Below are 141,528 nucleotides of genomic sequence, written 5' to 3'. Positions count from 1 at the left end.
TATTTTCCTGATACTTTTTTGAAAATTTCGAATTTTTCAATTTCAGAGAATACCTCCTCGATTTTCATGTTCCCCTGATACTTTTTTGAAAATTTCGAATTTTTCAATTTCAGTGAATACCTCCTCGATTTTGATGCTCCCCTGATACTTTTCTGAAAAAATTCTTATCCTCTCGTTGAGACTAAGTACTGCATCAAGAGGAAAAGCTACTTTTAACAGAGAAGATTTATACAACAGAAGAAGTACTCCGCCGTTACATAAAAAAAATCCCGATTATCCTGATAAATAATTCAATTTCCCGGGGAACGGAAAAAGTCTCCTACCAGGAAGAGATTTCAGTGTTTAGTAGCAACCTGGAAATAAATTGTACTAATTCAAGATATTCTAAAATATATTTCCAAATAATCTGACTAAACTTAAAGCTTTCGCCCTTTTTATCAATCTTCCACGGAATAACATATTGCTCCCCGATTCTGAAACTCTTGTGTAACTTTACATCAATTTTTCCCTTGAATCGTGAGTATTTGTTTTTTTTGTAAATCATGTTAATGCTGTTTTTTCAAAGTATATTTTTCTCTGAGATTTACTTTTACGCTCATGGTCAGATGAAGAGCAGAAAGAGGGGTAGGCAGACATGACAGTAGTATACGTGAGGAACATAATAGAGCAGTGAAAATGAGATGAATTGAATGAGACCGACGAAGAGAAACGACAATGGACAGAATGTTGATTATGGGTTTGAGCGTGTCACTTGTCCATATTTCGTTGAAAATATTCACTCTCAAATGTGCATTATCTTCAATTATGAATACTAATGCGGGGGAGGGCTTTTAGCAGCGACAAGCCACGAAAGCTCTGCAATATCGTTCGGTTGTTCTCGATCTTTCCATGTGTGGGCGCCCAGCTAAAGTGCGTTATGAAATATAACACTGAGCTGACTCTCATCGGATTTGATAATGTATGAACCCGTAATAAATATAATTAATGTCTTTTAAATTGACCCCGCGGTTGTCCGCGCTCATATCCGCTAATTGCCCTTTTTTCCGTAACGCAACTAGATGATTACTTAAATGAAATTACACGATTCAGATATCGTGATGATTCTGAAATTTTTAAGCATGAGATTTTTTTATATATAGTGAGTGACAATATTTAAAAGAATGGATTATTGATAAAAAAATGTTTAAAACATAATGGAATTGTGGAATATGGAAAAATGTGAACTGATCAATATACGTTTGAACGGGTGACCGAAATAACCTAATGTCCGATATTACGTCGATTTATTGAATATTGGGTAAACAGTGCGGGTAAATTTAAACAGACATATCTGTATATTATAGGCATTGTTGGAGAACATTCAATAATGTGACCGTTCGTATGGAACAATGATCCCTCGAGCGCTAACCACCTGTCCTTTTACCTTTCGCATATCAACGGCTTTGTACCAATCCCAGACTCCACCACCCACGAACTAATATTACTACCTGACAATGTTAGTATTGATGGACGGTGGGTGTACATTATTCTGTATTAAACTGCTTCAGGTGAGCGCATGTAATATTGCAATTTGAGTGGAGATTAATTAGAATGTAATTGGGAGTTAGATTATGCGAGGAAATGTAAACTTCGACGTCAACAGACAATTTGACATATGACCAAATTCCATGAGTGCATTGCGTTAATCCTTGTTTATTTATCATCATTCCTTGAAAAAATAAATAGTCAATAAAAATATTAAATAATTATATCAGGTTGCCAGAAAATTTTAATCATTGGAATTCCATTCTCCAATTATTAAAACCGATTAATATAGAATTAGTCTCATTAATGACGGAAAGGTGAATAATTCCTTTAAAAAGTGGTTTAATGTTTATATGGAATATTATTTATATTATTAATTTTCTATTCTATTTTTTAGGAATTTTTAAGTGTAAATTCTTTGGCGAATTATTGATGGAATTTATGAAAAAAAAGGGCCGTGGGATAATGCAATTTTAATTAACGTGGAATGAGATGTAAGATTTTTCCAGGCAATATGATTTTTTTTTTGATGGGCTTGATTCAAAGCTTATTGGATTTCGAATGCTATTTCTAGAGCTTTGGGATGAATGGAAGCGCTCGGTTATTATTTAGCCTCGGGGTGCCATTAATAATCCTGTTGTTCCGAAACGTTCGAAATATTTGTAAATTTAAACTACTTAACTGGGAAATCATATACTAACGGTAAAATAAGTCATGCTTTGATCACTAATGCGTCTGAATTGTTCGGTGTTCAATTTCCTTGGATGACGAAAATTATTTTTCAAAAATATCCGTGAAACTGTTGATTTTATTGTAATTTTTGGATATTCATCGAGGAGAATTCCAATAGATAGGTTAATTATTAATGGATTACCTTTTAACTGCATGTAAATTTGCAATGTGAGTTGATGAATAGTCACAATTTGATGCGGCAATAATTTGCAACTGTATTACAGCCTCAGTACTCTATGATAATCAGGAGAAATGACTGAAATTCTGTCAATACGTTTACACTCGAATTTCGGGATAATTTTCATCAGTTTAATTATCAATTCTCTAGTTTCCTCATTCGTAATATGGATCATCCCGTATTTTGTCTCCTGAAAAACAGTGAAAGCCCTCATGTACCAATTTATATATTTTTTCTCTCACATCGCAGGTGACAGGTGAAATTTCTTGATCAGTCACTCGAATAAAAGAATGCAGAACTCAGACACATGAATGATGAAAGAAAAATAAAAAAAAAGTCCGCGGCTAAAATGCGTAGACTGCTTGTATACGTTGAAAATCTATATATACTTTTTGTGCCATGCAAACATTGAATGAAAAATATTATTCTAGTGAGAAATAAAATCACCGGAAAACTGAGCTAAGGTTAATGAATACCAATTGCCTGGAGTTTTATCCTGGAAAATCAAACAGAATCCATAATGAAAGTGTTTGTTATTTAATTCCCTTTTGTTGAGGATTGAAAAGCTTTTATTTTCTATTTACATCCTTCTGCTCATTTTCTATCCAAAGGGGACCAAGTCTCTCGCTCATCCCATTGCAATTGAAATTAGCGAGTACACTTGCATTTGAATAGGTTAATAACGAAAATTCGAGGCAATTGCAATTTCGAGTTTCTCTTGAGTCCATGTATTTATACCGTCGGTCCTCGGTGAAACTACCGTCTCCATAAATATCATATGTACTCTTTGATGGACGAATGAACTCATGTATCTGACCTAGTTTTCCAACGTGTTCTCGGTTCGAGGATAATGTGCACATGGTCTACTGCACTATTAAGAAGTGATTACCGTGAATTTTCAATGTTGCGGTTTATATCAGAGAGAATTGATACATCAGGTTATCGCGGCAATCGTATTTTTATATGTGGAAATAGTAACGCGAATATTCGCTGGAAAAACTACTGCTTGTATATATCTTAAAAGTGCCAGGAAATAAATCACGCCAATTTGTTCATAAATCCCCACAAATTTTAACTGAAATATATTAGAATTTAAAGAATTTATTAGAATTAGAATTCTAATTTTTTCAAATAATGCAGATATTCAGAGAAAAATCATTTAATTTTTGTAAAGATCACCTCAGTCTGTAAATAAAATTGCAACTGAAAAAAGGAAGCTAAAAAATGAATTGAACAGTGAGGACCAGTGCAGTTAATTATCTGCCATTTTTTTTTCAGGATAATCACAACAAAATTCGGGGTAATCAGGAATTGATTGATAGATTTTCCTTTTTTAATGCGTGTTGTAAGAGGTTGATATGACAATTGAATTTTTCCCTGAGATTATATATTTTTTTTAATGAAAATCGATTGTTCGTAGAAATTTTATGTTAAATTGCCAACAGTATAGTAAAATGCTAAAAATTCAGGGATTGTATTCCAGTGAATTTCGTTATTTTATGCCGACACACAAGTGAACAATTGCCCCACCTCTCCGTTCATATTCAAATGAAAGCTCATCCCCCACGGCTTCTAGAAAAAAACGTTTAATTCACCCCGGGAGTTGCCGTATAAAGTACAGTGCGACGGAAACGCAAAATGCGCGTTGTTCTAGTGAATAATTCGCTCTGGAATTGTTCGGAAGATTATTAAATGTTTAGTATCCCTCGGTGTACAAACAAGTGAAATTTTTCGGGGGAATCATCCGTAATTTCGTGGAGCTACAGTGAAAGGAGAATTAATACGAGTCGAATCGAAGTACTTCAAGTTCAGGAATTCTGCTAATTTCAGGGGACTATTTCTCAACGATGTATCGATGGTCATGTTGTTAACTACTATCATGTAGTCAACTGGAAACAGTCCAATTGGTTATCCAGGTATGCATATTGAGAGTATATTGGACAAGTTGGAAATCAGTCCCTCGAATAATTCCATCTATCTCTCATCATTCTCATTCCAAATTACTCCAGTGTTCATTCCAATTATTATTTTTTCAAAATACAAAACATTTATCGTTTTTCGAGAAAAACTATGTAAATTTTCAGTAATAATAAATATGAGAGAAATTGGCATTTTTAAAAATTACTTACCCCGTTTTTCTAGTGCCGATCATTATATTTTTCCCAAAAAATTTCGTTGGGTGTACGTTTTGTCACTTTCTGCTTCATCCAACTGATTGGTTGGTAAATATTAATTCCGAATACTTGAAGCTGCTCTGGGTAAATCATTAATGGTGATTTATCGAGTTAACTGTATTTGAGCGGATGATGGAGAACTCTCTGCTCAAGTTATACCCAAGTTCAGTGATAAAGTCTGTGGTTAGAAGGAACGGAGTTACCGACGGTTTTCAGTTTCCGATAATTACAATAATTACGATTCTCTTGACGGTTGATAATTGATTTGGTAGCAATGAACTTGACTACTGCTCGCGGACACTTGAATGGGTACAAAAGTCGATTGAACGACAGACTTCATTCACTTCCACGATCTCAAGGACTTTCTCTACATCCTGTATTCATATAGACCTATCTTTATTTTTATTTATTCAAAGACCCATGGGACTTGAAAGTCTCGTCCTCCGACTTTCTCCATTTCGTTTGCAACTTTTTTTTTGCACCAAAAATAATAAAATTTTCCTTTATGATTTATAGTATGGATTTTCAGTCAAGGCTTCTCAAATTCTTGACCTGCGACTTGATATCATATCATCCAACGAATTATTCGTTATACAAGGTTGTGGAGTGTTATCTACTGATATGGCTTATATGGCAGTAAAATGGCTGAATTAATATCTTAATTGGAAATTCCCTAGAAAAGTGAGAAAAACACGAAGAGCCTTCGAGGAAAATTCCATATCGAATCGACGATAGATGACTAGCACTCTCACTAATTAACCTTTCTATAACCGCAAGAGAAATTGATTCGCAGTCTCTCTTTATGGACTCATCGACCCGGGGGTGTAATTCGACCCCTCTTTACCCCATTTACCCCAACCATCTGAGAGACCACTCAATACCTCACGAACTTACTATTCCTATTTTTCCTAGGAACCGAATTCCTCTCGATCTTCTAGATCACTGAGAGCTTTTCAATTTGCAGGCGTAAACTACTACAAAAAAAATTTCCAAAAAAAATAAAATTTCCAGAGATCTCTCTCAAAAATCAATTTCAATGTTGAAAGCCCGAGTGGAGATTACTCAATTTTGATTTTATCGAATTCATCAGCAGTAAAAGCCTAAGTAATCCAATAAAAAAAAATGTAGGAAATCTTATAATTTAATTTCAACCCGCCATAAAATGCTATCTCTACTCTGAAAAAATAAAATGACTTTATCAAAGTAAATTTCGTGAAGACTATTATTTCGTGTCTCCCCATCCTGAAAATCAATTTCAATGTTGAAAGCTCGAGTGAACTTTAATTTACCAGTACCATAAATAAACCAAGATGACATCGTCATCGATAGAGGTTGTTGACGCTGGATGAGCACGAAAGGAAGAATAAACTGGTGGCGAGGATAACAGCAACTCTATTGAATGTATCTAGTTTCAAACAAGTGAGAGGAGTTAACGAACAAACGGATAAATTGATCGTCAATGCCATGTCAGACCGGTAGACAACTAAAATAGAGGAGTGGTGGGTCGATGTGTGAACATGGAGTGAAAGAGGTGGAGTTACTAGGGCTCGGGGGAAAATTTTCCCAAAGAGAAATTAGAATGACAGAGAGAGAATAGAAGTTTCCCATTGCCATATGGTTTTTTTTTTGCTCAATGCACTCGCGTTGACTGATCATGTTGAATCTAGGGCATGGGAGAGAAAAAAAAAAGGGGAAGTGGAGATTATTCAGAGGGAATTGATCGGGGTGGGCTGTCGAGTTTATGGATCTTGAAGAGTTATCTTTTGGAGTTGGCCACTCTGTTGGCGTTACATCGTTAGACCCAGAGCTGCGGCTGTGCCATGTGTATCGGGGTCAAGGAATAGCACGGGGGTAGATTGTGCAGGCTTCGTTGCCAGGAGGGTGGGGACAAATAGGGGTGGCTGCAGCTTTTCTCCACCGCCCTCTAGGCTCTGGCAATTCTGTGCCACGAGCTACAGGCCACACTCCTCTCATTACTCCAGTTTTTTTTTTTCTTTTACTACCATTTCTACGCTTTTTCTTCATTTCTTCTTTTACTTTAGTCGTCGAATTCGAGGTAATAGGGAGTTCTTTGAACTGGAAAATTGGGGAGATTTCATCAGGGTGACTTTGGGGTGGTCAATTTTACAGGTTGCGCGGAATCGGTGGGGAGAACTCTGGAAGGAATTTTTTTTTTAATCCACCTTCCGGTTTAGTGATTTGAGTGTTTTGATTTCGTTTTGTACGGATTTTGGGAGGTCCTCAAGGACTTGGAAAAAAGGATAAATGGGACTGCCTTTTCTTGCGAGAAAAATGTGTGGGATTTTTTGAGGTATTAATCAAGAAATCGCGCATCAGTAAACTCGACGATTTCTGCTACCGAGGGGTAAAGTCAATAAAAATTGTGGAGGGAGAATGAAATCAGATTTACCCGGAAAAAAATATGATTTCACGCTTGCTTGGAAGAAATTCCAGATGACTAATGTAAATTTCATAGTCATAATTTCATTTTAATTTATATTACGCATTTTGCAAATGCAAATTTTGCAAAAAAATTGTTTTAAAAATTATCATATCGATTCTCAGTGAATTAAGACATTAGGTAAAATAGTGAAAAATTTTGAATACATTTTATCTCAATTATTTCAGGGAGCCATAAAAAAGTGTAAGTTGATAAATAAAAAAAAAATATAAATATGAGTAAATACTTTTCTCTGGAATTTGCCAGTCGAGATGTAAGGACATTTCCTTCGCGGCTTTCCCGTTGAGGAGGTAAATTTTCGATAATGCATGTATTCGTTTAATTCTCGGGGAAAAGTATGTAGGCCCTGTCAGCGCCACAGAGGATACACCCTATTTGTCCAGTGGTGTACCTCAAAACTCGTTAGACGGACGTACACATGACCTCGACCCACTTCCATAACCCATCCGGCGTTGTATAGACGGAACAACAACTTTGTATGGATGGTACGGAATTTTGACGGTATGATTAATATTTTCCACCGCCAAATTCGTTCCGGATGTGACTGGAATCCCAATACTTGATGGAGTACCATCACGCATTTATCATCGTTTAAATTTTCGAGGGCACTATGAAAATTTCCTGGTTGAATGTCCGAACAATAGGTGTTAAGTGGGAAAATCTATCTAAAATCTCCATCGCCCTGTTAACAAACAATTATATTAACAATTCATCCATAACAATAAATTGAATAAATATAAATTCAAAAAATGTTAACATGTCCAATAAATATGACCGATAAATTTAGACGGTTGTCTGTTCGAGAGTGAGGGAGATAAATTCGATAAAGGTGTGGAAAAATCATCTCAGAAATGATGAACAGTGTGACAGCTTTGGCGGAACATTCGCTGAATTTTTTTATGGATCTGACTATACAGGAATTGTCTGGATTGTCACGTACAAGTGAGGAGGTGGTTTAAGGCCACGTGAAATCAAAGACCTTTAGCTACCTATACCCCCTAGTCCATCCAGTAGCAAACGGCAATGGACTCTGACTCATTTACGTGTTCGTCGACCCGTCGCAGACGCATTCGTCGCAGACTGAAGAAAAAACCTGAGGAAAAAGTTGGAAGAGGGTTTTCCTAATCGGCAAAAAAAGTCACCCGTCACTGACACACCTCTGGCTAGATCTCTCATCACCACTCTAAATTGAGGGGTTCAAAGTTCGAGTGTAAATTCCTTTATCTCGCGGTTTCTCCTCATTTACAAAATATGAGTGGCACGTATAAAGAAAAAATCAAAATCAAATCCCTCAATAATTGTTTATTCTCAGAAAATGTCTCTTAATTCTAGAAATTCTTTATACTTCTCCCTCTTGATTATCCCGATTACGTCGAAATCATTACTGAATCCATTATTTTTTACAAAACTTCCTGTAAAAAATGTTATCATTTTTTTTCTCCCAAAAACAGATTCAGTACGAGAATCCTAAAAATCAGTTGTCAATGAGTTGTGGGACAAAAAAATAAACCGTTCAATATTTTCTTTTACTTTATCACAGCTTTCAATGAATTTATTATGAAGAAAAGGCAGATCAATTGCTCTTACCTCGACAATAAATAGAATAGATTGATATTTTTCATTCTTAAGGTACAGTTCCAGTGTAATGTACCCTGAACTCAGTTTTCATTATTGGATTTTATCTGGGATATAAAGGCTTCGTCAATTCTACGTCGACGGCGTGTCTGTTTTCATCTAAAGAGGGTGGCAACGTGAAAGCAAATTCTGCAAGAATAAGAAAACTCGATTTTATTGAAAAAAGGGCATTAGCGGACGAGTGATGATTAAATAAATACTGCGGTTTATCTGGTATAAAGTGGAAGTGTTGGGCGTTTTATTCATCTTTGCGGATGTGGAAAATAATCTCGAGAGAATAATCCCGGGATTTCAGTAAACTAAAAACAATTCATAATCACTAATTAATCTTAATAACGATTCTTAACGAGCATCATCCGTTAAATCGGGATTAACACTTCATAAACTTCAGGCATAATTAATTTCTGGTACACATTTCAGAATTTTCAATCATCTCAAGTGAAATTTCGTTGAATGACACTTAACGCACCGAAAAATAGAGAATTAAAGGCATGAAAATTAATTAGCAAAATGATGAACGAAATGCCTGGGTAATTGAAGTCCCCCATATTTTCCAATTACGAAGTTGATCTTCAGGGACGGTAGAAAGAGCAGAATACACGCCTTTGAAATGTCGGGTATGAAAAATAAATAAATAAAAATTGGACGCGAATTGTTTTCTCTGAGTTATTGTTTCCAAACGGCTAGACAGCCTCGGTAAATTTGCTGGGGAGTTCTGGGAGACTCTCGTTCGCGACTAGTGTTGAATTCTGTGTTATAAATATTATTTCCAAGGGTAAATGTCTGAAATATCTCACTGAGGCGAGAGATCCAGATGAATGTTAATATAATGATGGGAGGGAAGTTGTGATAGGTGCGATGGATGAGATATGGCATAACGTGTGACGAGACATTGGCCCGATGCAGGCCCGTCGGCTTGACCTTAACCACGGCATTCAGTTATAAATAAAGATGCCACCACAGCAGCTAATCAGCATCATTTTACACGTGTTGGAACAGTCCGAGTTTATTTCAGATGATGGATATTACGGGGTAATCCTCGGTGAACTGCTCTTTCTGCACTGAGATAATGCATTATGATCACGTATTGCACCTGAAATTGCATTCACCACCAGAATTTTGGATTATACCACTGTATTGCCAATTTTCTTTACTCCAGGGGTGAAGCTGTGGACCATGAGAATTCCAAATTCACATTTGAATTTTATTTTCCATTTATTGTGTGTAATTCTCTATTTTATTTTCATTTCTCTCGAAATTCCACAGTCGACATCCAAAGTATTTGTATTTTTGTAATTTTGTAATAAATTATCTCTGTGAGTTATTTCATTGAAACAAATGCTGTGAGTTTCAATAATTCTCGGGAGCTCTATTTCATCCACCCTTGGAATTAATGTGGAGGTAATAAATTCACACAGCACATTTTCCATATTTTAGAGTGAAAAGTTTATTGTAATTAATGTTCTGTGTTCCACTCCGATAGTTTTCAGTCATCATTTATTTTGTTTTGATCAGTAGAAGATGAGTAGTGAATTGTTCTGGTGATTTTACTATTTCCCAGAAGAGAAAATATCTCCACGAATAATTCCCGGGGAATTTAAAAATCGCGAAACGGGAAATTCTGATTTTCTCATGTCGTCTATTCCATTAATTCTTGAATTTAATGTAGAGTCATATTTTATCTACTAAAATTTATACCGCATGATGTTCTATATTCCAACCGGAAAATCTTGAAAATCAACTTGAAAATTATTTATTTCAATCCGACTAGAATAAAATCAAGACTGAATGATTCTCCGTAATTTAATAATTCTTTACACAATAAAACAATAATAACAACAATACTCTATTATTTTATTTTATTCACGACAGGGATTTAAAAATTATTTTATATGTTATCTACAAACACTTATTACACCTAATTGATGTTCTCTTTGACTTCCAGAGGCTTCAAAGCCGACTTCATTATTTATTCTAGTCCTACCTCCGAAAAAGGTAAAAAAAACTCCCAACTTCGCCCCCCTGTCATAATTTCCCAGGTACCAGAACATTTTCATAAATAATTCAATTTAAAAGAGTCCCTGAAAATCCGTGAGTTTCGTGAACCGGTAATATTTCTCGAGCTACAGATGTTCATTTTCTTTGCTCTCGAAATGAATTTGTAAAACTAGCCAGGAGAAGTGCTCGTTGTATTCTATCTATATTTTATCTACCAACTTGCTGGTTCTAATTAATAGGGAATGAACAACCAAAAGACTTCAAAGCCAGCCTGACCATTATTCATTCCTCTGTGGTACTAGAAAAATCAGAACCGAATAATTCTCCACCATTTTATAACTTCCCTCTATAAACAATAAAATTTAAAAAAAAATCGTCGTTCTACAAACGAGTTCAAATTTCCCACTGCCACTTTATTCATCTCAATTTTCCAAGCGAATGCAGTTGGGTAGCAACGATTGAATGGATTTGACGGGGGACAATCGAAGCGTTATCGAAACTCCAAAGGGTATCCTCTCATTCCTCTCGTTCCTCCCACCCACGACGATTCCATTGATGAAATTCCGGTTGATGTGTGCAGACGAGTGCCATCTACTGCTGGTCATGTCCTGGAACCATGTGGCGAAAGGGTGTCTATTAACGATATTACTCGGCTTTAGATCCGATGCCAATCAGAATATCCTGGACAGTAACGCAGGCCGAGGAGTTACTCATCGGCTAAATCACTGTGTCACTCTGAATTAAAATCACCCGAAATTAATCTTGAAACCAGGGGAAGCCCCCCGCAATCAGTGGTCCCGAAGTCATGGAATTTCAATGACTTCAAGTGACTTCCTATAAAATCACTCGCAATCATTTTCATCCTTCATCGCCTCTCATTCCTTGACTGGAATTGATTCTGATAATCGGAATAAAAAATTTAAAATCAATTGCAATCTTTTTAAATCATTTAAAACCATTTGAAATCACTGAAATCAGAAATCATTTTGTCATGATATTATAGTTGTTGACATTTTTTTGCAATTCAATTTTATTATTATAAAATATAATATTTGATCTAGAGCTATATTTAAATCCCTTCCCCAAAATTACGATAATACCGAATATTGGCGATCTGAAATTAGCGCTTAAAATTAGATGTGTGATATCAATATGGATAATTTGCACGATCATGTCATTATCACTACCTCCATATCCGTTATCATATATGTAACATCTGCAATATCTTGACATCTCTGGCTTCTGGCGAATTCGCCCTCTGTCGTGATTTCACGACATCGTCGCATGCCTCGTTTCATCTCTTCGTTAAATCCCTTAATGAGAAATTTCCTCTTTTTTTAGCGCTACGCTTTTTTCCAGTTTATTCCCTCGGCGGCTCATACACCTTCTCGTATCATATTTTACAGAAAAATAAAACGATGAATTCACGATAGTTTGTGTTAGGAGAATTTCACGGGAATTGTTTTGTCATTTGGTAAAATAACCCAGGGCTCATGAGGAAGATTACATCAGGGATTTCCTTACGAGGCAGCGAGAGAAACTATTCTGTTATGAACATTATTTTTAATTTTGTTATTGAAAAATCAAATTGATTTTCCCTTAATAATATTTTACAAATGGAGTCAGAACCAGGTGACGATCCAGAATAATAAATATTCAATAATTCCATTAATTCCTTCTCCTAAAAAACTCGCCATTAACATGAAACGGATAATGATCAGTGCAGATGATCCAACGACATCTCCCACATTATCATTTTTTAAAGCAATATGATGATTTCCATCAGAACATAATTGAAATCGTAAGTACGGTATTAAATAATCGGTCAATAAATAAACTATCAAGTAAGATTCTCCAAAAATAAAAAAAGCGTAAATAATATTTCTTAAAATTACCAATAATAATGATCATCATCGAATGGACATAAAATTCTAATTGGCGGTACTCCAAAGATATTTTTCCTCTTAAATCTATCAAAATTGTGAAAAAAAATTTTCTCCCGAAAGCAATCAATTTGATATTCAATCTCATAATAATTGAATTATTTTCAATAATGGGCGCTTATCATTTTAGATAAGCCGTTCTTTCTAAAAAAAAATATACATTTTTTTTTTCAATTTTTCGGATAATTTTGTGCAGCATCCACGAGCTGGACCGCAACCATGACGGTGATTTCCGCAGGCCGAGGCCGAGTATCAAGAGACACGTGAGATATCCACTCGTCTCGAGTTTCCTCAACTACAGTCCAATAGTGATCAGTGGCTACTTCCTATTGTCCATCCCTTCCACTCGAGCCGTCGTTGTACATTAGTCAAACAGGCACGGAAACCACTGGCGATCGATGTTCCGTTGTATACGCGTATTAATTATGCCAACGAGTACTAGAGGACCGTCTAGTGTCCAACGGAGGTCGCACCTACAAGAAATTTCTCCCTCATCACCCCTTTTCCTCCCCCTCTAACCCTCTCCATCACAATTTTAATACCAAACTCCCCCGACAACCCCTGAAAACCCTTTTCGACTCTCGAGAAATTTTTCCAGGACATCATTCAATTTTTATTTAACAATATAATTGTATTTTTATTTAACAATATTAAACAGGAATTGCCTTATTCCCTCTCGCACGAGCTGTGGATTTTTAAATATTTTTTTTTAACACGCAGAATTTTTCTCACGTCTGCTTTTCACTAGTTATTTCTGGTCCTCCCTGGATTTATGGAGACATCTGCGGAAATAGATTGAAATGTTTTTCGTCATTGTGGACGCCGATTTGTTGAATCCGGGAATTTTAGGGCTTGCCGGAAGTTGAGATTATTTTAATGGGAGTTTTATCCTTTGGCTGTTATAATAATATCTTTTCAGTTAGGGGTGTTCGATTGATCGAGTTTTGTGGGCTCACGTTTTTTACTGGTTGATATTTGGGTCACGGTGGGTGCAGGGGGAGGAATCGACTCGGTTGGCGGTCGATTGAGGTGCGCATTTCATTATCGCAGGATGGGCTGTGGTGTCTGATCACGTACCGACCGCAGCTACTTGCTAGTGAAAAATTCCTTCAAAAAAATTCACGTCAATCAGATCGAGCAGAAAATATACATAAATTCAGTAAATATCGACTTCATTCAAGTTTAATTTATTTATATTCTTAATAAAAAAGTTTATTAAATAAATCTTCTTTTCATTTAATTAACATTGGCTCAAGTCTAACAAATTAAAAATACTCGCAAAAAATCGTTGTCTCGCATCAGGAAAATTTTTTACTTAAAAAAAATACCCTTTTTCTTTGAACTAAAATAATTATTAAATGTTAATAATTGACAAATTATTCGGATTTTCTACGAAATTAAAATGAGACATTTCTTTATTTTGGAATCAATAAATTGTTTATTTGGAATCACTAGATTATTTCTTGAATTTGATAAAATTTTTTACTGAAATTGAAGAATGATTCATGTGATAAATATTTGTTCAGTTAATAAATGAATTCTTTTTCTTGAAATGAGTAAATAGCTTCGTTGATTCATTAAATGACAATTTTTAAAATAACTAACAATTTTTGGAAAATATTTCCGGCAGTTGTTATCGATGATCGGACGTTTGGTCAGACATTTTATCCAGTAGATGAGCTCAACTGCCGGTACGTCAGGTTTAATTTACAATTAACAATTAGCTAAAAGGTGAGTAACAAGTCCTTGCATTTAATACGTTTTTTATTAATTATTATCCATATTATTAATATGTTTCTGTATTTCATATCCGTAATTACAGGGGAATTACACTGTTCTTTGTGGGTAATGGTACCAGATTTTTCATCGCAGTGTGCCATTTTTTTTTTTCTCTTATAATTAATGCTTAACTTTTTAGCGTCGTGGGAGTTTAATTTGCTCGCTCGGTAAATTCCATATTGATTTACCGAGGCATTTAGTCATTAAATTTTCTCTCGTATTTCATTTGTTGAGTAGAGTACAGTTTTTCGAGTTCGGTATCGCTTTATTTGTTTATCTTGAATCTTGATTTATCTCCCATTTCGATTGCCTCCAATGGCGATTATCGTAATCGCCCTTCATTAATACGATTAATCTCCGTCATTAGATATTGCCGCCGTGGCTTGATCAATTTACATTAAAAAAAGGCAATTCGCAGGCAGGCAATTTTTGTTAAATTCACTATATTCTCCACTTTGTTTTCACTTTGAAATCGAGAATTGTTTTACATTGAGTTGATATCGATAGGTAGTGCACTTGCCGCCAGAGGATACAATCGACTACTACTTTGGCTTTAAATTCAATATTTTTTTTACAGCGATCGAACAAATTTCAACGTTAATTACTTTTTCATGTCACACCCGAGTTGTTTGCAAAAATAATTTCTACATTCAGGTATTCGCTTTGTTTGTTATTCATTTCAAAAGAAAGGGGCAATATCATGCCGAATAATCGTTGTTAACAGAGGAAACGAGAGTAAAAATTTAAAGATTTATAGAACGAAGAGGAAATATTTTTGCTTTTTGAATTCTCTCACTTTTTCGTAGACACAACGAATTGTTGTACAAGCATTCAAGTTTGGCGATTTGTCAGGCGTTTGTAGACATGAGTGCACAATACCTGTGTTTATTTTGGCTTATTTATACAGTACTTAGGCCCTAGAGTGTGCGATATTCCCTCACTTCGTGGCTCATTGTTTTACAGTTGTTCTTGGCAAGTTCGATGGAGACGAGGGGGAATAGTACAGTTCATCGCCATTTCAATTCACAGCTGGTTTAATTAATTTCTTCATCCTCACTTTTAGAGGTTTCACCTGCAAATTCTATTGAGGTACATCCTCCAAGTCAAAGACAATAATCTAACGCTAGGGAAAGAGTGGATAAAGACATTACATTTTTTTGTATTTTTTTTTTTTCGTGTTTCCACAGAAATTCACAACGATTAATGAACGACGATTCGCGAGCTTTGTGTTATTCATTCGAATTGAATTTTTCCCCTGTTTTTATTTTTACTTTGTTTTTGTTATGGTTAGGGAAAGAGGTGATGGAAATTTGACGGACAGAGAGAAAAATTGACTGGAGTTTTCGGGATACTGTGGTAGTGGAGGTGCATTCATTAGTATGGATTTACTTGTTTAACCTTTCGCTTAGTTAATGTTTATTAATGATTACAAAGCTCATCGAACCATTTGCCGAGTATCTACGAGAACTAGGTTTCGCTACGATAGACGGTGCTTTTAAGATTCGGAACGAGCATTACGAATAGGCGATTAACGTTTAACTATTTTTTTCTTCTCCTCACATGTCTTAAAGCCTCTCCCATCTTACTTAATTCCACGGTGTTGAGATGAAAGTAGAGAAGAACAAAGAAATATAATTTTTAAGGATTTTATGGAAGCAACCGCGTACGAGCAATGAACTTCATCCAATCGTACGCCCCTGCACTCCTGTTCCCCCTTATTTTTTTTGTCCATTTTTTTTTTCACCCTTTCATATAAAAAATTGTACGAACGCAGGTGTCGATTGTGAAAAATAGCAATAAAAAATATCTCAATTGGAAGCACTATCTACACTTGCATATGTTATCTAACGAAAGACTCGAGGCGTTCGCTCGTACGCAGAATTCACTTCCACAATTTGATAACTGATTGTTCTATAATTTATCAATTCACTATGAGTAATAATGAATTTGACCTCTTCACGTCACGTGAATAACCAAATATGTTGAGTTTCTTATTTTAAACACTATAAAACATTCTCTGATAACAATGCAACATTAATCGGTACCACTATGACACACTGGCGATTTTTATTCATATTTATGTACAAAACAGGTGTTCGACCGAAATAAATCAGTGAATTGGCCACTTGTTATTGCTGGGGTGTGATTATTTTTGAAAATTTTCTTTATTTTCTCATCGATTTTTTGACTCCTGTTGACGTGGCATCGTCAAATGAACATATGCAGTTGTAACGATTTCTCTATAGTAGCTTACAAGTTTTTTTTTTATATTCTTCATTATCAATAGCCAGAGATTGACATTGCAATCATTCGTTGGAGCAGGCATTTTTTAATGGCGGTTTATTCTCGCACATATCATTCTCACTTTTTGAATTTTATGATTTTTATAACGCGTCTATGGAATTATCGTACATTTATATTTCTTTGGGGAATTGCTCTACACAAATCCACAGTTTCCTCCACTTATCACACATATACAAATATACTATGACAATGCACATCATCCGCACATTCAAACGCACTTTTAAACTCCTTTGTTACACGTTCATTGTTTTATTACTTTTAAGTTAAATTTTTATATAATTTCTGTTTGTTATTCAAATGTTTTATTCATTATACTCTCTCTCTCACTACCTCGTATGAAAAATTACATGGTAACAGTATTCATCTTTTTATTTAATTATCGTTTATCTCTCTCGTCTCAGTGCCATTCATTTTTTTTTAAAACCTTACTGATATTAATTTATTTATGTCATAGGTCACGTTAAAATTTTTACGTAAAAATACAAAAGTGATTATCCGTAATTGCTCGTTCTTTTTTTCTTCTCCATTTATTTAATAATTTAATATTTATCTTTAATTATTCATCATTTTGTCTCATAAAATTGTTTCGAATCTTTAATAATTAATAGAATTGTACGAACATGTATTATACAATAAGTGTGCTTGATCCTGTTGCACGTGCCATTAATTCGTGGATTTATAACAACGCTCAACGATCGTTCGTTATAATTATTGGGATGACGTACTCAATGGATTGTCTGTTGTTGATATGAAAATTTTAATGACAATGAATTCGTGATTTCCGGGTTAATTCATAGGCTGAGAGAGAAATAATGGTGTATTTTTTCAATTTGAACTTTTTCCCTGTATTGTATCGTTGACATTTTGGTATTTTTATCTGCTATCTTCATCTTCTTTTGAATTACTCACAACAGAAAATATATGGAAATGTATATTACGAGGTATGAATAAAAATGCCAGCGAAAAATGTTCTCTTGTGCTGTGAGTGTCCCTCCAAAAAGTACGTCATCCATTCAGTGTTGCAATAAAAAATAAAGAGTAGCGCAAAATATACATTATTTTTGCCATTTTTTTTTTTAAATTTTGGCGTGTCGTACAGGAAAGTAGAATAAAACTTCTCTTTTATTATACAATAAAGTTATTCTTTTTTCTCTTCATTTTGTAATCAATACAGTAAAATTTGTTGGATAAAATTTGTGTAAACTTGGAATAAAAATGATAAAGAGTGTACAGACACCTGGTGTATGCAGGGAGGATCGATAGGCGCCTTCCCCACCGGAACTTCGCAACAGTGAAGTTTAATTTCCCGTTTCAGACGTATACATTCTCACGTTAATGATATTTCTTTTTTTTTCAATAAGCTTTCTATCTTTTACTGAGAGACGAGATGAACGATTTAACACAGAGCCAAACACCCATGACGCTCAGTCTCTCCTCTCCACACAACCCGGTGATTTAATTTTTTTTTTTTATCTATGTGACGTTTGGAGTCTCCGCTTTCCAATAATTCCACTGTTGGCAGACTCTGGATAGCCCCCTGACCAACACTTGGAATTAAACCTCCGGTTCGCTAAGTTGACCCTCGCCTTAGCTAGCCAAGCGGGATGAGCTCACGGGGAGTTCGCTTAATGTTGGGATGGGAACAGGTATTCCAGGGGAAGGCACTTAACACCGATAATATGTAAAAGTAGTCTATTGATAATGTTAAATAAGGTGAATACACTTTATCACACCGCGGGTTCAGCGTAACGCGGTTGTTTGGAGTGCGCGTGTGGGTTGGACCAAATGTCCATCACCATCAACGTTAATGTTACTTTATTCAGGACCAACCACCCGGGTCTGGCTCTGATCTTGATCTGATCTTGATCTGATCTTCTGCCCCAATGTGCTTAGCTAAGCATTCTCACGGGTTTATCCACCAAAACTCTTCTGACAGGACCAATGATACCGTCCCAACACCTTCAAACGGTTGATCAACGAAACCGGACTCGAGACATTACACTGACATCACCGTGAGACTGCTTAGCTAAGTTTTCCACGATGGAATAGATCGTCAACCGGATCCATGCCATCGTTGCGCTTTCAGAAACCCAAAGAGCAAAAATAAACGACGTGAGACAGACTCCTCACGTCACATCTATTATCGTTAGTTAATTTTAACTTTAACATTAGTTATTTTCATTATCATCGTATTTTTTTTTATCATTTTTAAATTCATCGTGTTATTGTATTAAATTTTATCTGGACAATTGGCTTTGCCCGTCACTTATCCTTTTTTATATATAATCTCATTTAGGGGTCTCAAGGGTGGATGAGAGCGAATTTTACGGGCGTAATTTCCTGCTAATGTCAAATAATTTAATCATGAAAACTTGCCACTTTTATGACTAATAAACTCGCGGAAAATTATCGTGAAAACTTGGGGTATTTACATTTGAAAATTTTTTTATCTCATCTGTCAGTTATCCCAGGTAACCGACACCTGCTGGTGAATTGTTTTACTTTAATAGCCGCAGGTAATTTATCGTACATAGGAAAATTAAATCCATCGCCAGAAAAATAAATTGAAAAATCTCACGGGGGTAAATTCTTTAGAAAATTCAAGTTAGTTTTCTGATGATTCGATTAAACATCTCCGCGGTAACATTGAAATTTTCTGGATAAATATCTTCTCCGATGGTAGTCGAAAGTTGAAAAATTCGTTTGTTATCCCTTTCAAAAAATAAATCAACCCTGAACTTTTGCTAGGAATTCTGAGGAATAAAGCAATACCGTAGGGATGAAAATTTCTCACCGATTTTCCAATTATTAACGTTTACATTTCACATTAATTTGACAATAATTGAAATATAAATTGGCCTTCGGGTAGTTGATTCTCCTCAATCGATTATAAATTTTGAAAAATCGTTTGAATGCTTACGTTAATGTTGCGCCCCTTTGACACTAATATCGATTTTGCCACAGGTCAGCCCTATCATCATCGACCCAGTGAGAGGGAAGAATAAATTCCCCCCCAAAAAAAAACCCAAGAAAATAAAGAAAGGACCCGAATCCTTTCACTTCGTCACACTCTGGTCCACGTTATTTGTTTTCCCTCGTTCCTTTCATTCCCTCGTTTGCATGCAGACTCCCCCTGACGGCCATTCTATTTATCGCTCTCATCCAACCCTCGGACATTTTTTTCTTTATTTTTTTTTATCCCTTTCACCCCTCACTCTCTCCTCCCCATACGCACCCACCCCATGAACAAACATTCTCCGATGCACACAAGAGACGACACCAGTGTCTCAACTCTTCTTTTTTTTTTATTATTTTTCGTTCTACACCGTCGACGTTTTTCCTCCTCTTTCACTCGCCCACGTGATACAACAGGAGATTCAATCGATAAACATTCACGGCATACCACAGGAATTTAAACAATATAAAATAAATTACACGATATTTGCAACTACATTTTGAGCATACCCCGCGGCTTTTTAGTTTTATCAAATGACACGTTGGAAAATTTATAATTGAAGCTGTCAATTTCAGGTTGCTGTCGAGTGCTTGTCAGTAAATTCCACCAGCTGTCAATTTTTTCTTCGATTTATATTCAATCCATTAATCCATCCTGATAGATAAAAAGGTAATGATCAGATGGGACCACTAAGACTCCAAGAAAAATATTTCAATTTGATTTGAAATAAAGACTTTAATATTGTGTCGTTCAAAAACAAATTTTCCAACGTGTTTTTCTTTTTAAACTTTATCCTACGGCTCTTAAATTACGTTTATAGTAGCCTTATCGCTTTAACCTATCGGGAACAGGATATTCCATCCCAGTCCTCTAAATATTCATTCCCCTCTGTTAGAGTGTCGCGCTTTTTATTTGGCAAACACACTCTTCTCCAGTTCCCGGGTTTTCGCGTTACTCATAGCGCGTTGTTTATTTTATTTTACATTTTATTCTACTTGGGCTTTTGCATTTAATGAATTTCATTTGGATAGGTAAATTTGCGCGTTCTCGTTGGTCTTTGCGAGTATATAACTTGTGACACTATCTTTGATCTCAGCTTTTTTTTTTTCAATTTGACTAATTAATTTTGACCAAATTATCCGCTTGACCTTCAATCCGATAATTCATCTGACGAGTTACCTCATCCCCTCATTAATTTAAATGTCGATTAATTAACTAGCAGTTCATAATTTTTCGATCAACGAATTTCATGAATCTCTAAACTCGCATTATTTTTCTAAAATGGTGCAGATTCCAGTAATCAATCAATTATATTTTCAGGGTCCCTGGACATAACTGATGAACTCGGACCGCTTCTTTATTACTCCGAATACTCAATAACTTCACCTAATCACTAACTCAATATCATTTTTTCCTATTATTATAACGATGTATAATATATCAATTGTTTACTTGTTGCATTTTCCATAAATTCCATTAATTTTATGCGACGCGAATATTAGGAAGTAGAGATTAAGATTTTAAGGTGGACATACAAACGCGTTGCCCGAATAATCCTAAATCAATTCCATTGTGTTGCTTCCAATATTCCATACGTGCCTGAACGTTCGATTTCCCATGTCCTCACCATCTTCCTAAATTAATTCAATCATCGGTTCACAGAGGAAAAGACGTTTTCATTTTCAGAAATAAATTCTAGCAATTAAGAATTTTTGTCCCTGAAATTACCTAGTCTTTTACCAATTAATAAAAATCAGAACGAAAAAATCTGCATTTCAAAAAAAGACTAAATTATAATTATAATTGTTCCATTAATTCATCATTCCATTAATTAACACAAACAATTGGTTTTAAGAAACAATTGCTCTTAAATGCTCAAAATTCTTTTATCACTTCTCGAGTGTTCTCCCGATTTTCCAAAATTTTCTCATTTTGTCCGATTTTAAATTCAAAAAAAAAATCCCTAGATCCCTCCAAGTACAAGTCCCCGAGGATTTAATTTTTTTTCACACTACTTCAGCAGTTAATGCATCAAACTCTATAAACTCTCGTTTTCCCACCGTGCGAATAAAAAAAAATGGCGAATCAAGGAGCGGCAATACTTTGAAAGACTTTTCAAACTCACTAACGACCCACCACATATCATCTGCGAGAACATTTCGTCCATTCTCTCAGATTCGCGCATTCGCTCTTTGGGAGGCCGCAAGGGCTCAATATTTCTGGCTTCTTATTCCCCGTGGCCCATTCATTTATCATCGTTTGCCTCGTCGACTTGAGAGACACCACTGAGCCCTTTCAGGTTTTCTTCATCATCCCTAAATATCACACCCGTTAAGCTCCATCACTCGCGCTCAATCCTTTCATTTCCACTTTTCATATCCTGCCATCTATGTTCCGAGGTAAACCGCCCCAACTCACTTCTCTCTCATCTTAATTAACAGCAATTAAACCCCAAATTATCATCTCTCTCCTCCGGACATTCTTAATCTCAAAAAAAAAAAAAAAATACAGAAGTCAATTTCCCGAAAGACTAATTTATAATTTAATATAACTAAGAGAAAGTAATCATTATTTTTTTCTAATCCTGAATGATTGTGTGGGAATTTAGGAAAGCAGTAGTTGATAAAAAATAAGTTGATGTTGTCTTGAATAATTTTTTTTTGACAAATTAAAGGCGACAATTTGCCCCCCCCCCATTATCACCATGTGGTATTGATATTTTCAGGGGAGAAATGAAACTAACTGTACGATTGAGGGGACATTACAGCACTTGCATTCGCATATTCGCATCACGAACGGTATCGAAGCCTTGGGTAATGGGGTGATTCGAAACGCCCCACGATTAATTCTCCGATAACGAGAGAACCGTTCGACCGACTCGGAAGTTCCACGAAGAATTCCAAATGACCTCGTTGATTATAACTCCCTTCATACTCTTCGCCGTGATCATAGTGGGATGAATGCCGGCAAAAGTGGAAAGAGAAAAGAGGTGAAATTCGATAGATGTTACCACAGGGTGTATTGGTAAGGAGGTGGGGGGCACTGAGCGCTGTAATTGCGAGGCTTCGAATAATTCCAGGATAACGAGAAACCGTTGAAATTCTGAAAGACTTGGGGACGTTTTTTCTTTCACTTCCTCGAGAAATTGGGGTTTTATTTTCAAACGAATCGAGTATCTCAGTAATTAAAATAATTAGAAAAACCATTTGTGGTGGAGCGGCGGAGAATAATTGCCATTGACGAACACTTGCGGTGAACAATTCGGGGAAATCAAGGGTCATTCACGGTTTTGTTGATTTCTACGTTCTACAGATTACGGTTATTAAACTCTCCAATTAAAAATGACGGCGCTAAAAATGTCTGACTTACGTCGATTTTTCTACTTGATTCCAAATCAAATTCGACTTGAATCACGTTGGATTTTTGGATTGACTCGTTTTCATTGGATGGATTGATTCATCATCGTGTGGAGAAATCAAATAATTTCCCATAATCTGATATTCTACAATAAATCCGCCACAATATTCCGAATCGTTATCCACAATTTCAGAAATTTCAATGCTTAATGGATTTTTAGTGACTATAATTATTGCTATCGGAGTGATATGAAAATTGGGAGTCCATTTGTTAGTGAAAATAAGCGGTGATCTTACGAAATTGCAATTGCAAAAGCAATTCATAGCACTCGATTTTAATGAACACCAAAACTCTCATTATTCTAGCGCAATTCAGCTCCACAGAAGATTCAAAAAGCTTGATTTTCATAGCAATCAGATTCTTTTAATTTAAGACACACTGAGATCAGAGTGATCACCAGGATAGAAGAGATAGAAAAATAAAATGACCGTGGGTATAAAAAAATGAAGCCCGATGGCCCAGGAAAAGTTTCCAATGCACTTGGACAAAGTTGACTCTTGAGTTCTCAATGCCTCGGAGGGAGTCTCTCACTATTTCCCGGAGACCCGGGGAATTTCCCCGAGGGCTCGTTTTCGTCCATTTCCCTTTTTTTTTTCTTTCATTCCCCCGACTTCTCGCACTTTTTCCCCCCATAATTGTTATTTCATTTTCACTCTACTTTGAGCTAAATAAATTCTATCTCGTTACGAAAATAATTGCTCCGAACATTTTCTGGGATAATAACTTGGAATAACTCAGGAATAAATAGATGGAACGCGATTATTTTTTGATTGAATATGTAACGAGTGTTATGAGTCATTTAATTCAATGGATTAATTGAATTCACACACAATGAATTATCCGTCATCCAATTAAGGTAAATAGTTATGGTGGATGGTAGTGTTTGACACTACTGGTGATGCACTAATGGTAATGTGGAATATAATGAGGTGTTCGATTCGTGGTTGGAAAACGAGAGCTCGTTTCTCCACTTCTCACCCTTCACACGATCCATATGCCATTGACACACGCATATATCCGCGAGGACAGCATCACGAGAAACATTCCATAATTAACATCACTCACAGATATCACTGGAATAAAACAGAAAAAAAAAATTGTTTGATATCAGAAGAAAAATCGGTATAATTAATTTAATAAAAAAAAAAAAAAATTAAAACTATTCCACCGATTCGATCTATAGCGCAACCTCTTTTTCCCTGTGAACATTGACGATTTCGCGGCTCTCGTGTACTTAACTAATCAGTATCCTCCGTTTAACGGATGTATCAACTGTGTACAATATTTATATGTATATTCAATTATTCAATACCTATATTAATTGATTTATTTATCGGAACACTTCGTCATCATTGAGGTTTATTTCATTTAAAAGTGTCTATTATTTCTTGAACGGTATTTATATCTATAGTTTTTAATTACAACCGGTAATGGGATACCGGTTAATCGACTTACGGTGGATTCTCATTGGCATTGAAAGAGAATGGGGGGTACAGCCCCACGAGAATCCGGCATCTAGGTAATATTTATTATGTCAGCTTCAAGCCCAGCGCGTGATTAGAGGGGTTGATAGGAGACAGCGGACAGCAGGTTGATATTCTCGACACATTCTCAAACGACGCTCGATGATTTATTCATTTCCCGGTGGTTTACGTGCAACACCATGGCTTTTCAATGGCATCTCATAATTTAACATTTAAATAACAATTCGAATTGCGCATCTCTATCATAGGACAGAAAAAAAAAATCCCCCTCTTGCTTCGCACACGTGACAAAAAAATTTAACGACACATTGATCAATTTATTATAATTTCACTTGAGTATTTTATCATGTATTTTAATCGATCGATTATTTCCCGAAGTATGTCGCTGCTGTTCAACATTAAAATGTAACGAGTCAATCAGTGCGGGATTAATTAATCGCACGGTTATCAATACTTGCGTGTGTGGTCTTCGTTTATCGGTGTTATTGCAGGAGGACAAGGGACGAAGAGGAGACAACTTTATGCCCCCTCGAGCTATGAATTATGGAGGTCCAAATGCCATCGGTCCTTTCTCGGAGAATTTATAAGCCCCGGATGGTGCTCGATCCAATGACGTCTCTGTATAGATCATAATGATTTTTTTCTTTCCGCTTCGTCGATTTTTTTTCTCAGAGGTCAATAATTCAGGGAGGGAATTGGAGATTTCATAAAAATTCCTGATTCGGGACTATCGGCCAGTTTTTCTCTGTCATTACCAAAAGTTTCTAGAGTGACGTGTCCTCGAGTAATTTAACTGTTACCCAATATACTCGGGTTTCAATTGATTACTTCTTCGGAGCTGTTGCTCATTCGTTTTATCAGGCGAGACGGTGAACTCGAGTCCTCGATCACAGCCGCTAAATGAAATTGTCGGTTTGACCGGGAAGAATTGAATTTTGGACAGGAGAGAATGAACTTATCAGTTCTAGACGTCCACGAAGCTTTGAAAACAATGAGCCTAAATAATTGTATTGTCAATCCTCGGCATGATACCTCGAAAAAAAATAAATAAACTACAAAGTGGTACGCCTATTTACCTTCAGCCATCGCCAGAAAATGTAATTAACTTGTCTGTAGTCATTCTCTCGCTGTACCAAGTCCAACGATGTGTCCGCTATTGTATTGCTCGTGTCTTCCAAATTGATAGTTCAAACGTAACGTTGAAATTGTTTAAAAAATCTCAAAGCTACAGTCACCGACTAGAAATAAAAGAGTGTGGTATTCGGGTTTTTGTCACGTGCAGGGGTACAACGAGAAACAAGAGGTGAGATCGATGCAACGATTTTTTCCTCCCGATTTAATTAATCGCTTGTTATTCCAAAGCCTTGACTGTTGCACGCTTTAATCGACCATACGAGACAGACCTCGACGTACATTATGAACACTTGTTATATGAAAATCCGTACCACGGGCTCACCCCAACCAAAAACATCCCCTTTTTGCGCCAACGTAGTAAAATTACGTTACGATCTAATTCGTAAATCCCTTCTAATCTCCAACTAAAAATTTATTTTTTTATTTACACAGCGCGGAGAGAAACGATATTCACCGCTCGATAGCGTATTGTATACCTACATAATTATATATTTAATATTAATACCTTAGAAGAGGAATTTCTGGTTTAGCAGAGAGTGGGAAATTCCTCAGTGGTTTATCCTCCATTGTTTTTTCTTTTATTTTTTTTTTCACCGCTCACGAACACGCCAATCGATCTGGCAGTTTGTGTTTATATTCGCACGTGTTATATCTATCATCGATTTTGTGATTTAATAATATTTTTTATGATTATCGTTTCTGTATCGATTCGCACGTGACGGTGAAAAAATTATTACACGTGATTTCGTTTTTGTAGCAGCAACCCGAGCGTTTGAGCATCGTTGTGTATTTTTATGAGTTCTGTGCCGAGTCATTAATGTTTCAATGAGTAAAGCGAGTTAATGACTATTTTTTTTTTTTCGCTGCAAACGGAAATTGTGGAATTCCCGCAGTCAGGAATTGGCAGAATTCACTTCGAGCGTTCACTGCGGCTTTCTTGCCCTCGGTAAAATTACAGGGACTGCACCCAAAAATCACTTTGAAATATAATTAAATTAATTAAATCATACTGCAGTAATCGTACTCCAGCAAAGTGAATCAGGTTAAAAAAATTATTGAAATCACAGGGATAAATATATTATTGGGAGATTTTTTGAAAAAAGCAGTGACTTATCAACTCATATACGAGGGCTTGAATCGAATGGAGAAGTTGTACTCATGTTTTTTGGGTGCAGGGCCAATGCTGTGATCTCCGAACGATGAATTGGTCATATAAAATGAGCGTCTGCGAGAATTAGGCGGTGGTCCGATGCTCTCGCGTCGCGGAGAATAACGTCGAGAAGTGGAAGATATCGAAGTGGAAGTTGTTGGAGAATTTTCTTTCAAGTGTTTCGAATGGTGGTTTTTTCTTTTTGAATAGTGGAAGAGTTTTCCTCCCTTTTCCACAATCGAGATTGAACGAGTCGTGTAAGATACACGTTCTTCGCTTGTTCTTACATATTTTCCTTGTGCATTGAATTGACGAGTCGAGGAGATTGTTTTCTCAGAGGAACCCCCGAAGAGGGCACGGAGTTACAAGTACTTTGTTGCACTCACGGTATGTACTACTGGCCTGCCACTTTTTTTTTTTCCATCCACTCTCGGCGAAAGTTTGGCCCTTCTTCTTTCTCTCCTGGGGCGTGGCTCTGTTTTTTTTTTTTTCTGTGAAACTATTTCGTCCACTTCTCTAGTTCACAGCCACTTTATCTCGACTCGAACGACTCGTTCTCTCGATTCTACTGGAAATAAATTATAGGGGAAGGTAATTGGTTTGATGGGGTGGAATATTTTTATGAGATGAGGAGGTGGATGGCTTACCTTGTATTAGGAGGTGGCTTCTTCCGAAAGATTTTTTGGTGGCTGGGCCTGGGCAGTTTACTACTGGACGATTATATGTGGCGCTGATAAAAGCACGGCTATTGTTGCGATCACCGTGAACATCGTAAAAAGTATCAAGCATAGCCTAGAAGAAGAGAATTAAAACATTCAAACCAATCAAAAATACGAGTAATTCACGTGTAAATTAAAAAAAAAAATTCTAGTCATATCACCGAAAAATGCGCGGAGTATGAGTTCAATGAAGATCGATGAATTTTTATGGAATTGGATGCCCGTTATTTTTGTCAGAGAAGAGGAATTTTTATGAACAGTAGAAATTACAAAAATTCCTAGCGTGGAATTTTAGAGAAGTGATCGTTTAGTTGAGTTTTGCAAATTTTGACAGCGGACATTCATTGTTTATTGAAAATAATTTGGTGAATTCGAGTGAACTAGAATTTAAATTCTCATCCAATTAAATTTTTTTAAAATCAACTGAAGCTCGATTTTTTGCACTGAATTGAAACTGACTTCGATCATAGTAAAAAATAGTGCGATGCATTTGATCATCGCAATTTCGTCATTAATGAATAACCATATACTGATAAACAAGTAATTTTTCAACTAAAACCTGGACGAGGATATTATTAAATTTTCATTTTATTAATTTAATTTCATCCATTTAATTTCATTCATTTTAATTTCAACGAAAACTGATCAATTCCGTTTTTAATTGAAATGCATTCAATTTTATTTTATTATATTTTTTTCAAAGTTTCGTTGGGTGGAATTTCCCGGGTTTCCGTTCAATTTTCTCTCACCAGTAAAAAGTCCATGAAATTCTACTCGTCTCTCTGTACATTCCTTTATTTACCTATCAACGACCATCGCAGCAAACTTCCAATCGCTGATGATCTCCGCCTCGACTTCAGCCTTTTTCATTCTCTTAGTAATAAACTGAAGCTCCTTGAGAATCGTTTGGAGTTCCCGTTGTGTTCCACTGAGTGGCATTGATGCTGCCGTTTCGTCGACCGTCGATGGTCTGCCAGGTGTGTCATGCCCACCTCCGCTGAAATCGATTAAATGTATCAATGAGAGGGGGATGGGTAGAAGGAGGGAGCGAATGAGGAGGGTGAGAAGGAATAGGGTGAGAACGCGGGGGAGAAGGAGAAGGGTGAGTAGGAGAAGGGGGAGAAGGAGGAGGGGATCAAGGAGGAAGGGGTGAAGGAGGAAGGGGAAAAGGAGGAAGGGGTGAAGGAGGAAGGGGAAAAGGAGGAGGGGGTGTACAACCGTATACCTTTCACTATTCCCATTCGAGAATAGACGGCTCATGTACCCCGAAATAGAGACATGTGTGTTGAGACGATTGATTTTCACTCGGGTAAATTTCACCACTACGTATTACAACGAGTGCAGGGATTTCTCTGTTGGATTGAATCACCGATCCCAATGCTCAACTCCAATGGCAATTACACGCGTTATTGCGTGTGGGAATTCGTCAATAACACTCGCAAGTAATTCAACTTTCAACGGCCATTACACTTGTGAAATAAATCGTGGAAATTCATGAAAAAAAGCTGTTAAAATATCGACTATTTTTATCCACTGAATATTACTCTGTCAATAATTATTACAAAATTAAATTATTGTTTGTTTATGAATGAATATACTGAATTACAATATATTTTTATCTCTGAAATTAATCCCTTCGGAATGGTTTTCATTTGAATTCTGTTCACGACTCAATTGAATATTTAATTTCCTATATATTCCGGGATAATAACAGATAAATTATGATAAAGTTAGTATAAATATCTTTGAACACAGACGAGCGGCTTATTTCATTTGCAGGAAAATTGCTGGATGTTAAATTAATTGTGTAATAAATGTGATAAATACCGTGTGTATGGAGAGGGCATACTAGGGTACATTGCGCTCCTGCACCGATAATCATCATTCATATCAGCGACATTGGCAATGAGGCTCTTGCTTGATTTATTGTGTCGCTCGATTTCTCTCATTTTATTACTCATCATAATCGTCTTCCGCGTAATTTTTTTCCCCGGTCTGTGCATGCAAAGCATCCAGGGCAACCACTGCAGCAGAATAGTCTTCACCTGGAACCATGAAGAATTTTTTCCACAAAAGGAAACCGTTTACCATTGACAGTTGACATATCTGGCCACCACTCATTGTTTACACATATATATATTTTGAGTGTTGGCTCGTTAGTGCTAATTAACAATCGCTCAATTACCCATTGCTGCATCTCGTGATTATCGGCCGTCCGGTGATGATAATTGAGGACCAGGACGGTGAGGACAACGCTACTCGCCACCATGAACATTATGCAGTTGAAGTACGTCCCTGGTTGCGAGGATTTGTGTTTTTTTTTTTTTTCAAAAAAAAAATTCCCCGTCGAGAGTTAAACAAAGAAGAACAGCGATTAGCTTTTGAATCGAGAGTTTTTCATTATGTGCAGATTACAGTATTTCAGTGGTAATGAACTCAGTAGGAAAATGCACAGAGAAAAATGAATAAATGAATTTTCCCTGGCTGACAATAATCTCATGATTTTCTTGGCCGAAATTAGTGATATTTTTTAATAACCATTGATGATTTTTGTCTGGCAATAATTTTTTGTAACAGATTATCAATCCCCGATTAAAATTAATATGTTTTTGGAGTTGCCTATACCCCGGTTTACAATTTAGCCAGTGAGTTACGGTGATTAAAGTTTTGCTCGGTGAATCGACGGGTAAATATTTGGCGAGTTATATTTTCTCTAGGGATTATGAGGCCGATATTAATTGATTGAGTAATCCTCACTGAAATACTGTTAGTCTGTTGTCATTTCGTACAAAGCCAATGATGCAAGGATATATTAATTGCACGCTTATCTTTGCATCGTTCACATTCACATTGGGAACACTCGCGCAAGCACCCACCGTTTTTTTTTTCCATTAGTTCTCTCAATCGTTCAACAATTCGATCTCTCGCTATTGTCGGAATAACTCATGAAGAAAAACGATAAAATAACAGTAGACAGAGTGACAGAATTCAAATTCTTCTTAGTTAGTTTATTAACGAGGGGGGAGGAACGAGAAGTACGTGTAACAGTAGAAAAAGGGCTCATTAGTCAGCCGGTGGAAATAAGAGAAACGGAAGCTCAATTAATTGCGCAGTGCATTTACAGTACGCTACAATAGCCAGTGAATAGACAATTTATGGTTATTATTTACAGCTGTCATTCGAAGTTAATTATTGAGGGTGGAGCAGTCAACAGTGTAGATTGGAATTGAACATGCAACATCGAACATTGAATTCTAACGTTAAAAAATTTTTACTGAATCTTCCAGATTGACCTCAGAGAACTGCAGAGTTCTCTTGAATTATTATATGAAAGATGATTAAATCTAGGGAAATTCAGGAGAACTCAATGGACTGATTTTGAATTTTTGTTATAACGGAGATCATATTTTTGTATTTTTTGGAATATATTTGAAAATTTGTTTAATGTAGAAAAAAATATACAAAATAAAAGTTTCTCGTTTTTTTTCAAATTTAATTGATTGATTTCAATCTGAAATGAAATTCCGTGTAATTCTCTGGAAAGTTCAGGAAATTTTCTTTTAACAATGTAATAACTTTTCCATTAGCACAAGTTTGCAATTATGTATCTAATTATCATTCTTCTAATCATCCAAGGCGATCATGCGTCCGGTGATTGGCGAGCTCAGTATATGCGGTATCGTAGTCAGCGAATTCATAGTATCTCTTATCTATTTATATGTGGATTGTCTGATGCATTTCATGAGTCGAATGTCAACGCTGGAAATTTCTTTCGCCTCACATTCACGACAGAATCATACAAAAATTACGAGATGACACATAAAATGCCTAACATTCTTCTGAAATTTTCCAGTTGGAATTGCGGAAATTTCACGTCGGGGCAAGGCGGCGAATATTTCAGTTTAGTCCTGGAATTTTCACGAGGGAACACATGACTTCATAAAAATCATATTTATGAGCTACTCACTCTTGACATCGATTCAAATTACCCAATGACGTGAGTTTTATTTTTCCATGTTTTATGAAAATACTTTCCCACTCCAGAAATTTCTAAATTCTTCATGTTTGTTGCAACTAAAAAAAATCCATTACGACTCAGAAAAAAATCACAATAAACTCACAACGAAACGTTACAATTACCACTACAACAAAAACAGAATGGCGTATATGAATCCCGTAAATTAGTGTAATTTTTCCAGTATTGGGAAAGTGAGAAAAATTCCCATGCCAGCACTAAAATTTTTCTGGCAAATTTCTCTGCGTGATGAAATATGATGTACGTCTAGACGAGGAAACGTGGAATTTAATAACACGCATTAACCTCGTATCCCGATGTCAAGTTCTTCATTACATTGACAGTGTCCCTCGAAATAACCGGTGAAATATATACAACAAGTATCTCAAGGTTGTTCTCGAAAATGGGGTGGATAAAACTTTAATAATCTGAGTTCAATTGGCTTTAAGCCGCAGTGGTTTTATTTTCAATCGATGGTGTATATAACAGTGTGGAGAGGGAGAAAAAAAAAATTTGAAATACGACCGAGGGGGGCAATTAGCAGTGGCACAGTAGGTAATGAAGTGAATTAGTGAGGGTGACGGCTCGGTGAATTAGCTAGAGGTGAGCAGACAATTGCAGTCGAGTCTGTGGTGCTTCGATTCTGCCTTTCATTTCAGGTGGCATCGAAAAATTCACCCTCGGGCATTTAGCTTCCAATAGCACCCCATGCCCCAATGAAAATCAATACCTCATTGGCGGGCATCACAGAGTTTATTTCTTTGAGGTGTGTTCATTGGAAATGGTGTCTTCAAGGCACAACCCGGGTAGAAATTTTGTCAGGTGTCTCACAAGGCCTTTATAAGGCTGCCTGATTTGAAATGTAAGGCCCTCATGAGGCTACCTGCTAAGGTCCAGATCAGGGCTGAAACGCAATGGTGGGCTAAGGTCCTTATGTGGTTAACTTTATCGGGCCTTTAAATGGTTGACTTGATCAGGGCCTTAGTATTTCATTCCTGAGGAGGTCCTTATCAGGTAGCCTTATAAGGACCACTCAATGCTAACTCTACAAGGGCCTACGGGAGTTTGCCAAGCAAGGGCCACATGAAGATAACATGACGTGGTCCAGATAAAGGGCTCTTTATAAAGACCAAATCACTTTATGTCTCTCAAAAGGGCCTGCTTGATTGACTTCGAAGGAGCCTGATAAAGAACAATGTTATAATTTTCAGTAGTATTTATTACTTGCAACAAGGTAATGACAACGTTTTTCCGTAGCCACCAGATATAGTTCTAATAATTAATATAAAAAATAAGTCACAGGTTATACCCGATTTTTCCAATTGAATTGAAGTAATTAAGCATATCAAAATGGTAACAGAATCATCAGATCTTCCCTTTTTTTCTCTATGTGCCAAGCACTTATTAAACAATCAGAATATTTAAAAATAACCATCAGTATCATAGAAAATATTAAGTAATAATAAATGAAATAAACTTGAAATTCCTTCAAAACAAAAAAAATTGTAACTTCTTATCGAGAAGTTGATAAAAAATAAAAAACAACCCAAATAAATCTTCTGTCTTCTTTATGAAAATTTTCATCCTGAATTTAAATATTGGTCGACTTGTTTTTCAACCACGACGGAATGCTCTTCCACCATCCCAGTCCTTCGCTGAATTTAAAGACGCTTTTAAATGAACTTTGAATTTTTGTTCACTCATAGTCTCACCCAGGAGACGCATATGAACACCTAAAGAAAAAAAAAACATTTTGAGTTGTTTTTTAACCAATTATCTCTTAAAATATCTTCAATTAAAAATATATTGATGACATCATATACGTACTTAGTAGACATTTGTAGAAGTTTGTGTCTTTTAAAGGGATTTTCTCATTCTTGGCTCTTACACTAGTGAACGTTGCTAAAACGAGCTCCTTCTTCAAATATATACGCAGGATAGTAGAAAGGTGATGGGTATCATAAGTTCGATCTTTAGGAATCATATACTTGACACGATTTTTCTGCGAAAACAATATTTTATGCAAATTTTTTCTGGGTGCTTTGGGAATTAGTTGGGAATTTAGACTTAGGAATTTTTAAGAAAAAAAGAAGATATGTCTGATAGGAAACACTCACAATTCTCTGCCTGTATCCTGCGTCTTCTAGAATTTTAGTGTCAAAAAGGTTGAAATTTTCTTTCGTATCTATAGGCAGTTGAATTGGCTCAATTACATCAAATTCCTCGGCGTCAGGTACTTGCTGATGAGAGTGCACCTTCATCTCATTAATTCTCCCGGTCAGTTCAACAGTCTTTCCATAGGTTCTGTCGATTTTAGACGACAAACTAGCGTGAACTCTTCTGAGCATTTTCACGACGTTAGCTGGAAATATTAGAAATCCGTTGATAAAATAATTCAAATTTTAATAAACGAAATTTAAAAAAAAACGAAAGATAAAAAATATTAAAATTCAGTGCCACTCACCTAAACTGTAGTCTTCTTCTCTTTCCTCTTGTTCTTCTATTGATTGATCTCCTATTGATTGCGATCTTTGGAGTGCAGGAGAAGCGTCATTCATTTTTTCAGTATCTTTTCGAGACATATCTGCTGAGAATGAACGACGTTTTATGGTTCTCGATAATGATAGCGGGTCATTTTTGCAATTTGCTGAGGTTTTCTCGGTGGAACGTGAACGCCTACGAGTATCAATTGATGTTCGATTAGGGGGAGGAAGAGGTGACGTAGAGTTCGATCTACTTGAATTTTGAGGTGCAATATCTGTTGACGGCGAGAGGCGACGTCGTTTAGTGTTCCTCGTGGTCACTGATGTCGTTGAACTCGTTGAAGTTGGTGAACAGTCGGAACTTGACGAATACGATCTTTTTTTCGAATTCTCGGAAGGTTGAAACTGAGCAGGTCTCTCCTTTTCAGTTGGTTTTGTTTTAAACGATCTGGATTCTGGATTAAAATTCCTCTTCTTACGATTTACAGACTTTCTTTTTGGTTGTCTAGGTGATTCACCTGAACTGGAATCAGTAGTTGTTACTCTTTCTTTTCCGGGTGATGATCCAGAATTTTCACTTGATGTCTTTGCACGAGAATTCGATTCATTTTCTTTATTTTGGTCAGCATTAACCGACGCCATATCGAATGAAGCATCGTTAAGTTCTTCTTGAACAGACTGTTTTGTTGGCTTCTTACTTATAGATAGTCGATTTTCCTGAGTGAAGATCCTCTCTACTGATGACTCTCGGTCGGTTGAAAACGCAAAATGATCATAATGTAGTTTATCCGCTGCTTTACAGGCCTCTGCATATGTATCTACAATAAACCACATAAAGAGAAACGTATACATGAACAATCCTGAAGACCTTGTAAAAATACTACTTTATGACAATAAAACTCACGTGCTCTTCCATTTATCAGCACTCGATGTACTGGCCACGATTTATCAGCAGAATCACGATTTTTAACCATTTTGTGCAAATGTGCAATGGATTTTGCTGTGAAAGGACCCACTGGGAAATGGCACATTTTGCTCTCGTGCTTTTCTGATTCGAATATCCACGTAGACGGTACCACGTCTACGCTCAATTTGTTTTCCACATCGTCGGGAAAAAGCACAATTTTATACGCGTGCCTCATAATTTCTGAAAATATTCTATAAAGTTTATTAAGAAAAGCCAAAAAACACTTGAATTACACAAAGAGAGAGATCCATTTGTTATTCTCAGTGGTAAAATTCTAGAAGCTAGAATTGATGAAAACTAACCTGTATTATGTGTGATATTCTGAATTGTCCGTCAAAACGCTGACGAAAAGAAGAACCTATGCGCTATTTACCGCCAAAACAGTGATGAAAAAAATGTTAGGTTATATCTGATAATCAATTACTGTTTTTGTTCAGTTCTATTTCGATACTTTTTTTTTAGAAAGCATTGCACAAAAAATATCACTGAACTAAAAGGATTTCGTCTGAACAAACGGTGGTATATACACAACACAAGCCGATACCCCCTTTTCCTTCGAACATCAATTGCAGAATATTATATAAAACACAACGAATTGTTTTTTTTTTTCATATAATTTTAAACAGATAAAAGTCGATATGATCTCCTAAAAGCAAATACTATATTTCTTAACCACACCTCAATACACGAACCGGCTCGTTAGACTAGCCAACAAAGAGTGATGCTACCATCACAGTACCGGCACTACAGCGTTTCAATCTGTACATATACAGTGTGTGTGTTTATGTACAAATTTCACCAATTCTATTTTCACAGTCACTGCACTTGTTTTCTCATTTTTTACGTATTTTGTGTATTTTGCTTCTTACATATTTTACCAATATCCAATGTTCTGTTTCTTAGTTCTAACTGTGCTTGTCTACCAATTTGACAATGAAGGCTCTTTTTATTTGGAAAATTTGTATATATTAAATTGTTTCCTCCTATATCATTCAGATGAATATATTTTTCAGTAACTAGAAGCAAATGCTGTATATTTTATCCACACCTCAATAAACGAACTGGCTAGTTTGACCGGCACACGAACACTAACGCTATTATTATAGCACTCGGCACTATGGTGTCTCAGTCTCTATATATGTTGTGAGTGTGCGCTTGTATAAATTTCACTAATTCTGTTATCTCAGTCACTGCACTGGTTTGTTTTTAGCAATGTAGACATCGAAGTTCTTTTAATTGTGTGATACATATTAATTGGTCCACACTAATTAATTTATATTAATAGCACATATTTTGCTCGTCCCCCCTCCTCCCCCAATTGTAGCCTTTCAAGAACTGACATGCAGTGTTGCCAATTTTATTATTTTGTGCCCTATCATACCTCACCTCAATCTTTTTTTTCTTTGTATTTAATATTGATTTAAAATCGCTTTTAATTATAAACTGATGGTGGTTACTATTAATATAATCTGTCATTAAATTTTTTTCGTTCTTTTTTTTATAACAAATGCAAACCAAAGCATTCTACATATGTAGCAAAGGCATCGTGAATATTTTGATCCTCCCATCATTATCGAGAGTAAAAGTTACCATTTTTTGACAAACTTCTTCTAATTTGTATGTTTCTAATGAATTTGGCTCCGCGATGACATTCCACATATGCAAATATTTTGAGTCACACGGATAAGATAACATGGATTTTTTTTTTTTCAACTTAGTTCCCTTGATATGTACACTTTCAGTTGCTGTTGACATGAACATTTCTTTAATTTGCAATACAATGTTATTTCGTAATAAAACACAATTATCTGGAGACTTTGTGGTCAGCGTGATACCGTCATATTTTAAACGTTTAATTATAATTCGGCCTGTTTCATCTGGATTTAATTGGGTTAATATTTGTACTTTCGAATTCAAAGTTACTTTTCGATAGGAGATAGAAAAACTTTCGTGTAAACGACGACAAGCTTGTGCTAAAGCTCTCTTTCCACTACGAAGTAATTTTTTTATCTGCCCCAAGGCATTTTCAAACGGGAAAGCAGTAATGTTAGAAATTGAACATTTCATGACCTGCACATCGTTTGCCAAATGACATAAGTTATGTACATTGCCAATTATACTCGCTTCTCCATAAAGTTGTGGCATCAGTATCACGAATTTTCTTAGAAGATTATTAGCATTTTGACAATCAATCAGAGCTCTAGTTTTTGAGCATAATATCCGACAAGCGGTATGCAACAAAAGAAAATGTTTATACAAATCCTCATTTAACACATTTCTCAGAATCACTGGTCCTGCATAGAGTAAAATAAATTTAAATTCAACCGCTTTAAAACGATCAACTTCTACCAAAGCGCGTGTAGTGCGATGAAATTCACATGGAATTTGTTTTTGTATTTTTACCAAGTAGTCAGATAACAGAATTTTTCCGGAGTAACTCAATCGTCTTTTAGAGGAATTATTCACCCAATAAAATAAGAGTTTCTTCATGACACCCAGACACACTAAGTGCATAAAATCCAACACAAATGTTGAAACCATATCAATTGGAGGTTGAATTGCTAGTAATGGTGATTCACCTATGTGATGACCAGCATTTGTTTGTTGACGGAAGGATTCATCAGTTCTTTCCGCAGCTGAATCATCTATAGGATATATTATTCTTCTTTCCACCCGTTCACCACGTACCTCACACCTCTCACAAGCCCAATAGCCTCCATGACCTTTCATGCTTTTCAGCAACGCACGAGCGGGTCTGTCGCAGATAAAACTTTTGATACAGATGTTGAACATTTGACCGTCAATTAGTAAGCCATTAGCTTGGAGTTCATTGACTTCATTGATAAATTTTTCCAGATACTTATGAACGTCTGTTGGCTTATGCCTAGCTGAATAAATAGCTACTGGGAATGGCTTGTACACATTTTCCTCGGAGAATATTTGGCATAAAATAGGCCAAAACTGTTGAGAACTTGACTTGAATAATTGGAGGCCATCAACATTCACGAGTAAATGGATTGTGTTATCAATATGAAACACGGAATTGACAGTTTGTCTCAACGGGTCGGCAATGCCAAAATAAACAAACTCACTCGCATCTTCTTCATTAATTTCAATGTCATATTTTGCTGAATTAGTTTTTAAGAATGTTTTTGCGGTTTTAGGCAAGTCAGGAAGTAATCTCTTCCGAAGTATCAACAATAATCTATCCAAAAGCGCTAGTGATAGCTTGCTTTGTAATGCCCATTCTCTCAACTCCTGTATTTCTTGATACTGCATGAAACAGTCATCTGTCAAATCATCAACGTCATCTTCGGTTACACTAGCTGGTCGTAGTTCATCTTCGTCATCAATCGTCTCAGTGTCAACGCCTTCATCTTGATGGCTTCTTGAACAACTGTGGTTATCAGCGCTGACAAAAGTTCCGGAATCAGACTCGTTAGTCAAATGATTCCTTTCAAATCTTTTTTCTTCACTAGGAACACTAAGAATACTAGGAGTATCAGGATCATCAAGTACCCCATTGATTTCAAATGTAACTAATTCATCAAAACTATAGTCTGCAAAGTTATTATCCAATTTTCCAACATCACTATGCTCATCATCACTGAATATCGTTCGACTAGTCTGCTGATTTTCGAGCCGCCTTTTTTTTCTATAACGTTTCAATCGTTCTTGCGCTAGAGTCTTTTTGCGATAATTATCAAAATCACTCATTTCTGCAAAGCAAACCAACAAACTTCAACTGATATTTGTCAAATAATTACATACTATACACAACTCTAATTTCTTTCTAAAATACCTTTGGTCAGTGATACGATCACTGGCTAGGCTCACGTTTATCAGCAGAGAGCACGCCCTCTTCTATTTCAATGTACAAGAATTCATGAGTTACTAAAAGTACCGCCTATAATACAAATATATATATATAAGATCAGGGGCTCTTAATGTAATGATAAGGTACACATTGTAAAGCATACCTTATTATGGCCAGGTCACATCCAATTAAAGCACATATGTCACGTGAACTTTATCAGGCAAGCTTTATGTTTGACTTATCAGTACCTGATCAAGAACCATATCAGGTGAACATTACAGATGCCAGATAAAGACCTGAACAGGTAAAAATCTGGTGAGCATTGCGGAGCAAGTCTTACTATACCCAAATAATGAGTTGATCAGTTTATCAAGTCAACTCCGGTAGGCTAGCCGGAGATTTGACAGATCAGGGCCTGTCAATGACAAAATGCTATAGACCTTGTAAGGGAAACCTTACAATAACCAGATAAGGGTCTCATTAGTTATTTATCAAGTCAACTCTGGTAGGCTAGCCGGAGATTTGACAGATCAGGGCCTTTCAATGACAAAATGCTATAGACCTTGTAAGGGAAACCTTACTATAACCAGATAAGGGTCTCATCAGTTTCGAGTCAGGCTAACATCATTAGGCGAGCTCTACGATTCCCTGACCAGGGCCTTGACGACGAGACGTAAGGTCAACCTTAGCAGGTAAGCCTGATAGCAACTAACCAAGGTCCTGATCAGGTGTACATCTGGGAAACCTGCAAGGTATACCTTATATTTACCAGGTATGGCCCTTATGTGACAGCAGGGCCCCCTTAGCAGATTTCCAACCGGGAAACAGTGATAAATTTAGTGACCGTTTGGTCAGGTGCTCGTCCCCGATTTCCATTAAATCCCATGAAATGTATACACACCGAGAATTGTCCATTCAAATCACGGGATTCGGCAAGACGTACATGGCAAGGGATCGATGTCTCAACGGACTTCACATTCAATTACCGAGCGACACTTGATTTCTCAGAGCATTATCACAGGCTTCCACGTAGTTCTAGTCGTTGTATAAAGATACTCCTGCAGCATTTCCGGTAGAAATTCAAATAAAAATTTCAATACTTTCGTGATTTGTATAATTAAGATTTTTTTACTAACAGTATCGTCGATCGTTAAAATTAAAGATCAAAGTTGAATGGTAAACCGAAAAATCGAAATCATTATTTCTTGGAATTATCAATTTACTGTCCATTCGATTATTCGCGAAAAATAACGGAAACATTTCTTTTTGTGGGAGATTTCTTCCGGCTATTTTGACCGGGATATTTTTTCTCTCGGCGAATATTAACCCAGGGATCTAAAAATCATAAAAATCAGCGCAACTTTTGCTAAATCATTTTTTTGCAGCGCTCACTCAATTCTACAAAAGTTAATCAGCCCATGATATTGCTATCTCCCTTATGTTCCGATATATTTTCGCTTTATATATATAATATATAATATATAATATATTTCTGTGAGAGTTCAATCTCATCAAAAACCCTAAATAATCGATTTTTCGTTATTTCCGGTGAATTTCCCTGGAGTTGTGAGAAATTTAAAAACCAGGAAATTCGAGATATTTGAGAAAGGGCGATGAGAAAGGAGACAGTGAGAAGTGAATGGGATGGTCGTTGACGAAAGGGCTGAGGTTGATGGAACGAAGTGAAATAATGAGATCAGAATAAGTGGGGCATTCTATTTTCTGGTGAGCTCAGTTCATTGGGTACATCCCCAGAATTGATTTGTTTTTCGAAAATCATTATGACAGACGTTGAAGCCTAAGCAGGTAAAATATAACATTAAATTTTGCACGATGACGAGGGGTTCATATTATTTAATTGAAGGGATAACAATCGTAACGAGCGCTGCAAAGTCGAATATTCTCAGGAACTCGAAAAATAAACATTGATATGACTGAAATAAATTTTTGAATTTTCCGTAAAAGTTCACGATTCATCTCTAACAACTTAGGATTTTCTAAACAACTTCTTCACGATGTGAAATTCCTCCATGAAAAGTTGAGAAATGCAGAAGTATGGTTTGTTGCGCGCATCGCGTAAAAAACGGCCCGACATGGGAATAAATCAAGAGACTAAACAACAATTCACGTGAAGTTGAGGACAAGTCGGAAAAATCCGGACGTTTTACGGGTCGTGAGCTGCCACAACTGCCAAAGTACTTAACAATATAAACGGGAGTGGATGTATAGATTTTCCCATCCCAATTCTATTCCTGAAGAAGCTTGACGTACGGCGAGCTTACTCCTGCACTTCAATGGAAGAGGCTTTCAGATGATTTATAGCGATTCCACCAGCAATAATTCCCTTCCACTGTTCTATTTATTTGGTCTTAAACACCAATGCATTTGTTAACAGGACGTAAAAGCATTTAATCAGCGGAAGAATAATTCAATCGAAGGAGAAGGGACAGTCGATTATTTATAATCGAGTGAATTTGATCAATAGTTCTATCTGAAGGGGATAAATAATGGGAGGACTTGTGGGCGGTGAATGATGAATTTTTTGTTTGCCACGGTGTTGAGGATTTATTTTTTCGCAGGTGAATGGAGAAGGAGGAAGTCTCCAGGGCCAGATATTTTCTGATCAATACCGGTGAGAGTGCAGGGTGAACATTAATCGTGGACATCGGTAGGATGTGTTCGCAGAGAGATCAGGAACAGCCAAGACGGAGGAGTCTGGCCTTGTGCCAGTTTCAGGGACCTCTGCACTACTGCACAAACATCCGGACACCAATATTCCTTGGGGAGGACTTTCTAATTAATAAGTTGTGGAGGTGGCTATCTACCGTGAACTCTTTGCACTCTCTCAGTTGCATCACTTCTCCTCGTGCTATTCGTCCACCAGAAGATATCCTCTGTTCTCTTAACAATGATAAATCATCTCCAGCCACTCTAGTCAATTACCACTCGGTCGGCGACATGACTTATCGCTCATTCCACTATTTCAAGGGATCCTTTTTTGGCCCACCCGATCAGTAATATAATATTTAAGAAAATTTACGCATTTCTTCGATGAGAAAATTTCATTAGATTAAAGGAGTTTCAAAGGAAAAGACTATTTTCTGGAAAATGCATCGACAGGTATGAATTGTTTTTTAATATGTCCATGAATTATCGATTGCTCTTCAAAATTATAATTTGGGATTTTAACTAGGGAGGGTAAATAATATTTTTGTTTTATCAAATTGGTACAGTGAAAATTAAATGTTCTCGATATTATAGTTCTTACTCCCCATCTCTCTTGTCATTTGCTCTGACAAAAAAATATTAACATGACATGAGGCATTATCACGTAATGCCCGTGGAGGGATAGTCACGGTTTCACTTCCGGAAATAAAAGGACACAACTCGAGGCTTTCGCAGAGCGTTGGGTTCTTATCATAACGCTCAGTATTTTCCCTACCAACGAATATGCTCCATAAATTGTCGGGTACCAGGAACATAGTTCCGCTTAAGCTGGCAGGGACATTCATTAACATCGCAATGCCTCTTAATTAAAGTCACACCACTGAAAGGTGCATGCACCGTTGGAGTATTCCGGTAAAAGAGAAAACATCGGTATTGAGTGGAACAGAGTCATAAGAGTCGTGTGAAATAATAACTTCTCAATTGTTGTAACGATTTACAAATTGTCCATTCTTACACACAAACATTAAATTACTGGGCTAATTGACGATATTTTTCAAATATATTACACGAAATATTTATACTATTTATATAACCCCAGGAATTTAATTGGGATTTAATAAAAAAAAATGGAAGGCAGTTTTTATAAAATTGTTTAGCCACGGATTGAAATGAAAAATTGACGAAACGATATTGTTAATATATTTTTGATGGAGAGATCGTCATCGTTTAGATATTTCCTTGATTATATTTATCCGCGTATGAGTTGGGAGAAATAAATGAAGAAGAGGTAATAAATTGAGAAAAAATATCCTTCAATCTAGGATTCTATAATATTTGATTCAACGAAATGAGAGTTTTATGATAAAACAATGGTAGAGCCGGAAAATTCAGTAGATTTCCTCCCCAGCCTCAACTCCAACTTTTCGTTATTTATTGTCTATTTTTCTTTTACTCCGTGCATTAAAAAAACAGCCTTGAGTCATAACTCGTTTCCGATTACATAAATGCATTGTCTGGCAGCGTCTCATCTAATTCTTTGTTCTTTTTTCCTGTATCTCATTCTGCTTTCCTTTCAAACTCCAATTGCTTTGAGCTGTAGGACCGACGAAATTGTATAAAAATTACTTTACGATTTTTTTCAATCACTGATAATGCGAAATACAAAAAATATTTTAAAGAAAGTGGACTTTTCTTATCGTTTCGATTGTTGATTTTGATAAACTCGTCTGATTCTCGCTGCTGGTGGTTAACTGTAGAAATTAATAATGACATGGGGTGAATGATGAAATAGTATAGGAAGAGGAATTCTAAGAAAAAGCGTGAGAATGAGGTCTCGTAGAGAAAGAGAGAGAGAGAGAGAGAGAGAGAGAGAGGGAGTGAGAGATAAACCTATTAAATATAGTAAACAATTCAAATAGAGAGTTTTATTTTTAAAAATATATATTTTTAACAAAATTATCTCAGTTCATATTGAAAAACGTATGAATTCTACTTATTCGAAATTTATTACCATTTCTCGAAATTATTATGAATTTATGATTATGAAAATATATTTTTCAATATCCAGAGAGAAATTCGTTAAATAAAATTTAATGCTGATTATTTTCATTGCTGATTAGTATTATATCTTTTATTAAAATATTGACATTTAAATTTTGCTGAAATATTCGTTGATCCTCTTGAAAATATCTCGTGGCCTTTTTTTTATTCGAGTTAAATTGATCCCAACCTTTTAATTAATGATAATTTAACGTCTCCCGGGGTTAATTCGGGGACGTAATAATATAATTGCTGCGATTTAACAATGTTTATTGAGTAATGAAATTTGACTTCATAATCTACACGTTAATTAAAGACTGCTGATTAGAGCTTCGCGGATGAATTTGAACTTCACACTCATTTAATTAAAATCGCGGTATCAATTAATTAATTAAGGATATATCGTGGGACTACAGGGGGGTGGGTTTAAATTCTCGGCGTGAACGTTGTCGCAAGCTCTCGTGTGTCCGTCGCTTTTAACGAGAGCTGTGCACACGACGTACCACTGTGTGTACACATCTCGTCCTTTTTTTTTTCGTTGAAACATTTTCTCATTTTCATTTTTTCAGTCATCACATTATTAATTAAAATTAGCACGGCAATCACTACCATCGCCTCTAACATTTTAATAACTCTATTTCATTAGGGCGGAGGAGAACGTCGGAGATCGACGGAGAAAAAGACGTTCGGTTACGTGGAACGACATTTTCTTTAGAAAAATTACAAATAAATATTTATTTTCCTGGAAGACCAGGGGAAATGGTAGGGAATGTGGGAAGCTGTGGGAATGAAAATAAGAGATTATTATTATTGATAACGAATGAGTAATTTCATATTCAACTGTCGACTGGTATTCATTATGGGAAATTCTGCATATTTTGTTCATGATAAATTCAGTCGATTCCTCATTAATGAATAGTGAATTTTTTTCTACGACTGGAGGAATTTCTTACAGGGAAAAAAGCAGTGACTTCCTGCTTTCAAATCTCGTGGAATAATCCAGCGATTTATGATAAAATTCACGATTTTTTTTAAATTGTTGATGAAATTTAATCCGTAAGGAAGAAAATTAATTCCATTAGCAGATTAAAATCCCCAACATATTAATTTTTATGAAAAACGATAGATACTTCATTAAGCAATTAGCGATAAATTAGGTACATGAAGAGAGAAGATTTTGATGTAAATGAAATTTATGGTGAAGATGAAGTTTAACTTCGCTGATTTTAATTTTCGTGGGTAGCAGATGGATATTGTGAATTATTCACGAGTCGTGATAAAATTAATGGTATTCTTTGAATTGTGGTAGTTTGTCTCGTGGATGAATCGACGGGTAATTGGCAGCGAATCGAGAGAGGACATTCACTAGTCTCCGAGTTGACAGGGAAATTCGAATAAAGCGCTAATATACAGAAGTCTTCAGCTGGTCTCATACTCGCTATCAGAAAAGACAGGTAAATTGCGTTGCCGTAATAATTCTGTACAGCTGACACGAGTAAAAGCAAGTTGATGGTTCTCATATTGCCGGATGCACCCGACAAAATCGGCTGCAGCAATAGCCACAAGACCACGAGCATTTAATTGAATCTGTCATCTCGATTTCATGACACTCCATATTATTTTTAATCTCTGGTTATTTATTGCATTCACAAGTATGACAGCTAATGTCAAGAGCTTGCTGAGGAGATTTCCACGGATAATTTGAATGTCCGAGTGAGGAGGCGGTCAAAGTGACTGGAGACAGCGTCAGCCAATGAAAATCAATGGGACATTAGCTGGCAGAATGGAATGGAAAAAGGTCAGAGGGCTGGTAAATTTTTTTCTACTATTCTCAGTGAAAAACAATTTAACGGAGATTTCCCCTTTTTTTTTTCTTCCACAAAATAAATATTTGAAAGCCAATAAAAGGTACGATTCTACTGTGCTTTAAGCTCCAAAATTGTTCCCGACCTTTTCTTTCAAATACGTTAATGCATATTTGGTTTTAATTAGCAGCACTTGCATAATTGATTTTATCTCTATTCATCCGACTAGTTAGTGTTTAATTATTTTTTCTCTTTCAAAGGCTTCTCCAAAGCCCCGTAGCCATGACATTTTTCGTTAATCAAAAAAATTCAGCGTGAATTGCTAATTATTTTTGTTTTACAAACGCATTGTGTTGTCATGTAGGCGTGCACTGCTCGAATTTTATTTTTTTTTTACGGTGAAATGTCAACGTAGACGCAGATTAATTAGGAGAAACTAATGAATGGGGTTTTTCAGTTTGAATAATAAAATACAGCGGTGGAGAAAATTGCGGAATGAAAACTCTTGGTGCAACGCGACGTACATTGTAATTTAACATTTTTTTAAAACGTACGTGCTGCGGTAAACTTTATTATTTTGCAAAAAGTATTGCATCAATATGTCACAACGTTCGATTTATTGCATCGACATGTGTCATACACTATTCTCTCGACGTTGAGGAATTTATAGATTGTTTTTTATCTGGCGAAGAAAAATATGGAATCACATGCGTCTCGTTAAATTCCCCACCCACACGTCAGCAATCCGAATTTATATTTTAAAAATGGCGACCGGTACACAGTAAATTTTTTTCAATAATCATCAATATTATTAACCGTTGAAATTCACGAGCTATTTCAATTTCGTGACTAATTAATTAAAATTCAAAAGACACTTCCTTTTTTTTTAATGGACGAAAATTCACTCACAAGGCAATGTTCCAAACGCATCATGAATTTTCCCGATTTTTCGTCATCAGAAGTGTAATTAATAACGAATTGATGAGTTAAACAATCATTCATTAATATCAGAGACGATGACGTGAGTCAACAGTTGTTGAATTTTAAGAGCTAGTTGTTAAAATTTAAACGATCATTTTGTCGGTGTACTGGACATAATCCTAATACGATGTAAAAAGGGTAATGTCCGATTCAATTAAAATGTGAACGATAATTGATAGCAACAGCTGATATCCTCGAGAAGCAACATAACGACGTGATAATTGGGCAAGTGGAGTTCACCGTTCGGGGATTAATACGAGATTTTATCGCAGTCGTTCTGAGCGGCTGCAATCGTTTACCATCTTTCTCGGCAATTTGTTCAGGCGCAATGGGTTAAACTTTCACTAATGAAAATTGGGAATGCGTTAGAGACCCTCTCGTCCGGATATTATCCCATCCTCGTACCTCCGCAAGCTCAGAGGCCCGAGTACATTGAAATATACCTATGTTCATGTGAAAATTCTGCATCTCCAACCCTAGGATACCCACAGCCATTCCGGGGAATCCCGGACTCACCGTTGGATTCAAATATTTACCCGAGACCATTTCGGCTACATTACTTCTCGGGAAATATATGTCAACCTTTCCGAATCTCTTTCTTCACTTCGCACTTTCTCTTCATTCATACCCTCTCCTTTTTTACCTCAACCCTCAACCCCCGATTATTTTAACCGTAAAAAATTCTTCGGTTATCAAATTTTCATCAAATTCAAAATCAAATTTTCAATTTTCATTTTTCATTTATTTCTCACTGTTCATCCTCCAAGTTTTCAAAATGAAAACATCTTCGCAGGTTTGATATAATTCTGGGTAAGATACATTCAGTTGATTTATTTTATTTATTGGACAATATTTCTTGGTGAAAATTTATTTTATCGTCTCTTTTGAATTTTCATTCAGATATTGCCTATAGATGTGCAATTTAATGCGTGTGACACTCGAACTTTCCACATCGACAGGTTTCATTCATCAGATACCCGTTATTAACTTTCTGTTGGAAAAATAAATTAACGTCAAGTAAACACCATACATCTTTTTGTTGTCGGGAGGCTGATAATTTACGATGCTTAGACAGATTTTTTATATTCTCAAGCTCTTGAGAAGCGTTAAGCCAAGGCGTGATGAATCATGAGTTCATGAGACAGTTGCGAATGAAAATAAAATAGAAGTCAAAATAAATATAAAATAGTGATGTACGCAGCGCGACAGTGCGAAAGAGCACTGATGGCAGAATTTATTTTTTACTAGTGTTGTTTTTCCATTACCAATAAAACCGTTAAATAATTACTCTTGAGATTGCCAGCCTCTAAATTGACTACTGGATAGAACTTCAATTTTTCAGTTTCTCTCACACCAAAAGTAATTAAGGATTGTTAAAATTGAATATATGAAATTAAATTATTCAATATTTATTATTTATTTATATATGAAATTAAATTATTCAATATTTATTATTTATTTATATATGAAATTAAATTATTCAATTTTTCCATATTTTTAATGAATTTAAAAAATCATGGAATTTGCTGAGACTGGATATTTTTTTTTTTTTCGATTAAATAAAATAAAATAAAATAAACAAATTCTTCCATCAGCGAATGATTGTAATTTGGTACGTGAAATAGATATATAATATTTTAGTACTTTTATTTGTGTTGTCCAGCCAGACGCAAGATACTGTCACGCTCTATGAGACAGCCACAGGTTTCAACTATCTACCACTCAGACGAGATATAAATTATAGTTTTGTTAATCATATGTTTATTTTGTAAATTAGTTTCGCAGATGAGACTGATGCAGTTGCTCTCCTCATGTTCATTATTCATCAATTTGTCTCAATTGATGCACAACATTAATTCGCTTTAATCATGCAGTTTATTCACGCGAGTTATTACGGTTTTTCATTATAGTTAATGTTTTATGCCAATGTAACAAAAGTTCAGACGGTTGTTATGACAGAGGGAAATGAACAAGCGAGAGAAAAAATTTAATCACAGGTTGGCCGTTAATTTTTTAGGAAAGCCAATTTGAAGAGAACAATTAAGTTATTTAGACACGACACACATGTAAGAAGCTCATAAAAAAGTCTAACACTCTCGAGAAAAATTGTATTGAATCTCATTAAAATTTTGTTAATTAATGCTATTTGTTTTTAGCGTTATTTCTCCAATACTTTTTAAAGAAAATAAACAATAGATTGTTTTTTATATCGTAGCACAATTCGCTCCTCACAATAAAATCTGAAAAACGAGAACACCATGTCCACGAATTTTTCTAAAAAAATTCATATCATGATTAACACGCGAATAAATTGATGCAAAAAATAAATAATATTTCCTAATCGAACAGAAATTCAATACAGTTCATTAGTGAGATCTGGGAGAAATTTCAGAAAAAAAAAATGGTAAATAATATTGTCACAAAATTTTTTCCTGAAAATGAATAATCTCGGGATAATAATTTCACCCGAATGGATTTTTCAACAAATAATTCTCCCTCACGGTAATTCCCCTTTTATTTTTTGTATTAAATGATAATGATAATATCTCTTCGTGATAATGTCTCTCGGTGAATGGCGGGATTTTTCTATTGATTTTTTCATACGTGAATCATCGAGAGCGATTAATTCAGGAATATTGCTCTTTTGTCCTGGGAAATGGTGAATTTAATTGTTAGAATTTCGTTGGATGGGTTTTTTTCAATTGTCGGTTGAATTTTTTTTTTGCGAGTGGAATTTACGGGAGCAGTTTGGCTGATCATTTGAGCAGATTGGGTGGGTATTCTCATTCACCGCAAGACGCTTTTGTCCGGACAGAGCAATGTTCCTGGATTTTCAGTGTATTTGGTACTGAAGTGAGTAAAACGTGGGGAATGCGGGTAACTCGGAGTTTGTTGAGAAGGACAACGACTCTTGTATGGGCTGAGGGAAAGGGCTTTTTGTGGCGAAGGGATATGGCTCTGTCGCATTAGCGAACAACACTGGATTCCCGGAGAAACACCAGGTCAAATCCTGGGGCTTTGACAACCCGAGGACTCCACCAGGTCCATTTGGTCAACTGTGTGTCTCTTGTTTCGTCATATTGTGGGGATTTTATTCTTAAAATCAACGAACAGAGAGGGCCCAGCTTGTACATGGATTTTCATCCGGCAAATCTTTATATAGGTCATTTTGAAAATTCAATTCAATTATCTGTAATTTTTATTGCGACGTTTTAATAATTTGACATCGACATTGGCATCGTCATGTCCGAAGTAAAATTTAAAATAACTTGAAATCTCTGTATTTTTCATTCAAATCCACTGGAATTTAATGTCTATTCTTTTTTATCCACCGCTGCTCTATAAATTCACCCACCGAATGATCAATTTTTTTTTTTTCAACCAAAGAATTTTTAAATTTTCATCCCACTTTTTTCTTCTGGTATGAAAAATGTCTAATTGAAGTACACGGAGAGAAAAGTACCCCAAAAATTACCGTGCAAAAATTACCAGCCGTAGAATCAAGGTAAAAAATACCAGAATACTCTGTCTTTGTTTTTCCTAGAAAAAAATTTCCAAGGAAAAAATAAAACAGTAATTTTTCATTGGTTTTCATTCTCTTCGTGTATTCGAGTTACATATCTCTCTCTCTCTCTCTCTCTCTCTCTCTCTCTTTATATTTATTTGAATGGGATGGATTGGAATATTAGGTACCTATAAGTGGCACCGCTTCAGAGGATCGCGTCAACACGTGGGCCACCAGCAGCGAAAACACCGTCTGTGACAACAGGATCGTAATACCTGCAACATCACACGCATATACTCGAACACTGATACCGGTTACTGAAATGCATTCCCCTCAGGATTTTCGTTTGTAACAATAACCACGGATCGTTTACAGTCTTAAACCGCCACCGGAAGTAGTTAATATGGATATACCCCTATATAGTACGTCGCGCATACGCGTTGATAAATTCGCGAAAATAATTATCGGTAAATACGGTTTAAAATTTACGGGTGATTATCTGACATTTTTTTCATCATGTTGCAATTCCAGGATGAAAAAATTCAACAGAACTGCCAATTCTCGCTCCACTTCTCCCTGAAAATTAATCGAAAGAGAGAAAAGTTCGGTAAGTGTATCCATAAATTTTCAATATTTTTTCCCCGTGTTTTCATATCTTACGTATTGTGAAAAAATAATAATTTATGGACTATAAAGACCTCCAATATCGTGAAGTAAACCTCCTTATCGTTTCTACTAAAATTTACCCGCTTCTAGTGAAATCTCTCCAGATTCATAGTGAAATTCTATGCGAATATGATAAAAAGGTGTTACCGGATAAAATTTATTGCCACCCGAAAATCACCAAATGGATATCAATATCATAATTGAAGAATCCGGCGATGGACGTTTTCCCGTTAGTCTCATTTATGCACGATTAAATTCAATTAATTGATTTTTTAATTACAGCTTATTCCGAGTTGTTAGCAGATGAGTTTTCGATGAAAAGCACAGTAGGTAGTTGATGGCTAAGCGAGGATTGATGCTTCAATGCGAATTTCTGAGTTATATTACCGTTTTTCGCTTGAACGCACTTCAACGACCTAAAACACCCGAGGATAAGGCAAAGACCCCTTTCACCACCCCCTATAGTTTAATAGGTTTAGGGTTGAATCACAGGGAGAATTAACCCAGTGGAAGTGCACTTAAGGACACTTGACAAATTATCGATGCTCCGGCGATTGCTTTTGCTTTGTCCGTCTGTCTTTTTGATACTCTCTTCTCATAATGTTCCTATCTGGTTAATCACACTCTCTTTGCTGTTATATTTTGTGATGGGAGATGATCATTGGAGCCAACGATGGAAAGTCTTTCCCCGGGAATTTATTGAGGAATCCGATCGATGCAGGGGGAAACCCAAGTCATCCATCTTTGTCCAAGCAGGCTATATACTCTCGTGATTGCTTTTAAATTGAAGGTTATCAGGTACGCCCTACATATCACCGATGGCTACGTGGCTTCCATCCGTTTTTTTTTTTTTCCCTATTTCCACCTCGAATTCACGATCTCCAACGCGTGACTCGCGTCCGCGTTTCTCCCCGTGTCAATCCAAGTAATGATAATCTCAAATAGAAAATTCTGAGCTTGGATATAAGTTTATCAAATACCTGGTGACAGCTCTCGATTAGCCCAACAGAAAAGACTGCAGCAAAAATTTTCCAATCTTCATATTGCTAAATTTCTATTGGCAGCTGGCCAATAATCAAAATTGACTAATCACGGGTTACAACTGCACAACTGTATTGGATTTTCATGATGACTTGCAATTTCCGTAAATTCACGAATTTAATTAAATGAACTCTCAACATCTCGATGCAGTTAAATTCAATTGCAGCTCTAACAGAAATTAAACCGACGAATTAATCAACAAAATTTCAAAAAGTGCGTGCGCTTTGGTTTTTGGGAGGCAATTATGGTTTTCAGCTGCTCTTTTTTCATGGAATTCCTCTTTTGTATTTTATAGAGAATTCATCTGAACGGAGATGGTTTGAGCAACAGCACCAGGAGTCACGTGTGGTGGATGGCTCTTCATATTTTCCCGGTTTTCTTCTTCGAGAGATGGATCGATGGTTGTACCGAGGACATTGCGAATGCTACAGTGGAAAATAAGGCAGTTGGGGAAGAAGGGATGATAGAGGAGGGCGACATTAACGTCTTTTGAGACAACCGACGAAGATGTGTTGGAGTACGTTGCCACGACTGACGGGATATTAAACACGTTCAAGTTGAAAGGGCCCTCGGCGTCTTCAACGCAGGAATTTACCGCAGTACCGAGGTAATAAGGAACAACCGTTTCAACGGGTTCCCAGGTCCTAGGGCCATGCGTCCGTTGATTTTCTGCTGTCTGTCATTTGGATGACAGCCATAAAAAATGTCAATACATCGCAACGATTCTCTCCATTTTGTCGGCATTATTTTCTTCATTCAAAAATCATCTCCACATGATTATTATCCTCATCTATCATTAATTAGTCAATCAATTGTAAACTCAGTACAGATGAGCAGATGAGAATAGATGAAAATTGATGAGAAAAAACGTAACACTCCATTTTATTTATTTTTTTTTATAACGAAAAAATATATCAATATAACGAGTCACAGGCAACGATTTTTTAAATTTCCGGGACATTCAGTTGATAGCAATGTGACATTTTTTGCAGAGCTGTCTGTTCGTTGGGAATATTTTTAAAAATTCACCAGCGTGCATTGAATAAATTTTTTCTACCATTGACATTATTGGATTTTAACACAATAGATTGTCATGATAATAGGAGACCACGAGCAGCGATTAACAATGTAAATTCCATTGAACGGGTTATCCCAGGCCGATATTCCACTCATTGTTTTAATATCCAGTGTTTCATCAGATTTCGTATTGTATTCAGTCAATTTTTAGTCAGTAAGTGGTGAAAATTTTCAATCTTTCAACATCAGGTGATTCCACCGTGGATTAATTTGATTCGTGACGTAGACAAGAGTCACGGTTCCATCATTTTTGCGTGTCAATTTTCCCCTGTTATTTCTCATCGTTGGATTATTCCTTATCAACTGCAGATGAAATTCCACAGACCCCGACACTCTTGACGCTGACAGGCGAACTAAATTCATGCGTTATCTTATGACTGAACAGTGATAATAACAATCTCTGTACAATGCACCCTGAAATTCACGCATGAAACGGTAATATAATGGACTGTTGTCGTCAAACGGGCAAAATGCATCAGTTGAATTCCCAACAGTTTTGCTTCACTCATGGCTCTCAAAGGCTAATGTGTATTACAATGGCACAGAAATTTCCCGGTAATTCGGTCAACGACGAGTACCATGTCTACCTTCTATTCTTGTACTTTGCAGTAAATGGGGACATATAATTGACACTAATATTAGCAAATGAATTACAAGACTTGCAATTGCAAATAAATAGATATACCGTATTTTCAATTTTTCAATTTGATTAAAAATTCCATAGCTCCAGGTAAACTCCCGTTGTTCTTGATATAAATTTCCCCAAAACCCTTAATTTTTAACAAACTTAGTGGATTCTTAAAACGAAAAATTGGATATTGTTATAAATATCAATTAATCGTGCACAAACCTTGATTTAGGGTTATCACATACAAACAAGAGCAAAGAAATCAAATTTCTAAATCCAAGAAAAAAAAAGAAACAGGAGAGTTTGACCTCCAGACAAGTGAAGTTTCCTCAGATAAAGAAATCATTATTCTCTGCGTCATTTATCGGTAATTAAACACGCCAATGATACACAAGAATATCAAGATCAAAGTCGATATCCTTTTTTTATATAAAAAACGTAATCACAGAAAAGCCCGATGAAAAAAAAACATTCCAACATTGATTTCCAGCATATTACAGTAGATGTGATACCAAACGTAAATGGAGGCACAGATTACAGGCAATTACGGGAGTAAACCCCCAGGCAAATCCAGGAAACTCGGAGACTTCATCAATACCATTACCTCATCAATAAACAATCAATACATATGTATCCAGTATGCAGTAAGAAAAGGCATGTATTCAGCCGATACGAAAAATTCTCTTGACTCTCACACATTGAAAAAACGTTGATTCAGTTAAATTTGTTCACCAAGTAAATTTACTCGACGCAAGTTAATGCACATGAATATTTCCATGTGAGGGATTTCTCAGAGTTAACAAAGTTACTTGGAAAAAGTAATTGTGTTTATCATTTGATACAAGTGTGATAACGAGATAAGACTGTGGATTTACACACGCCCTCAAGAGTTATATTAAGGAGGAATTATACGAGTATGAAATAAATTCAATCATAAAATGTTTAAGCATCGAGCTGTGAACGAGATCGAACTAAATGTGATTTAGAAGAAGAGAGAAAATAAGATGCTGTGAGTCATGCAAAAAGTGCGAGCGATGTGCCTCGAATTATTTAAAAATCCCAAATTTATTCCCATTTTTTATCTCACGGAACCTATCAGAATTATTTATCAAACAAATCAAATAAATAAGACACATTTTACCATAAAATAAAAACTTCATTAAACTGTTTAATTGAGATGAATAAATTGTCTCGATTCAGATTAACAATTGTATTCTTTCCCAGTCTAGATTTCAATCTCAACTTTAAATTCTCCGTTTTATTTAATTTCGCACTTCACCGGCAAGACAGTTTGTTTTATTGTTAGTAGCTCCATTGTTTGAAAATACACGGGGGATGGAGATAAAAAAAAAGTCCAGAGTAGCGCAATGGTATATGGAAAATGACTGGGGGAGATTTTCCAGTCCTTTCCCGTGATTTTCTATTATCGATGGGAGAAAGTAGGGTAAGTACGATGCGCTCGTACATCAATTAAAATTTCTTATTGAATGAAATCCCGACTCTTCCACCAGGGACTTTTTTTTCTTCACTGTTCACCGGGATTTTCACTCAAGGGACCAGAGTCGAGTGGAAATATTGAGAATTATTCTATAAATTCATACAATAGGGTGGATTACACTGTTCAACAGCCTAAATGGAGATGTGCTCGCTATTCGATGGTGAATTAATTAATTGCCCTGTTGATAATTGGCGCTGAGCTGAGCTCAGGCGGTGAGCTTTGGTCTCGGGTATTCGAATATTTAACCATTACTGCCAACTCCTTTTCCGAGAACAATTACAAGGTCAACCGTAATTATTACTGCTGAGAACTCTTGATGAGGACGAATAGCGCGTCTCAGACGTTTCATCGGCACTCACCACTTGCTCTCTTGGTCACTCCCGAGAATTGTAATTGGTCCTGTACTCGAGTGTACAATTAACTACGAAATATCGTATTACCGAGGAGAATCTTCTGACTAAACATTTCCTATCTTGTTTCATTATACGGCCTTGTCGCCTCGAATTTATGTACTTGGTAAACTCAGTCTTACCTCAATGTTATGGAATTACTTCTATATAATTAATTGATAAACTCGCTGTACTGCTATAAGTGATTGTTTTCTCTATTTTTTAAATATTTAATACCCCGGAAATATCACTTAAGCCGCGCACTCAAAAATTTTAATAAAAATGCGAAATTATAAATTTCGCTAGGACACGAATGCTTTTTTTCTTGAGCCCCGAAATTACAATCGTCCTCAGTAATTTTAGCAAACCCATCCCCGACGAGGGCATGAGAACATTCAATCTCAATCCTTCTGCACCTTGAAATTTCATTTTAACTCGGAGAGTGAATAAATTTTGGCCCGACGAAATTGAATTTACCCTGGGATAAGAATCGACGATATTTTCCGGGGAAAGCCCGGGTCCTTCACCGCCCCATTTTTCTCTCATTTTTTTATCATTTTATTTTCACCTCATCTTGTCCGAAGTGCTTCAGCAGCTTGTCCGCATTAAATACCACGCCACTGGCTCCCATAATAAGCAAACCTATCCGATTCTACACCGTCGCTCGGAAAAATTGGTATACAATGTTAAAAAATGTTATCTGAATTTTCCGCGTGTGAATTCCGGAAATTTTTATCGTGTCGCAATTCCACTGAAATTCCCCAACATCTTGGCATTAAAAATTCATAATTTCGTGAAAAATAGCACAAAACTGTAAATTTCCGTTGCATTTTCCCATGAAATAATGAATAATCGATTATCGTAAAAGATTAATTATAATAATTAGTGATCTTAACAAGAAATAATTCTGTCAAGTAGATAAATTTTTATAAAGACAAATTTTTTTCCTCCTGCAGGCGATTACTTTTACCCTGACCGCACAGGTTTCGTGGCTGAAACTCTGGTATTTCAAAAGCTTTGAATCTCCAGGCATACAATGCCTGTATATCCCTTTAAGCTCTCCCTCTCGACGATATACCCACGTCCAATGATCGTACCCTTCTCGAATTGCATTCTACTGGTGCTTTGTGCAAAATATCTCAACCCCTAAAATTCAAACTACCGGAATCCGCTTGACACCGCAACGTACACCCAACTATGAATACCTGAGGATTTTTAATATGCCAGCTTATAACAGTATCTGAATATAACGCAATACATAATCTTAACAATATACTGGGATTATCGGGGAATGCGCCACGGGGTGATCTACTGGCTCTCCGATGTACTTCCACAAATTGCAAATTAAAAGTTCGTTGCCCACTCTTTGTATTCTAGAACTACGTTCAAAGTAATTCCACGAAGAAATCTTTAATTAATCTCTTGACTTCCCGTTATTTTTAATTACCATCGGCAATTTCCGACCCGTCAACCACAAAATCGAAACAAGTCCAATTGTATTTTTGGACTTATTATCCCGCTTGGACTTCCGGGACTTAACTTGAAACTTTCTAAATCCAAATTTTACTTGAATTTTCTTTTAAACCCCACATTGTAAGACACTTGGATTAATGAAAAATCCCAAATTGGCTGTCATACGAATTTTCCTTAACTTTCAATTTTCGTTTTTCAGGATGAAACTCAAGTTAAGGACTAAAACTGTGAACTTGGGGCTTTCATAAGTGGAGTTAAGACTTCTGAAACGTAAAAACAAGGCTTTCTTTTTTTATTGTTAACATGGTATTCATTGCCGAAGGCAAACAAACTGCCAAATCCCTTTAAACCCCTGGATTATCAAAGCCCGTGCGTGCACGTGTGCTCTGCACCATCCATACCAAAAAGCGAGCGATACTAATTGAATATTCATGACCTATACTGAAGTATTACCCAAAAATTAAATCCACACGATACGTTGATACATATTAAATCTGAAGTGTAGCACAAAAGCGACAGTGAAGCAACAGCCGAGACATACGACTAAATGAAATAATGCGGGGGAAAAAAAAAATTGGCGAAAGGTGATAGAAAAAATAGCGATAGTAACCGAGTAGGAGCATAAGAGAATGCGAGAACAGGGAAATTAAATGAAAATACCAGACAAACTATTCGTGATGGAGGATTAAATCCAGCTCACGGCACAATAGTTTGGCCGTGTGTGTTCAACTTTCAATCTGCTCTGCGCCCCAATTTCTCACCCATCCTATTCCTCTTGCCCTATTTTCCCTACACCCAAGTGAAACGGACTTTGATCCCAATTTCCATTGTTCCAATCGCGTTTCGAAGTAATTACTGTGAATCCATGAATGTCCATCGGTAAAAACACCCGGTATGGGTCGCATATCGATTTCCAACATCAATATTATTTTCCACCTTCAAATTCTTATTCCGATTTTGCAATATCATGAACACCGCAGATCAATTCATCTCCGATTCAATTCGATGCATTTTTATTGTGATCCATTCGAATACGAAATAGTCAGTTAGCCAATGGACGATCGAGTGAATGCTAGATTTTTCTATCACTTTTATACCGCGAAAAAATTAATTCATTTGGCAAAGGGTTCGTTGAATGACCATTTACACCCATCAAATAAAGTTTATATTAAATAACAAATAATGCTGTTATGTAAAAACGATTCCGAATTAACGGTAAAAAAAGGATTAGAGATTTTCATTGAGTCAAAAAAATAAATGATCTTCAGGGTTATGTATTTACTCGAGACTTCTTTCACGTGCGACTGATTTTTGTACTGAGGATCATGAGGATGACGACAATTGAGGATTTTCATCGATAACTATCTGCAGTTGTTGGAATAGTGGAAATGGTGAATGAGAAAAACACGTTTAAACGACTCGTGATGGAGGAGCTCTTGAGAAACGTACGTTTCATCCTCTTATGTATGAAGAGGCTCTGGGGTTCAGTCCGATCCTCTCTGATTTCGAATCACTTCGAGAATCGATGGGAGAGATCCTCGAGTTTCGCAACAGAATTGAACTGCAGGTGGAGTATCGAGAGGGACTGCAAAAACTAGTCAGCTAAGGGGTCGGCAAAATGGTCTAGCTTTGGCTTTACGGGAAATTTCACCTCCTGGGAAAGTGATGGATAAGCACGTACAAGGATACAAACGTATTCAGGGGATTGGGGCCTCAGAGGGTGGAGCAATAAATAAGAGGGAAACAATTTTCCCTGGTTGGGTGAACGTGGAAGCCACTGTAGTTTCAGAAAATCGGGTGCTCTCATGTCTTATGTAGAATACGAGCCGTAGACCTGGGGGATGAGTTCTTCATGTCGGAAAAACATTCTTACATCACTAATGCAGAATTGCAGAATATAACTCCAAATAATGAGAAAAATTTTTCATAAAAATTTTCTTTTTTAATTACTCAATTTTTTTAATCAACTCTATAATAATAATAATATTATTATTTATTTGAGTCGGATTAATAAGTTGGGAATCGTTTTTTTAAATTGAAAAAACAATCTATTCCCGACTTTAATGATATTTATTGGATCTTCTTTTATTATTTAAATTAAATAAATCCTCTGTCAACATGAGATAGATATTTTTCTTGAGAATCATGGGGAATGTTTGGAATTGTTTGTTCATGATCTGAAAATCAGTTTTCAAAGAAACTTTGGGAACGGGTTTTATGGTAATTTGGTTGAAAATCAGTCGAGTGATAAGATGGCCTTGAGTTCCAACCCACGAAGATGCTCATTCGTGGGAATTATAACCGGTGGGATACACAGCCCCTGGTGTGTTGATTTGACTTCGCAGTTGTTGGCATTTTTTCACCTATTTCCGTATGTCTGATTGTTTTTTTTTTTTTTTTTGGTATAACAACCCACACCATGACGTGAATCGTCCATTTTCCCGGGGAATGGATCTGCGCGGATGGAACAGTAAAAAAAGTCCATTTACTACTGAAATTACACAACATCCGTGATTTGTGGAATCATGGAACATGGAAGACAAAAAGTATTAATTACCAAGAGCTGCAATGATAAGAACAAATGATTTTTAAACAAATTTACTTTATTCAGTGAAATTTGAATCAATCCTTAATTTTTTCTTCACGTTATTTAATTTAATTTTGAAAAATTCGAATTGAGTCCGTCACAGTTAGAACTTTTCTATTTTTAATCGTGTTACCGTGCGATTAATATTGTTATTTTATTGCTAGTTGTTTTTCTTACACGAATAAGTTTGAATTAGCAGTGGAAATTCTATCCTGAAGTAATACTGTAAATATTTATTTTATTTCTGGTTTTACTGCCGTATGTGGAGAAATTTTTATCTGAATAAATCTCTGCTGGGCTGTAAAGAAAAATATATCGTGTCATAAAGAATAACCCACTCAGAAATTTATATAAAAAAATGCTAAGGAATGCTCTTCTGACGAAGACGTAAAATACATCCTTTCTCCGAGTCAACGGAACTCATAAAATAAAATCATGAATATTTACAGACGTAACGATAGCAGTTCCCTTCAAGTACGATTCACGACAAAAGCGGTGCGAAACGTATAAAATGGACGTAAACGGCTCTGTCACGAATAATTACAAAATTATGTTTCTGTTGTCCCTTCAGCTTATTTCCATCTAGGTCACAAAAACAGATGGGAAATCCTGGCGACATTTAATTTTCTTTCTGCGAATCGCGTCGGACCGTGAAAGAATGACACTTTTTAACTCACCGTCTTCAGTTTTACGCGCAAAAAAAGAAGTTTGGAGCAGTACCAAGTAGTACTTGACGAAGTTTAGGAGTGAAAAGTTGGAAAAATACTTTTTCAGCGCATTTTTCATGGGTAAAAACACATTCAAGAATATTCAAAGTCTTGAATTCGATGGAGAAGAGTTTATAAGAGTTTATAAAAAATCATAATTATCGTGAGTAAAATGGCGGAATCATGATGATGTCAACGTTCACACCTATCAGATTAATGGGATTTTGGGGTGTGAATTCTGCAGTCTGAAGTCGAGCTCGAGTTGCTTCGACAAGTTCAGCTTCACGTGTAATTTATGACGAGTTGTGTATCTGTTTTGAATAATCAAGTGTTTGGTGGATTTTTTAATTGTTACATCATGGAAAGTCTGAGCCGAAGTAGCGAGTGAAGTTGTAAACTTCTGATGGAGTTTTAATCGTCTCAAATAAATTCATCCGCACTTGAAGCTCGGAATTAAATGATCATGATGAATACGAGTAATCCGAGTCAATGATTAACACTTTAAAATTAAATTAGTGACATATCGTTCCTGCAGATATGAATGGATGGGTAATTCACTTCAATTAACCACAAGTAATATTAAATTTTACCCGAAAAAAAATTATAATTATTTAGGACAATTAGTTGCTATCCCACTTTGGAAAATCTTGATAGTGAATAATAAACAGATCAAAATAAGAAATTACGAATAATAAATAAAATCATCAGAATCGTAATTCAAGATATTTTCACCTGTACATGAAAACCATGAAATAATAAAATATGAAAAATGTGAATAAACGGCCCGCGTTGCGAGAAATAATATAGTCCACTGAATAATTCAACAAAGTTAAATGATTGGGCCATCAACAACGCGGGATATAAATGGAGTATTTGCGATCCTGATGGCGACGAACCCTTAATCCTCCCGAAATAACCCTAAATCGAATTAAATTTCACATATGAAAAATTCCGATGTGATTGAGGATGACTTTTGCGCCGTTATCAGGGGTAAAAAATGGTGGACAAGAGGCCCAGCAGGCATTGAAATATATTGTGTTTTTGTAACCACGTAACTGCTACCCATAATTCTCACACTCACCCAAAACTCAACTACACGTGACAAAAATCAACGGTAGAGGTGCATTGAATGACGCGGGGAGAAAAATAATAGTAATAGATAGCGGTGAATTAATTTCATTTTATGATCCCACGAACGTTCGATTCCCCAGCTATAATAACATGTTGAAAATTCCCAGTCTGATTCTGTGTTTTCGGCTTTCAATTTCAATTTTCCGTTTTTACCGTTCCATTTTCACCACGAAACTTTTATTCCCCGAGACGGCAAAAAAAAAAAACACCTCCAACATCCTCGCACATTCACATTTTCTCAGCTTTCCTGTGCCAAAATCTACCTCTTCTCTCCGCTATTTCATATCTTTTCTGTTCCATCTCACATCCATTCCCTGGAATAAATACAGGATTTCATCGTGTGTCACGTGGTGGATTTGATTTCAAGACGCCCACACTTGTTTTACACCGTTTTTTTTTTACAATTAACATTTCTCCACACAAAAAACGCAAGAGCATGCACACACAGTCCTCCAAGGAGTATTCAATGCGTAGTACACGCCCCACATGAAAAATGGTGGATTTTGCGAAATATATCAAAAGATATCTTACATCGGCGCAGCATGAAAAATATCTAAAGCATATCAGTAGTGAAGAAGTGACGTGAAATATGCAAGATATCTTCCAAATAAACAAACAAAATTAATTGCTCGTTATAATCTTTTTTGCATAAATAATGAAGACATGCAAGAATGATGATTAAAAAATTTTGCCATCTCTCTCAGTTTCTGGTATGGTCTGTATAGATATTTTTTAAGCATTCATTATATTTAAAAATAAATTTTTATTAAAAATATATATGGATATTGACCGTATTGTGGATATTTTTGATATATTTTTGTGGAGCGGAACTTGAATTATTCGACAGCAAACAATAGTCCATGACAGTAATCAATGAAAGGCAAAATTGCTTGTTCTCAGGATAATTTCCTGGTTTTTGCTTGAATAAAACTCTCTGTACCTAACAGGGGTATTGCGTCGGAGACCTGTGGCAGGGTCTCAGCAACTAGATTCAGGAACACCGTGAGCGATAGCAAAATGGTCACTCCTGAAACAATAGTTCGACCGTTGTGCTGGAATGAGTGCTATTGTGATGGAACATGAGAAACAGTTTATGCATGTGTATAAAATATCATAATGACCAACATTAAGGGGTAGAAGACCCCAGAGAAACCCCTCATCTCCATCAAATACCCATTGCTAAATTTTTAAAACATTCCAAAAACTTGCAACTTTCCATTCTTACAATTGAGTTCATGGAAGTGTAATTTTGATTTTATTAATTCAGCACTTTTTTGTTCAATAAAAGTTACAATATTTTTATGGAATAATCTGGACTGTCGAAAGCCTGCATTTTTTTCTCATTGGAAGAATGGAGAATGCTCGACTCTGACTTTAGTAGAAGTTGCAAGAGAAAAATTTAACGGTAAAATTATGTATTTGATTGAAATGAGAAATTAATCTGAGTGAATAATGAATGCGATGAATACTTCATGGCGTGATGCATACAACTGATTTCCATAAAGGTATTCTTGGCAGTGTCTCTTCCGCCAGTGCCAACAGATCACAACTCTCCGGATGGTTTTCATACTTGTAACTAAGCAATATGTAGGCAGAGGTCGTAGTCAAAGGACGACGAGACTCGAGCAAAGATTTGCACCTTGCCACAGTAAATAAAGGATCGCGGACTATTATTCGATGGAGATGATATTCACAAAGTAGAGTGCAACGCAGAGGGTAAGTCAGTACCGCACGCGCAAGGAGTGAAAAGCAACTGTTGGATAACGCAATCTCAAGTTTGAGAATTTGGGGTGCCATGAGAGATACGAGAGCAGGGGAAACACAACTTTGAACGAGAGTTTGATGGTAGATTCAGGCCCCAGGAGGGGGATTACTAAAGTAATGGTGCTGTTACAATGCGTTTGGATGGTCTTTTTGGAGGTACGAAAGGTCGGGATGGAGATGAGGAGAGCGGTGGTAATCGAGATGAGACTGCCAATATCTGGGGATGAGAAAAATTTGAATTACGAGGATAGGATATATCCTGTTGAAACTAGGAGTCTCACAGTGGGGGGAATTTTCCAGTGTCATTGACCTCAATTTCAGGAAAAGTGGAATGCAAACAATATTTCACCGTAACAAGGAAAGTAACTTTTTTCAATCATTTTTCGTCAACCGTTGGTGGGTTTCACATTTATTTGCTTTATAAATGGTAATGAAATCCTCGTAAATAGGAAAAATATAAAAATGAAAAAATAAATTTTCTACATGATTTACTTTAATGCAATTTTTCAGAATTCCAGAGCAACTGTCACTTGGTAAAAATGTCCAAGGTCTTCCGGCAAAAATCCATCCAACAAATTCACCGGTGCACAAGGCTGTCCCAGAGGACATCCAACGAGCTCTAAATCCGAGAAATTGAATTTGCGTTTGCCTCTACGAAATGAGAGAACACTTTTTCGTACTCGGCAGATGGTGCAATGCCTCAACATTTCCAGGACAATCTGACTGGAGGCGATCAAAGCCGGTGGGATTATATCCAGGACAATGTTTTGCGAATGGAAAACTTGAGCGCAGACACTGCGTGAGGAAAAAAAGATCAAAGGAGTTCGGAGGATATGAGAGGAATAAGTTTGGTATGTGTCTCGGGCGATGAACATCCTTAGAAGTGAAAAAGTGTAATTCCAAGTCCGAAACGTGAGATGGAACGCGAATGCGGTATTGAGGCAAACATTCGCGGGTCCTGGCTGTCAGATTATTTTTTTTCCCCTCTACCTTTCCTGACAAATCGTTTCTCCATTACCCTCATTTCCAGACCTCTTCAATTTTCAATGATTACCCCTCATTATGGGCTATTGTTTCAATATTTATCAGCTATCCTGAGTGATGAAATCTGCTGGCACTGACGCAACTTACCTTCACCTTAAAAAAATAAACAGGTGGTTGTATATTTGATGTACACCATTTTATGGCACATGGATATGTCTGCAGTTTTTATTTAAAAAAAAGCGTTGACAAAATAAATGAGAAATCGATATGGAATTTAATATTCTTATCAATTTTCCATTTATTCCATTTATTTTTCACCCATAATCAATACTTTTTTACGAATGTAATAAAAATAATAACAACAAATTTTTCGAAATTAACGTTTACAATAAGTCCGTCGACATATCCCTGTAAAATTATTCCGAAATAATCTAAAATTACGAAAATTTGAGGAATAATTGGAGCCATTCGAGTATCAGTGATTTACAAATCACCATTTTCATCAAAATTTTCGTAAAAAAAAAACTCGCCACTACCGATTGAAATATATAAACTATCAAATTCATATTCTCTGAGGTAAAATTATTATTTTACAGTCCTAAATTTCAAGGTTCACTGTAAAAGAGGCTTTACTCTCTTATTACGTAACCCGACAAGTCTCCTTGATTTAACGGTCGAGTGATTTCTGTGAACGACTACCCCGACGATTACTCGATATTTCTTTGGTTTTGTCATGGCTCCTCAAGCCGATGAATTTGTCGAATTAGACAGCGGGCAAACTGATAAATCGATCGTCTACCATATGCTCGCTACCTCGAGGCACCGCGTGAATCCTTCACACACGTGTGCACAATTTTCCACTTTTTTTCCCCCCATTGTTCATCCCCAGACCATATTCATTCATGCTGCGCGTGACAGATCGATGATGAAAATTCATAAAAATCGAATCAACGGATTTGAGAACGCCAAGTCTGCGGCTCAATCTCGTTTGCCACGTGTGTGTCCAATTCACACGTACGAGCACGTGTTTTTCTCAATTTATGAGTTAAAAAAAAATAATATTTCCATTTCTCGTCTATTCACTAACACTCCGCCATTCATTTCGGCGGAATATTCCGGTGGCAGTGGAGTACTCTCCACTTTTAATTTCTCTAATGCGCCGAAAGCTCTACAAACCTCGAGAAAATAAAAATCGTCAATATTTTTTCTGTACGGAAAATCAATGGAGTTCCGGTTGAATAGATTGACTTTTTTTTTTCGATTCAAATTCGATCATTCGTGTCTCGAAACTCATAGTGATTCTCTTCGGTTGCGATGGAGTGAGATGCGGTGATGATTTATAGGGTCGAGAGTGAATCCGCAAATTTTTTTTAAAATATTTTTTTTATTTTCACGGAGGGCCGTCGGCTTTTACTGTCCATTAATTCTTGTTTCGTGGTCAATCCAATTTTTGGATGAAAAGTTGAGAGGAATCTATCATCTACGGGGTAGCCGAATTTTCTCTGTTCGATGCAATAAGCTCGCGAATTTCAACGAATTTCAACGAACCGTCAAAGGGCTGTGGGAATTGATCAGTGATTGATTGGTGATACAATCACACCCCTTTTACCTCCTTCTTGCCTGTTGAACCCCTTTCTACAGGTTCGTGACAACCCTTTCCTCATCGTCGACCTTTGTATCTTTTCCCCTCTGCCCCATAACACCCCCCACCCCACCAACAACCACCCCCCGCATCACGAAAATGCCATTCGTGTTTTGCCGCATGATTCAGGTGTATCCATCCTCCTGTAAAGAGCTGTACTACAGATTAATTCATCACCCAAAAAAAATCAAACTTCATTTCAAGACTTACGATTGCAAATTGAGTTTTGAATTTTACGAGTCTCAATACGAGACTTTAAAAATCCTTAAGTCAAGTATTTTTAAAGTCATAATTTGAGATTTTCAGAACGCAAATTGTAATACTTAAAAAGCCGTAATTTGAGCCTGTCGTTACCAATTGATGAACTGTTGATGTAAAAATATGAAATTGCGAGATTCATGCGATGACATCGTAAAAATCATTGTATTTAATTGAATATTCGGTTCCGGTTTCATCTTATTGAGTCCTTAGATGTAGAGTACTATGATTAGAGAGGAACCAATGTAACCACTAAAAACGCATACATAAATAATATTACAAAAATATACAGACTTCCGGTTACAGTGTAGAAATAACAGAACAAACATCAAATAATAGGTCAACATAAGAGTATGAAAAATTGTTCAATTTATTCCATGAATATTTATAATAAAAATCTTTTAGTAGTTGTTTTAATACATTTATATTTAAGGTTTAAAGCCACTATCGTTGGATTGGGCGTTCGTTTTCCTCGCATCATGTCACAGCGCATGAAATCCCGAGTTTACGATCTTCCCATTTCCCCCAAGTTCTTAAGGGGATTGTGGAGACATAATTGAAGCAGTATCTTAATCGTAATGCGATGAATCGAGAATATCCGTGCTTGAGTTTCGTATTTAATGGCCTCACAACAACCACACCACAATTTCCTTAATTCAAATTTAAACGTTGACATCGATAAGGCAAAATAGCACGCCATTTGCCACATCTCCAGAACATTTTAAATTCTCAATCCGTATTTCCGCGAAAATGTTCTCTCTCTCTCTGGTTAAGAAAAAAAAAAGCAATCACCAAAATAGGACTGATCCCTCATATTCACAGACTCAATACAAGGAAACGTGTGCTGGAGGAAAGTGTGACGTATCATCGGGGAGAACGACCTCGGGAAACTACAATTGACACGGTCTACCAGCTGTTTCATTTGGACGAATATAACAAGGAAGAGCGTGGTATATACATGAGTGTGAATGTGAAATAATATTCCGTCATTGTGGAAATATTTCGAGGAATATTAGTTCGACAAAAGGATGAGTTGGGTCTGCATGAAATATATATATGATTAAGAATTGAGGTCGTTGGACGCTGAAGCGAGCTATACCTTCATCACTCGATGATAAATTCATTATCAATCTCTAGAGTTCAGTCATACAGAGAGATCCAATGATATTGAACATTTAACAATTGTAATTCCAATGAATATAACTATAATAAAAAACTGGTCATTTTTAGGACAAGTTTTTGGAGAATTTTAGCAGGGAGCTTTGAGATGAGAATGATTAATTGAAATGAGTCTAGATTTATGGAGAAGTCAAAAATTCGGAAGGACTTTTCTGTGAGGATTAAATATTTTAAAAAAATTGTCTGTCAATACTCAATTAATTTCTCTTTTCACGACCACCAGTGATCAAGCACTGAAAAAAAATGTGCATATTCTCACTGGACCTCTCCGTCAGTCATCTAATCATCTAAGATCATGCAGTATCCCCTCAATAAAAAAATCTACAAAACTCCTAAAATCCTATTAAACAGCATCCACAAGATTGGCACCACCTCTCCGCAATAACCCTGTAGCAATGGCAACCCGAGGGTGTGTAACAACTCATGAATGGAAACCTCTATTGATCCCCGGGACTAAACCTACGGCTACCTGAAAGCCACGTTCTCATCCTTAGCCCTCGAATTTTCCTTCCCTGAAATAGGGGAAACTTGTCCCCACGAAATAATCACCGAGTAACTTTTCTCTTTCTTTATCTCCACCAGGTAAACGACATCATCTCAGCGTCCTCCGAGGTCCTCCAACCAGGACATCATGATGCTAAGGGTCGGTAATGGAGGGAGGAGTTGCTATCTACCGACACGTAGTATTAAAGAGACAGGGGGTTGGTGGTGGGCTGACGCCTAAGGGAGGATCACCTCACCATTGTCATCCGGCACTCTACCTCACCCGGGTTTATTGTCCTGTGCGATCATTCCCGGGGAAGTTTTAGCTAGGCGTAGCACTCATACACATCCACACATAAGACATAAATACATACGTAATATACTATAAAAACCACTGTAGGGCTTTATATCGGGCAAAAGTACTAGAGGGCACAAGTGAAAATGCAATACCTATTAATGGGACAGCGTCCGACGTTGTCGGCATGCTCTCGGCAACGAGGTTCAGGAAGACTGTCAGCGACAGTAGAATGGTCACTCCTGCAGATAGCCGAGAATAAATAGAGTCACTATGAAAATTGACGTTGGCCTTTGTTGATTTATTTTTTTAAACTATTCCCTACTCTCTTCGGTTTTTGTGTAACACCACTTGATATGCTCCTGCTTCTCCTACCATTTCACTTTTTACTCTACTTTCTTTTTAAAACTGAGAATGTTTGAAAAATTTGGTAAACTCAGCGATTTAAGAGTCTCTGGACACTCTTGTGTGATGGGGAAAATTTCTGAAAGTGACGGTGCAAGGCTAAAGCGTTTGATGGTACATCGGGTGAGATCGCAAGAGGCGAAAAGAGTTTGTACAGTATTCAGAATATATTCAGTTTATGTAGCACTCGGGAAAATGTTTCACGACACAATTCTGGTACATAGCCACTGCATATTGCCTGCATACTGACGAGAACTGTCGACGGCATACAACGCCCTATTGTCGCTCTTGTCAGCGGAAATCCAACCTCGACAGTTTACGACGAGTTTATTTTGTGAGGAGGTTTACTCGATTCGATAACACAAAATGGATAAAGAGAATAGTGGTGCATGAGAGCGATTCTGTCGCAACTTCTGGTGATAAACGATGCGTTTATCATTCGATAAATCGTCGGATCTCTTGCCATAGTCGGGGGAAATTGAAGAAAATGGCTGATTAATTGAAGTGAGAGTGGAGAATTTGGTAATTGGAATGTGCTGACACGAGTATTCAATCCGGAAAACTCTTGGAATTGCAGGCAAATGGCAGAGTATTGATTTCGACAGCGTAAGTCCTGTCGAGAAGAAACTCTTACTTTTTTTCCAGGTAAATCTCGATTCATTCTAGCATTCCATGTTAATGGAAATTAATGATCATAAGATTGTCCGAATGAATGACTTTTATCCGGCTCTGAAGAAAATTGAATACTCAATTTAAGACAATTATGCTAAAAGTAAACGTTGATGTGCCTTATTCGGATAAATAATTGCACTTACTAATTTACTCATCCAACTTGCAATTCTGATTTTTAATTTACGAGGTTTCAATAGCTCTGGAGTGAGTTCCACTTGAATCCCGTGGAAAATCATTTATTTTCAGAGAAACAAAAAAAAAACAAAGAGTTTGTTATGATTTTCCAAAATCCAATTTTTTTCGAAATAAGAATTTTTATTACTTATATTGTATACAGCGCAATTGGCAGATCAAAAAACGAAAAGTGGGTTAATGTTAATTATGGATGTAATTTCTGAAGAAAATTCATTAGCTTCACCGTCACTGAGAACATTTGAGTTTACCTTTCAGTAATTCCTCAAGAATATCGAAATAAACAAGCAATTCCTTTTTGTACTCCTATTTGGAGACCAGTGCAAGGTGTTCGATGGGATTAACAACATCTGGAATTGTTGATGGATAAAAGTGAAAAGGAAGGATGATCGTGGAATTAGTGGGAAGTTTGGCAGTAGCGGCTAGCCAGCCTGATAATTCAAGTCCAGTTCTTGCTAAGGACCGGAGGTATCCAATTAGTCTCCTTACAATTGGTTTCCGGTTTCCACTTTCCAGGTGTACAAACACAAACGGTAATGAGAGATAGAGAGAGATAGAGCCCGAGGAAAATAGTGAGTCTTGCCAGAGGTTAATGGGAATAGCTTCGCTGCCAGAGTAACTATTAGCGATCGCACATTCTCCTGGAATTTTGAACGAATTTTATTGAAGTTCTCATATCGAAGCGTTCATGGTACTTCGCATTCTCCCACCGTATCAGAGAATTTTATTTTGCGATGGGTGTAATGAAAATTTTATTTCTGGATCAATGACCGATGGGAGTAAATTCCATGATGAATTTCACGCACATGGAGCAACAGGAATAACTTCCAGTTTGAAACTACCGGACATATTGACCGGGTGAGAGGTCCATTTTTTCATCGGTCAGTAATTCGAGTATTTTAATTGATACAGACAATTTGGGGAACCCCGTGATCATCGAGTTCGCAAAATTTCAACTGCTGGATTATTCCGCACACCAAAAATGCCTGACGTCCTGAGACATCGATGGAGAAAATAAATTATCCCCAGGTGGATTTCAAATGTATAACACGATTAATTATTAAGTCAAGGAAATGAATCCGGAAATAAATGACCAGCGTGGACTAATCGATGATGTTATTCTGTATCGATTGCTGATGCTAGGAAATTTCCTAATTGTCTCGAGCCTTGAATATTGACACAGAGAATTTCTGAGATAAAGATTACAAAAGATCCTAAATCCACGTCTTCATGATCCGTCAGATATTGAATATCGAAAATGTCAAAGTTGGGACCAATCGGTAAGTCATACCTCATCAAGTTATAAATGCACTTGTTTGAAATTATAGAGGAACTTGTGGATAATTTCGCAAAGGTGAGCGTAATGCAATATCTGCTCTGTCTGTAGGTTGATTCGAGAGCCCTGATAATATGGAAATTAAATTCATGGAAGAGAATGGTGCAGTACGTTAGAAAAAAACCCGATCTCTCAGACATAATTAAGTTCTCCTCGGGTTTCCCTTTCCAGACGACTAGCAGAAAGCCCTAGAATAGAGAGTACACCAAAAAAAAATGTAGGGTGGTAGGGGATAGGGGTTGGTGAAGTGGGCTGAAGAGAAGAAAAGTGCATGCAGAAACACGGCAATGCTGAGGTAGAATATTGTTGTTTACCCCAAACAAGATATAACGGCTAACGCGGCATGGAGTTTAACGTGCCCTTGTCAAGATGAAAGGGGAAATAAGTTCACGTAGTTTGAAATGAAAAGTTCCTTGAATAGTTCCATGTATTAAATTCTAGCGATAAAAACTAAAATCAACTGAACGTTGATTCATTAGACATCGGTTAACCCCTGTCGTAATCAGCACCCCCCAACTCGGCAAATGCTATTAAGTAAATGTTGAAATACTGTTTTGCGGTTATGGTTTTAAGGCTGTCGGTGCATGTTGAAAGGCTGCTGGAGAAATGGAACGTAAGCTTAATCAGACTGTTGCAATCTAATTGGGTACGGAGCCAATTACGAAACACGAGAGCTGCTGTTACTTGCCAACATATCGAATTTATGCACGAATTACCATGGCGTGAAGACGTTGGGAAGACTTCCTACAGTTTAAGACTTATTTTCCATCATTGCGGGAGTGAATATTCAGGGGAATTTCATTATCATGATATTCAATGAAATTCACGACGATCTTTAGAGTCGGGCATTGTTTTTCTGAGATATCTTCTGATGATGAAACTTGTATTATCGTTTGAATATAGTTTGTGCAAAACTAACTGAACATTGTGTTCAATTATTCAATAGTTGAGGGCTCTTGAATGGCTTTAAGGATTTTACGGGCTACACTGTTTGAAATTTCTGGAGATTTCAGTGGTGCCTGTGAGTAAGTACCTATTTTCCATTTAGCAAATGGGCATTTGATTCAGGATAAAATTTTTTGCTGAAAATTTCTCGTGTATCTTAAAACCTCTGAAGAGCTCAAATCAATTCAATAACTGCAACAGACTTGCGATCATTGCGCAAAATTCAAATAAAAAATGAAGACCAATGAATTAGAATCCACACATTCAAAAATTATTGATCTCGACGGAGTGGAATCGATGTGTGTATGGATGTTAAGGACAGGCTTCATGAAAAATATCCAGTACTTGAAAATATCAGCTAACCGATGAGGTGCAGGACTTGCAGTACCCAAGAATGAGAATCGATCTAGCCACTACTCTTCGCAGCCATCTGGCACCATCGCACTTGCGGCTGTGCCGATTCACCACAGCACAACAACATTTATAAATCACGCAGCCACAGTACTCTTATTACCGGAAATGTTTGCTCTATTATAGAATTTCACTGGAACCAGCTCATACCCACATTATCCTGATGTTCACTCCCCCTCCGCGAATTTGCATCATGGAAATTCGGGACGTAAGGTTGATTACTACCGCAAAGCTCCACAAGATAAGCACAGTGCCAAAAAATATCGAGAGGATGCATGCCGATTGTGACACACGCCTGGTGTTAATTCCTTAATGAGTTGAGACCTGAATGAAGATTTATCTCCTCCGCAATCCTCAATGACATCAACAGAAAACGTGAGGTTCCACTTCCCTCAAATGTTGGAGTACTGTCGAGGATGTTTGCAATAAACGATGCATGGATTGAATCGTAAAAGATGCGAGTGGTGGAGATGGTGCACTTGAGAATCAGAAAGAAGGTGAGAAAGTACTGTCACTTAGATGTAAGGTAGAGAGTTGTCGCTGGTGATGAGGAGAGAGCGGAAAGGAGCTTTCTGAGATGTAAGAACCTTTCTCAGCTCGGTCTTTTCAAAGTGTTGAGGGAAATTGTGACAAGAAAGCAGCATTAAATATACTCCGGAAAACTCGTTACGATGAAAAAAGCAGTCTCGACTGTCTCTTCTTTAAAATTCTTTAGGCAAGAGAACACCAATGGGAATATTATTGTCGAATACGAATCAAAAGTTATGCATTATTATTCAGAGAGTTGACAGAACTCTGTTGACCTGACCTGGACCACGAATCGCCTGATCGTCTCTGTTATTTTGAAAAATTTAATCAAACTAATTGAGAGCCCTGGTTCAATTTGATGTCTCGCAAACGTCCTTCAAAGCTCTAATGATCATCCGAGAAAACAATGGAGAAGAAGCGAATGGTATTTTTTATTTCTTTTTAACGAATACTTTATCCTATACCTCCAGTGTATACCGGAAGTTTGCCAGGGCTGCGGCTTTCCATCTGTGTCTGAGGTAATCTTCCTATCCAATCATCCCTGACCGCTCGTTTTCACCGTGAAAATAGCCGTAAAACAAATTCACACCCTTCATGTTTTCCGTAAGGGGCTGCAGAGGTTTACAAAACTTCTCCGAGATATCTCGACCGTTTCGCCAGCAATGGACCGGAAATGTGAAAGAAAAATGAGAAAACTGCATCGGATACATTTCCTCAATTTTTTTTTGAATGGATTGCGAATTTTACTGAATAGAAAGACTTTCTTTATGTAATCACGAGCGAGATATCACGGAATTTTCTCAAATTTTAGAGAACACCTGAAAGCTTTTCCGAGTTTTTGGAAAGATGTGGAATTTTCTCAAGTTTCCAGAAGTTTTTTTAAGAGGATTTCTTTTATTGCAAGGAGAGGTATTCGCTTGAAAAAATGATGTTCCGAAGGAAAATTCAAATCACGTGCCCTCACAGACCCCCAGCTGCACTCGTGAATATGCGGGTTGAAGGTATCAAGTTCCTCTGTATCTAGGAAAACCATTGAGCCAGTCTGGAGATTACCTTTGAGAACAAACTCAGTGGTGCATGAACATTTCGGGGAAGTAAAACAACTCAGTGGAGACCGGAGAATCCATCATTTTTCCTTGTACATGTGACGATCGTAAATATATAACAGCTGTACATGAACTACGCAGCTAAAACTGTGGGTTTGGTTGGTCGGTTGGTTGGTCGGTTGGTTGATCGGTTTCGAGGGCGATTTCTATCCCAACAAATTGGACTATTCGTTTCACATCATTTCCCACCCCCACGTATTCTTTTTTTTCCAGTCATGATAACAGGAGGAAGGTGCAGCACCCGGAGATATTCATTCCATTAATTTTTGAAACATACTATAGCTCCCTTTCTACCACGGTACGGCAAATTTGCTTCACAAATTTCTCCGCGTTGCGGATCAGCCGAGCGCCCTCTCGAACGATCCAACCACTATTTATCATAAGTGATTTATCCAGCTTGATTAGTTTTTCCCTCTTTTATTTGGTCATTTATTATCACATATCAAAGAAAATAACTTAACCAACAGAGTAAAACAGTGCCTAGGGAGAAATGTGACGGAAGGTAAATAATGAGCTTCGAGGCTGTCATTTTTACTCAGAATATTTGCGTTATTTGCTTTTTCGAAAAATCCGGCTTCCACTGTCCAAAGTTTTGAAATTACATTGAAAAAATTGAAATTTATGCAAATCATGGAAATTTGCGGTATTGTTTTCGCAAGTTTTTTATTGATTGCAAACTCTGTGTAATTTGGCAGTGAATATTCATGTGTTTATTGAAAATTCAGGTGTGCTGGGGAATTCTCATCTCCTTGCTGCTCAAACATTGACAATTCAATGAATTTTTCAGCGTGATTTACGATTTCATGAGTTTTTGAGAAAATTACAAAATTACAAGACCAAAATTTAACTGAAATTTCTAAATTGCCCGCCACACATTTACCCTGGAAAATCGTCTCATTTTTTGGACTGATCGTATTTCATATTCCATTAAATAATCCCAAAAAATTGAATATCTGCTGTTTGAATTTGTTCCTCACGATTTTTCTATTATTTTTTTGAAGAAATTCGATAAAATTTCTGGGGAAAAATTCAGTGGAAAAAAATAGCAATTGACTGGCGCCAGTGATTTTAGTCCGAGATTCTTAAAATGTCAACCTCGAAAAGGAACAGTGTTTTTTAAATATACAAAAGCTCAGACTACCCAGTGGGGTAGCGTAAAGTAACACAGCAAGCATTTTTGACGTGCGTAAAAGTTGAATATCATTACCTAGGGTGAGCTTTTCCCCGGAGTCTGGTGGCAGCGTAAAACCAAGTAGTGCCATACTCGATATAAGTACACATGGCACAATAAGATTGAAGAAATAATACAATGTCCTCCTGCGAATGTGTATCGTAAAGGTAACATCGACGTACGGCTCTGGACAGCACTGATAAATTATCGTGTTCTTCTTGCCAGGCATTCCTGCAAATCAAATAACGTTATGCTCTGGAGCATTTATTCAGAATATTTTTTCAGCGTCACGCATCATTTTATTTGTTTACGGGAGTATTTAAACCGGATGTTGCGCAGCTCTCGACAACGGGATGAAACTTTCTTCGTGTACTGCGAGGGAATTTTTGAGATTTAATGGAGAACGTGTGGAGTGTACTATATTCGTTTTGAAAAAATCTAGTGGTAAAAAAAGTTGTGAGTAGAGCGGATAAAGAGTTTCCACTTCAAGGGGATGAAGGGGAGATAGAAAGTTTCATCCCTTATCGCGAATTACCCGTCTAGGGAAAGCAGGGGACTGGATTTTAGCGCATCCCTCTGGAAAATCCAGGAGTTGATGGCGGCGCGTGGCTCGTGCCTCTCGATTCTTATAATCGAAAATAATATTCGATTCTATTTTCTGTTGTGGTTTATTACCTAGTGCTGGGGGGCCATCCCCTGGCAATTGTGTGAGCCCCGACGTTCGAACGTTAGAAAAACTACTCACATTAATCGATAGTTGCACGGGCAACTTTGAAAATGGGGAATTCATGTTGAGACTAATTCAATTGGAGAAAATCCGGGTTATCGCGTCGTGGAGATTTTTACGAATCAATTATTCTAATTTATTTGTTCGTGACGTACGTTCAAAATTATTTTTATTTATTTTCATATTTTTAGTCTCATGTTGCAATTTTTTTATTTCAGAGGCTTTGACTTCAGTGAATTCTCCGCTCAAGGACTCGATGATTTCAATCTCTCGATTGATAGTGGACACCCAAAAACAGAATCCTTATAATTATAAAAAATTTTGAAACCCCTTATTATTACAAATTTGAATTGAAGAAAAATATCAACATAAGATTTGAAAGGACTTGGAATTTTCAAATATCAAGTCGAGACCCTTGAATTCTCAAATAAAATATTCATTTTTTTGACTGAGCTTTTTTGAATTAGTACAACCACGGGTAATTGTCGGGCGATTGTTAATTTCATGATTTCATGATTTAATTATTTCATGATTTCTCAATTATGATGAGCGGAACTTCGCGAGGGTAATGAAAAATATCTGAATATTCTTCCATTACCTCCCCCAAAGAGTATCGCGAGCAATTTTATTTACTGGAGTATAGAGTAAAGTCATCACTCATCGAAAATATAAATATTTTGATTAGTAATGATTTCCCGGTATACAGCACGTGCGCACAATTACGCACCTGACGAGTGCGTGGCTCGTCGTAAAAGCCGCGAACTCGGGTGCAATCAGACTCACCGATGAGGTCCCACTCCCCGTTCGTGATGAAATCGGACAAGTCACCTCCCTCCTCCGAGTTGAGTATGAGATCGAGCTACCAATTTCAAAGTTCGATTAAAAGAAAAAGAACATTACTCTACTTCGTGCTGCATACAACGAATACCTGACCATACTTCATACCATGCTTGTGAAACGTGCCATTTTATATTTCAGAAACAGTGTTTCCAAGATTTTCTAGCATCTGATATCTCGGGATCGAGTCGGCCAACTTTGGTGACAGTGCAAGAGAGTATAAACAAGAGCATCCCGAGATAAATTGCCTCTTGCATTACCCCATAACTTGATACGCCCGTGCAATGAATACCAAATTATTTCCCATATCACACATAAATTATATATTTTTCATATATTTTTCATATATTTTTTATACATTTTTTATATATTTCCTATATCACACATAAATTATATATTTTTAATATATTTTTCACTATTTTTCCTGCCCCGGTTTCATCACTCTGAATGCATCTAGATATTTTATTGAAAAATGATTTTTAAACTTTCCCTAAAAATGAAGATTTAAAAAAAAATAATAATGTCCGATTTTTCCCTATTTTTCTTCCGGGATATAGTGAAAAAAAAAGATAATTCTGAACACATTATTGCGATTCCAAGCAATCGTCTCTCCAGAGATTAAAAATATTAAAATTCTATTTAATGATGAAAAATGGCGTTGTCGTTCATTAAATGCGCCAGCAGTGGAGTGAAAAATCTGGAGTGAAATGTTGCCCTGCCATTAAGGATAGTTTTTAATGATATTTAAATTGCGTTCGGACTGGCGGATAATTTAAAAGAGCATGTGATTAAAATTATCGCCAATTACGTGGGTAAATAAATTTCGGAATTACGAGGGGATGAGTCTCTGGCACTGACATCGAAGATGCCGACAGAATAGTCATTTCCGAGCATTTGATACCTTCGAGGGTTGATTTCTCAACCAATGAATGGAGGCACACGCGTGTTAGCAGCTAAATCAGCAAAAACTATTTGTGCTCTGCACGGAGGTCGATGCCGAGGGTTTCTTTGAAATTCAGGGCATCGATAATGACCGCGGATGAGACAAGTGCCCTTAATGACCCGTCTCAGGTGCATTAATTGTTTCAACAAGTATTGTCAGGTTAATTCAAATATCGAACAACAGAAAATATACTCCAGCCCACAGAATGCCTCCATTCATTAAATAAATATTGTAATAATTGCGATTACTTCGACGAAAGATATTCCTTACTCCCAGAAAATCATGCCTTAATTTGCCAAAGCCCTTGTCTACCCTTTAAATTTTAAAGAACATTTTTAAAATCTCTAATCGATGCAATTTATCTCGAACAATTTTGAATAATTACGAATTATACCCGAAATAAATAGTGATTTGTCCTGAAAGTAATTATTTCTTCGTACAATGAGATGCAAAGAAAATGTCTTGATCAAAATGTAAGAGATAAAATCCATAAATGATGACTAAATAATCGGTAAATCATGCAGCAACAACAATAACACTCTTGCACTTGATTTATTGATCTTCACTGAAAAATGACAAAATTTTCAGTTTGGTTGGAGGATTGTTGAGGTCGGGGGTAAGGATTATGTATAATGATTCAGTAAGAGTCAATCGATGCGTCATTCTGATTCCTGATGAACCCCACTGAATTTCTATAGTGGTGAGAGGAGATGTACATTGCGAGTTTGGCAATGGGTGGCAGTGGAAAACGTATCGATACAGAGTGAATAGAAAATGGAGGGGCTGTTTGATCGCACCGGAGAGAGTATTGGCAATGCTACAGGCTTCGATTTTGTTAGAGTCACGGTGGCGTGTTCGGCTCGTAAATTTCGGGTCATGAAATGAAAGTGGGCAAACGGAAAGCTGTAAATGTCCTCCCCCAGACTGAATCCACGCTCCTAGCGTCTATCGAGGGATTCAATACTGAAATTCATCTGCAGTAAATCTTGGCATGACCTTTAATGCGAGGAGATTCATCCTCAGGTATTTTTTGACGTGTCCATAGTCTGTTCTTCCGAGGATTCAATCAATTCGAACAATACGTGACGAAGACTGGAATTCAGAGTATAATTTACACACCGTTTAGGGAGAAAAGGAATTTTTCCTGCCAACCGTTTTCCACGGGTCAAATTCCTGAAATAATTTGGAACTTCTCTTGGTGATGATTCTCCGCGATGTTTTCTTATTTTCCTGTTTTTTTTAAATTGTTTATTTTTTTGTAATTTTTAAAATCCCTTCGTCCATTTTCTGCGTTGTGATGGCGAGTCGATTTCGTCTCACGGATCTTATTCTCCCGGTCATTCGAGACATTTCTTTTTTGTCCTTTTTATATTACGATTACTATCACTATTTTGCACTATTATTGCAAATTTTACTGTAAATTTTTCGTCGCGCCTTCTCGGTATTTTAATGGACGAGGAAGGATATGGTTCCGGTGTTCACGACGTGCTGGGGATTAGGCCACCGTAAATTACGGGATCGTCTGACTAATTCTCGGACAATTCACTTAATCGTGGGGCTTAGGTCGGACTACTTTGGGCGATAAAATCCCCCCGGAAAAATGAAAAAAAATATTTATCGCAAGAAGTTATGGCGGTTCCTATCCGTAAATTAATCTATCTAGAATTAAATGTTTATATTGCAATAAATCCTATCTATCCTATCTATTAAAGGTGATGCACGAAAATCAAGTTGTCGAGAGTAAGATTTCCGCTAACTTTATGCGTAAAACTTTTTACGCGTACTCTCATGTCTCATTGCAATGAACTCGTAATTCGAATGGTAAACAATTATTTTAATGTGTGAAATGTTATTGTACGATGGTACTCTCTCCGGGCGTTTGGATCTCGTGAAGATTTAAGTTTTCCCCTGTCACCCGTTGTTACCATTTCGCATTCATCGAGAGTCATAAAACGCCACATCAAATTGAAATGGAACAAACGCGCGACTTCGTGCTAATTTAGTCTGCATGTGCCTTCCATTGAGCGATTTATAATTGGCCGAAATTCCTGCTGTGCGCAAGCGCCAAAGCACGAAGCACGACCGGTCAATTGGCACAACGGGATGTCCCATATTACAAAAATTAAATGACAATTAACAGGTGAAAGTAAATAAACATCAATTGATAAATAGTAACACACACAGAACTGGTTGGAACACTGGAGAAGCTTCAAGCTTTCATGTTGACATCGTTATTAACCGATACGAGTGGGTTGCAAGTAGTTGGGTTTAAGTAAGGGTGTAATGTCCGGTATGTGGTCTTACATGGGTGCCCAGGCTCACTCGCACTGCGCTGTACCTATTTCTCTTTTTTTTTTTTCCTTTTTTTTTCAGTGAACTATTCTCTGCATCGGTGCGTTGAGGGGCACGCAAGTAAGAGCGCATCCGAATGCATCTGCCTCGCACACACTCGATAATATTTGAGGAATAATCATTAATTAGCATTTATCAAATCGATCTTACCTTACTCAAGGCACAAAAATTGAAAAAATATAATCCTTCATTGTGGAAATTTATTTATATGATAATGATAAACTTTGGATTTGAGTTTGATCAATTCTCTTTTTTGTGGAGGGGAATGAAGGGGAATTACTTTCAAATCTATCATGAACATTGCAATTTTGATAATAACAATGATCATTTTCATTGCAGTGTTGTTGGTAGAATTATGACATTGTGTGGAATTTTTGGTAAATAATGGTAATTTGAAATATATTTTTTTATTGCAATATCAGGACATATTTCAGTATAAACTTTACTCCCTGCATTCTCATGTTCGTCTTCTTCAATTCATGACAAATTGTCTTCCACCTGCATTCCAAATATGCATTTGACACCGGAAAATATTCCGTCGTAAATTGAAAAAATTCTGAGGAAAGAATGTCATTCTCTTCAAAGACTTTTTCCACATTTTCACCATTACTAAAATACACAAGACATTTTTCTTTAACGCCAACTGAATGGTCTTTGCAGAAGATTTATTTTCTAATTGCAGACTATTGACGGATATTCGGGAAACGTTTTAGGCTCATGTGAAACGGGCACGAAGTAAATTTCTCAGTGATGGTCGGGAATTTCGTGAGTACACGTCGTAAAAATAAGAGAAGACTGGAGGGCATTATGCAACAGGTGAAAGGTCCGCGGAACTGCCACTCGGACTTCTTAGTTTTCACGAGCGTCTGCACTTCTAGGAGAGTTAGGAGACAGTAGATGTAATTTCTCCATCGATCTGTCCCACAATTTCACCCATGTGGATTAACATTTGAGTTAAAAATAACGAGATTGCATTTCCCCACTTGTACAACGATTTGATTAAATTTCTGAATCCTCCGGATCCCGAGAAAATGAAAAAATTAGTATCCAGAATCCCGAGTCGTCCCGGAAAGTGTAAGCTATAAATTTGAGAAGATCGCGAAATGACAAAGCTATGGCATATAAAATCCCAGTGACATAATATAGCCCACTGTATCCTTCAAGTCGATAGATTTTTTTTTTCAACAGCATGTGGATCTCATGGCAGCAGTTTTCTCCCAGCGGACTATTTGCTTTCCAATTCGCCAGGAATCAACCGCTGCGCAAATACATGCTTCACGTGACTTTTCCCCAATTTTTATTCCCATATATTTTTATTCGCCTATTTTCTTTAGAGCAACGTAGTCTCTTTCCACAGATCTCTCATTCGCTCCGTTGCGTATGTGCATGAAGAAAAATTGGGGGAGGAGAAGGGAGAAAAAAAAAAGATACACAACACATTAAACTTGAATATCCTTCATGGTAGAAGCGTCCACGAATATTTCGGTATAGAATGTATTATTATTGTTATTGGTTTGAACTATACCAGTATTTCAGTGCCCGTTTCGAGAGCAGAACTAAAGGAAGAGAACATGGAATATTACTGATAATCCTCGAATACTCCATATGCTTCACTGGACTGGCCCTGATAGCCATCGCTACTTTGTATTATTTTCATTGATTTTTTTTTTCACTCATCAGGATATTCATATTTTTTCCGTGCGTCAACGAAGGCATCGAGAGATGGTTTCGGGTGTGTGCGAGGTACATACGAACTTAGCCTAAGCTTTTAGCAGGGCGAGTACTCACTCAGCATGAATTCCCCATAGGAATATGTCTGGATGTCATCAAAATTTATTAACTGATGGATCAAGTGAGTGAAAAAAGCCAAGCGATTAAAATTTGGCGCAAAGCTCGAGCGATGAAGCTTTTAATTCATGAATAAATTTTGATGAGATGTAATTGAATTTATGGATAATCATTCACAGATTCAAATGTTGCTTTGAATTCCCGATGGGGAATTCAGAGAGAGGGAGGACTCGTCTGTCTGCTGGCATGGATCGACGCTCAGCAATGGACTCCACTGGGTTTTTTTTTCGGGGAAGCTGATGAAAAGATCAGGCATTGATGCCATTTGGATGTGGTGAGGAAGTACAAAGGAACGTAACACTGCAGATGAACTTGTCTCGAGAATTAATCGAAAAAAATTGTGGGAAGGTTTGAAGTAAGAATAATATTAATGGTCGCAGGTGATCTCTGGGAGTAGTGGGTGTTCACGAATTTTGGGACATTGATGAACGACTCTTTCCGCCCAGGACAATCAAACACTCAGTGCTGCTGTGAAAATTATCTGGGATACATTCACCGATTGATAGGCATTGATCGGTTGATGTGGCCTTTCATCCACGATAACACTATCAACGGAAATCCCATTGATCCGCTGTCGTTAGCGCAACGTTTCTGATTCATCTGTTGTTCCTTTCGGAATTGATGGACTTGAATCAATGATTTGGGAAGGAGTTGATATTAATCGATCCAACTTTGGATTTCCTGGAACTCAATGTAGCAAAGCCCTGAGGGATAATCCAAAAAGTTTGACATTCATTACTCATTATTCAGTGGCGTAACTGAATGGCATCTTGACGGCCTCATGCGTAGATTCGAGTCATTTTTTCTCGAAATTTAATCATAATGGGCTATTAAAAAATTTTGCTGACCGTAACTTCAATGGCCAACAGTTTCACGTGAATAATGAAACCGTGCGATGACGGATCTCGAGAGAAAAGGAATTCGCGTTTAATTAAAACTAATTTTGAAATTTCCAGGATTAAACGGCTTTAGGAATTTTCTTCTGGAATATTTTCTGGAATATAAAAGCTTGGAAAAATTGTTATACGGATATTCATTGGAGGCAACTAGAGATTTTTATGTTTAACTCGTCTTTTGAGAAACTGAGATGAATAGTTGTGGTTTTTCAGTGGATCTACACGTCAGCTGGGCATACTCAGAGCCTAGGGGCTCCCAGAGCGGTTATCTCTATTTTCTACCTTCGACGAATGATAAACTGTGAGAGATGTGCAGTAGTTGTTGCATGGCGGTTCTGATATTGTGGACGTCATGGTCGGGGGGCAGTTCGAGTCTCAGAATCGATGGAGCAACAATCGTATCGTCAACCTTTGTGCTCTCGCCTGATAGGAAAATTCTTTATGTCTCAATACTTCTGTTACATTCTCATTTACTCGAGAACGCGTACATAATGAATTCAATATAAATCAAGATGGAGGATGAGATCATCTGCGAGCATTGATTAATAAAAAAAAATAGATTTTGGGATTGAGGTAGGGAAAATTGTCGAGTCGATGGGAGAGCGTCGTGACAGTTGCTCCATGCAAAATCATGGTTCCCAGCTCAGACATAATCACGTGGTCCCTGCTTTGACTCGACGATGTATGTGTGTTAGTGTGTGTAGTGAAATTTGATCTTATTCTTAACTTAAAATGATGGAAAACCGTTTTATTCGGGAGAAATTTGTTGAACAAGTTTACTGATGACTTCAAGTTATTCCGTGTCCTTCGTATACATATATAATAAGTCGATATGCGCGTGAAGCAAACAACATCGGCAAGCGTATCAGCCAATCCACAGCGATCTCTATTTGTAATTATTGCCATGTATTTCACCCGATTTTTCAGCATTTATTGTATGGGGCTTGAAATTAAATAATCTAACAGAACAAGTTGGACTGGGATCGTTGCGTTAGTCGTGTGGTTTTGACAGCCCGCAAATAACGCGAGGTGGACAAACAGTTGATCGAGGACACAACGATAAATTGCATTTTAATAATGAGATTAACAAGCGGCGAGAGGAAATGAGATTCAACATTTTCTCGTTACATGATAATTCAACCCGTTCAGAACACAATCCAATTGCTTTTCTCGTACGCTCCTGCCGCGACAATTCTACTAGTGATGTTCACGTAATTAACGAAAATTTTGTAGTGTTATACGAGAAATGCTATCCTCAATTGTCCCCAGCAATTTTCGAGTTGTCATAATGAAATTTTCCCAAGTTTTACGCCCGAGACAATGCGATCGCGTACTCGTTAATTCCGAATGCTACTATTTACGAAAGTTACAGATTTAGGGGGTTTTCATACGCGAATAAACGAATGGACAACTGGCAGAGCGTGAATACCGCGAATTATTTCCACTCGAGATCATTCCCAGGACGAAATTAACTTGACGGTAATTCGATGTTGGTCTCTCGAATCCGCGGGTAACGCGGGTGACCCGGGACTACCTCCCAGGGGGGTCACGACTGATGTTCTATTAGAGTATCTGATAAGTTGGATTGGCACAGACATCGAAGCGCATCCAGTGGCTGCAACAGAGTTCGAGGTGTCCGGAGCTCAGTAACTACCGTCAACGGGAAAAGCTTTCTCCAGCACTTCGTCATCTTCCGCTAAAGTTTGTAATTCGTTCACCCGGAGAAATGCCAAGTTTCGTCTAACACCGAGTCTCCGCCATTATTTATTCATATTCCGAATCAACCAGGAGCCGAATTTGTGGGAATTACTTCGAGTTTATTCGAGATATTCATCTACTATTTTTTTTACAATTCTTTATCTTGGAGTTGTGCATCGAAATGTCCTCGATAATTTTTTTCACTTGTCCACTCTCAGGAACTAATATATTATATTATATTTTGTGTGGGTATAAACCAAAGTAAACAGGGTATTTGATATCTTTGAAGCTACGAAGCGTGAAAACGGCTATCTATACAGCTGTGGCTAATGTATATGCGCTATGGTGTGTCGGGGCAGTCAGACGTAGAGAAACAGAGTGAAACAGCGAAGAGCATGTGACAGAGGTGAGGATTGCAATGATTCAAAGAGAAATCGGGATCATGAATGTCAAAGGACTGGACTATGTTCAGAGGGTTATTCCCACCCCCGCCCCCCTTTTCCCTTCTTTTCATGTGGCGCCGCTCGATGATTGGCTCCATTGACGATTCCATCTGGAGAATTCCTCCGTGAGTTCCAACGTGTTACCCTGGGTCATCCCGGATAGGGAAACTTAATTCCTCGTTGAAGAGGCAGGCTGAGTCACTCTACCAGCTCAATCCATTTTTCTCCATTGTTCACTGCCGCCTTTCTTTCCACGAATCAATCCTATTCTTCGCATTCTTATTATATAGTCTTCATTATCGTAAATTCAATTGATGCGTTCTGGTTTCGAGGTTTCACCTCTCGAGTTCAATTGCTGCTCTCAAAGAATTATTACTGAATTTTACTGATTTCGGGATGAAATATTGAGGGAGAGCTTGACTGATATTCGGGGAATTTTATTATTGAACATTCCGAGGTGCGGAAAAATCAGGGAACAATGGGGAGTTGGCAAGTGAATATTTTGATTTTTATTTGAAATACGTGAGAACCGGGATTTTTTCAGTTCTACTGAATTTTAATGCTATGATTACGTTTGCTGTGATTGACAGGAAAAAAAGGGTTATGCTGGATTTTTATGGAATTTCTTGAAAATTATTAAAAATTGGAGAATTGTGTGACCTGATTTTGACAACTGGTAATTTGCTGCATGGTACGAGTCACTGATGGTACGAGTCTCATGAATAACTCTCAACAGAACGAAGAATTATAACTGGTAATTAACCCGCAGAATCTCGCTGGAATGGAGCCCCGTCTCGGGGATACCTGTAATTCTCAAACTTATACGAGCCATGACGAGCAACCTGTGCTCTGATTATCATTATTCGTCGCGTGATAGGTGGCAAACTCTGAAGGTTGTGAAAAGGCATCAAGCCTGATGAGATGAGGGGGGTTGGAGAGTTGGATGAAAATTGAGGGCTTGAAGGAGACAACTCTTGATGTGCTAATCGCGGGGGATTATGGAAACGTCGGCAGAGCTTGAGCTGCATCCCGCCGAAATAGCTATCAAGTGCATATAGATTGCGTGTTTAAGGGTAACTCATGAAGGCGATTAATGAAAAACTTGAGGATGAACTTTTGAGCAGTTAACTATTTACGAAGGCACCCTGTGCATATTCCGGGAGTTAAATCATTCCCTGGTGTTGGATATTGTTGGAGACTTCGGGGCTGCTGGTACATAATTCCACTTGTTTCACACGTGGAATGCAATTGATCAAGACTTTTTCGATCCTCTCGAAAATATGCAGCCGCTCATCATGACGTGTTACGTGAGTTCTTGATTTCAGTGAATTCTTCATGTTCTGTTGGAATCCTCAATGAAAAAATATTAGCAATTCACTATCGAGGGAAACGTTTCGTGGAAACGTTTTCTGAAATAAATATTTTTTCAGCACCAAGATTTTTTTTAAATTTTTTAAGCAGTATGATCCATCAGAGTATTTTTTTTTTCTAGTTTCAGTCGATGAATATCTGATTGTCGATGCGTTGAACAGTGAGAGAATGGAGGAGTGAGTAGATTTTCGTCAATCGTCAGTGGAGCCAAATGAGCGAGCGGTCCCGTTGATTGATTATCGGATAAATTGATGAGTGGCACTTGATTCAGTGAATTGGAGTGGTTGATGAGGGACAACTGGAGTGGAAGGAAATTTTTGAAATGGTGCTTATTATTCTGGTGTTTCTGGCAAGTGTATGTGTTTTTGGTGGGACAGTTGGATGTACCTGGTTGCCGTCGTAGGTCCAGGATCCGAACTTCATGTCACAGTGTTGGTCGTCAAAGGGGAACCAAGTGATGTCTATCTTGCATGTGCTCTTGAAGATGCCCGGTGGGACGTACAGGCAACTGCCGTTATGCGTGACCACTACGTTTGTTTGGTACGTCCCGTCAAAACCCTCATCCGCACTAGTGTATTCATCAATCAAGATCATTTCAAAAATAATATTATTAAAACTCATTCGTAAAACGCGCCGTTATGATTTTAAAAGACTCAGACACTCTGTCTCAATTATATAACAGTCATTGTATATTTATTCTATTTATTTTTCTCTTGGTCATCATTAATCAAAGTTACTTTTTTTTTTATTCGCTCGATGAGGGCTCGATAATCGTCCGGAGGGGGAAAATATAGGACGCGATAAGCCTCAAGTCTCGCCCCACAGATGAACGTTTCATTTTTTTTATCACTCCTTTTGAAAACTGCATAATGTGCTTCGGTAGCTTTATCGTCGTTGAATTTTCTCTGACTTTTTTATTCTTATGACGAGTGGACTCCGGAGCAAACCAACCGGAAGCATCTGAACACCTTTTTTACTTGGGATTTTTTTTTTCTTCAAACTAGATTAAGAGTTCTTGCACGAGCTTGTCCGACACGTAAAACGGTGTTTGTAAATTTATTGCGACACTCGGTGGTGAAGTCAATGTCGCTCAACCGGAATCTCTTACCCCATCCTTTAGGGGTAAAAGGGGGGATATTAGGGGTGTAAAATGTAATATCCGGGTACATCGTAATATGGATTTTTTTTTGAGGGGGCCAGAAGGGGGAGTTAAATCATGCGCGAATCGAGCAGTTCACTATTTCTTCAATTTATTTATATTGGGACTTTTACTCGGGTACTCTGTTCAGCTTTTTGACTCGTCTGGGCCTTTTCGTTTTTCGATTTGGAATGTGTGGTGGTTTGAGGGCTGGTGGGAGTCTCGGGAGAGAAAGTTTTAAGGGAGAAAATGAAAATATTATGCGTCGTGTATTCTGCCATTCAAACAGCTTCTGGGGGTCTGTACCGGCATGGGGCCATTTATCGAGTTCTTTTATTTTTGCATGCTGGGCCCTCAGGACGTTTTATCGAGCCGCTATTCGCACACAACCGACCTCTAGAATTCCAGTTCAACATGGTTCACTTATAGTTCCGGAATACCGTTCGGGAAATTGCTAGATGCATTCATTTGCGATTATTGATGTAGTATGGAGGTGGGTGGGGCTTCACTCAATGCTCTTTTTCCCTCATTCCCGCGATTCCGCGAAACTTTTACCGTGTTATCAGCGGATTGTCATTTCATTCTCTGTCCGTTTCCCATTAATAATTTGAAACTAGCCAGTGTGGATTAAAAATTTTTGCCGACTGTCGGAGCATAAGGAGTCTTTGTACCCCTCGACACCTTTCCTTTCAAAACGATACGTACGTTCTCATTCATAAAATAGACTCCTTGAGATCGTGGGTTTGTACCTAGTAGCATTGAAAAGAACTTCAATTCCCTCCCCCTTTTTCACATTGAATTGTCACCGACACGCTTTGCAAATAGTAAAAAAAAAAAAAAAGAACTACCTCGCCGATTGTCTCCCGTGAACAAAGACTCCAACGCAAGCACTGTTTCGGTTTGTTTCTTTTATTATTTACTTTTTTTTTTGGAGGTTAAAATGTAAAACTTCCGTTGGATGAAGAAAAACGTGGGAGAAGGCGCAACAAGTATAAACCCTTTTGTTATTCGAGTAGCGATTGCTTCCATTGTCGAACCGACGACGTTCTGGGGTCACTGCAGTGTATGTTACCGGAAAATCGGGGGTGGGTAATAACGAACGACCACCCGGGGAAAATTCAATTTCTCTGCTCTTGAAACACTGCCTTCTTTCCCCTTATGTTGAGTTTTTACTGAGAAACAAAATTATCTGTTGAAGCAACAGTCACTAAAATTTCGGGATAAAATCCCGATTCTTCAGGATCATTTTCTACCCCAACAAATTTATTTATTCACCAATAAATAATGCAGGCAAATATTTTATTCCCGTGGCAACATGTCGACTCATTGAACAAATAGACATTACGCGGGTTTTCCCATTTTTCAAAATTTCCTGATTGGGTTAGAGGGGTAGAGAGCACTGAGTGAGAAAAAACATGGGAAAATTATTTTATGCGTAGAGAAATCCTCTAGAAAAATTCCAGTGTCAGTGCGCGAGTGATAAAATGTTTTTTGATAAAATTTTCGCGTTGGTAGCAGGAGTTTTTATTGAGATCTGTATAAATTTAAATGTCTTCAAAATTTTACTGAACCATTATCCTCTTTCGGCGAATTCCATGTTCAACAGGAAATCCATAAAATTAGTTGCTGCAATCCTAGAGCATTTGAAATCAATCTTAAAAGATTTCTTTGAAAATCTTGATTTATTTTTGCGTTATTGGCGCTCGTAAGAGTTGACATTGAATAATTTATGATTATCAATTGTTATTTATCTTAGATTTTATTATTAGAGTTATGTATGGCGGTTAGGGTTTGAGTAGATCCGACTGTGGAATCCGCTCCAAAGCTCTTCGTGCCATATGGCCAACACTTCATCAGATTTCTCAGAGATTCCACTTCTGCTTTTAATGTCATCATCAAGAGAATGAAAAGCATAATGTAATCAGGAATATGGCGACAGTGTTGGTTTATATTTCGCATGAAGGAATAACTGGAGAAATGATAAAAATAAAAACCGAGAAAGATGGAGCGGACGCCCGGATGGATCTGGAAGTGGCCCGCAGTACGGGGGCGGCCTGATTGTCTCAGTCGATTAATTATTTATTTTAACAAGAATTAGACTCACGTACTCGTGTCGAATCGCTTCATATCACCACATAAACCGAAAAAGTACATCAAATTGTCACATCGAATAAATAAATTTCTAACAAAAATTCACTGCCTCCAATTATCCCCTTCAATTATCAAAAAAACCCAGTAAAATCAATCTTGAGTTTCAACAAAAAGAATTGCAGACAAAACAATTAGAAGTTTTCTTGAATCTAGAAAAATCATTTGTCATATAAACCCATGATTTTTCTAACGTTAAGAAATGTCTTCCCCAGTACAGTATATATAATTCAAAAATTTTTATAATTTCGTCAAAAGATAATGGTAATTAACAAATGTTGATTAACTTCATAGAGCGTATTTCTCCGTGAAACTGAAAATTGATGGGGAAGTGGGGAAATTTTAAATTCAGGGGAATTTGTTGGGGAAATTTTGTAGAATCAAGTGATCGGGTTGTAATACTAGTCTGACAATATATACCTGCGCTAAACAATTTTTCCTAAAGGAATAATCACTCAGATATTCGAGTGCCAGTACAAGTAATGGTCGCGGGGAAGCGGACGCAATTGTCAATAATCGTCATCCTATTTTGTTGATAAAATAGCATTTGCGGACAGATGAAGCCTCATATAAGTTGAAGCCTTGTTCCATGGTGCCATGGTACAAGCTGTACATGGGGAATATCAAATGCTTGAAGCCCATTCTATTTGCCCCTGGTTCCTGGCGAGGTTGGAGTTGCACGTGAATGTGTATGAAGACGAGGAAAGAAATATTGCCGGGTGTAAATTAGATCTAGCGATGAAATTGCACGGCTCCATGGATCCGGACTGGCTCATTTCTGGGTACATGGATTATATTCGGGGGATGAGACATGAATTTTGTACATTGCCACTCCCTTCACTGCCCTAACAAACGCTAGATCAAATTTACGTGTGGCTAAACACGCTGGATGCAATGATTACATTTATGTTTAAACCTGTCTGGGTTAATGCTCGTGAAAGCGTGAGGTGCAGCTACATGCGAGGGCATTTCATATTCTACGTCATCAGGGAAACCAATTATTTATCTTAAAAGAGAATCTTTCTAACTTCTGATCCTTCATTTTTCACGGTCAATATTTCAAATCTGGTAATATCAATATTTTCCTTTGATTCTAGAAAATTTATATGAAAATGAACCTACACGGCTTAAAAATTCCTATTGCTTCTATTTCTATTTTTTTATTGTAAATTTTGATGAATTACGGAATTATTATATCCTCGTGTCCCTTAGGATTGTGTAATTTTACTGAATTTCCAGAGAAATTGGTAATTTCATGACGATTTAATACCTAAGTCGAATTCGCAGCTACTGTCCTGAAAATTAAAATAAATAGTTGACTGTCCATGGAATTTAATTTCTTTTTCTAAGAGTGCAAACTGTTGAGTTATCAGATTGAAGATAATGGAAAATTCTATGATTGTTTTGACTGGAATTGGTTATTTTACCGAGCCATGAAGAAAGAGGAGATCGCCTGAAAGTTCTGGGAGCATAAAAGTTTTATTGCGGTTTTCATAAAGCTGAGAGGAGAATTAGCAGATTGATTCCTCGGTATGTCCAACTGAGCTATATAATGTAAGGTACGTGTAGAGAGTTATTTAATGTACTCTCCGAGTTCCCACAGGTCGAATGAATGATTGCGGAGGTCAGATTCACGGGGAAATTGCTCTCGGCGAATTCTCTAATTAATTGGAGCCGATCTCTCGCCCACTTTGGAAAGGGTGTGACTATCTCAAAGGACAGAGACAGAGAATGGGTGGACGGTAAAAGGTGGTACAGCATAAGTGGGTGAGCCATTGGAGCGTGTACCCAAAGGATGTCTATATATTCTCTCTTGGTGCTGTTAAGGTGGCCTTTTACTCGTACCAACTTGGCTAGCTTGTTGGACAACACAAGTGCACGCAACGAACCTACTGTTCGTCGACAATTGCACTTGAAAATGCAAACTACGGTGTATGCAGAAGCCCATTTTGGTAATTGGCCGGGCAGAAATTCATTTTAAAAATTACTACAACAGAAATATTCCTGAAGCCAAACGCCACTTCAACATTTTCCTATGTCAAATAAATTTTACTTAATGTTATCTGATTTTTATTTAGATCTACATTAATCTATTGGGATCATTTTTAATAAATGTCTGCCTACGTGGCAGGTGGAAATTATGTAAAGAAAATTTACTCTTCTATATTTTATTAAGAATTTTTCTCTCGGTTGTTTCAAGGCAATTGTTGGGTCTGGTAAATTATAAGTGTGGAAGGTAATACAGAAAAGTTCACTCCAAACTCTAGGAGATTTTATCTAAATGGTCTCTAATCATTTACACAGAGAAAAACTTTTTTTCCCTCCGTTGTTGTCTCGAGTTTTCCATAAAAAAAATTTCGAAACGAGGAGAATGTTTTGCTCTGGGCTGGTAATGCGGGGCTCAAAAGAAATAAAATTAACTAGCACTTGTGAATGCAGAGAACGAAATCATTTGACAGTCCTGAGAAATATGAAAGTCCTGTACCAGAGGCTCAAAGGCCAGGACTCCTATAATTGAGCTTGAGTGAGTACATTAGATATTGAAACCTCCTGCATTGATCCCACATTAATGCACCTCTAAGTGATTTACGGGATTACGCATATCGTTGGACATCAAACGAGGGCCTTCCAACATCCAGGGAAATCCTGATGGTTTCTCCAAGGCCAGCGGTTAAATCACAAGAAAATTCCAGCAACTCTGGACATTCACAACCTTCTTTCTCCAGAGAAAAAAGAATCCTTGTCTCAAAAAATCGATGATTTTTCCTTAAATTGGTGAAACGTATCCCACAATCGAATGACCAGTAAGTGAACGGACGTGGAAAATTTAATTTAACAAATCAAAGCGAATTCCTCACAAATTTCTATGGAATTTTTATTGAGATGTTGACTACAAAATATTCAATAAAGTGCAGGTTCTCTAAATTTTCAATTCAATGAAAAAAAAAAAACTAATAAAAGAATTCGCAGGGATTCTCTACAAATGTCTTGTCTGTAATAAATAAAAAAAAATAAAATACAATGGTCTTGAGTCTAATTGAAAAATTAATAGAAAGGAGCATTTCTCTGGTATTTTAAGGACAATAAGAGAAGTAAGTGTATTTTCCTCAGGAGCAAGCATTATTTTTTCTTCCCGTTGACTAATGTCGACTTGACGGGCATTCTCTAATTGCTACGTGATTGCTATAACTATGTACGGCTTCGCCAACAGTTCCCTCTACGCAGGATACTGTTCTACACAGGAGTATAACTGAGAAGTCCGACACGTGAAATATTTCAACATTCAGTATTACTCCTCCTGAATTGGTTCACCGATAAAAATAGAGTACAGGAAGTACCCCTGATAGTGCAGGAATTTCTACGAATTCAGTAACTCGTTTCACTCGGATAATTGGCAAAAATTCGACAGAAGCGATTCGTTTGTCACGAGTACGGATGCATAGTTATGATATCAACCAGGAAGGATCGGAGAGAGAGATGATATCTCTATCTGCAACCCTCATCCACAGTCGACGTGATATTATTGTATATTTTAATAAAAATTGTTTAATCTAGGATGTTATTCGGTCAAGAGATTCCTAGAAAAATATTGAAGCAACAGTGACCTATTTTCACCAGCCTCTCAATTTAATCTGGAAAATTTGATTGATGGACGCAGAGTGCTCTTCTTCACTCGGATACAGATGAAAAAAAAGTGGATTGTCAGTGGCTCGAGTAATTAGGTCATTGTTACTTCGGAAAACTTTGGCGTTACTTTATACAATGCGCTCTAGATTCAAGTCACGAGCTTTCGGGACGAGAGTCTCCTGTCACGTTTCACCATTCTCCAGCCGAGAACGTCTAGTGGATCTGTAGCAAAGTCCTACCTCAGTGACTCATTCACTGTCTTAAAAGCTACTTTCAACTTGTCCATGTATTTCTTCAGCTACAGCCAATGAAAAATATATTGATTGAAAACTATGTGCAAAGCAACGTGACAGCAGACTCTCATGTCAAATGATCAAGTTAAATCTACAGAAAAATCTTATCACTATTATACCTTTGGGCACTTATTTACAAAATAATAAGCAGTATTGGTAACTCATACGATTACGAAATACTGTAATGAGACAATTAATTACTCGTTGGGTATTAGAGTTGTCTATTAGAGGGAATTCAAGTGAACGCATGCACAGATGAGTATTACTCGAGTATTACTTTCAGATTGGGATGCGAAGCAACACTGGAAAATTGTTTACGTACCGTTTAAACTTCATTACTCTATCGTAATCGGTCTATTAATTTTCAAAGAGTTCAACTACTTTTTCTCTTTCGTAATAAGGTAGAGGAAAGGAAAGATCAGTTATATTGAGTACAAGAATGGCTATTTGGGTTTTATGTTTCGTCAGTTCATTCTCTCTTGGCGCCTCAAACTAACGTGGAGATGGAGTTACTTTGCTGGCTTCTGAAACATTCTCAATCTTTGGTGAACTATTTTGGGTTTGTTGTTTAATCAGAGCTCCCAAAGTATTTCAAAATCTAGAAGATTCTTATTCACAAGCATTGGCCGGTTAAAATCGTGCACTGGGTTGTGGCTTATTTGAAGCAATGACAGCTCTAGACGAGACGTCTAGACGTCTTATCATTCGGGCTTTCAGTTTTCCGCATCTTTAACTTTCAATTTAGTTTCAGCTGTTTTTCAAATAGTATGAAAATTTAGAACATTAGCGACTGTAAAAAAACTGACTGACAAAATTTTACCCAGAAATATGGAAATTTTTGGATGGAATTCACACGAATGAAATTTTCACGGTTTGCGGATCAGTAAATTTCTTTTAATCTGCAACATTGCAAACGTTAAGCCCTTTTTGCATCGTTGTTTCGCTGTGCGCTAACTCCAGGATTCAATTGCAGAGTGAGTAAACTCAATTTGCCTTTGGAAAAATTGTTTTAAAAAAAGAGCAACTAAATTTGCAAGAGGTGATGAAGAGGTCGAGGAATGGCAAGACTGAGTTGACCGGATTGTTAATTAGAGAGCGAGTTACCTGTTGTACATGAGGACGTCGGGTTTCCACAACTTATTTGGCGTTATCCTTAGGTCCTTCACTCCTCCGTAGTCACTCTCGTTCCACTGGAGATTGTAGTCCGTCCATTCCTGCAATCAGAACACAAAGGCAGAGGCCAGTGAAAATCCCGAACCTTCCAGTGTCCAGGAAATTGTGTTATGAGTTCTACGAGTGGAAACTTAAACGACAAACAAACGGAATAAACGAAGAAACAGAGTGATCTATATTTTTTTCCGTTATTATCACTAAAATTCCCGATAAAATACTCGCTAGTTGTTTTTTTTTTCTCTTAAATTGTCGAAAAAAATTGCGGGACACTGCTTTAATATCCGAATAATATCCGGAACTCACAGTCATCGATTCCCCCAAATTAATCAATTGGATTGCCTGCATTCATCCTTTTTTTTCCAGTCCGCAGCGAGACGAACGGTTGAAAAACACCCATTAAATTATTGCACAGAGACACCAACAACTTCTCGGTATTATAAATTATACCCTGTCGACACAGTGGCAATGGTCGTTGGAGGATTGAAAATCACTATGAGGGTAAAAGCATGAAGGTAACCTATATATCGTCACTATAGGCTCTTCCACTTTTCATCCTCGATCGATGGAACTCTCCGGCGGCAATGCCATCGATGTTAATTCCATTTCCAGGCACCATTACCATACACCTCTGACCTGAAGAATCTAACTAATGCCATCACCATCCAGATGCTAATAGTATCTGCAAATTCTAATGCCCCATTGTGAGGTACGCGTGCATGAACACATTTCCCACATCCACTCACACCCCACGAGAGTGTTAGCCTTCTGTTTTCTCTGGAGGGACATTACAGTTCTCTGAATCATTAATCACTATTCAATCACTAATTGTCCATAAACCGATAGAAAAAACCGGCGGTCATGTCCGTTAAATATTATATTTACTAATTTATTTATAGAAGTGGAGAATTTGACGGAATAATTTTCTTACGATAATTCTAAGAATTTTCTTCCAACTTCCACTTTTGACGTATATTGTCCAATAATTAATAGTTTAATTAGGAAAAAGGGGAGGTTTTGGGATAGTGATAGGGGCGCACGCTAAATCTGCAGCTGGTTGTTATCAATATTGTCAAATAGCATTATGAAAATGATAATGGCCATTCGTGACTGGATTTTTAATTAGATGGATTGTGTGGATTTATGCAGATGCGGGAGTGGGTCTGGTTATAGAATTGATCGAATGTTCAATCTATGTGTACATATGTAGAGGATATTAATCTGTGTAATACACAGAGGTACCTTTTCATTTACAATGGAAAATATTGGGGTTGTAAAAGTCGAGGCTTTCGGGTGTACACGTAGCTATTATTTCCGAGTGGAAAATTATAGGAATTACTCCGGTTGGTTCAGCGCTCAATGATTCGGTAATTGTCTCAGTACCCGCGCCCTGAGGAAGACCCTCTGATACTATTTCAACGGGGCTTTTACCTCTCTGGCATCTCCACGTACATTACGTTAGTGCACTATCACGCTCGATGGAGTTTATTATGCCGATAAATGTCGTCGCACAGCTATCAAGAGTTGTGGTATAATCCGCGGTCACTGTTTACCGGCACGTGGCCTACCCCACTCCCAGTTTAGTTGTTATATTATGTGATAAAGTTGTCGAAGCATCGGTCATTGAGTAGACATTCACTTTTAAAACTTCAAATAACAAATCGACAACCCATCATTTTGGCCAACAACGGTTGTTTATTGAAACATCAAGTAAATTCATTGGACCATTCCATAAGTATCAAAATTTTGATAAAAAATTTTATCTCCCTGTGTATCACCTATGTAATTATACCCAATCACAGCGCTGCCCGCGAAAATATGTTTTTATTAGCCACCAGTTACTTCATTAGTTACCACTCGGTTTATGGATACATCATAATTTTAAGGACTTGGTCCCCCAAGTGGCCAACTTTTTTCCTGATTTTAAACCACGTTGGTAACTCTCGTGCACTTAAGCCCCATCGGGTATACTTGTTTTACCCTCGGAGAATCGCTGCTGAGCTCGTTCCGACAAACAGTAACGAAAAAAAGTTCAAACAAGAAAAAATGAGAAAGTTGATGGTTCCGATACTGGAATTCGTGGCTTCCATTGCTGGAGAAACGAGGAAAAATTCAACCCAAGTATAATGATATTCGCTAGCATGATGAGAAGTTTCCCTTTAATCTGGCGGAACTGACCCTTCTGCTCTATTTTACTTCATCTAGCTGCAACCGGTTGCGCGTTTTCTCTCATCCCCTCGTGCTGTTTCACACACACTCCCTTCATCCCGAAGAATATCGAACCAGCCTATCACCTCCCTCTCACCCTTTTCCCTCATATCTCTGTACGGAATAATCCATCGTGTCTGGCAGTTTCGCGCAATTATTATTACGGCAATGAGACAGGGGTGGAGAGAGTTCCACATGAAGGCAGGAGGTACAACAAAAGCGTCACGAAATATCCTAGAATAATAGGATAGAACGACTCACATATTCCCATTGTATCCCTTCACGATAAATCCTGACATGATCCTTTTGTTTTTACATTAAAGTGCCACTTGTTGGGGTGGGAGTTACATTAATGCCAAACATACTTTGGGGCAAGGCCGAAAGTGTGGTAACGGACTTCCTCGCACTACCCTCATGACGACCACCGTCCTCAAGATTTAGTGGTTTTCGGAAATGCATTAGCGGTGGTATCCGTTCTGGAGCACTTCACCTTTATCCCCAGATAATGTGACGGAACAGCACCTCGTGCTGAATAGAAGGACGTCGTCTTTGATTGGATCTGGATGCTCCAGGATAGAACTTATACCACTCAAGAGATATCAACAAGATTCACCAGCATTTCTTCATGAAGTGAGGGAACTGCCATAAGAGAAAATCTAACATCTACCATTTTTCTTAATTGCCGATTTATCTCTAAAACTATCGACTTACCCAGGAAGCGGTAGACATGCTCCATTCAGCTGATTGAATGCACGATAAAAATCTCGTCTGATGGTTTTCCCTGAACCCCATAATTTTCAGGATGAAGGTACAGTTTAACAGATTGAAAAACTATTCTCGAGCGCCTTCTTCACCCGAGAAGGCTCAAAATTACAGAATTTTGACGTTGAAATTTATTGCCAGTCAAAACAGTCTTGGGCTGCCCCTTTTAATGTTAATAGTCTATCACAAGAGGATGGAAAAGCCGGATGTACCAGTTTCCCCTGAATTCGTAAAAATTTAAGGTATAACTTGCCAAATACGAGAAGCTTTTGAAAAGACGGTGAGAGGATCAATTTCCGGATTGAAAAACTCTCCAGAGCTCAGTGGCATTTGCAGAGATAAAAATGCAGAGAGTTTCCTCCCCCAGAGTTATCATTTCCCAAGTCAAATAACACCCTTTGACGTCCAGACATGCAATCTATGGCGTCTTCCCGCCCCCAACATTTCCATTAAACATTTGGCAGAGGAATCATCCAGATGTATTGCTCGATTTAATGCAATATCCATGAGCGGCAAAAGTCGTAACAACTTAATGAGAGGACATCAAATGAATCCCCCAGAGGCATCTGGCTTCATCTTCATCCTAACGCAAGTGGATTGCATTAGGTTTGCATCCAAGTGAACCATAAAGGCGATACGATCGAACAGATAATTAACGCCACTCACGTATTTAATGACTTTTATTCCATCTTTCAATTTATCTCAGAAAATAAAATATAAAAATACAATTTCATTCCGGATATTAATAATCTATTCTAATCTATTCCCCATAATAAATTCTTTTTACACTTAAAAAAAATTTTTATTTAAACATTTTTATTTGTCAGTGCAGGTATTTGGTGTGACGTCGGGATTCACTGTGTGAGGGGATGGGGGTGGTAACAGCCATGGAAACCTTCAAAAACGTCTTGAGGGTTTGGGTGGTACCACGGTCATGCCAGATGGCAGCGGCATTACGGCAACGTATGGCTTTCGTGGCTCGCCAGGTATGTCCCAACCCAAGTCAAATATTCCCACTCTCCTCACCTCGACGCGCTTCTCTCCGCGTTCGCGGGTTATATTGGATGTGTGGTACCCTCTCTCTCGAGAGTGGTGAAATTATTGGCAGCCACCGGGATAATTAGATTTATCGGCTTATGCGGTGACGGAGAATTGGCCGGCTTCAGTATAATTCGAGTGGTTTGGCTCGCGACGGTTCATGTTGGGTGTCGCGAAATCGCTTAACTTTCCCAATGGTATCACGTGTCACACACCGATTTCTGAGTGATCCGATATGCAATCGTCCTCTGGTGGAAATATATAGGAATTCCACCGATTTCGGCCCCACAAACAAAAAATTGTTATAGAATTTTTAATTATTTACCGAGTGCATGATTCAACAATTGGAAATTCGCGGAAAAGACTGCCCCACTTTGAGATTTATAAATTTCCATCAATATCATTCGCGGTAACTTTTTCCGATGGATAACGGTGGAGTGATCGTGATGAGATAGCGAGCAACATTAAATTCAAGACTTTCTATTAACGACTGTTCGTTCTTTGTTTCGAAAGCATCTGGAGGTAAAAGCTGAGCGAAATTCATTTATGATATTCGAAACTTTTCCCATTGATAGCTACAATGCGAGTCGATTTCAAATCGAACGCGGAGAATAAGCGGAAGATGAAATCCGATATCGGCATTGAAGTAAAATTTCATTTCATAACCGTCAAGGAGTCGTAAGGGAGAGAATATAAGAGATTTAATTGATGCATGTCGGATGAGAACCGGAGAATCCAATCCTGAAGCACTCTAATGCATCCCCGAGAGAACACTAATCATCGATCTAGTATCAATAAAATTAATTACACTGACAAAGAGAAACGACAGTTGATAAATTTCCAAAAAATTTTGAAACGGTAAATAATATCATTACAATTTCATTGCCTCACCTAAACAAAATAAATTAATTGAAATTTTCTTCTGTACTACAAGTTCCACGATACTGACAGGAATTTTTAACCAATGAGTGGATAAAAATGAGAACGTAAACGCCGAAAATTTCAACCAACTCCAATTAACGCAACGCTAATGATTGCTGATCGTAGCAAAATCCGCAGATTTGCTCGACAGCATTGAGACGACAGCCCCAGGGCGCTTTTATCCTTCAGTGATATTGGATTTGAGAGAATAGAATCTCTGGTAATGCTTTTGAAAAGTACTTTTAACTCTTGAAAGCGATTCAGCGGACGGTGGAAAGGATAAAGCAGTGAAAGTTGTGGGGGGAGGGGGGGTGGGGTGAACAAGTAGGGCGTAATGAGCAGCCAAAGAGAAAGTAAAGTCTCTGTAACACCAACCACTCCCTTGAGTGTACTTGCACATGTGCAAAACCACAACTCCAAAAATTCAAGTACGCCGGTACGAAAAAGTAGTACAACTAAAAGCTTAATGAAACTTTATCATTTTTTATTGTTCTTCGTTCATTTTGTAATTTTTCATCGTCTCCAAAGAGAAGTTACAGCAGTTATTTATCTTGAAAGGTATTACCCAAGATTATCCATGAGATATTGCTCACTGGTCTGATGCACAACTGAGGTAGAAATTTCATTATTGACAGGAGCTAGAATAGAAATCGTTGGTTATCTATATCACTAGATAATCCCTATTTGCCATTGCCGATCGATACACGATATTTTCTAGGAGTTCTGGGGATAAATTACAAACTCTTGACACAAATATTCCATCCAGTGTTTAATGCTGTTATTGTCATGAACAATTACGTTGATCCGAGTTTCCTGGGAGTGCGACCAACGATGACAGAATGTTACCAGGGAATTAGGGAGATTTGCATCTCCATATTTAATGAACACATTCATTTAATTATTTAAGGTGCTCCAAGGTTATTCCAGAGTCTCTTTCACAGGTACTGGGATAAACTAGCCCTTAGTGATGTCAACTACCGGAAAATTTGAGCGTCAAGTACTCGGTGATTAATGAGAGAACAATAGTTTACTGACGAATCGACAGAGAATATTTTGCAGAAATTATCGTGTGAGAAATACTTCTAGAACCTTACGCTTCTGGTATTCCTGAAGACACAGTAGATTCAGTAATTTCTACCAATAGCGAAAAAGTTAGAAATTGATTGTGCATGAAGTGACGGATATTGAAAGACGCTGGGAACAATCCTCATTACACGAACACCGAGTATCGAATGGAGTATTAAATTTCCCGAGCGAATGTCGCCGATATTTCTCGTGATCATGAGACTCTTGTTTCTCAAGGTATCTCGACATCTGATTTATACGGTTGTAGAGGAGAATCGAGTATCCCTCTGAGAAGACATTCCCAGGGGTGTTACTGGTGGTAGAACGCATGTGCACGTCGGCCACGGATAATCGAATAGCGTCTACGTTATAGAATGTTAACGTCATTTGAGAGACCGAGGAATATAGATGCCTGAGTACATACCAAACGATATAACGATATCATGTGTGTAGAGTAGAGTTGGCAACGAGGATAAAATGTACGAGTGCAAGCTCGAATCTAATCTCAGCAAAGTGCATCCGCATCGTCCATGATAACACTCGTTCATTGCACCTGGGTCTCAATTTTTTTTTCCCCCCGTTTTCTTTCTACTGTGACAATGCCCTATACCACCTGAATGGGCCCTTGGCACAATCGTGTGTACTCTCATTTTGCTTGTCTTTTAGTCAACCCCTTTCATCAACTATCTATTATCCCTCTCCACTGGCTCAACTCACTTCCCGTTTGTTACTTGTAATGGTGTAACCCTCTTGACTCACAACACATGAGTGCTCTTTCATCTCCTTTGCTCTTTCGTTTCGCTGCCCTCTGATAAATGGCTATTTTTTAACGCCATTCCTCTGCCACCTCCTCATACGAGACTCTTGTTCGATGCTTTCATTGAGATCAGCTCTCCTCACTTCACACTTCTCGAGCTCATCAATAGCTTTATTCCTAATGATTCAAATTTTTTATCGTCAGTATTCTTGTTGAGTTTCGATGATGGAGGACAGTTTAAACGAGTATTCACTATCGTAGTGCATAAATTAAATGTTTTGTTTAGAGGGATCTCAAAGTATTGTGGAAAAAATCGTAGGGCCGTTCTACGAAAATTATAATTCGATCACTCGATTGACTGAACCGTCAAATATATATTTTCTCAGTGTATGCCATGACGATAAAATCTCAAATATATCCACCCAAGTCAGCTCTTTACCGCAAAAGTAGCTTGACCAATCCAATAAACACTGTCCCCATAAAGTCAATTTACCATCTACATTCTCACGGAAAACAAGTCTATTTTATCTGCAATTTTGCGTCGTAAATTTGGGGGTAATAATTATCAATGGGTACGTAATTGCTATCGTTATCATTCCTATTCTTGAATCTCTCGGATCTCAAATTTTCCGTTCACTGATAAGCGTAGAGAAAAATTAACGAAAAATTACAGGAATTCTGGACGAAGCAGAAATTTTACGGCGATCTCTCGCAATTTTTACGTCCGAAAATTCAGGTGTGGTAATTTTCCATGATTTTTCATGTCATAATATTTTATAACTGCAGTTAATAAAATAACTTTTCAACCGATTGTATTTACACAATCGCCAGAAAATTCCGTAAGGACCTAGTGTCGAAATATACTATTACGTAACGGTTTAAGCGCCATCACACATACTGGGGTGATATGGACACGTGAGGTAACAACCATTAAAAATTATTTCATATTTCCAGTATTCTCTCACAGGTGTCCGTATCTTTATGGACTAGTTTCGATGGATTAATTTCGCTACTGTCATGGATTTGACGTAGAACGAGAGTGCGGGGTGAGATAAAGTTTATCCCGTCGTCACCCGATGATACATCCACCTTTTCCCCCCAGGGCATCCCTTCCACATGGTTCCCCTCGCGGTCGTCCCCCCACCCTCCCGCGTATTCACGGATCAAAGGATCAGATATACCTTTATCTCGTAGAATCTTACTATTCCACTGACTGACACTATGAATTTTACGCTCGTATATCATAAATGCCATTTTTTTACGTCAAGTGGAAATATCCAATACTGTTACGACCTGGAACTAGATTTTTTTAATTTTATAAAATTTGGAAAACAACTCGAAAACTATGGAAGATGGAAAATTATCGGACAGATTTGGCCTAGGAGAGGCGAAAGAGGCGGTAAGGGCGAATTTTTGAAAATTGGAAAGAATCACCGAAAATCAGGGACTAGGACGACGGAGAGTGAAAAACGGAAAACTCCGACGATTGGGTATCAATCAATCCGTCGTCGCTTCACATGATCGACGGATGAGGTATCTCGTTACATCGGAGTGCCATTTTCGGTAGACATAAGATACCTTTTTCGACAGTTCTCCGTGTATCACCTGATATACTCCTGATAACTCCTGCCGTCGACAGTGTCAATATTGTGATTTTGGTATGAGTAAAGTACCACAAATCATCTCGTTGGCAGGGATTTAGTGGGGAGGAGGTGGAAAATATACCGATCGCTGGCACACGCGGCTCCCAGCCATTCGAAACCTGTTGCTGTTGTTGCTTGGTACAATAGTGAGACAGTGAGAGGATCAAAAGGTGGAACGGGAGGCAGAGGTTACCAAAGCCATTCTGGACCCTCCAACGTATCCAGTATGAGCGTCTAGATCCAGAATGTACCCGATAAACATCGGCCCCATTTCTCCCAGGGCTGATTACGTTTCAACTACTACCCCACCAACACCAACAAAACATCCTATACGAAGTGTAACCAATGTGACAGCATCGGGTACATAGGGATCGATACTTTATCGCAACAGCTCCAGATTGAATTTCACTCCGGACCACGAGCCGCTTGTGTTCCCTGGGTTGAAACAAGTCAGCCTCGACAAAGACAAAATGGTTGACAACCACGACTTTTACCTCGTTGTTCTGCTGTTTTATAGTGGTGGCAATGTAAAAGTGTGGAAGTAATGCCCGGTTTACCCGCCACGATGAAGATAAATTGGGAGGAAACGAAATCGATTTGAGAGCTTCTGTTGACTTGGGCATTCTTTTGGAAGAATTCGTGAGTTTTTATGTTTGATAAGGTAATGCTGGGGGTCACTGTGGCTTTGACGGTTATGGGAATTGAGGGTTCCATTTGCAGTGGGTTTATCATCCCTGATAAAAAATTGATGTTGAAGTAATTTATTATTTATTATTATTATTAATAATTATTATTATTATCTGTGTAATGTCTAATTTATTATCGCGGCGGGCCTACTTCTGGGATTAACCTGAGGATGGGAAAAAATCATTAAAATTTTATTTTAAAAGTCTCACAATTTTCTTTTTATTTTCTCTTTAGCGCCTACATAACGCGATAAAATTAATCCCCGTAGTATTAGGTAAGGATCGGCATCGCTGGCTATTTGAATCGAAATGGGAGTTTGGAGAGATTTTCCTCGGATGAAGTTTACCGGTGGAAATAAAAGGAGCGTTCGAATATCTGAATAACTATCAAGCCTTATCTCTGGAATCGGTGGATCATCCGATGAATTTTTGATTGCACACAGCACGTCAGGTACACATAAATGCTTTATGATAATTCAAAAAAGCTTCAACGGAAACGGTGGATCCTTAATTAAGACCACATTTTTCAGGAATTTGCGAATACACTGTAATTTGCCTTGCCATGAAATTATGGTGTGCAGAGTCCACCCATTTTACGAATGCTAAATTATTGTTTGTACTTCCATAATTTTCTCGATTATTATTACGGAACGAGTGCTCTAAAAATACCACGCATAGCACACCCAATAAAAAAAATAATTTATTTGAATATAAATTTTTTCTCATTATTAATAAATGTTTAGGTGACCTGAATAAATCCGCAATTGATATCAACTGAACAATCCTCTCGTTCTTTCTAATAAAGTGATTGTTTTGTGAATTAATGATTGATGATCTTATACGGAGCTGAACTCTCTCTGTTTCATTGGAGGAAATAATCAAGTGAGGGAAGCTATTCGTTTATTCGGTTATTTTATCGAGTTTTGCTGGGGAACAATAATCTTTCTCCCGAGGGAATCTATTCTTTCCCCCTCTTGGCCATGCCAACGCAATTACGGCTCTGATTACAGTTGTTTTGATCTGCCCTTAATTGCTCCAAGATGCTTTTGTTGAATAATTCAAGGTGATGCAGAGATACCATTGATATAAATAGGGGAGGTTCTTCACGTGGAGAAACGCTCTGAGCAATTAATAATGTTGATGATGACTTGAGATCCATTGAATCTAATCTACGAGACGCATCAATAAAAGAATTTTTTTTTATTGAAAGAGACAGGTCAAAGAGAAAAATCCTAGAAGCTTCACCACGAAGTACTTAACACGCGGTGAAATCCACACGTTCAATTAATTCACACCCGTACAGCAGTGAAATTTCTGGGAAACTGTCAGGATAAACCTACACCATTGGATCCACCTGTCCCCACCGAGATATCCAGAAAAAATTCACAACTCACAACACCTGGTGCATTTCCACGCCATCACTATGATGGCTTGTGACATTTTCTCATATCCCTCTCAACCCTCGTAATTTTTTAATTTTCCTTCCAGTCGGTCTGACCAGAATTCGAGGGGATTTTTCCCGGAAGTTAAGCACCGGACATTACCTCACAAATTTCACAGCATTGTCCTTCAACATTGTTAATAGTCACACACAGGGAATCCATCTAGCCATTGAAAACAAGTTGAACTTTGAAACTCGAGTTTACCGTGTCTCAAAATAAATTATCATTGTTTTTGCACTTGAATAAAAGACAATTAATCTCAATGTTTGAAATGTCCGCCATTATATTCATGGTATTCTTTCCACGGGCAATAATGAAGACAAGTTCACGGGAAAATAATGTCGCAGATAACTAATTTATTCTCAATTACCCAAGCAGTAATATCCTTTGAGGAAAATGACTTGAACCTCCTGAATGGAGCAACAATCAAGCGCAGAATGATGTCCACAGCAAATAAGATCCGTAACTACTGCAAATTCCAAAGCGATCAAGCCCGTCTCTCGGTATTTGCTTCATAGAGTCACCGATAAATATAACAGCTGTGAGCCAAGACTCGGTCCATTGTTAATAGTAGCCTTAATTGGCTCTGGATAAGCTCTTAGCCAATGATCGGGCTTGTGTCCCCGAGGTATAAACCTACGGACTAAGTCATCCGACGTCTCTACCCCATTCAAAGATATACTAGCATTTCCCTTTGTTCCATTCCAACGTGCAGATCCATCCACTATCAGAGTCTGTTTAAATACATCGATAGTAACCTCGAAATGTCAGTTACTGCCAATCGGAAAATTCCCCAGCCCTTGGTGGGACTTTGTCCTCATCTTTGTCCACAATCATGAAGATCCCCATTCTTCACTCGGAAAACGATTTTTTTTGGTGTCGGAAGACATTCTACTCGGTTTTCATCGCAATTTTCTTTGACGCGCCACCAACTCTTCTCTCATTGCCCCCAGCCGCGACCAAGTTTAACTTGTTCGTAGTAAAAAGAATTCTTCCTTTCTCAGACTATCTCATTCAAACGTTCTTAATGTAAAATCTCATCAAGTTCCATGTCAGTACTCACCAGTTTTAGCCACGCGTTCGTTGTCAGGATCTGATTCTTCTCGTCCTAAAATCAAAGAATACGGAGTTATGAATTTGCAATAAATAATCAATACCCACGAGAAAATATTGAATTTTAAATATATTTTCAATAACAGAAATAATTTTTTCTGGAAGGAACAAATCACATGAAAAATTCGGAAATGTGGAAAATGATATGTGAAATTTTCAAAGAATAAAGACGGAAAATGGAAAGAAGGAGCTGCAGATTCGTACAGAAAATACAAAGAGAAGATACACGGAGACCTCTGAAGATGTACACACCGGCCAAAAGCACACCCAACCCTATTACTCGGTAAGAAAATGAGACTGTATAGTAAAAATGTGAAATTTCCATTTCAAAAGAAAACAGATGCTGTGCATTTTGTACGCCTTCTACTTGTGAGCTTCTAGTACCCTGTCCTCGAGTTTTCCTCTAATCTTTTTCTTTTTCTTCCAGTCTTTCTTTGCTCGACTTACTCACCCCAACTCTCACCCCTCCAGCCTCTTAGCATCTCCAAGAATTTCGATTTATAGAAACACCGGTGCTATGGGCACTATACTAAGAATTTCATTCTTCTCCGTCAATACTTTATTCCTTAACGTAATCCCCAGTTGTGTTTTTCATTTCTCCGTTTCTCCCTTGACTCTCCACCCCATTGTCCCACAATTTGACCTACATTATTTGAAAAGTTTGCGATGGTGATCCGTCGAAAATATTATATTATAATTGAGTAATAATGGGAGCAATAAAAAGTGATCGGGGAAAAGGTGAAAGAAGGGGTATAATTAGCATTCCAACTTTAAAGATTGTATTGGAAGGGAGGACTAGGGGTTGATTAGGTTTCCTGTCCAAATCCCCTTGCATAATCCGTGTCGAACTCGTACTAATCGGTATCCTCACATCCTCCTGTGTTGCATCGGCCACCGTCTGATCAATCTTATTCACGATCGAACTTGGTTTCAACCAAAAGTACTTTCTCGGGGATTTCTTCAAAAGTTATCGGTAGTCAGCCAACTGTCCAAATCAATATTTTACATCGCACTGATGAACGACGGCGGTAAGTCAGGACTAACAAACTAGAACTTAGAGGGAAATTTCAGGAACGATGATTGAGTAGTGGTAAGAATTTGCGGAGGAATTAATGTTCTGGGAAATTACTTAAGGGGAGAAACTTCTGGCAAGAATCATTAAAATATTTCACGAAAATCCCGAAGATTGTTCCTACCGCGCATCTTAGGCACGGAGAGAAACATTCAATAAAAATAACGGATGTCTTTCATTCTGGAGTAATACATGGTTAAAATTTCTGGAAAAAATTACGTCACGACGTAAATCTTCGTAATTATTCCAGCAATGCATAAGTGACCTTGAGTTCCGTAATTATTATTGAAGATTTCTCGAGACCTGTAAATTTGGTTTGGAAAACTCTGGTAACCGGTCAGTAAATTACAACCACGAGTCCAAATCCAGTGAGTGCGGACCTAAGAAATTCCATATTCAACGAAAAGCCAAATATTAGGAAATCGTTGGAGGGAACTCTGTACCTAATATTTCATGAGAGAGTTAATCTAGCATGTAACATTGATAAACAAATCTTTGAAACTCACCACATCAATAATTTGTTGCAACGTTATACCAAACTTCACCTCGAGCGGTTCACTCTCGTTGGCCACCGGTCGCTCCAGGGTGTTGTACTTGGCCAGGAGATTGTTGAGAAGTGCCCTCTCATGAGCTCCGCAATTGCTTTCTGCAAAGAACATAAGACAACACGATCAATACATTATCCCGACTGATATTCCAACCGATGGTCGAATTTCCCAAATCAATATTTAATTAACCGGACGTGTAGTCTGACCTCTGATAGTCTCATACTGAGGTCCACCATCTCAAAATATATTTCAGAACTTTACATGAAGCTGTAAATTCTTAATCTGAAGACTTTCACTACTTGAATCTCTACGATCACTCACACCGAGTAATGAACATAAAAGTGTAAAACCTTGAAGTTAACAACTTCCTCGTTAACCCTGAAATTTCTTACAAAGTTAAAAAATTCATATGATTTTGCACCCTATTATTTACTGGAATATATGGTGGACCCGCCAGTTTAATGTATCGTCAAACCAAATTGCAGCTCAGGTACGTGCTGTGAAACCGACTTCAAGCCATAACCGCATGGTACTGGATGCAGAATGCAACAGGATTGTATTGGAGAACATAATCGTCATGGTTGCACATTGCCATCGTCCTACATCCTACCCTCAAAGTTTCCACTGCAGCCTCATGTTCCCAGAAAATCTATTCATTACCCGATATTTTCATCATTCCCTGAATATTGTAATCAAGGCTAGTACAATATCGCGTCGTAATATCGATTCGCAGATGGGACGAACATGTGCAATTACTCGTAACAAAACACCGGTATCCTACGGTATACGATCAAACTTTATAGCATTCTCCGATGGTATAAGCCATGGCCGATGGTGCGACACTAGTCGCACTTTGAATTTATTCATAGTCGATAATTATGAGGTACAATATACCTTCCATTACACTATCCCCACTTAACTCGTTCCAGAAACTCGTTATTCGCCCAACTGTGCAGTCTTCTCGTCGGATTTTTTCTTTCCAGAAAGAAGGGACTACGAGGACCTTGGGGTTGGCAAAAAATCAATAAGTCTTGCAGACCACAACTGGATAAAAATTGCCACGAGGAATTGATTGATACGCGGTCAAAGGGAATCGCGCTCTTTATCTTTATCCATTTTGGTCGAGTTTCGGGTTTTTTTTTTTTCATTCTGATGAATCAAGCGGTTCAGTAGATGAAGCACCGAATATTCATTGCTCCACTAGTTTGTTTTGTGAATGAAAGATGAGAGAACCGCGAAAGAGGATATTGAGAATTGAATTTTTCCTAGATATTCTTATTTTAGAAAGCACTAATTATCTTGATAGCGAAAATATTTCTTAACATTCGTTCATATCATTGAAAGTATCACGTTGTGATTGAGAAAAAGAATTTTTTTAAATCGATGAATCTTAAAAGATTTAAAAATATTATGTTTGTGGATAAAATTTCAGTTTCAGTTTAGTCTATCACTGATATGAAGAATAGAAGTCACGATATTCACTGGTGAATGAGGCATTCGAAGGATCGTACAGGAAGCGGTGAAGCAGCTGTAAATTCCCCACTCAATGGCCAAAGAATAATAGCCAATACATATCGACCTCCAATGGGGGCCATAAAGACCCACATCCCTAAATTTAGGCCAATGGCGCCTCGATTCGCTCTCGCATGTCGAGAGCAATAAAATCTCTATTCCCAGCATTCCACCCACGAATTGGCCTATTGCAAAGTCTTTATAATCAAAAATTCGATGTTTCGGATTGGAAAATTATTTCCAATTCTTATGCCTCCATGAATTTTTTACTCTACAATAAATCTATTTAATTTGTCCAACTCCAATGATTGAGGTGTAATTAAAAAACTAATTTGCCAACTATGCCTGAAATTTAAATTTAACAGCTTAACGAGAATCATTCACTCGTGATCGTTCATTTCCTTCGCTCGTCCAACTAGGAAGTCCTCCAACCTGACAATTAAAATAACATATGGCTGAGTACTCTGAGGGCAAATGTACGAACAAGAGCTCTTCCTAACGGTCATAAAAAAGAACACTGTGTAGAGAAAACAAATTCGTGTTCAAGATGGAAAATCGTTTTTTCCTCTGTGAACCAAGTGTTTTCACAGTTTTCGAAGGAAACTCAAATAAAGTCACGAATTTTCCTGATTGAACCGATTATATTTGAAATGATTGAAGTGAAATAATTCCTGAATTTTCCTTCCCCCTTGAAGTTTCCACCGTTCATCGAAGTCCCAATTCCACTTATTCGTTTCCCACACAATGAATTTAATAAATTCCTGCAAAATTTTCACTCAACCAACAACCAAAATTGTCAGAAACAATTGATTTTTCTGTTCAAACAAGGAATCCAAAGGATTTTCTCTGAAAAAAAAAATCACGGTGCGAGATAGTGGCGCACGTGCGCACAGAGTGGCGCAGGTACCAGAAGGATCTTTGCGCAGCGGAAAATGTGTAACGAGAAAAGTGTGAGGTGCGGAGAAATGCAAAAATGACGTGAACTTAGTGGAGTATCCTAGGGAGATGGTGGACAACTGGAATAAATGAATGCGTGAAGGCTGAATGAAGAACAAAGGGAGAGAGCATTTGGTGTTGGTGGTGTGAGCTCTTTTCCTTCTTGAAAATTCTCGGAGACACTGCATTATAATGGTTTATGCAGTTCTGGAACGTGAAAAAGAACACAGAGAGAGGAAAAACCCCACAGTCCAGGTGGCCAGCATAGTTTAGCAAAAACTCGGGTGCTGCATTGATCCGGAAAGAATATTGTGAGAGCTTTTCGTTCGCCTACTATGCAACTTTGACGAGCTCGTGTAAACGATTCCCCCATGACTCTACATCTCAGGGTGACAGACCGAAACTCTTCGGCAATTTACCCCCTTCGACATTGGGGAATCGCCCAAATAAATAAAAATTAACGAAAAAAATAACGAAATTATTATGACTCGCGTCAGAAAAGAATTTAAAAAATAGTAATATAATAAAACGAAATAAATTTTTACTGGGTCAATTAAATATTCGTTTGGGTAAAATGGATGATCTTTTTGGAAAATGTAGGAAAGACTTCAGTCATGGACATGGATGGGGATGGGGAATTGATTAACTAATTAATCATAAGATGGAGAAGCGGATGAATGATTTGTCCATGAGTCATCAGCTGATTCAACTAATACACCTGTTTACTCGCATGTTTTAATGAGTTAACTTTTCGGGGATGTGGGAAAATCAGAGGGGGTGCGTGCTTAATTGCTGCTCTGCGGTGAATGGGGTTATGTACTCAGTGGAGCTCTACGGTTTTGGGGTGTATTCATAGAATTCACAGCTACCAAGTGACTCTGCTGATGGGTGAGTTCAAAATGCCGCACAATATATCCCGTCAAAGAAGTTAAATTAGATTTTGAAAACGTGATCTTCGGGGCAGATGAGGAAAACGAATTCGACAGATGGATGATCATGAAAATGCGTGAGTCTCCTGTTGAGGATTTTATTCTTCATTTTATGCGGGATATTGGATTAAATTCTCAGTGATTTTCAGAGACAGTCTTGGCTAAAGGAGAAATATCCGCCGAGTGGAGAATTTTTCTACTTTTTCTTCACCTTTTCTGCGACGGTCTCGTCCCGTTTGGCATTTTTTTAACTGACTGTAGGATGATGGAAATTTTATTCGCTATAGCTTTTCTTATCTTCAAATGAATAGATCTCCTATTCCGATAATGAAATCCAGAGTAACAACGCCGGAAAACATTCTCTTTCGAACAGCATAAAATAATCCACTCGATGGCACTTGAGATCCAAGAATATTATAAAAATATTATAAAAATATTTCAATATCTCCGGTCATCATCGACAGATTTTTTCCTATCGATTAAAGAAGTCCGAGTCCAATATTTAAAAGAGTATTTATTACCCCATCCAATTCCAATCTTTTCATTTCCAAATTTATGACAAAAACATTTTTCTATTCTCACATTAAACGACGTTTTGAGAAAGTCTCATATAGCGTTTGTTCTATCTAATTCAGATAATTATACCACGACATGAATTCACACAACATAATGGTTCCAACGTACATGTGGAATTTTTACAATTTTTTTTTTGTGTGTGCGCAAGATAATTATCTCCATTTGTTTGGCAACATCATTTCACGTTGGAGTGTTTGAAAGAATTTCGTTGTATAACTTGACTAAACAGCTCGGCAAAATTAATGCCCCGTAGTCTGTCCCCCAGTGCCAACCGCTCCTCAATGAATGGAAAGAAGAGTGAAAAAGGTAGGTAGAGAAAAAATGAATGAAAAAAATATCAGTGCCGCGATAGCACGAGTATCACCTCAGTTGCTCAACCGGTGGTATCTTTCACCAGGCGCCTGCACAAACAGCCTCCCGGCAACCTAGGCGATGTCACTGGGAATTGCAGCCAACACTCAACCAACCATTCCCTCATCCGCCCTCAACATCGCTCTTCATTCCTCCGAATAAAACTTGGCTAGAAATTGTAACGTTGAGAGTTAAAGTCTGATGAAAAAAAATAAAAACCTAACAAACCTCGAAGGCATCCAGCAATTCTCCGGTATCCAAGAGTGAAAACATCCCTCTTACGAAGAGAAATACTCAGTGGAAACGACAGAATTGAAAATTCCCTTATTGATTACACCGTTACAAAAAATTACTCTTGGAATTTCAGGTTACAGCGCTTGAACACTTCAAAAATATTCAAAATTTCAGCAATCGACTCATTCTCAGAAATAAGGAGAAATTTTGTAGACTCTTGCTATTAATTGTCAAGACAGTGGCACTGAATGCGATTTAGAGGTTTAAATGTCATGAAATTTCAGATTTTAATTTATTCCAATTTACAATCCAAAATTACGATTTGATATCCAAAAACATTGGATTTCTATTTAATTTGGAAATTACCCTTTTTTTATTTAAATCGCATTCAGTGTCACTGTCAATCAAATTCGAAAATTTATTTACCCGGATTTTCAATCTGTTCGAAATATTCATTGTATTTGATCTTATCTGAATATTTAACAGATTCAAGTGAAATCCGATAATTTTTCAGATGAAAATGAGGAATTCATAAGATTTGCAATTACGTATCCTACAATTTTCATTAAAATAAATTTTCCTGGGCATTCCTCCCCATTTCTTCTCCATCCTTCTCCTCCATCTCCTCCATTGACTGTAACGCGAAATGGAAAACTCAGTACTAACTAGCTTTTTCCTACAGATAAGAAGAAGTACGACGAGTAAAACTCTGCTGATCGCCAAGTTGGCTGATAATACTGAAAAGGAAAAGAACGTTAGAAGATTTTCTGCTCGGCAGTTTTCGGGATTACTTAGCCTATACCGGAGTTTGTTGGTGAAAAAAAAAACTGAAGGAAAAGAGGACGAGGCAGATTGCCGTCGCTGAATGCAACCGGCCGTGAATACTCGGCAACTGGAATAAGCACTTCATACCAACGAGGTTCCACGTTGTGGCAGAAGCGTCGACGGAAAACGCAAAAGGAACGTAAATAAGCCCCTGCACGAGCCGTGAAACCGGTGAACATTCCACGAAAAAAAATAATAAATGAAGAGAGAGAAAGAATATACTCTAGACCAAAATATGTAACCATGGAAAGAAATTAGGAGTATTCTCTGCGAATCTTGTGTACAGGGTAAATATTGCATTATACTTTTGAAAATATAAAAGTTTTTTTTCTAATTCTTCTTTCTAATGTTGCAGCATAAACCGGAAGGACATATTTTTTTACAGAGTAATTCTAGTTCAGAAGGGGAAATATCATTTCAATGTCTATGATGTTCACAGTTCTCCTGTCTTAGTCCGTTGAATATATATTTTATTTTTTTTTCCTTTCCCTCATTTTAACACGAATTGGTGTTCTGAGCTCTGAACCAATCACGAACCCTGCGACACTGGGATTTACTTTGAGATGTCTTTGCCTATTTGCTAATTAACTTTACAACAGACAAAGGCGGGGCTTCTTGGAAGAGGGCCGACCGAGTGAAAAGAATGGCAGAACTTTGATTCCGTTCGTGTTCCACATGAGTTTCCGATTCCACTCAGTGAACTATCGATTCGGTGAACAGAGGGAAGGAAAACAAAGGGGTGGACGAGGAGAAAGTGGCGAATAAAAACCACCGACGGAGGGAAAAACTTGTTGAGTTTACAACGCTGGCACAGTTTCGTCGGTTGGATCTTTTCGATAATTAGAGGAAACACTATGTACCGTGGAAACCGTTTGTTTTAAACAGGTTTTCCTGCGAAAACTCTTCACGGTCTGACAAGCTCATGAAAAATGGCAAATTGATTTTTTAAATATTTGAAGAGATTTATTTTTATAGAGGTAAATTTTAAATCATAAGCGCATCAAGATTAAATTATCAACGAATTATTCATGTTCGGGATATCAATTGTGATATCCCGATTAAATTCGCTTATTTTACTATATGCACATTCCATTCAATCGGTCCGAGAAATTTTATTTTGACGCAATGACAGGCGAATGCCGGCAAGTGTTTCAGGACATATCAGCTGGAAGAGAGATCGACTTTTCCTTGTCCTCGAGACGAGATGCAATAACTATTGTTTGCAAGTCCTCTCTGGAAACACCGGATGAGAGGGGAAATCGTGATAGGAAAATAACGAGAGGATGGTGGGGTAGAAAGGGGGAGAAATGGGGAGTGGACGAGCTCGGAATTCAGTAGACAGGGGATTGCACCCGATGAAATGTTTAAAGCTAAAACGGTCTCTCCATATTCCCCTATTTTCTACCCACGTATTACTGATCTCCTGGATGCTCCCCCTGCCCTTCGACTTTCGATGCCGCAGCGGAAGTTCTTCACCAGCTTTAATCTCGGAAATATTCAAAAATATGAATCATGACGGGAATTAAATCCCTACGATCTAATCTATTCCATTGTCCTCCTGTCCTACCCATGAAATTCCCAATATTGATTCCCACACACTCAATATTTTTCTTGTAGACGCAGTACTACGATAATCATAAGAATTGTGTGTTCAGTCGAGGAATAGAGGGAAAATAAAAATAGGTCAGACTGGAATTAAAATGAAAAGTTCGATACCGTTCTTTTTTTTTATTTTTATCTAGGAAAACTCAGTGTTTTCCTTCCACTATTACTGCGCAACCGGCAATCCGGGGATAATAAGCGCTAGAAGCGATGGAAAATAATAACTTGTTGGAAATAAAGAGGAGGAGAAAAATGGGGATCATCGGGTATCAAAGTGCACAGAGAAATTCTAACGAAAATGCTCACGCCCGGATGAATTTTGTTGAAAAATGTGGACTCGGGTCTGATAATCTTGGAGCGTATGTATTGGCTGTTATTCATTTTTTCAAAGAGAAAGTTGCCGCCATTTTCTGCGCATTGAGAATTAAAAATATTCAATAACAAAGGTAAAGTTAATTCTCCAACGGATTTCTCTCCGTGTAATTACATTGAAATTTCAGATAATTTTCATTGTTCATTTTACTAATAATGATATGTGACATAATAAATATTATATACTGCATTTTCGGTGGGTAAATAATTCAGGACATATATATATACATCTATATATATTATATATATTGAATCGAGCTCAAAATAATTTTCCGTAAAGTCCAAGAATTTTTTAAGCAGTTGAAATTTTTCTTGAAATTTCATTCAACTCAAAATTCCTCGAATAATTCGATGACAACATAATCGAGTATCGATTTCCCGAGAATTACCAATACCCCAGAACTCCAGAAAATTCTATTTTTTTTTTTATTCGTCCATTGACATATTCCAGGGGGAGCGAGAAATAGGGCCGGCTGTTGTGTTTCCAAGGGAGGACAAATTCTTCGATTTATGGGCATTCTGCCAGACATTCGATTCACGTACGAGATAGTGAATCCGGAAGTGGATCAATTTTCATGGGAATATACGTAAGGAATTTGTGGGAAGTGGTGAGGACCAGAGGAGATAGAAAGGATGAGTGAAATTGTACGGTATTTCAGTGGAGGATGAGGAAAAGTGAATAGAGATGAGGAAAAAATCGGTTGCTGAAGGGCATGTGGGCAGCCGAATGCAAATTGATGAATGGTTGGAATGTATGAGAGGTAGGAAAATGTCCTGATGGTAAAAGCAGGTGGCAGAGGGTGGATCCTGGTATTGAAGGTCTACAGCAGGAGCCACAAACCTGACGTGATGAGGTGCTAACTGGAGGTTGGGTGAAGTACTGTCGTTGACTCATGCACTCCAACGGTCATGTACCACCATTACATCGAATGACGCGAATGTCGGGTGTTAAATGGATGGACGTATAAGCATTTATCGAAGGGCCTGATCCTGGAGAAATGGGAGATGCCTCAAGGGGTGGACTAGGAGGAGGATGAGAAGGCGGAGAGAGAGGAGAGATGGTTGAACGCTGGAAGGAGCGACTGGATGGAAATGTGGACTGCAGAGATATGCCAGAATATTCAGGTACCGTGGATGAATAATGGGGATGTGGGAGGATCAACAATGCCGATCCTCGAGCATTGCCGAGCGTCATCGATCGGATCAATCACTTCCCCGGATAATTCAAAGTCCAGTGGACCAACCGGCATTAATAGTTCGCTGGAGGAGTCCTCCGTTTCCGGGTGTTGGTTGGTTGACGGAGGACTCCACTCAAGGACTCACAGTACATAAAGATATATAAAGATATATATACTGAATAAAAATTGAAATGTACCGGTTGCTAAATGCCAAAATCGAGATCGTAAGTCTCAGAATAAATATTGACGGTTCAGGCTGTAAAAAATCTCAACATCATTCCATTTTTCAATCAGTAATTTCTCGATATCATTTCATTTCCCTAGGCGATCGATAACCTGAGACCTCCATCACTTCCCTGATGGTGGAATTCAATTCTAATTATTTTTCCATGAAATCGTTTATATTGTGCCTTTTCTTTATCCCCCTCTGAAATCAGATAAAATGGCAGAGGGCATGGCGAATTGTCGAAACGTTTGGATATTGCGTGAGGTACTTTTAGATTGGCAGAGTCAGGCGGTATCGACAGTTACATTTCCAAGATGCCTTATTCCTAGGACGACTGGGGGAGAGACGAGGGTGATATTTTCTCGCTTGATAGGGCATCCATAGGGTGTCGTCAATAGTGACTGAGGGGAGAACAGGAGGGGAGTAATGCGATGGATTCACCTCCGCGTTCTCTCGATTTATCTGAGGACATGGTTTCCCCTCCCTCCCCTTCACCCCCCCTTTCTCGCCAGTTTTAGCAGTGAATCTCCGCAAGTATGCAGTATTTTTCTAGCGTACTGTATTTGTTTTTATACAGCAAATTCATTTTCTACTTGAGAGAGAGAGAAAGCGGGCTTTCAGCACCAGTTGAATGGACCGCATGAAAACAGAATACCAGTACGTGCCTCGAATTCCTGTGGCTGTTGCATGCAACCCTTTCGTTAATGTTTTTTTCTTCTCAACCACCGACTAATTTTGCATTTTTTTTTGAGTAGTCCACCTTGAATTGGAAAATTTCGCCGACGATTTTTATAAGGACCTTCCAACGGTTCGATATTTGGGATTCCCTTGGCTCAAGGATTTCCACAGAATCACTTTCATTGCAAAAATGTCGATCATTCTGTTGAATTTTTTCTACCTTTACTTTTTTGATTTTTTTTTAAAGTCCTGCAGAATTTTTCCGGAAAAACTCTCAATACTGTTCTAAAACAAGTCAATGGAATTTAATTTGAAATTTCCCCCGCAGGAAATCACGCGATTACATCTTCACGAATTTTCTCCATTTTCCACCAATTTTTTCAGAACAATTAACTCAATAAATTAAGTCTAACGTTCAACAAAATTTATTACCTAAAAAACAATAGATTTTTACGAGACAAAAGTTCGAATTGTCCCGCCAAAAAGATTATTCAAATTGGAATAAATGATTTCTTCGAATACGACGAAAGCTATTAATAGGATAAATGAATGAATCAAATAAATAATTTTTTGTGAATAAAAGCATTTGAATGTGTAAATGATAAAACGAGTGAAGAGAGAGAGTGAACACTGTATCAATATTGATCCGTTCCCAGGGGTTTGCATCAGTCAAACACACGTCGATATTTGACTTGGAACTCTACAGGGGCAATACAAGAAAGATGCATAGATACAATGTATGTAGCTGAATGGGTATAGAAAGGGTCCCCATTGTGTCGTCTATATCGGCGAATCGACGTTGACACAGGCAAGCCACCAGTGGCGAGACTCACGTCACACCTGACCACGAATCAATCATCAGATTCTATAATTGATAAGCACCAATGGCAACAATAGACGCTCGAGCAACTTCTCCCATTATCAATATCCGTCAATTAACTATTTTGTTCCAACATGCATTCAATCACCAATATTTTAATCGCAATCACTAATTTGTCGAGGCGGTACACTTGTTATCAAATCAAGTCGAACCAATAGGCTGGTTTATTATCTGGGAGCCTGTGTCACTCATTACTCCAGGACCACCAACCTCGAAACACCCCAACCAATAATCATAAAACTCGAATGACGGAGTAAAACTGAGTTGAACACTCCCCGGGAGTTCTCCAGGCTGTCCCTTCTGCAGCATCAGAAATGACCGAGTAATAGTTGAAATTCGTAATAGCCGTTGATTCATCTTTGTTGTGGATCCATAACCCGGTGCTATATCTCTCAAGCACTTTAAAGTATCTCGTGAATCTCTCGTGGATTGTTACATCGAAATGCACTTCAGAATTGTAATCGCATTTTGCGAATTCGCCTCGGAAAAATTTCAGGAACGTCGCGGAGAGAAGGAAATTCTCTCTAATGGAGAATCATTTTTATGATTTCATTAATTGAGATGATTAAGTCGTTGGATATGAAGGATATCAATATCGATTTTAAAATTGGAGGAAAATAATTAAACAGTTATTGTAGTGGGAGAACATAACGATAAAATATTCATGTTTTCTCACTGAATTTTCACAATCCACCGATCTGGATCTAGTCACGGAATTCTAATAGCGTTGTAAATAGCTCCCGGAAGTACGTGTGAAACAATTTCCCGATCCGATTGAAATTATTAGTCGAAGATTCAGGGATGATGTCCGGTATAGAATCATGGCTCGAATGGAAATCGTCAGATTATCAATCGAAGCAGAATCTCAATCGAGGCCGATTTAATTTTAAGGCACCATAACCACGCGTACAACCACGATCAAACGAATCCATAATCATGCAATTTCGTATGTTCAGTTTAATCGAATACTATGCTGATATAATCTGGATTACGGGGAATGATGGTATGAAGTTTATCGATTTTCCGGTAGCATCCGAAAGTTAATACATGAGTGTTTCTACTCAATCGGAATGAACGGTTACTATAATTTGGTTTAGTCAAATATTAACCGGAAGCATTGATGTAGATTTACCTTGCGAGATTATATTTTCCAGAGAAAAAATTTTAATATTTGCAAACAGATTTAGTAAATTCATGCACAGAGGAAAAAATTGTTGTATTAAGTTAATCGACTCCTGCCAAGTCAATCGCGGATTTATTTTCAGAGACGAAAGGTACGATTAAAAAATTTATTGATAATCAAATATTGAATTAATTGTCAATTAATGAATCGGAAATTTTGGATTTTCCTACCACCAATAAAATTCCAATACTGAATCGCGAAATTCGGGAATATTTCTGTAAAAATATAAGACGAGAGTAGTTTCTAAAAAAAGTACTGGAAATTTTGGAGAAAAAATGAGTAACGATGTACTTTAGAACTTGAAGAGGTGCAGGTATTAAACGAGATGTACGCAGTAGGATTTTCCAACAGCTTCCAACGTGAATTCTCGAGTTCGACACAAATTCTGAGTGTTGGGCTGTCACTACATATGCAAGTTCGTAGTGCTCATGAGAAGTGGATAGTTTTCGAAATAAAATGACAAGACGAATCTCTTACGCTCGAGGAGATGTACCCAGTTTCACAAGCACATCCAGAAAGTTAAGAGGGTTCGAGGGCTTTAACGGTGTCACTATTTCAGAACCCTATCAACCCAGGCTTTGACATACATGCGAGTGTTCCCCAGGAGAACAATGACAGCTGACAAAATCCATCTTCAAGTGGCAATGCTTAATGTGCTGAATACACTTTTTCCCGCGTCACTTTGTGACGACTTTCTTGCACCCTTAACTAATTCCGAGAATTCAGAATTCCGGGAAGAAGAGAAACCGTAATTTCTCTCCATCTCGGGATTAAATGTGATTTCTCCCCGAAAATAATAAATCGTCTTTCCATCGTTATACCGATCAAACATTTGGCAGGTCATGAATATCGAACTTCAAATACCTTAATCCTACTTTGGTACTTTAATATTGCAAAATGTACTTCTTCGTCGTCCTCATTTGAATCTTGTTATGAATGCATGAAACTTCCCCCTGATCGTACGAAATTCGAAATGCGTTCTAGTCCGGTTAGACTACAAGTTTGGCCTTGTATTTTTAAAGAAAAAAAAAGTAAAAAAAGAGTGACGGGGGAGAAGTGGCAAAAGGATTATTCAGGATTATTTTTATTTAAAGTAAGAAATCGATTTATGTCATGGAATGATATTTTTAAATAGTCGCCGAATGATTTATAAAATGATTTCAAGATTACGTTTGATATGCAATACCTTTCAACGCTAACTCAAGAAAAACTCCAATGGGTTTAGCAATAGCAATAGCAATTGTTGAGTAGAAAATGGCACTTTCGTCAAATTATTCCGACATCGATCTCGGTGAGAAAGTTTTCGTTAAGCCGATTCTGAACCAACTTACAAAGGAACTCACTTCCTGGTCCTCCCACTGCCCTCCATACATTATTCTCCATTCTACTCATTCTCTCTTCCTATTTTCTTTCCCCAGTTGATTTTCTTTTTCCTCACTCTTTGAAAGTCAATGGAGGACTCGGAATCGAGGCATTTACAACCAACGGGTCACGTATGACCCCTTCCACCCCAAACCTGACAGAGATAGACCGATGGGATAAAGTTTAACCAGTAGAATTGTTGGTTTTTCGTTTCTTCTTTATTCTCGAAACTGTAAAATTAAAAGTTCCGCTCTGCAGATGCCGCTGAGCGAACTTAAGCGGCATAGTATTTCGAGAATATTCGGGTCGTTGAATTCTCGAATCGCATGGAAATTTTTAACACGCGACAGTTTTACTGGACTTTTAAAGACTTTCGTCGTTTGCGATTCATAATTTAATTAAGAAGTTAATGGAAAGTGAAATTTTTTTGGATAATTCCTCCAAGACATTAATTTCCCCTTTTCCACCGGAAAATCGGTTAAGTTTTCGAAACGACAACAAAACTTAACTGAAAAATCGTATGTAGGAAAAATAAAAAATGTGGGAAATAAAAAAATTATCAATTCAATGACATGAATTGAAATTCTGTTGAACGATTAACGGAGTAACTAGTATTTTATTATCATCTCGTTAGGTGCATTGTCGTTAGGGTGGAGTGGTCAAGAGCCATAAAATATGGAGGCAAGCCTAGCAGACTCAACGAGACAGAGTAAACAGAACCTAGATGATGCTTGACCCACCCCAACTCACAACTACCTCATTTTATATCGGAATTGTCTTCATTACCGTACCTCCAGTGATCTATATATTTATTTATTGATCTGATTGTCCCATCAATCGTAGTTTGGTGGAATGTCCACTCGGCTTGTTATCTCCAAGTTACAGTGTAACCGAGAACATCCATTTTGGTGATAATGTTTCATCCGGAGGAAATCCTAACTTACAACATGGTCTTGTGTCTTGGTACCTGTCTTTACTGAGCTTGCTCCAAGTCACTGTAAGTACCATTGGTACATCCTGGTACATCCTGTTAATTCCGTTGCTCCTCCAGCTTTATAATTTCGGACCCACTCCTCCAACCGTGACGTTGATAACGGCATCAGAGTAATTGAAACTTGTGAATTCGCCGAGTGTTTGGAACCTCTGGCACGATGCACTCATTAACTGTAATGATACTTTCGGCGGTTTGTTAATGTTGAAGGATCAATGATGAGAGAATTATTCACTTGAGTGTCTCTGGAAGCTTTTGAATATTTTCAACGCGCAGAGCGAGGGTTTAAAAGAGGTAATTCAAGAGGCATTAGGCAAGATTAGATGGCAAGGATTTTTTTGAATATAAAAATAATTCGATGACCATAAGTTCAGAAATCTTGCGCCGATGAATTGTATTGTTGCTAAAAATTTTGACGTCGGAGTATTGAATTTCGGAATAAAAATAATAAGTTTTCAACAAGGTACTTAAAAATGTTTAGCAGTAGTTATGTATCTTAACTTAATTGGAATAAATTCCCTCCTTTGCGGAGAGAATCTCATTAGAATAAACTTTTGTGTCTGAAAAGTCCGCAGTGAGGAGTTTTGAAATTCCACAATGCGAATATTTTTATGTATTCCATTTTTTTATCCTGAAGACGTTAATCTCGAGGTAAACTCGAGATCACCGAGAGAGGGATATTGAACGAGCAAAACCTGTTGAGACTGAATGACAAAGTTGCAGTATCTGAGAAGTAAGTTGTATTTAATTCAAGATATGAAAGAGTGATTTTCACGTGGGAGAAGACAAATTCGAGTGGAGTTGTCCGCTGAATAGTTGATGCATCACGAAACCTCTCTACTTGTCGGTATCATTGATGACCTGGATATGAAAACCAATAGAGAGTAAAAATCCGTGGAATTATTAATACGAGGCAAGGGAAACAGTAACGATGGAGTTATCGGTGACACGGGTCAATTTATTCTTCAAATAATGCAATAATCAACTGAATATTCATCATGTGAATAAATACAAATTTGTATCCTATTATCTGGAAATTACTGAGGACGAGGGCAATAGTCGAATTTTCACGGGTTGATGTAATATTCTGGAAAAAAAAAATGCCCGTGTAATTGAGTAGTACCCCTTTTTATTGCGATAGCCCCAACGGGGTGGGGACGAGTGGAGCGAAATGGACTGGTTCGGAAAATGCTGTGATAATGAAATTCTCGAGTCCACTCAGTACAAATTAATTCCCGAATTTACTCGGATAACCTAGTTTTCATAAAAATTGGAGATACAATGGTTTGTGGAGAATTAATCCAGCCACTCAGGTGTTCTGGATCTAGAGCACTTGATCCGCGGGCAAAATAGAATGATGAACCTTTCTGAGTAAAAAATATCTTGAGTAAAGAACTGCAGTGAGATGGGTTATTCGGGGAAGAGACATTTACACCACCGCTTCTGGTGGATGGGTGGGACATTTCCGGGTGAAGAAGGATGAGGGAGAATGGAGGAGATAAAGTCCGGCACTTGTCTCGGAAGAGGAGATACATCCCCCTTTCACCGACGGCTTTGTATATTTTTTTTTTTTTCATGCTCTATTTTTCTGGGACGATTTCTCCACCGGTGTCCGAGTTTCCGAGGCACTCGCATCCCGGAACAAAGAACATTTTCCGACTGATCGCTGGATCGGAGCGAAGGGTCAAATGCGAGGAATTTTTGGGAGAATTCAAGTCCGATTCGAGTGGAAGGAGATGAAAGGCGAGCTTCAGGAAAACGAGTGCAATCTTTCGGCGGAGTGAGAGAAAATAATTCAAAGAGAAATTGATGAGATTGTTTAGGGGGGTAGTTGTGGAAAATAAATTGAGAAGGTTTATGGAAATTGTCAGTTTCTCCGAGCGAAATTTCAATGAAATATTTTTAATACTGGATTAAAAGGGTTGAGTTCAAGTGGCAGTCGTTTACGCTATCCTTCTTTAATAAATTCTCCGGAAGACTGCAAAGAGTGAAGTATAAATTTCTCGCCTGTCGCTCGAGCATACTCTCGGTGAAAAAGATAACCATAAAAAATGCAATTGAACCGCACGTGCCTTCCATTCCAGAACGTGAAATATAATAATTTAAAAACTAAACAGTCGAACCGTCCTCGTTCAGGGGTGAAACAAAAACCCTCAAGTATATCATTTTTAATTGGAAATTTTTCCATCTCCCCGAGGGGAAGAACAACCGGAATCCGTCATTCTCTGCTGACTCTCATGGAAGTCCCCGTGAAATCCATATTTATTTTTCCAGTTCGCTTCAAGGAGAACTCAGCATTATCCATCCCCTGCATTTTTCTGTGCGACATTTCATTCTAGTCGGTACACTCGGTGCACCACCTGAATTTGATTTGAGAACAATAAACACGACACATATAGGGCCTTGAGATCCAAGGGCCACACTTTGGTTTTGACAATAGGACTATAGCTGTCGAAAATCTTGGTAAAGCGACTCCCAAGGCATTCTCACTCAATTCCTCCGCCATCAGCATTTTCACTCCTCAAAAGATGAAACTTGGAGATTCCTATACCTCCAGGTGTAACTTGAGCAACACGAACTAGCACTCGCGATTTGAATTCTCACCAAATGGCATTCCCATTGATATCACCCCTCTATCACCAAACCACTCTACACACCATTTTTTTACAAACAAATATTCCACTTGAAATTTGGAAATTGTCTGAACTGAATTCAGGAAATAAATAGAGAGCTTGTTTTTTCTAATTATTTTTTTTGTAAATCCTGTGAAAAATTTCATTTTATTTGTGATAAAGTTTTTCAGAATTCGGAAAAAGTATAAAATTTTTTCCAAGATCAAGAAAGTTTTTCTCTGCGTTCAGATTCGGTCCGAAATAATAAATTTTCTCGTAAATTCAATAACATGTGATTGTAAACTTATTTCGAAATGAAACTTCGTATACTTCACAGAATTCTGATCATACTGCAGCTAAAAAATTCATATTATCCATAAATCACGTGAGTAATTTTTAATTTATCATATATATCTCCAAAACCTTGATCACACACCAGAAAATCCCCCATAAATTCCATAAATTATCCATGCCCATAAATTACAATCGAGAATTCATGATTAGCTTTATTCGTATAGTTTAAACAAAAAATGGCATTAGCAGGAATGACAATATATATTTGATATGCAATGGGGTATACCCAGGGGCGAATCAATTTTATCCCCTCAGAACCACTGAGAACTTGATCGCTGGGCTTTTGATAGAACTTCGACTACCGAACATATCATTTCGATTAATATTCGCGATTGAGGTGACGGTGTCATACCAGGACAAGCGGAAAGCCGAGCGGAACAGGACGAGTGGACGAGATGTATGCACAAGGCAATTTCAGAATCTCTTGCCTCTTAGTCCTCCTTCCATGGGTATTTCTGGTCCACCGATCCCCGGGATTATTGAGACCCAATAACCCAGCCGTTTCCCCTGAACTGGAGTTTGCGCGCGCGTATATTCAAACCACGAGATATGAGAGGGACAGGAAGTGAAGGCAAATCGAGTATGAAAAGCCTCAGGATGAGGTACACATGTATCAAGTGCTTAATGGATAAGTTTGAATTTTCATTTTCATTTTAAATATTTTAAAAAAATTACCCATCATATACGTTTTTTTCTTTAATTAAATTCAATTGATAGAAACAATATTTTTTTTCTCATTCTAGACGAATCATTATTTTATTAAAACATTTTAATATTTATAAAAATGTTTTTTTTTATTGTTTTATGAAAACATTTTAATATTTATAAAAATATTTTTTTTTATTATTTCATTAAATCGTTTTAATTTATTTTATTTATAACTTAGCTTTTAAAAAACGTTACATGATTTTTTTTTAAAGGATTGGTGACTGAGAATTTCCCAAGTGTTCACCCTCCCACCTCCCCACCCTCAGATCACTCCGTAGGAAATCGATTTCAATAATATAATTTCTTTAAGCTTGTCAACTCGTTCAAGACTCGTTAGCAATAAAAAAACAAAAACCCGACGTACCGTTGCTCTTGATTGGTGCAGATTGGAGAACAATGTGGTGAACGATAGCGAGTGAAAATACTTGTATCTAGAATGCCGGCGAAATTCCACAACCAGACGTAATATAAATGGGTTACTAGCAACAAAGAGATTGATTGTTCGCGGTGATTAAACACGAAATGTCCAGTTGATGTTTTACAGGGCGATGAAGCCCTCTGTGGTTGGATATAAACACCCGCTGATAGGAGACGACCGATCTGAGCTGCGGAATGCAGAGATGCAGCACGGAATGCTCTATAATTGGAATCGCAGCATGCAGATTTTATCGAGATACCAGTTTCATCACTCTTCACCAATGGCGAATATTTTTGGAGGGTTTTTTTTTATTTTAGAGACGAGGAAACACGTGAGTGAGCATCGACATGACGACATGATGCGCCCAATGGGTATCGACGTTTTACTCAAGAGACGGGGAACCGATTCGACTCCCTTAAGTATTCCAAGGTAACAGACAGCTGGGAAAGTCTTCAGGGTTATCAATACTTCAGAAAATTTGATACATGTTGCCGCAACGTGCAACTGTTTATATTTTCTCATCGAATTTTTCTAATAATACCCGACATTAACAAAAATTATTACTCATTTCTTCAATGAATTTGAATTTATCATTAGAGTAGGTGGAGCTGTAAAATTAAAATTGAAAAAAAATTAATTAATTTAATTGGGATTAGATTTTCGGAGTTAATTAAAAATTCAACTCCATTATAATATTGTCAATTTGACATCAGATCAAAAAGTAATGAAGATTGTTCAATGGCGTTTGATTAATCTCCTGTCAATTTGGCTTCCCTCGAATTTATTCCTCAAGCCCTGAAAATTTTATTTTTTCTATCAAAAATTAAAAAAAATACCATTATGAGTGACGGTGGCGAGAATTGAATGCAGAGTCCATGATGCGATTACGCTTTCCACATACGCAGTAGAACATAACCAGGACTTCATGTGAGGGGAAAAAGTGGGGGCAGTGTATACGTTATTGACGTCTCGTAATCCATACAATTTTTTTTTCCTACGTTGTTACTACGCTCTACAGTCACATGTGTAAAATACATATGAGATGGAGATTTTCTTCCGCCATTATTCCTCCACCCTCCGACATCTGATTACTCTTTATATCGAAAGAATAGTCGTAATGACTGTTTCCCGTGCTTCATCAGTGGCATTTCAATTTTCAAATTCGAAGGAATACGCGAACGGAATTTTTACCTCCCCCGAAAAAATCTCTTCATTCGATGTACGTATTATAAATCCTATTATAAAAAGGACAAACGTCGAGACTATCGATATCTCGAAACTTTGTCACGCTTACTCCTCATTGGTTCAGTCGTCTGAGGCGGTTAATTTAAATTCAGAATTCATTTAATTTTCCGATTTTCAATCGTGATTTTTCGCGCTCGTTCTGGTAAGAAAAAAATATGAACTATTTCTCGTGGCGAAAAGTTGTCCGCAAAATTATGATACACTTGGTGATAGTGGATATCGGGCTCAAAGGACTAATGAAAACAACGCATCGCATAGCTCGTTATCGACAAATACTGTGACAAGAATGCTTTGATCTTCCATACTGATTTATTATCTGTAAGCAATCCAATCACCAGTGGATCACGTGAATTTGCTTGCGCATGAAATTCCCAATTTCGATGGTCATCAACGAAAGGGAACACAGCCCGCGGAGAAATACCGTCATCCCTTTGGCAATAAAAATCTACATACCCCTCGTAATCGATATCCAGCTGATCCATTTCCACGGAAATAAAATGAAAAACCCAGAGTTATGTTTATGAGGAGGAGCAGTCTCCGGTTATCAGTTGATGATATTTTTTTAGAAGACTCGAGAGGAACTCAAGCTTCAAGTTGAACCACACAACCGTGAAGTACCTCGAATAAAAAATAGCTACTCGGAATATTTTGAACGTTTTACTTCCTTTGCATACTTTGGAATAATATAGAATAAAAATATTAGAGTTACTGACACCAGACTTTTCTTGAAAATCAGAACAATGCTGAATCGCGGAAGAGGGACGTCATTTTCTGGGAATTTTCAATAAATTCTTTATGTTTTGCATTAATTATTAATACCAATGAACCGTAGAGATGCATATTACATGAAAATACATCCCACTAGATTATGTTGCTATTTGAATTCCCCAGAAACAAATAACTTCGTTAAAAATTGAAAAAACTGATAGATCCGCCTTACCTAGCAATGCCCCAAGTATATTCCATTTCTCAATTGCAATAAAAAAAAATCTCATCTTGACTTTACCTGAGGAAAATAGTTTCCGAGTCGTTTGGAAACGAATTAAGCGAGATAGGACCGGTTTTTTAATCTGAGGGCGCGAAGCCGCTGTGCCAACATAATATAATAATAAGTCAAAGTTCGTTGGTGTACATTCACACAATTCTGTGACAAAATGTGCGATGAGGGAAGGAAGCAACAGAGAGAAAGAGAGACATTGGGATAGCTCACGCCACCATCACTACGGGCGTTTAGTCCCGGGTGGTCGCCATAGCAACAGGCATTTCCCCGAAAATTTCTCCTGGCTCTCGGTGCGGGTCGGAGTCGCCCGCACGTTCATAAAAAGGGAGAGGAGGCATGAAAGATGTGGATTCTGGACCCCTCTGCTTTTTCACGTTCGAGCACACCTCACCCTAGACTACTTTCTCGCATACTTTCATTCTCCAACAATCGAGATAACAAAAAAAAAAAAAACCACTGCTCTGGGCCGACCCCTCCCTCTCGACGCCGATCTCTTTTTCTCCTTCACTTTTTGCTTTCTTTATGGCATTCCTACACAGGAGGGATGGGGTGGGTGCGTAAGCTGGCGGGAATTCTTCTTCCCGGAAGCTCCTTCGATCTTTCACTCCCTTCGGCTAGATCCGAGAATGACATGGAGATCTTAATATACCAGGGGATATGTTTGTTATCTTGAGAAAAATTGTTTATGAAGTCGGGCTTATTTATTTCGATCGAATTTTTTTCGATGGATCTTTCGACACGTCAAAAATACTGGGAATTTCACTGACAGATGTTTTATTGAAAATCTGTTCGTCTTAGAGTTTTTCGGTAGAATTTAATAATAAATATTTAAAATAATGGCTGACAGAAATTTTCCATTTGTGGATGCAAATGCCTCCGGTGGAATTTGCATTTTTATTTTTATTAATTGCATTGTTTTATTTTTACTTCATCCCGAAATTTCCGGGGATACAGTGGTATCACAAATATTCATTAATGATTTTAAATTATTTCAATGACTTTGCAAAATGGACATTAGTAAGTAATTTTTATGCCATTATCCCGAGAAACACTTCCACATTTATCAAAAATCAAAATTGATCATTTTCCAATCCAAATATAATAGCTCAGTGCTTTCAATACAAATATATTGACAACAGTTTCTGCTGACCAGTGGATTGTACATTTTCGATGAGAAGTATTTTTGACTTTTGAAAAAATTAAACATGATTTAGTGATTGAAAATCGGGTAATTTCAGCGATTTCCACGCGATTTCGTGCATTTTCTCCCCGGCGGATAATTGTGAAATCATCAGTTCACCAGTTAAATGCAATTCGTCCGTTAATAATAAATTGAAGTATGTGGCTTTAGCATTATTACTTGGGCTTGGTACTTCACGCGTGACTAGATTTTCCGGCAATTTATGGTAGATTCTACACGACTTTTCTACTCATTACGCGACAAGCAGTACCACCGTGTCTGAAGTAAGTGCAGTGGAGTGGGTTACACTCGACTTGTGCTGTACTTATTCCCATAAAAACGAGCATGATCGCTCTTCTCCCAGAGTGAAATATTCAGTCGGTGAACTGCTTTCAGAACACTGTCTTTAAAGAGGATTCTCAAACCGCTCGTCCCTCCGGTGCCGACTGAGCATTTTCATTATTCTTACATGCTGGGAGAAGTTTTTCTTTTATTTTCCGAGTAATGACGTCGGGGAGGCGAAAAAAATGGCCCAGTGGTGAGAGATTTTCTTCATCATTTCAGGGGAATTGAGATGAAGCAATTCCTGGTGGACTGTTTCATCGGTGATGTCAATACATTTTACACTTTATAAATCAAAATAATCTACAGATTTTAAATTACACCTTTTAACTCGCGATTGCATGATGTATTGATCATTTTTATTAATTTTTACTTCGAGTTTTTTATCCAACTGTGAATTTGTATGGAATTTTCTCAATTGCAATCGCTAGCGAGCGCTGGAGGGAGCGACAAATGCTGGATGCGGAATGAAATTGAAAATCGATAAGTTGATGGAAGAATCGTTTAAGAATCGTTTCACGACTGACATCATCTAAGGAATAGTCACACCGATGATGTACAGCACATTGAACGAGCATCGATTTGACATATCCTAGTAACATACGCCTCACCAGGCAGATGGGTTATCCCATCGAAAGCTCCTCGTAAAACTCCGATGATATATCATTTCTCCACATCCTTATGCACCTATCCACCGATAAAAATTATGGTATCACCTGCGAATCTATTGTACCACACAATTTAAAAAAAAAAAAAAAACTAAAAAGCCATCCACAATCGCGAAGTAGAAGAGAAAAAAAAATAGCGATGATTTTTTAGAAATTTTTTTGCGATTAAATTTTTTTGCAATGAAAAACTGAAATGAAAAAAATCATCCTGTAAAATTACCGCATAATTTACGATCATGAGAAACATCAAGATTTATTATTAATAGATTTTAGAAAAATGTTGCATAATCGAAAAAAAATCTGTGACTTGAATAGAGATTTTTATTTTCACACTCCACGTAACTTTTCCACGGAGAAAAATCTCCGATTCACGTGAAATTTATCCAGCAATAAATAATAAATATAGCTGATCGGGGAGTGAATTTGTCTGATCGAATACGGGTGTGGACCACTTACGCTAAGACCAATGTGCCTTCATTTTCTCCAAGTAACGGTTCATGCAATATGAAAGCTTCCACGCGCAAGGTGCACACGTGCCCAAGCTGTTCAACGATGATATAATGTATGTAATATGTATTACCCAACACAGGGACTCTAACCAGGGCCCCTCTCGTAAATTCTGGCGCGTGCTAACGATTTTTCGACTTTACCGCGCACCACCGTGATACGAATAGCGGTAGAAAGTGCAGCTGAGATATATTCCACAAGGATGGATTTTACAGCTGTGAGCCCCCGCCCACCGGAAATCTGATGCGAAGAATGGTGATGAGCATGATTACCTCAATGCCCACTCCACCAAAACCCACGCTAAACGAACGATATTTCATTAGCATTATTCCCATGTGAAAATTCAGCTCAGCCCGGAGAAGGAAATCATCAGGAAAATCTGATTTTCATTAGTTACCCACATGATATACAGAACTTGTTTGTCTCTAAATGCCTAATCCAATGATCCTAACATAATCAGAGAAAAATTTTGAATTGTCTTCTATTTATTTTCCTCAGTAAATTGTTTACAACAATTTCTTCTAAATTTTACCAATCAGGCGGGCAGTATGAGTAATGAAAGTGAATACTGAATTCAGGCAATAGCTAACTTCTAACGAATTATGATAGGATTTACTGAGCGTGGGAAATTGATTTTGAAAAATTCCAGAGAAGTTGCATATGAAGTGAAGTACTAACACGGCCCTTTGTGCAATTTCCATGAGACTTCATCTTCTTACGATTTACGATACATATTCTTCGTCTTCAAATTGTTTGCCCTTTATTTCTATTGGATAACAGGGTAAAATAACGTTTTCGATTTTAATTGGAATAGAAATCTACCAGAAGTGTAATTCAGAAATCAAAAAATCCTGACCAGTATTGAACCTAAAACTGATTTACACCTGCAGAATCCGAGAGGAATTTCTCCCTCGATGCAACTTTAGTAAATTTTCACTGTAAACCAGTGATATAGTTATCGGACAATCGTGATAATATGTTATTCATGAGTTAGTGAATTAATTTTGCGGAATAATCGAAATTTTTTATTTCTGTTCATCTGAAATTCATAAATTTCACAGGCTAGGTATCACCCCATTCACATGAACACACCTCTAATTTGGAGAGCCTTCCAGTTTTTGAATTGAATTATACTAAAAATATTATTTATTTTTTGTTTATTTAATTTTTGTTGGCTTAACCCTTCCTCTTACCAGAGAGAATTAATTTCTCTGTCCACGTCATATTCAAAATTTATTTATAAATTCTCTAAAGCAAGAAACATTTACTGCTCTTATAATTCATTATTAATATTTCATTTATATCAATAAAAAGAAACAAATAAATATTTCGTAAATAAATCATTCCATTTCGTTGTCAATATTTTAGAATCGTAATGGCGACCGCTTTTTTCAGATCTTTTCACAAATTAATCACAAATTTATCGGGTATTATGCCCGGTACGATAATTTTTCTCGCCAGCGATAGAATCTATATATTTTTAATTGAGTATTTAAGCTACCCGTTACTTTGATCGTACACGCCATCACAATTCACCCATATAAGCGGATCGATAACACACGTTGCTGTGAGTACCTTTCAGAAATTAATTTCTCATTGGTAGCTCCCGACAGAAGGGCTTAAACATTTCATTAACGTGTAGCTCGGATATTAAAGTATATAAGAGATATATTATATAAGAAAGAAATGAGAAAAGAAACGAAGTGCTCGCTTAAATTTTATGAAATAAAAATAATTCAGTTAGTGGAATATTTTTCGATGAAATCAGTAATGAAACCAGTGATCTTTTGGGCCAGAATCATTTGACTGGAGTTGCAGTGTATTTTGTGGTGAATAAAAACGAACGAATGGGGCATTTAGTCACGAGACGATTCGCGTGATAAAAAACAGTCGTACGTAGAGCGCATGGAACGTATAAAAGTGCAAATGAAAGGGGAATCGGAAGAAAGGATGGTGTGCGGGTGCTCCAATCGGATTTTTTTTTTTTTCTTATTCCAACGTCACTTGGACTGCAAACCCCACCGGAATCTAGGGGCCTTAACATTTCACTGCAGTCCGACAACATACTACGTAAATAAAACATTTCGCCTCTACCTGACTCATTCATTCGACTCTTTATATTCACCCGCATCTCTAACCCAATTCGCTGTACATCTTCGGACAAAAGGGAATGGGGAAAAAGTTACTGAAGACTTGAATTATTCTTGAGTTTAAATTGTTCAGAACTGACCGGTCTCTTTCTTTTCCAATGCAGCCTCTAGCTTTTTTTATACTTTTGTCTTTCAGCGAATTTCGGAATTCTTTGTCCGTGAAATTCTTTCTGGACAATTTTTAAATTATCATTGCACCACTTACCATTTAAAAATAAAAAATATTCAGTTGTGATAGGAAATGATTGTCGGAAAATTTAAATTTTTACATTGAACGATAAGTAATAGTATGTAGCTGAAGGAGTTAATAATTTTGATAAACAAAATGAAATCGAAGGAAGAGTACAAGTGAGAGTTTTCCAGAGCGAATGTAGAATCGTTTTCTTTCTCACCCTTCGACGCATCGTCTTGTCAATACAAATTCACGGTGTGAGGATAGACCGAGAGAATACCTCGAGCATGTCTTCGTGTCCACGGTTGAATCGATAAAAGAAGAATAGGTAGGTTACTTGATATAAAAAACTTGAAAAATATCTCAAGGCAGCAAAAGATAAATGGACAGGAAGAAATTGCAGTAAAAATTCCAATTTTCCGGTATCAAATGTAATATTTTTGTGGAATTTTATCGGATAATTTTTTGCGTATGAGAAAATCTCCAAAGAAAATGGCAAGAGGTGGAAATTCCCGTCTCTATCTCTCGGATAATCCTGAAAAAGCGATAAAAAAAAATAAACACGATTAAAACGTGTACCGAGTGATCGATTAAGTATTCGTCACCGGTCGAAAATTTTATCGCAAAAAAAAAAGAAATGACAGCCCCACCACATGGAACACTGGGGCTTAAAGCTGGTACATAGATGTAGGATAGGGCGGATTGGTTATAAAATAAACGCCGGGGAATAAAAAGAGAGAGGTATATAGATTCTGGGGGTAAAAACATCGTCTCCCTGCTTGAAATTCAGGAGGAACAGAGGGAATTTTCATGTTGGGATCATGGGTATCGGTGGTGCCCGATTGGTGTCACACATCGGTGTGCCATGGTAGCATCAGCCACTGCATGGATATTGCTCATGTACATGCCCATGGGATCAGTCGTAAAAATACGCTGCAAATGTAACACTGCAAGCACTAGTTTTGCATTTTTCTCATGCAGTTATCGGTTTTTTTTTAGTCTCCCGTAATGCACTGATATTGCTACTCTGATTCAGACTGGTTTTCACTTCAAATTTGAATTAAGACTATCCCAGTGACTTCTGTCGATTCGTCAGGCCACCCTAACAACTTGGATTATCAAATTTGTTTGTTTGTTTGTAGACTCCTATGAAAATAATTTTTAAAAATTCTGAAAACTTCAACACGTTTGAAATGACATTGTACCAAGAATATAATTTTTAAGAATTAATTACAAGGATTAATAGTTAATAATTATTAATTATTTTTGCATTGATAAATTTGGACAAGACTCGTAATGAGTATTTCACAAATCTTTTGAGAATAAAATTCAGGTTCAAACTTTCGAAGTGGAAAAAACCGAAAGTCAAAGTTTTTCAACTAATAAGTTCGTACGTACTGGAACTATTAACGCAATTTTCTCCGCGGAAAACTTTGATGAATGGAGATAAATAAGAAATTTTCCAAATGGTGGGGACTCAAATGTATTAGCGATAGGCCCCAGGGGGTGGTGTGGACGTAATTACTGCCAGAGTTGCTTGCAAGAGAATAATTAACCCCCTCAGGAGGTAAGATATTTCTCAGTAGCTCCCAACTGACTGCAGCCAGCAATGCCAAGATGTTACAAGTATTCGTCTAAAAAAATGGAGCGACCCAGGAAGAGTGAAAATTACGCAGCTGAGGGTTTACAGAATTCACGTCTAATTACTTTTTACTCACCCCTCGCTGACCTCTTCCACCCCCGGGAAATGAGAAAAACTCGTACTTTTTAGCTCACGACAGCCAATCGACTCATTTAATTTGTTAATCAGCATCACTTCAGAGCTCTCAACGTTGAATTCTCCGTCGATTACAGCAGCGGAATCCAATAATGAGGAAACTTTTTTTTACTTTCAGAAATAGTTGCAGCTGAATTCTCAATGTCGTTGAATTTATTCAATTTAAGGTCAATCTACCCCTCATGGAATTCCACGAATTCTCATTCATCTTGAAGAGTCAGCAAAGTCTAGTTCGCGTTAAATTATCACCTAATTATTATGATCATTACATCTTGATATATGATGCATTTTCATGGTCATGATTAGATTGATTAAATATTTAAATTTTAATAAAAAAGAATTCCCAGTGCATTCACGAGGGAGGAAATAATGGTCATCCTCGGTGATGTGTCTTGTGGTGGTCCACATTCACATGGTGTTAGCCGTTGGCTCATGGCTGATACCTGTTAACCTTACGCATGGGCGACCGAAGTAGGTCGAGCATATGGTCATCGATGTGTCGTCCTCGAGCTTTTATTCCCCATCTAGCGTCCTTGGATCGACAATACTCGGTCAATACATCTGTACGAGAAGATAGTGAAGAGAGAAAGTTGATACCACTGACTGGACACCTTTCTATTTTTTTCCATATTTTTCTATCAATTTTTTTTGAATTTTTTATATTTTTATATTCTCAAGACAAGTACTTTAGCACGAAGGTCGCACCGAGGGTTAATTCATTTAATTTTCCATTTAAATTCCCAAAAAATTTGCATTCCGGTGGAATCGAGTCGGCGCGTTTTACTGTTGACAATCGCTCGAGTTCATGAGGAATTATTTGAATTTTTACAGGGCATACTTGACAGATCATAATACAATAGGGTTGACAGTTTGTTTATCCACCCCGGGGGTAACTTACTCGTCGCTCTTTTGTCTACTTGACGGAGACTGTGGGGGTGTAAAATCAATGCTTGTGGGTTGGAGGATGTCGGCAGGGGCCGACGGTGAAGAAGCGAGAAAGTCAACTCCACTCACTGCACACTTAAAAAATCACACTTGAAATTTCATATCAAAGACCTTGAAATCGTCATCACTCCAAAACACCCAGAAAATTTCCTAAGAAAATCAATAAATCAGGTAATTTTAATTAACGAATCAACGAATCCCTGGAATGCTCCAGTAATTATCTGCTGTCAGGCAGTGGTCGATTTGCCACGGAAGAATCTTTTTTGATATAATTTTCATTGGATTCAAATAGATGATTGGCTTGGAAAGGGTGGGAAAGGGTGGGAAAGGGTGGGAAAGGGTGGGAAGAGATGTGCTGGAGCAAGGGTGAGAAATGAGACGCAGTGGATTGAGGGAGTGAGAGGGTGAGGAAGAGTTGTGTATACCGAGGTCGAGGAGTTTTGTATTGTGAGGGAGCGACTGCCAGCAAGTGCTCAAGCTATATGATTAAAGGGTTGGCACACTGCTCCACATTCCAGGATGTAACGTACTATTTCACGTTAACCCAACACTCAGAGAGACGAAAATTAATGGCAGGTTATAGTTAATGCGTTCTGGAACACGCATCAACTTCTTGGTGATGTTGGCTAGCCAGCATCTATCTTCACACTGAATAACTTCGCATTAACCTGATTAGGGGGAAATAGATTTAATGGGTGGATAGTGCGCGGTGGACAAGGATCAGCTGTTGTTGAGTCGTATGGTAATTTCAGATTGTATGGGTATGGCTCAATTGAGAAGTACCATTTAGGGTAATCAGAGCGGATCGGTATATCGGGATCACTGCATCGGGTAAACTGGTACAATGACCATGGGCGCATCTCTGTGAACATCGGAGATGATTACTCTTACGCTTGCAGCGTTATTCCAAGGGTACGTTGCAACATCCAAGTCAGCTTCACTTGTACCCGCAGAAAATTACTCTTCCAATTGAATTAACTGAGAGTAAATTCTGTAATCACCCGCTCCTGGATCACAGCCGATTATTGATACGCACATTCTATAGAGTGTAATTAATAATAAATTTTCAAGACGAAATGAGAATCAAGACCGAATGAGAATTTTAGTTTTATTCAGAACCAAAATATTTACCTGAAATTTCCTGATTTGAGAAAATTTTTGATTTTTTTTTTCCTCATTAAGAGAACAATTCCAAAGATTTTATTGTTTTAATCGTTTTGAAGAACTCACCGAGTGAATTAGCGTACACAAACAACAGTTGGAGTGATTGTTTAACTGCTCGTGGGCTGATGGTGCGGTAACGACTCGGCCAAGAACTCGTCGCAGTTTATGAAGTTGACTTAGGCTTGACGGACCTCACAACCGGTTTATTGCCTGTAGCGGTAGCACTGCTGTGTTGTGGCTTTGATGGACTATCTTGTTGGGATATATCGGCTATATATGACAGACCTTATAGAGAATTAATTAGACTGCCCAGCGTGATTACGCTGGGGACTCGACTTGTCTATTGAACCTCCGGCTTCCAACGCAGATGACTCCGAAAATACCTTCGGACGTGTACTTTAACCGAAATCAATCGATCGGCATGAAGTTGAAGCAATCACCATCCTGACAATCATCCCGGACCCTTTTCCAGACTTTACTTTGACTTCTAAGACATCAATAAACTTAGAGAATAATAATTTGTTGTAATTAAACAAAAATATCCACTCCACTAGCTTGAATAATTATCAAAATTGAATTTAAACTCGATAACAACGAACATCTATATCGAATCAAATCGAAACTCTCGAAATTCGAAGCCTAAAATCTGTCACACTCATTCCTCAGGTATTTCCAAAAAATTCCGGGAGTAATTTGTCAACGATATAATATCACAGATCGTAGTATATTTCGTCACTAGGGCGTCAGGAGGTTTCTGGCGATTCCGAGTTTCTGTCCGATGCGAGGCCGTGATAAAATATTATTTTTTAACATTAGGAAATATTTCTTTGCGGATAAATGAATAAATAATGAATGCAAAAATTACGAGCAACAGATAATGACTGTAAAAAGGAGTGGCTGTTGACCGGGTGGACATCACGTTCCGAAAAAATAGAACCTGAAGAGATTCAGATGGTAACGGCTGTATGCATCACCCAAGGTATATCTCCAAAACGACAGGACAATGAGGACAAGGGCATTAGCGTCCTAGCTGCATAACCCACTGACGAACAAAAACGATTGCATTTTTTTCAAGTTCATAACCCAACAGATTTCTTGGTCGATCAGGGTTAAGCTCTGCGGTCGGCCATTATCGGTTTCACTATCACAACACGAGTAAATATCCATCCCACTCTCTTCACCTCAGGAAGGAAAAGAGAGTGGGTCAACTGATAAATGACACAAGCAGGCATTTTCTTCCATCCGGATATCCTCCAGCGGTGGCTTTGGCTTGGAGTCGATCTAATCACGAGAGCTTAGGGTTCGCCTGTATATAAACACTCCAGGCGTTGCTTTTCCACCAGCTATCGATTCCTACACATCAGTGCAAAGTACACCCTCTACTCCCCCTTCTTTCGTCGTCGTTACACCACGTTCGGCTATCCCCAAAGAAATTAATTTATTTGACCGAAGTAGATAATTTTTTTAAATACACTGATAGAAAAAAAATTATATCTTATGATTATGGTAGTCGATGCAATTCAGGAGTTTTTCGCAGTTTTAGATCGCGGGGGAAATTCAGTGGAATTATACAATATTAAAGGACGTGAACATGAGAATATATTCTTCAAGGTCCAATGAGAATTCTGAAATTTCAATGGAATTACCACGCGATAAAAATTCCCGAGTTCGTCGCGGAAAATTCTATGTAGTAAATAAAAGTATGTAATTCAGGAATGAATCCTGTTTTTGATTGAATTAAATGATTTTCATGGGAACGAGTCGGGAAATTTATTCGGTTGAAAAGAGTATATGTCTTTGAAATAAAAAAAATGCAGAATTTGCACTGAGACTTCACCCATTTTCTCGTGCATTCTCTCGGGAAGTATTGGGGAAGAGAGAGAAAACTTCTAACCCGTGGATGAGTTTCAGGATCTTCCGCAACTCACACCCTCATCACTCCATAGCAAAAGGGTTGAATATGGGGAATCGATTTTGCATTATGAGGAATACAATGGAAGAGGGCTGTAGGGATTGGCACAAAGAGTCGGTAATGTGATCAACAACTCTGGGGGACAATAGAATATTTTGCGAGCGTAATCCAATTCTTTGTTGTAGATGCACCGGCAAGAGATACTCACGGTATCATTCAATTAAAAATCAAAGACCCAGCCATCATTTTTCGATTCAGTTACTTGAATTTTACTTAACTTTCAACGAGTTCTCCATTAAAACTGGAAATGTTGTCAGAAAATAGAAAGAAAATGCGAATACTTGTGAATTTATTTGAATACAACTCCAAGAAATCCATAATTTAAAAAAAATGTCTTGAATAATCAAACAGATTTTGTATAATTTTGTAGAAATATTAATTGTTAAAAATTCCCAAGGATTACTGGAAATTTCACGGGAAAATTCAACGGTAGAATTTAAATTTGAGTGAGGAAAAAATTATTAATATTTCGGCTGAAGAAATAAGAAATTCATAGAATTCTTGAAATAACTCGATTGATGAATTATTTATTTGTGTAATTTATCGGGTAGACCATGGGTAAGAGAAGAAATGTCACATGCAGAATCCTCGATATTCATCTCATTATAGCTGAGGAACAGGCGGTCGTCTCAGGTTTCCCGAATTAAGGTCAACCCCAGGAGAAACGACACTTGACAAAATGGCTGACAGCCGCTGCCCCTATAATATTGCTGTAAAACTAATCTAGGACCCCCAAGATGCATCCTCATTCTGTCAATGGCAGCAGTGCTATCAGTATCCCACCGATAAGGGTAAACTCCAAATCCCGTCTTCCCCGAGACGGCAGTCTCTCACTTATCGTCCCCTCTTCAAGTTGGAACCGGCGACATCAACGGATGCACTGACAAAAAAAAATCTCCATGAAAAATTTCCACGACAATAGCGTATAATAATTGCGTTGAAAGCCGTAAAACGGATATTTAATTTATTATTGGCTAAAAAAAATAATCATAAAAAAATTGCAGTGAAAATATTACCCGGAAAATTGAATTTGTCAAAAATTTAATTTCCTTGATTCTTGAAATTCACTGAATCGCAATGATCGCAAAAAATTAGTAATCTATTTTTAACTTTAGTGAATGAAATAAAGTAAATTGTACTACAAATTTTTCAACCAATGTGAAGAGGTAGAAATCGGGTAAGATGTTGGGTCGTTGTGTAACTGAATAATGCCGAGTAACAACGGTACTACCTGGGCCGAGAACCCTGGGCTGAGGAACCCACTTGTTCATTCACTCGGTGGGGATTGTTGGACGGGTAATTAGAGGAGCAACGCGTTGCCTCGGGGCCTAATTATAAAAAGTTACCTACTACTGATTCTAGGTTTCTTTCTTCTTTCTCCTCACTCAACTGCAGATGCTTGACGATGAAAAACAATAGCTAGAGTTGTGGACACAATGAGAAAATTGTTGGAAAAGATGTATTCAAGGAAAGAGTAGATGTGGAGTTGACAGATATACCACCAATAGCCTGTCTTTAACTAGCCGATGACGGATTACGATGAATCAGTGTTGAAAATAAAGTGCGGATGAATAGTTCTTTGACTCAAGAATGTTCCACTTCAGTGAGTAATGTAAATATTGATTTAACTTGGATCTGACGGTAAATTGATGGTCCAGTGGTCAGGGAAATTAACATCGGAATCAGTCCAGCGGCAGAATGTACTCCAGGATGTTTGAACACCCCTCGACTAGGAATTTGAAAATAATTCCAAAATCATCATCCAAACTCTGCGATTCATTGAAGAGATTAATGGAAACAACTAAAATAAAACCATTCCACAAGGTTTCCACAATTTAGTAATAATGAAAATTAAACAGCACGACAACCTGCGAAGAAATTACATTTTCACTTACTCCAGCTAGGGATTACCAGATTAAAGCCAGCGAAAAAAAATTTAGTTCCCTATTAAGATTGAATGGTTCTTTTATGCACAATCCATTTTTTTTATTTAATGCAGCTTTAATTATTTAACGCAATTCGTTGCAATAATTGCGACTTCCGTTGCAGTGAAGTGATTTCATTTCCATGTCTTTCTATTATTCATCCATCTTAATCTAGTAATTTATCTGCATTTAAATTTTGAAATGATTGCGAACTTTTTAGTTTTTTGTCCCACTCTGAACGCACGAATGATGCCAACACGTGAAAATGAACAATTTCCGAATGGAGTGAGTGAAACCGGGCAAAAAAATGTTTTTTTCCAGATGAGATTCCATCTATCCCAGCTGGGGTGTTGTTGAGTGGAGAACAATCGGAAGTGCGGGGCTGGCAACTGCCGCATATATTTCAACTGGTTAAGAGGAATCGAAACAGCAAAAACCCTTTACGTCGACATAATGTACATTTGTGGATTTATGGATATGCGGAAAAAATTATTGTTGGCCGACTCCACGTGGTAATCATTGGTGTGACCCAGATTTACAGGTTTGGACGTCATCGAACTATTTTCATTGCCACTCGTCATTTTTTTCTAAAATTTTACATTTAAATACCCCAAAAGTATTTTCATAATAATTTATAAAAAATCCCTAATAAATTAATTTTATTTTTTATTATTTTCGTTGCATAAATTAACGATTTCTTTCATAAGTGGATAAAAATCCCATGAAACAAATTCGTCGCCGGAACTTCGGGGCTAACATTTGAAAAAAAAAAATGGAAGTTAATTTTCATCAGAGAAATAATGAGCATTCGCAAAATCCAGAGTAAAATATTCATCAAGTCCCGCGCTCCAGCCCTTCCTTATTTTTCCGCTGCGAGCGATTTGCTCGAGGAAACTTGTTAAAAATTTTTTCCAAGCCCGAAAAAAAAGTGGATGAAAGCATCGAAAAACCAAAAAAAAAAAAAAAAACTCCCGGGGGAGAAAAAATGAAGGGAGATTGTGAAATAAGTCTCGCGTGGCAGGACCCCCCAGGAGTTTTCTGCCAACTTCATCCGACGTCCTTATGTTTCTGGTGAGAAATAAGGACAAAATAACGCTAAGAGGATGTATGAGACCTAGAGCTCATAGAGTTTCCGAAGTTGGAAAAGAACTGCAATGTACGGAAAATGCGGAGGCGGTATATCGCTCATAAACGCGTTCACAGATGAACTTCATCCCCGCCATATTGCCATCACCGAGAAACACTCAGATAGTTGTGGACTAGAAGTGAAACAAAATAAGGAGATGAAGGGTAAAGGCTTTCAGCTGCATAAACCATCAACTCAGGAGCCGCTTTATAACCAAGTTTTCCCTCTCCTCATTTCAGTTGGAGC

General features: G+C 37.6%; 3 protein-coding genes across 4 annotated transcripts; all 3 read right to left on the bottom strand.

Annotated features, from left to right (window-relative positions):
• Positions 1-25,966: 25,966 nt before the first annotated feature.
• nAChRalpha6 (nicotinic acetylcholine receptor alpha6) lies at positions 25,967-114,183 on the bottom strand. Its single transcript, XM_011300109.1, has 14 exons — positions 114,165-114,183; positions 107,141-107,280; positions 105,513-105,557; positions 93,862-93,971; positions 85,939-86,119; positions 75,947-76,022; positions 74,473-74,667; positions 67,826-67,912; positions 62,006-62,092; positions 29,774-29,883; positions 29,446-29,633; positions 28,391-28,585; positions 27,517-27,661; positions 25,967-27,437 (listed from the first exon to the last, which is right to left on the bottom strand). The coding sequence occupies exons 1-13, from the start codon at positions 114,181-114,183 to the stop codon at positions 27,577-27,579; spliced, it is 1,518 nt and encodes a 505-aa protein (XP_011298411.1). The 3' UTR covers positions 25,967-27,437; positions 27,517-27,576.
• LOC105263717 (uncharacterized) lies at positions 32,931-36,385 on the bottom strand. Of its 2 annotated transcripts, XM_011300106.1 has the most exons (6): positions 35,356-36,385; positions 34,991-35,233; positions 34,068-34,904; positions 33,721-33,965; positions 33,431-33,605; positions 32,931-33,336 (listed from the first exon to the last, which is right to left on the bottom strand). In XM_011300106.1, exons 2-6 carry the CDS (start codon positions 35,226-35,228, stop codon positions 33,218-33,220), a joined length of 1,614 nt encoding a protein of 537 aa, XP_011298408.1. In that variant the 5' UTR covers positions 35,229-35,233; positions 35,356-36,385; the 3' UTR covers positions 32,931-33,217. The 2 variants fall into 2 exon arrangements, with proteins under 2 accessions (XP_011298408.1, XP_011298409.1); XM_011300107.1 differs by lacking the exon at positions 35,356-36,385 and having other exon boundaries at positions 34,991-35,244.
• On the bottom strand, positions 35,496-38,838 carry LOC105263718 (uncharacterized). The gene has a single exon (XM_011300108.1). The coding sequence runs from the start codon at positions 38,768-38,770 to the stop codon at positions 36,578-36,580; it is 2,193 nt and encodes a 730-aa protein (XP_011298410.1). The 5' UTR covers positions 38,771-38,838; the 3' UTR covers positions 35,496-36,577.
• Positions 114,184-141,528: the final 27,345 nt, after the last annotated feature.

Source organism: Fopius arisanus, unplaced genomic scaffold (assembly GCF_000806365.1).
Source record: "Fopius arisanus strain USDA-PBARC FA_bdor unplaced genomic scaffold, ASM80636v1 scaffold00016, whole genome shotgun sequence".
Taxonomy (NCBI): Eukaryota; Metazoa; Arthropoda; class Insecta; order Hymenoptera; family Braconidae; genus Fopius; species Fopius arisanus.
The sequence above is the reverse complement of the archived record's forward strand: the minus strand, read 5'-3'. Positions and strand labels throughout refer to the sequence as shown.

Excerpts from the sequence above, each read along its gene's own strand:
- nAChRalpha6 (XM_011300109.1), bottom strand. Across the intron at positions 105,558-107,140 it reads TGCAACAAATTATTGATGTG|GACGAGAAGAATCAGATCCT; the intron begins GTGAGTTTCAAA and ends CTTTGATTTTAG. Across the intron at positions 29,634-29,773 it reads ATCACGAGATGCAGCAATGG|GTGAAGACTATTCTGCTGCA; the intron begins GTAATTGAGCGA and ends TCATGGTTCCAG.
- LOC105263718 (XM_011300108.1), bottom strand. The coding sequence starts at position 38,770 with ATGAGTGATTTTGATAATTATCGCAAAAAGACTCTAGCGCAAGAACGA.
- LOC105263717 (XM_011300106.1), bottom strand. The coding sequence starts at position 35,228 with ATGAGGCACGCGTATAAAATTGTGCTTTTTCCCGACGATGTGGAAAAC. Across the intron at positions 33,606-33,720 it reads CAGGATACAGGCAGAGAATT|AAAAATCGTGTCAAGTATAT; the intron begins GTGAGTGTTTCC and ends TTGTTTTCGCAG. Across the intron at positions 33,337-33,430 it reads CTTCTACAAATGTCTACTAA|GTGTTCATATGCGTCTCCTG; the intron begins GTACGTATATGA and ends TTTTTTCTTTAG.